The following is a 144179-nucleotide window of genomic DNA, read 5'->3' on the forward strand; positions in this document are numbered from 1 at the left end:
CCTATAATAAATAGTATTATCCCCTAATCTGCCCTCCCTAACATCGCGGACACCTAACTTCAAACATTAACCCCTAATCCGCCTCACTAACCCTATAATAAATAGTATTAACCCCTAATCTGCCCTCCCTAACATCACCGACACCTAACTTCAATTATTAACCCCTAATCTGCCGACCGAATCTCGCCGCTATTCTAATAAATGTATTAACCCCTAAAGCTAAGTCTAACCCTAATACTAACACCCCCCTAAGTTAAATATAATTTAAATCTAACGAAATTAATTAACTCTTATTAAATAAATTATTCCAATTTAAAGCTAAATACTTACCTGTAAAATAAATCCTAATATAGCTACAATATAAATTATAATTATATTATAGCTATTTTAGGATTTATATTTATTTTACAGGTAACTTTGTATTTATTTTAACCAGGTACAATAGCTATTAAATAGTTAAGAACTATTTAATAGCTAAAATAGTTAAAATAATTACAAATTTACCTGTAAAAGAAATCCTAACCTAAGTTACAAATAAACCTAACACTAGACTATCAATAAATTAATTAAATAAACTACCTACAATTACCTACAATTAACCTAACACTACACTATCAATAAATTAATTAAATACAATTGCTACAAATAAATACAATTAAATAAACTAGCTAAAGTACAAAAAATAAAAAAGAACTAAGTTACCAAAAATAAAAAAATATTTACAACAATTTTAAACTAATTACACCTATTCTAAGCCCCCTAATAAAATAACAAAGCCCCCCAAAATAAAAAAATGCCCTACCCTATTCTAAATTACTAAAGTTCAAAGCTCTTTTACCTTACCAGCCCTGAACAGGGCCCTTTGCGGGGCATGCCCCAAGAAATACAGCTCTTTTGCCTGTAAAAAAAAACATACAATACCCAAGCCCCCCAACATTACAACCCACATACCCCTAATCTAACCCAAACCCCCCTTAAATAAACCTAACACTAAGCCCCTGAAGATCATCCTACCTTGTCTTCACCATACCAGGTTCACCGATCGGTCCAGAAGAGCTCCTCCGATGTCCTGATCCAAGCCCAAGTGGGGGGCTGAAGAGGTCCATGATCCGGCTGAAGTCTTCATCCAAGCGGGCCAGAAGAGGTCTTCCATCCGATTGAAGTCTTCATCCAAGCGGCATCTATCCGGAGCGAAGCGGCAGCATCCTGAAGACCTCCACCGCGGAACATCCATCCTGGCCGACGACTGAACGACGAATGACGGTTCCTTTAAATGACATCATCCAAGATGGCGTCCCTCGAATTCCGATTGGCTGATAGGATTCTATCAGCCAATCGGAATTAAGGTAGGAATATTCTGATTGGCTGATGGAATCAGCCAATCAGAATCAAGTTCAATCCGATTGGCTGATCCAATCAGCCAATCAGATTGAGCTTGCATTCTATTGGCTGATCGGAACAGCCAATATAATGCGAGCTCAATCTGACAAGGTAGGATGATCTTCAGGGGCTTAGTGTTAGGTTTATTTAAGGGGGGTTTGGGTTAGATTAGGGGTATGTGGGTGGTGGGTTGTAATGTTGGGGGGCTTGGGTATTGTATGTTTTTTTTTACAGGCAAAAGAGCTGTATTTCTTGGGGCATGCCCCGCAAAGGGCCCTGTTCAGGGCTGGTAAGGTAAAAGAGCTTTGAACTTTAGTAATTTAGAATAGGGTAGGGCATTTTTTTATTTTGGGGGGCTTTGTTATTTTATTAGGGGGCTTAGAGTAGGTGTAATTAGTTTAAAATTGTTGTAATATTTTTCTTATGTTTGTAAATATTTTTTTATTTTTGGTAACTTAGTTCTTTTTTATTTTTTGTACTTTAGCTAGTTTATTTAATTGTATTTATTTGTAGCAATTGTATTTAATTAATTTATTGATAGTGTAGTGTTAGGTTAATTGTAGGTAATTGTAGGTAGTTTATTTAATTAATTTATTGATAGTCTAGTGTTAGGTTTATTTGTAACTTAGGTTAGGATTTCTTTTACAGGTAAATTTGTAATTATTTTAACTATTTTAGCTATTAAATAGTTCTTAACTATTTAATAGCTATTGTACCTGGTTAAAATAAATACAAAGTTACCTGTAAAATAAATATAAATCCTAAAATAGCTATAATATAATTATAATTTATATTGTAGCTATATTAGGATTTATTTTACAGGTAAGTATTTAGCTTTAAATTGGAATAATTTATTTAATAAGAGTTAATTAATTTCGTTAGATTTAAATTATATTTAACTTAGGGGGGTGTTAGTATTAGGGTTAGACTTAGCTTTAGGGGTTAATACATTTATTAGAATAGCGGCGAGATTCGGTCGGCAGATTAGGGGTTAATAATTGAAGTTAGGTGTCGGCGATGTTAGGGAGGGCAGATTAGGGGTTAATACTATTTATGATAGGGTTAGTGAGGCGGATTAGGGGTTAATAACTTTATTATAGTAGCGCTCAGGTCCGGTCGGCAGATTAGGGGTTAATAAGTGTAGGTAGGTGGAGGCGACGTTGAGGGGGGCAGATTAGGGGTTAATAAATATAATACAGGGGTCGGCGGTGTTAGGGGCAGCAGATTAGGGGTACATAAGGATAACGTAGGTGGCGGTCGGCAGATTAGGGGTTAAAAAATTTTTTTCGAGTGTCGGCGATGTGGGGGGACCTCGGTTTAGGGGTACATAGGTAGTTTATGGGTGTTAGTGTACTTTAGAGTACAGTAGTTAAGAGCTTTATAAACCAGCGTTAGCCCAGAAAGCTCTTAACTACTGACTTTTTTCCTGCGGCTGGAGTTTTGTCGTTAGATGTCTAACGCTCACTTCAGACACGACTCTAAATACCGGAGTTATAAAAATCCCATTGAAAAGATAGGATACGCAATTTACGTAAGGGGATCTGCGGTATGGAAAAGTTGCGGCTGGAAAGTGAGCGTTAGACCCTATTTTGAGGAGCCTCTAACGCTGGTTTTCACGATTACCGCCAAATTCTAAATCTAGGCCTTAGTGTATTTATTGTTATACCATTGGTCTGCAATTGTTAAAAAAGACATTCCTCAAATTAGTGTTCGAGGAAAGTCCTTTCCTAAATCATGTTTGATCAGATTGTATTATTATTACTAAAGAGGCTTGGATTCTCTTTGTCAATATACTTGTTATAATCTTGTAATCGATGTTCAGAAGTGAAATCGGTCTAGATGAATCAATTAAATTAGGGTCTTTCCCAGGTTTGGGGATTATAATAATTGTGGATTGATTGAAGTATTCTAGAGGTTTAAGCTGGCCTGTTCAAATTTTGCTTAATAATAAAGTTAGAGTAGGGGTTATCTCATCAATAAGTATCTTGTAGAACTCCATTGGGAGGCCATCCGGTCCTCTGCCACTTTGTTGTTCACTAATGATTTAATTGTTTGATGTATTTCTTTTTCCGTAATAGGCTCATTCATTTTATATATGTGAGTTGCATCTATTCTAGGAATTACTATTGAGTCCCAAAATTTCACCTTCATATCTACATCTATTGACTGTGTTGAATATAGATCTGAAAAGTGATCAAAAAATTTTTCTCTAGTATTGGTCCATGTAACACCTTTTTCTTGGATTGTATTTATAAATATTGGTGCTTTTTGATTTTTTATTATACGTGGTAGAAAACTACCCACTTTGTTACCAAATCTATGATATTGTGTACATGACTTTATGTTCTCTTTGATTTCATTTTGGGCGTAACATTTATCTCTATTTTGTTTAGCCTGAATATATTTTTTCCAATTATCTGAGCTTTTTTTCTGAATGTAATTAGTTTACTTATTGATGAGACAATTAGTAATTTTTTGTCTATATAGGTTTGTTTTTTCCTCACCTTTATCAGAAAGGTTGTAATTTCCCCTCTTAATACCGCTTTAGCGGCATTCCAGTATATATTAGTTTTATTAAGATAACTACTATTAAATCTATTATATTCTGCTCATTTTTCTTTAAAAAAATGTGTAAACTTGATGTTTTTACAAAAAATTTGGGGAAAATATTGATTTGTTTTCCTATTCTTAGTTATAGGATTCAATATAATCGAAATGGGGGCATGATCTGAAATAGTTATTAAATCGATATGCACTTCCTGGATACTGTCAACCAATCTATCTGAGATGAGAAAGAAATCTATCCTATATAGGGATTTTTTAGATTTAGAGAGGCATGTGTATTTCCTATCATCTGGATGCATAGTTTTATATATATATATACAGTGGGACCTCGGTTTAAGAATTTAATTCGTTCTCCGGGATGTTTCTTATTGCGAAAAATTCGTAAACCGAAACACGGTTTCCCATAGGAATGCATTGAAAACCAATTAATGCGTTCCGGAGGTGAGAGAAAAAGTCAAATAAAGTCTACAAAACTGGCTGCAAAAGGCTCCAATGGCTCCAAAAGGCTCCAAAATTTGCTGCAAATGGCTCCAATGGCTCCAAAAGGCTCCACAACTTGCTGTAAATGGCTCCAAAAGGCTCAACAACTTGCTGCAAATGGCTCCAAAAGGCTCAACAACTTGCTGCAAATGGCTCCAAAACCTACCCACACTTCAGTATGCAGGGAACACTTGCTTCGTATTGCGAAAAAAATTCGTAAACCGAGGGGCAAACCGGAACATTTGTTTCGTATTGCGAAAAAAATTCTTAAACCGAGACAATTTTTTTCAAGATTTTGAATTCGTAAACCGAAATTTCGTATACCGAGTCGTTTGTAAACCGAGGTCCCACTGTATATATATATATATATATATATATATATATATATATATATATATATATATATATATATATATCTTGAACTTTTAAGTCTTGTTGTAATTTTTTTATAATGTGACTTTCTCTTCTTCTTCTAGCCTGCAAGTTTCTATCCAAAGCCTTTCCCATCTCTGATGAATCTAGATTTGTCCTACATCTATCTAATGCCCTATTAGGGGTAAGATTAAAATCGCCTCCTAGAATCAAATTATTGCCAGCATGTTTAATTAATTGATCGTGAAGATTCTGCCAAAACCCTGCATCTTCTTCATTTGGACCATATACATTACAGAATAAAAATGTCTTATCCCTAATTTCTACTTCAGCAAAAATGTACCTACTCTCCTTATCTCTCACTATGTTACCTATATTATAATCCAAGGTTTTATTAAAAAGGATGGCAACTCCTCTTTTCTTTTGATGTCCTGTGGTAAATATAACTTCTTTTACCAATACAATTTTTAATTTAACTGCTTCTTCCCCCTTCAAATGTGTTTCCTGCAATAATAGAATCTGGGTCCCCAACTCCTTAGCATATCTTAAAATGGATTTACGTTTAATGGGTGAGGTGATTCCTTATATATAATTTTAAAAAATGAACCTTAAGATCATATCATGGAATATAGAAGTATTTCTAAATCACCATCAAGCAGTCTGCAAGGAGCACAGAGCAGAATTGAGAAAGAGAAGGGAAAAAAAACCCTCCGTAATGATTTACTCTTTATACTTATATCCTTTCTAAAAATAAACATAGAAAACAATAACAATAAAAACACTTTTATAGATAAAAGAATTCCCATGGGCTTATTTCTCCTGACTATCAGTATAGTTTTTTAAGAACAAATTAACTTCAGACACTTCAGTGAATATTTTATTCCCTTCTTTGGTTTGCACATTGAGTCTTGCTGGGTATAGAAGTCTAGCTCTCCACCCTTCTTGTATTAGTCTGGTGCACAGTGGTGCCATTATACGCCTTTTGCTAGAGGTCTCTATTGAGTAATCGTTAAACAACAGTATTTTTTTCCCTTTATAGTTGATCTCATTATTTACCTTCCTATAGGCATTCATGATTTTTACTTTGTCCTGGAAATTTAACAGTTTCATAATAACTGGTCTATTGATCTTAATACCATCTGCCTACTTCCTTTCTGACCCCAGCCTATGTATTCACTTAATCGTTACACCTTGATCTTCCCCCTTGATGTTCGGTAACTCCATTAATTCTAATTCCACAAATATTTTCAGATCTTTTTCATATATATCTTTGGTTAAGCCAATTATTCAAAGATTACTTCTCCTAGCCCTATTTTCTAGGTCCTCTAAATTGGTTTTCATGATTTCTATCTGCTCTGACATGGTTCGTGAATTCTGGTCTCTCTGTATTTCTCTATCTTCTATATCCGAGATTCTTTGCTCTGCATGTGTGAGTCTGGTTGCAAACTTTTACCTCAAGTGTTAGTAAAGTTATATTGTTTTGAAAACTTAGTTGTGAAGAGTGCGTCAAGTTGTTTATTCAAATCCTCATTGTTTAAATTCTGTGTATTCTTTGATTCCAGCGAGGGGTTCTAGTGAAGATCTATTCCCTTTTTTTTTCCTGATTTTTTCTTCTAGAAGTCATACTATATTTTTCCATGCAAAACGTGTAAGTGTAAAGAGTGAGGCAAGACAAAGAAAGAAGAAATATCCTACCGGTGCCTTCCTGAATATATGCAGTCACTATGACTGCAGCCAATTTTAAAGGGACAGTCAAGTCCAAAAAAAACTTTCATGATTTAAATAGGGCATGCAATTTTAAACAACTTCCCATTTTACTTTTAGCACCAATTTTGCTTTGTTCTCTTGGTATTCTTAGTTGAAAGCTAAACCTAGGAGGTTCATATGCTAATTTCTTAGACCTTGAAGACTGCCTCTAATCTGAATACATTTTGACCACTAGAGGGCATTAGTTCACATGTTTCATATAGATAACATTGAGCTCATGCACGTAAAGTGACCTAGGAGTGAGCACTGATTGGCTAAACTGCATGTCTGTCAAAAGAACTGAAATAAGGGGGCAGTCAGCAGAGGCTTAGATACAAGATAATTACAGAGGTAAAACATGTATTATTATAACTGTGTTGGATATGCAAAACTGGGGAATGGGTAATAAAGGGGATTATCTTTCTTTTTAAACAACAAAAATTCTGGTGTTGACTGTCCCTTTAAATACCTTGGAGTATTTGTGCCAGAAAAGAAATCTGTGTGCTTTTTTATGTGCCTTGTGAATGCAACTTGACTTAAATATTATTATGACTTTATGATACCATCCGAATTGTTACTTTTTGCAGTACTATTATGCTCTTCCTACAGAGAGTCCCCTCCTAGTTCAATAGACTTATAACCACGTTAATCGTTGTTACCCTTTGTTTTACCACATTCAATAGTTAGAGGACACCCTTTTACTTATGTGCCCATTACAGGAGAATATTCTTACAAGCACTTTATACCAGCTTTACACATCAAAATGTATAACATAGCACAGTTACTGTGTTTTATATTGATTTTCAATTATACTAGTGATATATGCATATTTGCATAGGAAGGAAGAAAAAACATATTCAGCAAGTTTTGAACATTAGGGCTGCATGACTGTATAATGGAAAAATACTCTTACAATTTGCTCCTGTAGCTAATCTTATATCTCAACTTTAGGCTACCCTGTTTGTATCTCAATCACAGTTCCTGTGAAAAGGTAGCAAAAGAGGAGCAGAGTATACCAATTTGCACGTGAATGTCCCAGCAAATATTGGGTGCCTTGTGTGATCTTTAATTATGTACCAGCGTCCCTTTGATTACTGCATCTCTGGCAATGACTGCCCTCACAAATTTCCCCAGCAGGTTAAGGAAAATAACTGACAAAGGAATATTTGTTTTTCCTGAGTGTATCCTCCAGACTTTATAATACACAGCTCTTCAACCTCTCCCTGGCTTAGGGGTATATATGATGTTTTTCTATTGGAATTTTAATTTGCTGTGTCCTTACAATATGGATCTCAAAGAGTCCCAGTTTTACTTTCAACCCCAAGGTGTTCCTTTTCAGGGGAGGGCCACACAGAAACAGAAGAAGCACCGTACTTGTGGGGGGGGGTTGGGACCCTCACCAGGCCCTACTCTTGCAGGAACTCCCTTAGGTAGATTTAGACACGCTAAACTGAGTTATATACCTGATCCCCCCAACCCCCCTCACTGTGTGTATCTGTGGCTTTATGATGAGATGAAAACACTGCATGTCTAGTTTCAGGAGCGTTGTACTTATCTTATTTAGCTGAAGAATTCGCCCGCAAAACCCAGCCTCCTCACTTCAAACTCTGTCCGCTAAAGTCTCCCAACTATATGGACTTGACGGTAGGTCACTTGCTTAGGCAAATTCCTGTGCCTGCCTGGTGTTCCCTGGCTCTCTGTATCCTGGGGCCAAGGTGCTGGTGTGTGAGTGGTCTTTCCGCTACCCCTGCTTTTTGCTCCAATTATGGGTCCTGGCGGGTAGCGTGCACTATGTGGAACACGATCCTGCCTGGATGTTTTACTAGCGTCCCTTGCCCCTCTCCAGGCTGGCACACAGGCTCCTGCCGCTTCCACTATGGTCTCAGTGTGTCCTTGACCGGGTTGTTGAGGTCCTGCCTATAGGTACTCGTTGCCACGGCTTATGCTCAGGCCTCCAGCTTCAGCCAGCGTACTTCACCCACGACTGCTCACTTGGCCCCTCCTACCGGATGTGCACCAAGATAGGTTTTAATACATTTTAACAGAAAAAGAAATGCAAAAAGTGGTTCATGTATTGAAATATAGCTGTGTTATTTGCTCAAAGTACTGGAGTAGTTTACATTTGCAAAGGTACTTTTAAAACCATACAGTATTTTTTTAGGTATTTTCCTGTCCCTGACCTGGCTTTGTTATTTGACTGCAAACACCCTCCTTGGTAGTTTAGTGCACTGTAGATGTGTTCACCCCCTGCTGGATCTTTCTGCAGTTGTGTAAATGCACTTTCATCCTTGTGAGCAGAAGGAAAGGAAAAAGCTGCCACTGCTGTTGTACTTGTTTCATTCCCTGCTCCATGCTGTCTCCTTCCTTTTCCCTGCTCCATACTTCCTTCTTCTGGGTCTATGCTGTTTCCTTACTCCTCTGCCCTCCCTGCTCCATGCTGCCTCCTCCCTGCTCCATACTTCCTCCTTCTGACACTATCCTCTTTCCTCACTCCTCTGCCCTCCCTGCTCCATGCTGCCTCCTCCATGCTCCATGCTGTTTCCTCCATTTACTGCCCTCCTTAGTTCATGCAACCTCTTAACTACTTTGTTCTTCTTGCTCCATGCAACCTCCTGCCTCCTTGATGCTCCATCACACCTTCACTGTCATTTCTGCTCCATACAACCTCCTTCCTCCTCCATGGGACATCCTGCATTTTTAAATACATTAACCCCTTCCTTTTCTTCAGATTTCCGCCTATTTGTAGGCAGCTGAATAGAAGATCCATACATTTTTATTTATTTTTTTTAACAATTTTATTGAAAAAGATAATTTTGCATACATTCGGTAGTCAAATATATCTTAGGCATGTCAGTAAACTGTGTGTACAATCTTCGAACATACAATAGTGGAAAAGATTTTTCTACATCATAGTGCAATATATATTATTGAATGCATATATAGACTACAAAGACTACTATCGTACCAGAGTATCGGCCTTAACCCAGAATATGTATCTTAACCTTGTGATTAAGGGGTCCAAACAGACATGTGCTATGAGGGGGTCTAACAGACATTCAACTAACATAAGGCAGGCTACGTCTAAATAAGGACTTGTGTCTTGACTGTTTGTGCATATGATACCTGGTCTAGCTATTAGCAGGGATCCCATTCAGATATTCTTCCCACAGGAATTGCATTGAGTGATAGTCGTCCTGTCTATATGTTTGTGTATAATGGTATTTTTCTAACATTAGATTATGAGTGACTGTATGCCTCCAGACCTCTGCAGTGGGAAGGTCCAAACTTTTCCAGTGTAATGGTATTAATCTTTTAGCTGTATTAACCATTATTGTCAATAATGCCAGTCTTAACTTACACTTAATCTTGGGGAAGTGGTTAAAGAGCAAGACCTGTACCTCAAGAGGGATAGGAATATTCATCACCTGCTTTATCTCTTTCCGGATGGTTCCCCAATAGCATGTGGCCTTTGGGCATTGCCACCAGATATGGAGTGGAGTTCCTACGTCTTGACAACCCCTCCAACAGTTCACAGGGGTGTTAGGGAATAATTGATGTAAGCGTACAGGTGTATAGTACCACCGGCACAGCAGTTTGAGGTTCATTTCTAACATGGAGATGGACGAGGAGGATTTACTCATATGTTTAAATATATCATACCATGTTTGTTCTGGGATTGAGCTATTAAGTTCTTTTTCCCATTTGTTAACATAAGATGGGAGGGTTTTATAGTGGGATAATTGGAGCTGTTTATGTACAATAGAGAGTATCCCTTTGTTTGGCAATGGGGTTATACACAAATTTTCAAAAGGGGTCAGGGAACGAGTATAATGCATTCTATGCGGGTGTTGCGATAAGAAATGTGCTAATTGTGAATATACTAACCAATTTTGTAGTTTAGGCCCCAACTTAGTTGTAAGGTCTGATTGTGATTGGACCCTTCTATCCTTATATAAAGTATAAGCAGGAAAAGTGTCTAGAATGGTTACCATTTGTGATTCACGCATGTTAATAGTTCATGGAGAGGCTGTATTGCCTGCAATTGGAGTTAGAGGGGAGTGTAATGTAGAAATATTCTTATGGTGATGTATGATTTTGTCCCATATTTTATATGTTTCTCGGATTGAGACTGATGTGGTGTCTGGTAGCGATCTCTGGTTAGGGGGAATCCAACAGTTCCCACATATATTGTTATTATTGGTCAAATGGTTGTCTAACTGAACCCACTCTTTAGTCATAGCATGTTTACACCAGTCTACCACTCTAGACAGGAAAGTAGCTGTCCTATAAAGGTATATGTTAGGTGCGCCTATGCCTCCTAGTTCTCTTGGCCTATATAGTGTGGCAGTAGCTATACGCGGGCGTTTATTTGCCCAGATGAAATTATTTAATACTTTTTGTAATTTATGTATAAGCGAGTCAGGAAGGGGTATAGGTAGGGTCTGTAATAAGTACAGTATTTTGGGTAATATGATCATTTTTAGTGCGTGTAGTCTTCCTAACCAGGATAGGAATTTATTATTCCAGCTTCTCAGTAGTGAATTAATATTTAAAAGAAGGCTATCATAGTTTAAAGTTATGACATCTTGTATTTGTGGGGTTAAGTATACTCCTAGATATTTAATTGCTTTGCTCTGTGCTTTAAATTGAAATTGTTGTTGGAGATTAGCTAAGGTATTTGGTGTGAGATTTATATGTAGTAATTCCGATTTCGAAATATTTATACTGAAGTTAGAGTATTTCCCGTACACCTGTAGTGTATCCATCAGGGCTGGGATGGTGGAGTCTAGGTTCGTAAGGGTAGAGAACACGTCGTCAGCATATAGCGTGATTTTGTATTCTATTGGGCCTATTTGGAGTCCTGCGATAGTGTTGTTATTCCTGACATAAGAAGCAAGTATTTCTATTGATAAGACAAAGAGTAATGGAGATAGGGGGCAGCCTTGCCTGGTGCCATTATTAATTTGAAAAGGGTGTGAGAAGGAGTCGTTCAATTTAACTTTCGCTTGAGGTGCGTTATAAAGTGCAAATATTTTCATGATTAGTTCACGGTCGAATCCAAATTTAGATAAGGCTTGTTTCAAAAATGCCCAATCGAGCCTGTCAAAGGCTTTCTCCGCGTCCATAGAAATGAACGCGGAGGGGGTCTGGTATTTGTGGCCGTATTCCATAAGTGTCAGGATTTTAGTGGTATTGTCTCTAGATTCACGAGTGGGTGTAGATCCTGCTTGATTTGTATGTATCAGGGTTGGGAGAATCAAATTAATACGGGTTGCAAAGATCTTGGCATATATTTTAATATCTACATTGAGTAGGGAAATTGGGCGAAAATTGGCCGGTGTGTTTGGAGGCTTACCAGGTTTTGGGAGTACCGTTACTTGGGCTTCAAGCATTGAGGGCGGAAATGGGTTCTCTTCAGTCACTTCATTAAAGAGTTGGACAAGATATGGGATTAAAAGTGAGGAGAATGATTTATAGTATTTGGCCGATAGGCCATCAGGGCCCGGGCTCTTGCCATTAGGTAAGTTAGTTATTGCATATAGGAGTTCCTGTGCAGTTATGGGCCTTTTCAGTGTTTGTAGTTGTTCTGAGGTGATTTTAGGGACCTGACAATGGTCTACATAATCATTAAGGTTAAGGAGATGCTCCATAGTTGGGGGGGTTTTTAGAGATGTTATAGAGCTCTTTATAGTAATCATGAAAGACCTGGAGAATTTCTTTGGTAGTGTACAGGGGTGTTTTACATTTTGGCTTCTGGATCTCATAGATGTATGATTTAAATCTTTTCTTTTTCAGTGCGCGTGCTAATAATTTGCCTGCTCTATTGTTCTCATAATAGAATTTACTATTAGTCTTTTTATGTAGGGTTTGATACTCTATTTCTAAGAAATTATCTAACGCTTTGCGGGCCGTTTGGTATTCTCGAATTAGTGTTGGGTCATTGGGGTTGCACTTTAAAGCATGATCTAGATTTGTAAATGAGTTTGTGAGATCTAAGTACTGTTGGCGGGTTTGTCTTTGTTGAATGGCTTTAAAGGGACAGTCAACCCAAAAATGACTGTAACTTATTTAGATTAGTTCATTAACGATCTTTACAGTAAACTGTAGCACAATTTTCATCTAAATAAACTTTGGCAGAAAATAAACTTACTGGTCTCATCTGGCAGTTTTGAAATGGCCGCCTGACTCCTCCTTCTCTGACGTCTCCCAAAAGCTCCCACTAGTACAGGATCCTTTTCTCTAGTCTCGGATTCTCGTCCCTGCGTGCTCCTGTGTCTATTCAGTTCAGTGACACATGCTGTTACACGCAGTCTCTGGGTAAACTGCTGCTGCGGCAGGTGGAAAGATCACTCTGTTCCTCTTGTAATCTGGTCTGGGGGGCTGTGGAGGGCTCTTGGTTTTATTGGTTTTACCCAGGCTGAAATTTATTCAACCATTTCGTCATGATCAGTCCGGACAGTTCCTGCTGTGTGATCTCTTGCAGCAGCTGATCCGCTGACACTCCTCCAGCACGCTGTGCGGGTCCGGGTGTAATCCCAGTAATGTGCTTCCTGCAGAACTGGTTGATTTAATTAAACTGTAATCTGGAGCGTTTATATACCTGTGTCCATTTATAAAGGAGTAACCTGCTTTTCTCCCTCGGTACGTTTACAGCTGAGACCTCACAAGTGTGCACCCACACCCTTTACAATATTACAATTGGAATTTAAATACATATTGAGGCGGGTTGCTAAGAAACAACCTAAAGATTGCGCTGTAAAATGAGTATTCTGTGCACAGCGCTGTGCAGATGGGTCTATGCACTGGTATCCCCGTATGAGGTACATGTGTGCACACTGTCGTCACTGAGCTAGTTAATAAATGCATCTACTTGTTTTTTCTGAATACAGGATATTTGTTATTACTTCACCATCTAAAGTATGAATGTACCATCTATTCATATATACTGTTATCGACCCCTTAGTTGTGTACACTGCAGTCCATTCCTAGTATACAGTTGAACACACATACATTCACCCCTTTTATACAGGCGTGTACACTGACATCCATCCCTGTTATAAAGGTGTGTGCACTGACATCCATCCCTTTTATACTGTTGTGTGCACTGACATCCATCACTGTTATAGTAGTATACATGTGCAGTGTAATGATTACGTGTAATCGGTACTACATAGCCGTGTATATGTACCAGCTAGACAGTGATTTGACAGAAGCTGTTAGTGTGTTACTTATGTATAACTGTGAGTGTGGTACTAATAACTATGTGTATGTGCTAATCTGATAACGATTTAGCTAACATTACAACATATGTGCACTCGGCACACAACCAATCATATTAAACCTAGAAAGACTCTGTTAGAGTGACACTTATGCAGCAGCAGTTTACCCAGAGACTGCGTGTAACAGCATGTGTCACTGAACTGAATAGACACAGGAGCGCGCAGGGACGAGAATCAGAGACTAGAGAAAAGGATCTTGTACTAGTGGGAGCTTTTGGGAGACGTCAGAGAAGGAGGAGTCAAGCGGCCATTTCAAAACTGCCAGATGAGATCAGTAAGTTTATTTTCTGCCAAAGTTTATTTAGATGAAAATTGTGCTACAGTTTACTGTAAAGATCGTTAATGAACTAATCTAAATAAGTTACAGTCATTTTTGGGTTGACTGTCCCTTTAAGTTTTATCAGCTCCCCCCTAACCACACACTTATGGGCTTCCCATACAACATAGTTATCTGTGACTGAGTTAATGTTGTGGGTAAAATAGTCTGTAATGAGAGATGACAATTTATTTAGAGAATTTGAGTTGTTTAGTAAGGTTTCGTCTAATTTCCACTGAAAGGGTTCTAATTGTGTTTCTGGCCATACAAAATGTAGGAGTACCGCTGAGTGGTCGGACCATGATGTAGGTGAGATTTCACAGCGGCGTATGTTGGCTAAACCTTTCTGATTGGTGAATACGTAATCTAATCTGCTGTAAGACCTATTAGGATTCGAAAAGAAAGTGTAATCCCTTTTGTCTGAATGTATGAAACGCCAGACGTCGTATAAATTAAGGTCTCTCAGATTTTTCCACAAGGTCGTGGAAACTTTTTTTGATACCAAAATTTTTGGGTTAGAGCTATCTTTTTGCGGTTGCAGGGGGACATTAAAATCACCAGCTAAATATATGGGGCCAACTGCTAGATCTAAAATTTTCCAAAATATGTTCTGAAAAAAGGGAGCTTGTTGTAGGTTTGGGGCATAGATATTTACTAGAGTTACTGGTCTACCATATAGGAGGCCTGCTAATCCAAGGAACCTGCCATCTCTATCTCTACTAACGTTGGATATAGTGAATGGGAGATCCTTTCTAAATAGAATACTAACTCCCGCTTTTTTATTTGGTCCAGAACTATGGTAATGTGTTGTGAATGTTTTCCCAAAATACTTGGGTTCCTTGTTATGTTGAAAGTGTGTTTCCTGTAGGAAAAGGATATCCACTCCTCTTCTGGACAAATCAGATAGTGCTTTAGAGCGTTTGTGGGGTGAGTTTAGACCTTTGGTGTTCTGTGTCAATAATGTGAGTAAACGTGTGTTCTTACCTACAGACTGCGACATCTTAATTTATATAAAGGACTTAGCTGCCTGGAATTTGGCGCGGTACCTGGTACGTAGTCTATGCACTGCAACAGTAGAGAAGCAACGATTCTGGAAAATAGATCAATAGAGATATAGGCATTGTAAACAGTAAATGCAATCAACATAAACAAACAAACATAGTAAGAAACTATAACTTGAACAAAAGTCAAAACTCTCTTCCTAATATAGGGCATATTGAGAGTAATATTAGGGGGATTCTACAACAACTTGTAATCGCAAGCCCTTTTGTCATAACTAACTGGAAATTATCTTTCTGGCAGTAACAGTATGGACTATTCAGTCACACTTTATAAAGATTCATACAACTGGCAAACATACAACATGAAAATTCAAATTTTCACTTAGATCTTAAACACTTCTTGAACTCCTATATAGGTTTTGAGTCTAGGTCAGGGGGATGTGCTAGAGTTGCTTGGACTGGGGGGAATATTCCTTTGTGGCATATCAGCCGTAATCTTTCCTTTCTTGGCAGACACCAAACGCCAAGCTGGGGTTTTTCCAAGCTGTCTCTTGGTAGGGGGTAAAGTCATGTCCGCTGCTGGTTCTGTTTCTATAGGATCCAGTCCCAAGGATAGACAGAAAGCAGAAATGTCTTCTGGTGATTTGCAGATAAGTCTATTATTATTACTTAGGACCCAAATTTGTGCTGGGAAACCCCATCTGTACGGGATCTTTTTGTTCCTCAGGTATGTCGTGAGAGGCGCAAATTCTTTCCTCTTCTGTAAAGTTTCATAGGATAAGTCCTGGTAAAACTGGACTACTGTGCCTCTGAATCTAATTGGTTGGTTCTTTCGAGATTGGTTCAACAGCATTTCCTTCTCCAAGAAATTTTTAAACCTAATAACTATATCCCTTGGTGGGGCCGTGGCTGGAGGCTTGGGGCGAAGGGACCGGTGTGCTCTCACCCACTGTATATCTGTTGTATGCGAGGATTCTTTGATGTGCTGGAACAATGCTTGTAAATATACTGGAAAGTCTCGAGGTAGCACATCCTCAGGCACCCCTCTGATTCTTAAATTCTTTCACCTACTGCGATTCTCCAAATCCTCTAACTTTTCCTGCAAACTGTGTATAATATCATGCTGCGATGCGACTTGTTCCGTCAGAACATGTACTTCCTCTTTTAATTGGTCATGATTGTTTTCCAGAGATTCCACCTGAAAACCAAGAGTATGAATGTCCTGTGCCATTGTGGCTAGTTCTTCTCTAATGCATGTGCGTACTATATCCGCTATGTCTTTTTTAGATGGTAGGTCTTGCAGCATTGATACTGAAAGTCGGGGCTCAGGAGTTTGAGAGTTGACAATATCATCCTGTTGGGAGCCTGAAATAGGAGATTTTTCCCCCGTGTTGGTAGATAGGCGCACATTGTTTGCAGGGTCTGTGGCATGCAAGAAAGAGGACATAGTCAGTGTTTTAATAGCAGTAGATTTCGTGGCCTTGTCAGGTTTTACAGAGCGCCTGGAGGCCATGTTTGAGGTAGCAAATGCTCTGAAGGTTGCAAAATGTCCAGTGCAAGTTGATATCGTCAGTGATATCTAGTGTTCAAGTACTCAGTGCTTTATAAATTTCCAATTGCAGGTGAAGTGAATCAGAGATAATATCCCATAGAACCAATAAAACAGCAGAGGCGGTCAGAGGTGATATCTGAGAGTCTGCAGTACAGATGTACTTTTACACACACTTATATGCTGAGTGATAATGATGTGTCCCTCAGTTTCAAGAGAGATATCTATCTAGGCAGGGAGGCACGTCAATTGCAAGATCTTTCTCTAGACCTGTGTTATAGAAAACTGCCTCCACCTTTTCCAATCTTTGTATTATTATTAAAGGAGCTGTTGAAGTTACGGGGTGTTTGTGACGCAGTTACTTTAACAGGGCATCTGTAATGCTGTTGCGGGTCTCTCACTCCTAAATTCTGCTGACAACTGGCTTGCCCCGTGTACTGTGTAAAGATAGTGTGCCCGTTACTGTTTAGCGTGGTGTTTATATGTCCCCCGGGGCCAAAAAAGTGCTGGTGCTGTAAGGGTTGCAACAACCACGTGGCTTACTTGCTTACCCGGGAGCATGGACACAGTTTACTTAGTGCCTGGCCGATCTCCTGTCGTAGCTGGACGATGGTATATGGTAGTACTGTGGGAAGTGGATCTCTATTGCTGGCCGTGTTACCCTGCTATTCAATGTCATCTAACAGCGGTCGGGCTTCACTTCCGGTCTGGAGGTCTGCGTATACCAGATTATGAGCTCGGTGATAACAGCCAAGTTCTCCCAGATTTTTTCGCTGCCTCGCAGGGCACGATACCTTATTATGATCACGAGGGTTTCATTCGATATATCCCATGCTTTGTTGCCTGAATATCTATTGGATTTGCCAGAATTTAGAACTTTACTGGGCTGCTTGTACGGAGCTCCGGTTTTATGCTGCACTCATGGCAGCTTCCGGCTCCGCCCCCTCGATCCATACATTTTTAATGCAAAATTCAGTAATTGTACAAACACACATCTTTTTTTAATCTTAAATATATTTGTAAAGTTTCTGTTATTAAGCAGTAAGAAATCAAACATAGTTCTTTGAATGTTTCACTTGTATACCTGTATCTTGTATTTAAATGCCTAAACATTCTGTTGTCACTTTTTAATAAAGTTTTATATAAAAAAAGAGAGGTAGAGACAGAGAGGAAGGAGCATGGAGTTGTAAAGGATAGAGGAGGGAGCTTTACAGGAGGGAGGAGGAAGCAGGGAATTTTACAGGAAGGAGCATGGAGTTTCAAAGAATCAGGAAGTAGGAAGGAGGCTGCATAAAGGAGTGAGAATGGAACAGAAAGATGACAGTTCTGAGGAGGGAGCATGGAGTTTTAATGGATGGAGGAGGGAGTTTTGGAGGAGGGAGGAAGGATGTCCTAAAATGGACACCAAAGATTTTTTTTAACAATTGTCAGTCATCAGATTGAGGTAAAGATTCATAAAAAATTGGGTATAACATACTTTCAAAAGAGTGTATTATGTAAAACCATTGGCTGTGGAAGTATTAATTTATCAAATAGTAGTAGTAGTTTGAGATAAACAGAACTACATAATCATATAATGATACCATTTTCAGAGTTAGTTACATGAAAATAAAAGAAAATAAATAGTAAACATGCATTTTAATTATTCATAGTTAAACCTTTTATGGGCAAGAAAATACAAATTAAGAAATAGACTTTTCCATGGTGTATTATATTGGGTTTCAACATACAAACATGGAAGAAAAATATAGGGCCAGATTACAAGGGGCAGGCTATCTGATTTTTTCACTTGTGCACTAACTGCGCTCAAAGTAAACTTTTTTTTTTTTCAAACACAAAAAGACAAAGAACAGAAAAGACAAAACAAAAACATCACCCAAAATTAAATATACATATTCGTTAATCATAAATCACCTTGCTTATTACCGATTTTTGTACGGTAGCGGAATTTTTTTTATATAAAAACAGAATCTCTTTCTCTTTATTCTCCCTCCGTTCCCCCTTCCTCTGAGGGAGATGGAGAATCCCTTGTTAATTTTTCCCAAATAACCTTTGCTTCTAAAGGGATTTCATATTTATTAATACTTAAATAAAAGTATTCCTCATTTAACAAATTTTCGTTAACTTTTCTAACCCATTCTTCTTTTGTAGGGATTTCTACTGTTTTCCATTTACTTATGATTAAACTCTTTGCACTATTCAGCATAATTTGGTAGAGATATCTTCTAGGTGTATTACTTTTAAAGTCGAGATTATTTAATATTGCTGTCAGAAACTTGTTTAATTTCATCTTGTCTTCCTTTTTATCTACTATCTGAAGTAGTTTAGCCCAGAAAGGCTTAATCTTTGGGCAGAACCACATTATATGAGATAGTGTACCTCTGTCCCCACATAATCTCCAACAACTATCTTGGGTGTGTGGGTAAATTTTCTTAATTCTAGTAGGAGTGAGGTACCATCTAGTTAAAATCTTTAGATTTTGTTCCAGCATTCTAGCTGATATAGAAGATTTAGCTGTGCTATGAAAGATCTTTGTCCAAGTCTTAATATTAATATCCACATTTAGTTCCATTTGACAGTTTTTAGTATATGGAGGGGGAAGATCTAAGTTATTTTGTAAGATACCATATGCTTTAGAAAGAGTATGTTTTATATTCATCTTTAAATTACAAAGGTTCTCTAATTTTGTTAAGGGCCTAGTTATCTTATCCTTTTATTTAAAAGTTAGAAGATAATGGTGAGCTTGAAAGTACGTATACCACTCACTGAGTCCCTCCATTCCCTTTGCCTGTAAGTTATTCTGAGTCATTTATTTCCCCTTTTCTGGTAAGTCTATTATTCGATATTTATTTTCTTTTTTATCTCCTTTAAACCGGCCCTCCTGGAATGCTTTATTCTCAACTAGAGATAGTAATGGGGATGGTATAGAGGAGATTCCCTCTTTCTTCCTTATCAATTTATCCCATATCTTAAAGTTTTCTTCCAGAATACTGGATTTCTCTATGTGTGTAGATCTATCCTTAGGGTTTTTCCAACATTGGTTACATATTTCCCTACTGTCTAGAAGGGCTGCTTCTATTATCACCCATAATTTCATATCCTTTTTTGGTTTGCCACTCTATTACCCTTTGCAGCTTAGATGCTTGTCTGTACATTCCTAAATTAGGTAGGCCCATACCCCCTGCTTGTCTTTTCCTATACATAGTGGTTATCCCAATTCTCGGGTGGATTTTACCCCATACATAATTATTAATCATTTTTTGGAGCTCTTCCATATAACTATTTGGAAGGTGTATAGGGAGAGCTTGTAAAAATTTAAAAATCTTGGTAAAACATTCATCTGGATAATATTTATCCTCTCTATCCATGAAATCTTTTTGGGGTACCATGACAGTAGTTCATTTGTAATGTTTTTTTTGAAGTTTCCATAATTAAGGTAATATATTTTACTTATTGATTCGGACAAATATATACCTAAATATTTAAGTACCTGCGTCCTTTTAAAAGGTGACCCCCTAATTATGGTATCTTGTAACTTTACATCCATTCCCACACACAATATTTCTGACTTACTCACATTTGCCAAAAAATTAGACATTGATCCAAATACCTTCAGTTCTTCTAGGAGAGCTGCCATTGATGTTTCGGTCAGGGATAGGAGGATGTCATCCGCAAATAAAGAGGTTTTATACTCCATGTTTCCTATGGTAATCCCTTTAATATATGTATTTTGTCTGATTCGAGCTGCTAGAATTTCTATAGTCAACGTAAATAAAGTTGGCGATAATGGGCACCCTTGTCTTGTCCCATTTCGGATTTTAAAACTATCAGAGGATCTCCCATTTATTTTTATCCTCGCTGATGGATCTGAATATAGTGCCATTATTCTCTTAATCATTATCTGATTGAAAATAAACTTTTAACGTGGCGGGTTAGCACATGTATTGCACATGCAAACCTGATGTGTGCTAACTTTAGATATTGCAACTGCGTTAACTTAATCTGCCCATAGACTTCAATAGAGCTCGCTATAAAAAAAACAAACAAAACTGAGTAAGACCAACAGTGCTAAACCCATAACCTAAAAGATAGTTATGAATATTTTACATTCAGATGTTCCTCATATAGAAGAAAATTCTCTTTTTATTTTTAAATATTTATCTGATTTTTTTTAGTAAAATATATATCTATATGTATATATAGGTATATACAGGTATATATATATATATATATATATATATATATATATATATATATATATATATATATATTTACATATATACATATACACACACAGAAATATACAGTATATTTAAAAATACTAAGAACATTTTCAACAATGGAAATTTAAACATTTACAATAAATACATATTAAAACACTTAAAATATTAAAACGGATTAAAAATAATTATACAAGTTTTGAGATATTTCACTAGAAAGGGCTCAGAAGTGTATATATATATATATATATATATATATATATATATATATATATGTGTGTGTGTGTGGTTATGTGTGCAAATACATTATAGCCCTTTCTAGTCAAACACCTTGTCATGTACCATATCCCTTTAACCCTTATAAAAAGTTTAATTAATAGTTATATGAATAATTTATATCACAAAGTGTATATATGAGTATTACACTTTATTTTAATGATTTTGTGAAATATTTGGTGCTAACGCGACAAGTGATAATTTTGTTTGTGCTTGAGTGCAATGTCTAAATAGGGATTGCAAAGTAAAGGAATAAATATGGATTACTCATGTGCCAACTCACCTTTATTGTCTAGGGGTTATTATTAAAATATTGGACAACCTTGCTTCTTTAAAAATGAAGGGTTTATTTCATTGAGACAGCAGCGCAGGCTGTTTCAATGAATTACAAGCAGATAACTGTACAGCATGATGGTTTTAGTGGAAGGTAACAACATTCAGAGAAACAGACCAGAGCTGTATCGGCAGAAATTGTTAACTTACACAAATGTACAAAAAAGGATAGACATCTTAAAATATTACACCACACAATGCACATACACAAATGGAAGGTATATCTATGTACGAATATTCCTGGATTTATCAGATATATCTCTCAGAGAAGTCACTGTTTCTTGTGTCAGTTACAACGAATTACAACAAACGTATCTCTAAATAGTATTCACTGTCTCCTAACTGGCTCACAGCAAATGTTGGGAAGTGCTTGGTCAATTGTGGGCAGCTTTTGCTTACCTTCATCCTTCGGTTCCAATGTAATTGCAGATTATTGGAAGTATTTACTATGTATCATTATATATCATTGATCTTTATCCCACAATCTACCACTTTATTTTTTTAACACTTAAACACTTTGTAAAAGGAATGTGGGACTGATTCTCCCATAGTTGCACTGGCCTTTCTTATAAAAGTGCCTGACACTCATCATTAACTTTGAGTGCTTTAGCCTTCTTATAAAAGTACCTAACACTATATAATAGCATATGTCTTCCTTTGCAAAGAAGGTCTATGCATAATACAGTTAAAATTACTTCCAAGATTCCTGCAATTACTGTAGGATATATCAAAATATTCAAGATGGCTGATGCTGATGGGCTATATCATAAAATAGTTTCACACCATGAGATATTTGCATCTCTATACTGCCCTTCTAAAACTGCATATATTTGATGTCTGTCAAGTTGCACAGTCAAATCTTAACTGTGACTCTCATTTACATAACTGTGAAGAATTTGATGTGACTTAACAGAACTGTAAAACCCAATATCTAATATATATGCAGCTTTTTTAGTTATTGGTAAAGTATACATACGGAAATAATAGCATAATGTTCCTGCCTGCAAAAATATTTGATCCTGGTTATAAGTGTCTGAATAAGTGACTACTGAATATTAATGTAAATGAAAACAGTCTTCCTTGATCCAAATAAAACAAATTATTGGTAGTTTTAGTAGAAGATACAGACAGATCACATATGCCAGATGCGGTCCAATAATCTGTTTCATATACTACCTGATGGAGCAGACATAATATTTTGCTAGGAGATCCACTGCAAGCATTAATATTAATCAGGTTCCAGTAGGATACATTCTATATAATGTTATCAGGTAATATTTAGCGATTGCTATAGTGAAATTAATATAATTAAGATAAATGGAAATAATATAAAGAATAAAGTAAGATTTTTTATTGTATCTCACTTGGCAAAAGAAGTAATACAAATTGTGAAAATAATTCAGCCAAAAGAAAAAGTGACAGATTGAATGATACCTGTATTTATAAGACATATAAAACTATAGTAGCAGCATGCAGTCTATAAAAAAACAGAATTAAAATGTGTTCCCTTACAGTGAGGGAAAAAATGATTCAATCCCCTGCAGATTTTGTACGTTTGCCCACTGACAAAGAAATGATCAGTCTATAATTTTAATGGTAGGTTTATTTGAACAGTGAGAGACAGAATAACAACAACAGAAATCCAGAAAATGCAGTTCAAAAAAGTTATAAATTGATTTGCATTTTAATGAGTGAAATAAGTATTTGATCCCCTAGCAATCAGCAAGATTTCTGGCTCCCAGGTGTCTTTAAAACAGGTAACGAGCTGAGATTAGGAGCACTCTCTTAAAGGGAGTGCTCCTAATCTCAGCTTGTTACCTGTATAAAAGACACCTGTCCACCGAAGCAATCAATCAATCAGATTCCAAACTCTCCACCATGGCCAAGACCAAAGAGCTGTCCAAGGATGTCAGGGACAAGATTGTAGACCTGCACAAGGCGGGAATGGGCTACAAGACCATCGCCAAGCAGTTTGGTGAGAAGGTGACAAAAGTTGGTGCTATTATTCGCAAATGGAAGAAACACAAAATAACTGTCAATTTCCCATGGTCTGGGACTCCATGCAAGATCTCACCTTGTGGAATTTCAATCATCATGAGAACAGTGAGGAATCAGCCCCAAAATACACGGTAGGTACTTGTTAATGTTCTCAAGGCAGCTGGGAACATAGTCACCAAGAAAACAGTTGGTAACACACTACGCCGTGAAGGACTAAAATCCTGCATCGCCCGCAAGGTCCCCTTGCTCAAAAAAGCACATGTACTGGCCCATCTGAAGTTTGCCAATGAACATCTGAATGATTCAGAGGAGAACTGGGTGAAAGTGTTGTGGTCAGATTCATATGAGACCAAAATCGAGCTGTGTAATGAACCTGTGTAACTTGTTGGCACCTTTGTCTGTTATCAACTCATGAAATACTAATAGTACATCACAAATTTGCATGGCTCACTAACATATGTCCATTAGATAACAAAACAGCATATTCAATTACAGTGAGTCCCATGTCCATTCATCTTATGAGAAAACAAATGCAGAATGTAGTGTCACATTTTCTTTCCAATAGCATGTGTTTTAGGAAATGGTCTTCATTGAAAATTTGCAGCTTTTTTAGTATCTAGAATTTTTTTTTAACAAGAGCAGTATCAGACTTCACAAATATTTTAGCATTTTTCATATTTCAGCACCATAAATCATATCAAGGTCCATAACCATTTCAAGCAAGCCAGTTACACATAATGATACACATGCTGTCATGTTTGCATCTTTAAAGGGACATTCCGGTCAAAATTTAAATGCACATAGATGAATTACATCTTTGAATAGAAACATATTTGAACTATACATGTACTGTATTGGCAGAAATGCTTCTAGTAAAAATTATCACTGTTTTTTATCTGCAATATTATGCGCAGAAGCTAAGAATTTAACACGCGTCAGGTTAGTGGGACTGAAGACCTTGCGTAAAGGCTAAGCTTAAAATAAAATGTGCACCAAACACACCATAAATACATTAAAATAATCAGTTACACTCATATATACACTATCTGAAAAAAAAAGATTCATAAAAAATATGTATAAAAAGGTATATGCTATATGGCCATGTATTTGACTGCAAAGGGCTTTAATATAAATTGTATAGATTACGAGTTTTGCGTCAGAGGCTATGCGGTGCAAACGAGCAGTTTTCTCTCACCGCTCACTTACCTGCAGCCCTGGTATTACAGGTTTTTACAAACCAGTCGTTAAATGACAAGAAGTGAGCGTTGAGCAAAATTTTGCTCATTACCGCACTCCAATACCAGCGCTGCTTAAGTCAGCGGTGAGCTGGTCGTACGTGCTCATGCATGATTTCCCCATAGGAATCAACGGGGAGAGCCGGCTGAGAAAAAGTCTAACACCTGCAAAAAAGCAGCGTAAAACTCACTAACGCAGCCCCATTGATTCCTATGGGGAAATAAAATTTATGTCTACACCTAACACCCTAACATGAACCCTGAATCTAAACACCCCTAATCTTACACTTATTAACTCTAATCTGCCGCCCCCGACATCGCCGACACCTGCATTATACTGATTAACCCCTAATCTGTCGCTCGGACACCGCCGCCACCTACATTATACTTATGAACCCCTAATCTGCTGCCCCCAACATCGCCGCCATCTACATTATATTTATTAACCCCTAATCTGCCGCCCCCAATGTCACCGCCACCGACCTACACTTATTAACCCCTAATCTGCCGCCCCAACGTTGCCGCCACTATAATAAACTTATTAACCCCTAAACCGCCGCACTCCCGCCTCGCAAACATTAGTTAAATATTATTAACCCTTAATCTGCCGTCCCTAACATCGCCGCCACCTACCTACATTTATTAACCCCTAATCTGCCGCCCCACACTATACTAAATGTATTAACCCCTAAACCTAAGTCTAACCCTAACCCTAACACCCTCTAACTTAAATATAATTTAAATAAGTCTACATAAAATTCCTATCATTAACTACATTATTCCTATTTAAAACTAAATGCTTACCTATAAAATAAACCCTAAGCTAGCTACAATATAACTAATAGTTACATTGTAGCTATTTTAGGGTTTATTTTTATTTTACAGGCAAGTTTGTATTTATTTTAACTAGGTACAATAGTTATTAAATAGTTATTAACTATTTAATAACTACCTAGCTAAAATAAATACAAAAGTACCTGTAAAATGAAACCTAACCTAAGTTACAATAACACCTAACACTACATTACAATTAAATAAATTAACTAAATTAAATACAATTACCTAAATTAAATTAAATTAGCTAAAGTACAAACCCCCCCACTAAATTTCAGAAAATAATAAACAAATTTCAAGATATTTAAACTAATTCCACCTAATCTAATAACCCTATCAAAATAAAAAAGCCCCCCCAAAATAAAAAAAAACCCTAGCCTAAACTAAACTACCAATAACCTTTAAAAGGGCCTTTTGCGGGGCATTGCCCCAAAGTAATCAGCTCTTTTACCTGTAAAAAAAAATACAAACAACCCCCCCAACAGTAAAACCCACCACCCACACAACCAACCACCCAAATAAAAGCCTAACTAAAAAAACCTAAGCTCCCCATTGCCCTGAAAAGGGCATTTGGATGGGCATTGCCCTTAAAAGTCAGTTAGTTTTTTTGCGGCCCAAAGTCCCTAACCTAAAAATAAAACCCACCCGGGGGTGTGTCCAAGCCACAGCCATGTCCAGACGTGCTTTTTAGTTGCTCTGTTGTTAACCCTAAACAACTTGGTAATCTTCAACCTTATCTATGAAGTTTCGTCTGATTTTTTGCCAAAGAAAGAGTTGGCAATCCAGTGATGATATTTTCATATATTTCTCCTTATATGGGGATCCTAAATGACTGAGACGGCAGGCTGCGGCCTCTACAACTATTCCACTATCTTCCCCCCACCGGTTCCTAGTTTGTTCGGGTAGAGGGCTTACATTTGGATCTTTAATTTGCTACAACTTAACCCCAGAGGAATACCTTTAGGTCGCTGGGAGTAATAACATTAGCGACTAAGTAACGGAAAGCCAGATGGATTGCACTACTTAGCTATGGAGGATAGTGTTGAAGTACTTCTGCACCTACTTGCCCTTAAGATGGACGATCATTTCACCTCTCTCAGAATGGAACTGAGACTAGAGAAAACTAGCATTGAGGAGGAGTACATGATCCTAAGCGCAGATGGGGTTCTAACTACTACGATGGAACAGCCTGTAGAGGTCGCTTACAGACATTACCTTCCTTGTCCAGATGGGACTGATTGCTTAAATAGGCCAGCTAGAGAACCTGAAAAGATCCTGTTTCAATCTAGCCACAAGGTCGGAATCCGTCCCAACAGTGGTGATTTGCCTGATACTACTGAGTCGATGCCAGACACCCTGGAGATACGACTGGTTAAGAGGGAGTTACGACTAGGCCATTCTTTGCAGCAATCTGGAGTACGATACCTCATGAATGTGCTGTCAGCATCTTCACATTCACCCTCTTTACCCGCTTTCTGTCCTTACCAGATCTCTGGGCACCTGAGAGGGGAGCTTTTCTGGTGTGCACATTCATACCCTCAACCCTGCAAACCAATTGGCATTGGATGAACCACACTGTTCCACGGAGAGTCCTGGGTTCTTTAGTTCAGATACCAGAAGATTGAGTTTCACCAGTACTTATTATGTGGACACTACAATACTGCACAGTCATTTATGACAACCCTACAGTTTGAAATTTGGGACTAGGCAGTATATTACATCTAGTTATAATCTTAGTTTTATTGAAGCCCCTACACCTACAATTTCATATATAAAAAGTGGTGAGCAATGTATGAGTCATTATCTCTCCACTCAGTGACCTGACTTGAGACATCTATTGGGCTTTAGATCAAGTAGTCATTGATATCCCCTGTGATGTGTTGGATTCCCAGTTACCTCAGTGTTGACCAAAAGAAGATTTCTCCCTGAAACATTGGTTCTTATTTTGCATATTTTAATTAACATATACTTTAAATGTTTAGCACCCTAGACTCTTACTGCTGGCTCATAGCATACACTACATATAGAGTTTGAATGAGGAGCTAGTTACTAGAGAAAACTTATATTAGAATGTACTGATTCATGAAACCTGTATATATGCTTATAGCAGAATTTTGTTCTGATCTAAAATGTCACATAACCTCTCTTATTCACTTTCCTAATTGAGACCTACGCTGATGCTACTCCAATCCTCAAACCAGCATTTTTTATGTTGTTTTTGCAGGTGTTTGCTTCCTAACAAGAATTTTTAGGCACTTTCCCTAATCTACATGTATCCTTAACAGGTCTATTAGTCGAATTATACAATTAGTTTTATGTCTCCTACTTAAGATCAGTAGCGTCACCACTGAACGACACTTTATTATGAGGTCTTACTCACTAACCCTACATATGACCTCTGCCCCTACTCTAGTACTTTAAAATTCAGATTATGGTGTTTATTACTCATATGACCTTTGTTCTAGTCTCTACAAATTTAGCTTTAATACACAGTACCCACTCTCTTGTGCAGTCATCACGGGATAATCCCTCACACTTAGTTTGGTTTAACCCCTCAGCTAGTACATACCGAGTCAGATTAGCTATATACTATTAGGGACAGCTTTTCTAAGCTAAATCTTTCTCCTATCTATTATGGGGACAACATTTTAGAAACAGTTCTCTTATTTCGCATATTTTAACTAACATATATTTTACATGTTTAGTGCCCTAGACTCTCACTGACAGCTCATAGCACACACTGAATATAGAGTTTGAATGAGGAGCTAGTTACTAGAGAAAACTTATCTTAGAATGTACTGATTCATGAAACCTGTATATGTGTTTATGGCAGAATTCTGTTTTGATCTAAAATGTCACATAACCTCTCTTATTCACTTTCCTACTTGAGACCTACGCTGATGCTACTCCAATCCTCAAGCCAGCACTTATTATGTTGTTTTTGCAGGTGCTTGCTTCCTAACAAGAATCTTTTTAGACACTTTCTCTAATGTACATATATCCTTAACAGGTCTATTAGTCGAATCAAACACTTAGTTTAATCTCTCCTACTTATGATTAATAGTGTCACCACTGTATGACACTTTATTATAAGGTCTTACTCACTAACCCTACATATGACCTCTGCCCCGACTCTAGTACTTTAAAATTTCAGACTATGGCGTGTGTTACTCATATGACCTTTGTTTTAGTCTCTACAAATTTAGCCTTAATACACAGTACCCACTCCCCTATACAGTCATCATTGGATAATCCCTCACACATAGTTTGGTTTAACCCCTCAACTAGTACATACAGAGTCAGATTAGCTATACACTATCAGGGAAAGCTTCTCTAAGCTAAATCTTTCTCCTATCTATTATGGGGACAACATTTTAGAAACAGTTCTCGCTATGATGTTTTTACAGGCTATGAGACGATCATGCTTTTTCTCTGAGGAATCACTTCCCCACTTTGCAACTTGTTACAGTATATCTCCCCCTTATCCTACCCTATATAGCTTAGTTTAGATATCTCATCAGACATCTCATACCATGTAGGACTCACCCCTGTCCCTACACAGCCATATCCTTCTACCCCTCCTTAGCCCCTCTACCTTCACATGGCAAACCCTACTTAAATAGGCCTCTCTGTTGAAAACCTCCAGCTGCAGCCCCTACCCTCAATAATACACTCTATGAAGACCGGTTAATATTATTAAAATATTCCCCCACCACTCTTTAAGCAGCTCTTGCCCGCTGCACCCCTTTACCTATTTCCCTGATCACTAACTATGCTCACCCTCTCTCCTTTAGTCTATAACATACCTGAGCCTTAGTTACCACAATATAACTTACATTATAAAAAATGAGGTCATTTCCAGTTAGACTCAACATTATACTAGTAACATAATACTTTTCATGGTATCTTTATTGAAACTCACTTACAGAGTACAATACATCAGTTAGGTTTACTAAGATGTAGTGATGAATATCTGATTCTTCCTTTTCTCGTACACCAATATGATTCCTATGTTGTTAATTTGTTTGTCAATGGAGTTACAACTTCTTATATTGTTCTAAAAACTATTGTATCCTGGACTGTTATAGTCTTCTTGATTTCTGTATGTTTTGCAAACCTCAATAAAAAACTTTATTTTAAAAAATAAAATAAAAAAAATAAAATAAAACCCACCCAATACACCCTTAAAAAAACCTAACACTAACCCCCTGAAGATCGACTTCCATCCTCAAGGAAGCGGCAGAAGTCTTCATCCAACTGGGTCGAAGTCTTCAACTAAGCCGGGAGAAGTCTTTATCCAAGCCTAGCGAAGTGGTCCTCCAGACGGGCAGAAGTCTTCATCCAGACGGCATCTTCTATCTTCATCCATCCGACGTGGAGCGGCTCCATCTTCAAGACATCCGACGAGGAGCATCCTCTTCAAATGAAACGACAAATGAAGGTACCTTTAAGTGACGTCATCCAAGATGGCATCCCTTAGATTCCGATTGGCTGATAGAATTCTATCAGCCAATCGGAATTAAGGTAGAAAAATCCTATTGGCTGATGCAATCAGCCAATAGGATTGAGCTCGCATTCTATTGGCTGTTCCAATCAGCCAATAGAATTGGATCAGCCAATAGGATTGAACTTCAATCCTATTGGCTGATTGCATCAGCCAATAGGATTTTTTCTACCTTAATTCAGATTGGCTGATAGAATTCTATCAGCCAATCAGAATCTAAGGGATGCCATCTTGGATGACGTCACTTAAAGGAACCTTCATTCGTCGGGTAGTCGTCGAATGAAGAGGATGCTCCGCGTGGGATGCCTTGAAGATGGACCCGCTCCGCGTCGGATAGATGAAGATAGAAGATGCCGTCTGGATGAAGACTTCTGCCCGTCTGGAGGACCACTTCGCCCGGCTTGGATGAAGACTTCTCCCGGCTTCGTTGAGGACTTCGGCCCGGTTGGATGAAGACTTCTGCCGCTTCCTTGAGGATGGATGTCGGATCTTCAGAACTGTAAGTCGATCTTCAGGGGGTTAGTGTTAGGTTTGTTTAAGGGTGTATTTGGGTTTTATTTTTAGGTTAGGGTTTGGACCTGCAAAAGAGCTAACTGCCCTTTTAAGGGCAAAGCCCATCCAAATGCCCTTTTCCGGGCAATGGGAAGTTTAGTTTTTTTAGATAGTATTTTATTTGGGGTTTGTTTGTGTGGGTGGTGGGTTTTACTGTTGGGGGGTTGTTTGTATTTTTTTTTACAGGTAAAAGAGCTGATTACTTTGGGGCAATGCCCCACAAAAGGCCCTTTTAAGGGCTATTGGTAGTTTAGTTTAGGCTATGGATTTTTTTATTTTGGGGGGGACTTTTTTTATTTTGATAGTGCTATTAGATTAGGTGTAATTAGTTTAAATATCTGTAATTTGTTTATTATTTTCTGTAATATAGTGGGTTTTTTTGTACTTTAGCTAATTTAATTTAATTTATTTAATTGTATTTAATTTAGTTAATGTATTTAATTGTAGGGTAAGGTTAGGTGTTATTGTAACTTAGGTTAGGTTTTATTTTACAGGTACTTTTGTATTTATTTTAGCTAGGTAGTTATTAAATAGTTAATAACTATTTAATAACTATTGTACCTAGTTAAAATAAATACAAACTTGCCTGTAAAATAAAAATAAACTCTAAGCTAGCTACAATGTAACTATTAGTTATATTGTAGCTAGCTTAGGGTTTATTTCATAGGTAAGTATTTAGTTTTAAATAGGAATAATGTAGTTAATGATAGTAATTTTATTTAGATTTATTTAAATTATATTTAAGTTAGGGGGTGTTAGGGTTAGGGTTAGACTTAGGTTTAGGGGTTAATACATATAGTATAGTGGAGGAGACGCTGGTGGCGGCAGATTAGGGGTTAATAAATGTAGGTAGGTGGCTCCGATGTTAGGGACGGCAGATTAGGGGTTAATAATATTTAACTAATGTTTGCGAGGTGGGAGCGTGGCGGTTTAGGGGTTAATATGATTATTATAGTGTCGGCGGCGTTGGGGGCAGCAGATTAGGGGTTAATAAGTGTAGGTAGGTTGCGCCGACATTGGGGGCGGCAGATTAGGAGTTAATAAATATAATGTAGGTGTCGGCGATGTTGGGGGCAGCAGATTAGGGGTTTATAAATATAATGTAGGTGGCGGCGGTGTCCGGAGCGGCAGATTAGGAGTTAAAAACTTAATTTTAGTGTTTGCGATGCGGAGGGCCTCGGTTTAGGGATTAATAGGTAGTTAATGGGTGTTAGTGTACGTTTTAGCACTTTAGGTATGAGTTTTATGTTACTGCGTTGTACCATAAAACTCTTAACTACTGACTTTTAAATGTGTTATGACTCTTCACAGGGTAGGCTGTACCGCTCACTTTTTGGCCTCCCAGGACAGACTCGTAATACCGGTGCTATGGAAGTCCCATAGAAAAAAGACTTTACAAAGTGTAAGTCGTTTTGCTGTAAGGCCAAAGAAGTGTGCGGTGACCCTAAAACTTCAAGACTCGTAATAGCAGCGGGCGTAAAAAAGCAGCGTTAGGACCTCTTAACGCAGCTTTTTTACCTTAACGCACAACTCATAATCTAGCCGAATGTGTCTAAATATGTGTATGGCTATATATATGTATGTATATATATATATATCTATTTATGTGTGTATATATATATATATATATATATATATATATATATATATATATATATATATATACAGTATATATATATATATATATATATATATATATATATAAATATATATATATATATATATATATATATATATATATATATATATATATATGGAGAAAGAGGTAAATTTGTTTTAGGCTTGCGCTGTGTATTAAATGCAAATATTTCTTTTGCTCTGTATACAGTTCCTCCTGGTGTATTTCTAAGCAGCTTAGTCTGGTGATTCCATTATCATCAAAATGGAATAAAGTATGGGTAGCAATTGGGGTTCCAAACTTTAGCGCTTGTAGAAAGGGAGAAACATAAACTGTTCTCCCCTTTTATGTTTCTCCCTTTCTACAAGCGCTAAAGTTTGGAACCCCCAATTGCTATATATATATATATATATATATATATATATATATATATATATATATATATATATATATATATATAGAAATGCAAAAAGAAGCACTCACTGAATCTTCATCAAAAAGTGACAAAACTTTGAATGCAGTTTGTGACGTTTCGGGACAGCAACAGTCCCTTCCTCTGACAAATTAACACTGAACAAAAGCAGCCTTTAAATAGGCTCCCAAACACACTCCCCACAAGATCAGCCAATCCAGGCTGAATAATTGAACACACCCATATAGTGACCAATGAAAGAAAATGATACATATTTTGCATGTGAATGTTATAAAATAATCGATCAAAACAATACTTAAAAACAAATCCTCTTTGGACCCCATTGCTGGTAGTCATGTAGAAATATATATTTAAAAAAATAAATTATGTAAAGAGCAATGGAATGTAAAATATATGTAATCAGCTTTAGGTTTCAAGCTGTAGGTCTAAAGCGGGGTCAGTTTAGCACACATGAATAATTAGTTATCTTAAGGCACGTTATGTAAATATGAAATATAAAATATTTTAAAAATATTAACAATAATTATTTATATTAATTGTTAATATTTTTCAATATTTTATAATTAATAAATACATAACGCACCTTAGTGCACATGAAGAATGGTTTATTCCTGTCAGTTTTATTTTTAACTTAATTTTTCACATAATTAAATAATATTTTTAAAATGTCCTTATACTTAAGCACTATGATAAATCAATATTCAAATGATCATATTTTAAAACTATAAAAAAAGCTGTGCAAACCAACAAACATTTTTTTGCTTGAATGAGACCAAAATCGTTTTTCAAGTTATCACAGAAGTTGAAACAGAGAATTTAAAAAAAACTTTGGGAAAATATGCTTTAAAGGTGTTTACTTATGGATTGAAATACAACTGTTGCATTCTCTTAATTCAAAGTATTATTGAAGAGTACTCAGGGCAGAGTGCCATGAAAACTATCGGCAAGATTACGAGTTTTGCGGTAAGAGGGGTGCTTTGCTAACCTGCACGTTATTGTCACCGCTCACTTCCCTACAGTGCCGGTATTACAGGTTTTCATAAACCTGGCGTTATTAGGCAAGAAGTGAGTGTAGAGCAAAATTGAGCTCCATACCACACTCCAATACCAGCGCTGCTGAAAGCTTCGGTAAGCTGGTTTTACGTGCTCGTGCACGATTTCCCCATAGACATCAATGGGGAGAGCCGGCTGAGAAAAAGTCTAACACCTGCAAAAAAGCAGCGTAAAGCTCTGTAATGCAGCCCCATTGATTCCTATTGGGAAACACATTTTATGTTTACACCTAACACCCAAACATGAACCCCGAGTCTAAACAACCCTAATCCACCCCTAATCTTACACTTATTAACTCCTAATCTGCCGCCCCTGACATCGCCGACACCTACATTATACTTATTAACCCCTAATCTGCCACTCCGGACATCGCTGCCACTATAATAAACATATTAACCCCTAAACCGCCGCACTCCCGCATCACAAACATTAGTTAAATATTATTAACCCCTAATCTGACGCCCCTAACATCGCCGCACCCTACATTATACTTATTAACCCCTAATCTGCTGCTCCGGACATCACCACCACCTACATTATACTTATTAACCCCTAATCTGCTGCCCCCAACATCGCCGACACCTACATTATATTTTTTAACCCCTAATCTCCCTCCCCCAATGTCGATTGGAACAGCCAATAGAATGTGAGCTCAATCCTATTGGCTGATTGCATCAGCCAATAGGATTTTTTCAACCTTAATTCCGATTGGCTGATAGAATTCTATCAGCCAATTGGAATCTAAGGGACGCCATCTTGGATGACGTCACTTAATGGAACCTTCATTCGTCGGGTAGTCGTCGGCAGAAGAGGATGCTCCGCGCTGGATGTCTTGAAGATGGACCCTCTCTGCCCCGGATGGATAAAGATAGAAGATGCCGTCTGGATGAAGTCTTCTGCCCGTCTGGAGGACCACTTCTCCCGGCTTGGATGAAGACTTCTCCCGGCTTCGTTGAGGACTTCTTGCCGCTTCAATGAGGACTTCTCCTGGCTTCGTTGAGGATGGATTGGAACAGCCAATAGAATGTGAGCTCAATCCTATTGGCTGATTGGATCAGCCAATAGGATTGAAGCTCAATCCTATTGGCTGATTGCATCAGCCAATAGGATTTTTTCAACCTTAATTCCGATTGGCTGATAGAATTCTATCAGCCAATCGGAATCTAAGGGATGCCATCTTGGATGAAGTCACTTAAAGGAACCTTCATTCATTGGGTAGGCGTCGGCAGAAGAGGATGCTCCGTGCCGGATGTCTTGAAGATGGACCCTCTCCGCGCCGGATGGATAAAGATAGAAGATGCCGTCTGGATGAAGTCTTCTGCGCGTCTGGAGGACCACTTCTCCCGGCTTGGATGAAGACTTCTCCCGGCTTCGTTGAGGACTTCTTGCCGCTTCAATGAGGACTTCTCCCGGCTTCGTTGAGGATGGATGTTGGATCTTCAAAACTGTAAGTGGATCTTCAGGGGGTTAGTGTTAGTTTTTTTTAAGGGTTTATTGGGTGGGTTTTATTTTTAGGTTAGGGCTTTAGGCTGCAATAGAGCTAAATGCACTTTTAAGGGCAATGCCCAACCAAATGCCCTTTTCAGGGCAATGGGGAGCTTAGGTTTTTTTTAGTTAGGGTTTTATTTGGGGGGTTGGCTGTGTGGTTGGTGGGTTTTACTGTTGGTGGGGTTATTTGTATTTTTTTTTTCAGGTAAAAGAGCTTATTTCTTTGGGGCAATGCCCGCAAAAGGCCCTTTTAAGGGCTATTGGTAGTTTAGTTTAGGCTAGGTTTTTTTTATTTTGGTGTTTTTTTATTTTTTATTTTGATATCTCTATTAGATTAGGTGTAATTAGTTTAAATATCTTGTAATTTGTTTTTTATTTTCTGTAATTTAGTGTTTGTTTTTTGTATAATTTAGCTAATTGTATTTAATTTATTTAATTGTATTTAATTTAGGTAATTTATTTAATTGTAGTGTAGTGTTAGGTGTTAGTGTAACTTAGGTTAGGTTTTATTTTACAGGTAAATTTGTATTTATTTTAGCTAGGTAGTTAGTAAATAGTTAATAACTATTCAGTAACTATTCTACCTAGTTAAAATAAATACAAGCTTGCCTGTGAAATAAAAAATAAAACCTAAGCTAGCTACAATGTAACTATTAGTTATATTGTAGCTAGCTTAGGGTTTATTTTATAGGTAAGTATTTAGTTTTAAATAGGAATTATTTAGGTAATGATAGTAGGTTTTCTTTATATTTATTTTAATTATATTTAAGTTAGGGGGTGTTAGGGTTAGACTTAGGTTTAGGGGTTAATAAATTTAGTATAGTGGCGGCGACGTTGGGGGGCGGTAGATTAGGGGTTAATAAATGTAGGTAGGAGGCGGCGATGTTAGGGGCGGCAGATTAGGGGTTAATAATATTTAACTAGTGTTTGCGAGGTGGGAGTGCGGCGATTTAGGGGTTAATATGTTTATTCTTGTGGCGGCGTTGTCGGGAGCGGCAGATTAGGGAGGGCCTCGGTTTAAGGGTTAATAGGTAGTTTATGGGTGTTAGTGTACTTTTTAGCACTTTAGTTATGAGTTTTATGCTAGAGCTTTGTAGTGTAAAACTCATAACTACTGACTTTAGAATGCGTTACCAATCTTGACGGGATAGGGTGTACCGCTCACTTTTTGGCAAAAAAAAAACAACTTGTAATACCGGCGCTATGGAAGTCCAATTGAAAAAAGACTATTCGCAAATTGCGTAAGTTGATTTGCGGTAAGGCCAAAAAAGTGTGCGGTGCCCCTAAACCTGCAAGACTCGTAATACCAGCGGTAGTGAAAAAGCAGCGTTATAATCTGATATCGCTGCTTTTTCAGTAGAACGCAAAACTCGTAATCTAGCCGTATGTTTTTAATGATGTTTTTAATGATGTTTTTAATGATGTATTGAAATAACCTTGAATTTGAAACCTACTGAAAACACTTTGCACAGCTCACCTAAGGGATTCAAATAAACCCTTTGAATCATTATGTGGATTGAATCTTCATTTAGTTACGCTGCTTTAATCTTTAAGTCATATCTAAATATGCCACTCTGTATGTATTCATTAAATTTCCTAATTTCTGCAGAAATATATCATTAGCATAAAATAATATTTTAAACGGATAATAAGCAAGTGAATTTTATCAATTATTTTTTTTGCAAAGAATATCATTCTTAAGCCATCTTACTTGCCAGTATTTAGTTCTCTAGGTAGCATGCAAATGTGTAGCAGCTGCCCAGCCAGATGTCCAAAATCCACTACACTGCAAGGAAGCCTCGAGCAAGTGACAGCCCTGGGCTTTGTTATCAGAGAGTGACGGAATGTACCATTATTAGTTTGTTACTAATAAGGGTGTTATTAATTACTCTTAGTAAACATTTAAGTACCAAGACGCCAGTTGGTGGCTTTTGAAATACCTTAGTTAATCATCAGCCTGCACTGTGCATAATATAGACTCACAGAGAGCTCAGTTCAGTGTGTCCAAGTATGGGCCGACATGAAGTGTGAGTCTTGCTGTGTAGAAGCCTATTAGCATATGTCTGTACAGTGGGTTTTCAATGGCAGAGCTCCAGTAATTACCGTTCATTAGTATTCATTAGTAACCGGTCTTGCCTGGTATGGAGTTCATGTTAAATCATCTCTGCTGTAACATTTTTGATATGGGCTGAATGCAGAGGTCATTTTGCAGCCATTAATTAGGCAAGATAGGCAGGAGGTGTTTTCTTATTTTTTTCTTTTTCTGCTTTTTATATATGTGTTTTCAATGCATTCCTAATTTATCTATGCAAAACTGTCATTTTTTCACAAAATTAAATTATTGCAATTGCAGACATTTTCTTTACATTAGATTAACTGATTGTGCACAGATATTCCTTCTGGATACTATTAACAAGAAGTTTCTATGTCAAGATTCACACCAAGTATATATAAAGATTTCTTCAAAAACTTTATGTCATCCACTACAGGATATATCTTTATTGTACCTGTAAAGGGACATTATACACAAACATGCATCCCCCCAAAAAGGGTCATTTAGTGAAAAAATGACAGGCTCTTATTCAATTAACACTATTAATTCTGCAAAAAAAGACAGTTATTCATTTAACACTATTAATTCTGCAAATCTATACATTTAAAGCAATGGTGTACTGTTCATTTTTCTCCTCTTTAATGTATTCCCAATGATATATTTTATCTGCTGGAATATATAAATTGTTTACAAATTGCTCCTTTACTTTAGTCATTTGAAATAACAGCTATAGGTCCCATTTATCAACGGGTGGATGGACAAGGTTCACCGTCATGAATTTTCTCTCTCCAGCCTCGCCTGCTCATATGTGGTCTGTCAATCATCCCGATCAGATCTGATTGGCGTGATTGAAATCCACCACACTTTGTGTGGCGGAGAGGTTTAAGTTCAAGCTGCTCTCACAGCTTGATAAATAGAGCACTTTGCTTGTTGAATCCCCATCTATACTGAAATTGTGAGTGCTTAAGTACTGGTTATAGAAAAACTATGTAAATAAGAAGCTGCCAAAAATATTACAATCTCAGTGGAGATTTAGAGAGATAGGTATTAAAAGGTTTATTTTCAAGTGCTCTAACTGCTGGCTTTTGTGTAAATAGGCAGAGGTAAGATAAGAAAGCAATTGTGCATAGAGATAATGATAAGATAAGGGTGTCTTATCTCCCTTAAAGTCCAGCCCATTTAAATGGGTTGTGTTTTTTAGCAGAAATATCTATTTCATATAGAAAATGAGACATTTTCCGTACATTTTATACTCTTCAGCTGGTATAGCAAGTCCATGGAAACTCATTAATGGGAAACCAATGTTATAGTACAGTGCACTGTCCTTTTAACTCCCACAAAGGAGTTACACACATAGGTAGAGTACCGATGGGGAGCTGCAGAGAACTGGTGGTCCAGAGCGGAATCTAGTTGACTCACTTGTGCAACTAGTACTGCTGATTGACTCAGCAGCACTTTCTGGTTGGGACTGGCAGTTCATATCCTTTGCATCCCTTTTGTGGAGGTTAAACATACTAATATGCAGGGTAGACAGTGATAAAATCACATGTTCTAATAAATGACAACATGCTAAAAAACCTTTCCTGTTACTTTCTATATCACATGTACCTCTTTCTCCTGGTATCTTCTGTTAAAACATAACATTTCTATTTATATAGCTTTTGAGTACTCTCATGTGCTCAAATTAACAAATAATGCTTAGACAAAGAGGTACATTTGATAATAGAAGTAATTTAAACATTTTCTGAAAATTGCATGTTCTATGAAAAACATGAACGTTTAATTTTAAATTTCATGTCATTTTATAAAATATGTATGTGTAAATGTTTATTTTGCTTCATATTGTGGTCTCCAGTACAAAGAGGTAATGGAGAACACAAATACACCATATACAAAAACATAAGGTTTTCTAATGCCCTATCCTCCTAAGGTGTGATAACTAAATAACTGAAACTGAATAACATTAACAAATAGAATAACATTAATAAATAAAACACACTAACAGTATTTGAGGTTAACCTCTTCAGGACAGGGGCTATGGTGCAAGATCGGAACCAAGTTCCGATTGTAAACAAGACGGGAAACAGGAAGTCACGTGATGATCATGTGACATTGCTGATTGGCTACTGGGGAACATTTCTAGACATGTCACCCAGTCAGATCATCCGAATTTTCAATAAGGAAGGGAAGCAAATCATCACAAAAGTTAGGTTTTACCATACCGTCCTAAGGGAGTTAAAGCTTAGTGCTTTTAGGACGGCATGGAATGTCCTAAGGGTATCAAAGGGTTAAAGACCTGCAGGTCATTTTTATTATGAAGAACATAAACCAGCATGTGCAACTTCCTTAATTATTAGCAAACCAGGTGGTGCAATCAGGGCCTAAGTACTTACCTTTGCAAAGAATGGTTGCAGGCCCAGGCTACTGACGTCAGCTACAACTTTACAAGTAAGAGGCAGATCTCAGGGAGCTCTTCAACCAACCAAAAACCTTGGAGGGGTACCCCCAGACTCATACATGGAGACATCACACTTTCAGCAATGGCCGTCACTCACCCTATCTTTCAGCCGCCTGGGTCAAGACCATTTACCAACGATATCAGCACTCAGCTCCAGACAAACTAAACAGTTGCCTTGCTTCATAGTAAAAGCTTAAAAGTTCTTTTTTGAAGAATTCAAAAGAGTTCAATAAAGAATGTTTATGCTTTTACTATGAACCTCACCACTATTTAGTTTGTTTGGAGCTGAGTGCAGATATCGTTGGTGTACAGCTATTATTGTGGAGCATGGGTGGAGTGCTCAATCCATCACCGGCCTGTGACTTTATTGCTGAAGAGACAATCACTTCGATGTGCGGGGTGTGTGACGGCATTAAAATGGCTGATCTCTCTGCGACATACTGATTAAGTTGATTATCCTAGAACGCTGCTCTTTGTCAATTTGCTCTGGGTCAAGACCATCCTCCTAAGATAGAGTGTCAGTCATACAAATCTCCAGACCAGTAGGTCCAGGATCAGCGAGTTGAACAGAATGCTGAACCTTGGGGAGCCGAAACTACAGACCTACAGAGATAGGTTGTCTAACCCTCCTCTGGCCTTAGACAAACTAAAGGCCGTCCTAATAAGGATGAACTAACTGAATGCCAACCAACCTGCATAAAAGGAGAGAGAAGTTTCGGAAGCTTCCAGGAGTTCACAGGTGAAAGAAGGAAGAAGAATCTCCATCTTGTATGGTAAGTACACCTCCTCCTCCCTAACTGTAACAAAGTTGCAAACATACACACATCAGCATACTCTGCTCCAAAGGGCCTCAACTATCTTTCGTTTTTTAAATGCAGAATGTGACTGTACCCCCTGCTGTATCATGATTAAAAAAACACACACTATGGGGGTTCAAAACTAAGGTAAATGTGAGTTTTTAGAACTCTTGGGAAATTACATGAACAGTGCTTTTATTTAATGAGGACCAGTGTATGTAACCATTTACTCTCCCTTTAAAATGTGCTAGTAAAGGAACAATGAAATCGTAATTAGTACAACAATATGGAAAATATTTCTTCCTGACTTTAGCATGCAGTGAGATTGTTTCCTTAAAACAGTCACTTCTACACAGTGAGATCAAATTTTGTAAACAGATAGACTGGCGAACCAGTCTTAGGAGCGTGGTGTCTGTATGAATTTTAGCAAAATAATTGTATTGCTAATGGTTTTTTTAAAACAAAGTGTCTTTTGCCTAATGGGTATAACTCAGAGTATGATGTTATTAACTACTGGCAAAAATAAACCGTTATGATAGAATATTGTCCATTATTTCTACCCCACTGCAATTAAGTTGCTTTACTTATTGCTGTAAAGGATACTAAAATATGGCAAGTTATAAGACACTTAAGTTAAACTACATATACTTAATTAATCTTTAGTTTCCCCATTGGTTATGAAATTCATCCAAGTATCGCTTCTTTGCATAGGATATTACATATCCTTATACACAAATTTGTTCAGTTATTATATGACTGACAGATCCCCTTTTCTAGGTTTGTTAAAGATAATTTTATTTGATGGTGATCTGTTTGTGGATAATATATGCCTTATTACCCAAAGTTTAAATTGGGTTTAATAATAATTTTTATTAGGCATATAATATGTATCTTATGTGCAGAATAGATAGTAACATTGTTTGCAAGCTTACACAGGTATATGCATATACAAGGGTATGAATGAGTGTGTATGTTTGTGTGTATGTATGTACATGCACTGGTGTGCGTGTGCATGTATGCATACATATATATACACTTAAGATGTAGTTATTTCATTTAACGTGTCCAGTCTTTTATAATGTGTTTATAATGTGTTTATAATGTGTTTTCTTGCTCTGCTCTGTTCAATTTCCAAGGTCATTGGCATCCCAAATGTACATAATGTGTATATAAGTCTATAATATTTGAGATCTCAGTTTTTATGTTAATTATTATTTGTATTATTTATCTTCATCTATTTTGTTCACTCACTAAATGTTAATTATCTGCACAGAATGTTATTATGGTATGTATAGGGTTAAATTTTGAAGTCCTGTTGTTTTTAACCAATCAACATATAGTGTTAGACTTAAAAGGGTGCACCTCCCAACAGGTGTTATTCTATGATTACGTTCAATACGACCGAAACCGGTCAGAAGTTTTGTCTTCACTAACCCTGTGTTGCTGTATGTGGTCATCATACAATTTTAAAGAATAAAGCTACAACTGATTTTCACATTCTTGTTCTGGATATACTTCTTTGTTTTATCAAATTTTGTAGTTTGTTTGTGCTTGTCATGTATTTATTGACAGATTTCAAGCCTGAAGCCCATAGTGTCTGGCAGCTTATTGTGAATGTATTTTGTCCCAGTTCAGCTCTCTTGCTGTAGTGTAACCACTACAAATGTAGCCATAGAAATGTAAGAACTAATTCAATGCTTTACGATCCAAAAATAAAATAACTAAAATAGTATTTTCTGTTTAACTCAGTGGGATTAATTCACATATAATACATAAACCTAAAGGCAATTTACAATACAATATTCATTATCTATAATTTGGGTTTATTATGGCATTTGACATTTTTTAAAATTCTTACAGGTTTAAAAAATAAATCCTTTAAAACCAATTAAAATAAAGCTTAATTGTGATTTAATAGTTATCTGTTCATGACATACACTGCTATCTGATTCGTGCCTTAATTTACTATTTGTTTCATGTAATTTATAGCAAAATAAATGGCTTATAGCTTATTCCCTAATTAGAATGTTACATTTTTACACATATTGCTTTACAAAAAAATGTTCTGCTGACTAAATGCATTTGGATGTAATAATCAAATTAACGGCATGTAACTTTCATAAGTGATTAAAAGCCCTATTACCACTCAGTGTCTACAAACCTTCATTCTATGTAACATCAACGTAAACACATGAGAGTCAACTTTATTAAAATGGCTCAATATTAAAGGGACAGTCTAGTCAAAATTAAACTTTCATGATGTAGATAGGATATGCAATTTTAAACAACTTTCCGATTCACTTTTAGGGTTAAATTTGCTTTGTTCTCTTGGTATTCTTAGTTGAAAGCTAAACCTAGGTAGGCTCATGCGCTAATTTCTAAGCCCTTGAAGGCTGCCTCTTTTCCGTGCATGTGACATTTTGTCACAGCTAGATGACGTTAGTTCACGTGTGCCAAATAGATAACAATTTGCTCATGCCTGTAGAGTTACTTATGAGAGGACAGAATTTATTTGATTAGAATCTCTATTTTTGATTAAGTATTGTCATAATGCTACTAACAGAATAGTGAACTATAGGTTCATTAATTACTGAGCAGGCTGCTCCACCATCATTATATGCTATAGCAGTCTTACACTAAGGAGGGTGGGAGCCTGCTGTTTTACCTATTGATGCATTATTTATGTATTATACTCACATATTACACTTACTTATAGGTGCATCATTTATGCATTATACTCATATAATAGTAACATTTTCAATTACATATTTGAGCTTCTAATCTTACTGTATTAAGAATTAATCCTAACCATTAGTATCATTTGTACACCATCATCGAAATTGCTAATATATTTTTAAGTACAAAGTGTTTGCTTCTAGTTAAGAAACTACATCCCATGATCCCTGTTGAAGGATCTTTAGCCTCTTTAGTTTCTTATACACAATTGTCAGGCTTATTCTAAACACATTGTTTTTTGATTAGTATTTATACACTGGTATATCAAGACACTCAGACATATTAGCTTACCACTATGGCTGAAAGTAACACTCTCACAGGAGTAGTAGACATAGACAGAAGAAAACTCATAATGAGTACAGCATTAAAAGGTAACTCCGTTAGAACAGACGAACCTTTGGAGAGGGATATAACAAACATTTTTTCTGATTTAGAAAACAAGAAATACAAAGAAAGCAACCTTTGGTGGGACATAGAGTTCTTAGAACTCTACATCAACGAAAGAAAAGTCCCTAGGGGCTTAGGATGAAAAAATACCCTTCTTTTGCCCTACACAACCAAGGTTTTATGGAGGAATGGAACAACAATTTGACCAACTGCTCCATCATTTTGATGAAGCAGTTACTCAAACATAAGAAAGAAGAGAGGGATTCCTTACTAACACAGATAGAAGAGATCACAGAGTCCCTAAAGCCATTTGAACAGACCAAGAAATATATAGATTACAAAACACAATTAGATTCTACCATGCAACAATTAGATTCCACACTATCAGAAAGGAAAGTCAGCAAATATCAAAGAGATGTAAAAGATTACGAATTAGACATCGTATATTCCTGGCAAAAAGACAAACCTAATAGACATAATAACCATTCCCAACATAACAATCACAAAAATTATAACAAAAATAAGAACAAAAACAAAAGAAAAGACACTTTCAATCACACACCCAATGCTAAGCGAGTCACATTCTCAAGCATAGACACAGATAACACAGAGGGTTCACAGACTACAGAAGACACACAAGCACACACTTCTAATGATGAAGGAACTAGCCATAGTACTCCTGAAGGCAGAATCAAATTATCAACATTAGTACAAACACCTATCATCAGTAGCACACCAAAAAAGGATTTACCATTATGTTATCCAAGCCGGATAAAAAAGACAACACAGAAGAAATAGGATCAGTCACAAATTAGTTTGTTAAATAAAGGGTTATCTTTTGCACCCTCCACTCACTTTGATTTGTTTTCCACTATATTGGATGTAAATGCTCTGGTTAGAAAAATAACATTATATAAACATTTTTCACAAATAACGCACACAGTTCAGGAACAAGAGAATAGTTCCCTGTTAGCAAATACAGCACATAAAGATGCTGATTCCATAGGTTTACAATTTATAGACCTATGTAACCTGGACACACTTACCTCACTTCAAGCCATTACACTTAGAGAAGCTAGCACTTATGACACTGTCCCCAAACCCAAAATCTCATCATATATCAAATCTTATTTCTACCCAGTCCACAGTAGAAGTGAAGCAATAGAGATGTTTCAAAATCTTGTAGAGTTAGAACTCACCAGTTTACACTCCTCTTTAGAGACTGTCTCAAGCACAACTATTAACCACACAAGCAAACATATTCTATCTACCAGTGAACAACAAGCACTTACATCACTCAGTATTAACAAAGACATAGTAGTCACCCCGGCGGACAAAGGGGGGGCAGAAAAAATCCTCAATACTGAAGATTACAAAAGAGAAGTATATAGACAACTCAATGACAGTGAGACATATTCAAAATTGACCTATAATCCAACTCATAAATTTAAACAAGAGCTCCATAACCTACTAGATTCTGCAGTGGAAGAAGGATTTCTATCCCAAGAAACAGCAGACTATTATCTAGTTGAATATCCTACCATACCTACCTTTCGCACAGTACCTAAAATACATAAAACTCTTGTTGATACTCCTGGCAGACCCATAGTAGCCAGCAGAGGCTCACTGTGCGAGAGGGTAGGGAATTGGCTCGATAACATGTTACAACCCATAGTTAAGTCTCTACCTGTGTATGTACGTGACAGTACACATTTGATACAACAAATTCAAGCAATAACATGGCAGGACAACTACACTTGGTTATCAATAGATGTATCAGCCCTTTACTCGAGTATCCCCCATGAGGAAGGCCTCAAAGCTCTAACATACATGTTAAAGAGACACACTAGTTATCCAGAAGAATTTATTACATTTCTTGAAGAGCTCCTTCTTACACACAACTACTTTGTCTTCGAGGGCCATTATTACCTGCAAAAATGTGGCACCGCCATGGGGGCTAAGTTTGCCCCCTCATATGCAAACTTGTATATGGGGTATTTTGAACATCTTTATCTTTTTGGGGGTGAACTGGCCCTCGACGACAAAGTAGTTGTATACGGCAGATTTATAGATGATCTCATCCTGATCTATAAGAAAAACACTGAAGTTAGCATCCAGGAGATCATCAACTATTTCAACAATAACACACTAAATTTGACATTCACGCATCAAAACAATGACCATACTATCAATTTCTTAGACCTTACATTAGAACATAATAGTGAGGGAGAAATAATAACCAGCACTTTCAGAAAACCTCTATCAAGAAACACGATACTTAGAGCAGATTCTTGTCATGCTCCACATACGCAAAGAGGTATCCCTAAGGGCCAATATCTCAGATTGCGGAGAAACTGTTGTTCTCTTCAATTATATACCAAACAAGCAGATGAACTCACTAACAGACTAATAGCCAGAGGCTACAAAAAAAGTCTCCTTTTTAAAATTAAATCTCAAGTTATGAGAATGGATAGGACATCTCTATTAAACAGTAAAGCAGCAAAAAGTACATCCAACATTAATAATAATGACACAAAAAATTCTGTATCTAAAGAAGACATATGCTTTGTCACCAACTATAGCAACCAATTCTATACCATTACAAGGATTATTAAAAAATATTTAGCTGTTCTCAATAGTGACATCACTTTGAGAGACAAATTACAGAAACACATAAGATTTGTAGCTAAAAAAGCACCAACAATACGTGATAAGATTACACACAAGTTCCATAACAAAATTCCACCGACTATTAGATGGCTAACTCCCTCAAAAGGGAATTACAGATGTGGTCATGTACCATGCAAAAGTTGCAAATATACTGACAAGTGCCTTACTTTCACTTCTTCACAAACCAATAAATCGTATCCAATAACTACCAGAATGGACTCTACATCTACCTATATAATATACCTAATTACATGTTCATATTGCCAACAGCAATATGTAGGTATCACGACACGCTTATTAAAAGATTGTATAAGAGAACATCTCTTGTCTATAGAAGAAGAATTTCCCAGAACACCAGTGACGAAACATTTCCATACACATGAACAAAAACTTACTCATTTTACATTTAAGGCCATAGAACAAATAGTAAGCAATCCTCTAGGGGGATATAGAAATAAGACATTATCCAAGAGAGAAGTATATTGGATATTTATGTTACAAACTAGGGTACCACAAGGCATGAACAAAAGATATGACGTTAATCTATATATAGAGTAAATAGGGCAAATTCCATCTACACATCCCAGTTGTCTCCAGATTAAAATCCCCATAATATATATTTACCAATAGCAATATCAAGTTAAATTTGACAAAAACCTAAGTCAGACTTCTCTCCTCTCCAAAATTTAATTAAATTTCCTATTTGTTTAATTTGAAAATGTTTTTAACATATTTATTTATTAGTTAAAAAAAAAATTTCACCCAGCGCCATGTTATCTAATAGCTGGTATGATAGGTAATATACACCAGCTTTCCCCTATAGAATTTTACATGTAGAGTTTTCTTCTCTTTTTTTGTAATCAATCACTTCAGTGAAGATTACTTTACTGTTGTCCACCTAATTCAACTATTAAATTTGGTGGCACATATCCATCAGTCTCATACTATTAAGGGGTTACAAGTTCATAGAGAAATGTATACTCATTTTCTCTATAGATTCTAAACGCTCATTACAATCCTATGTATACAGTTACAGAATGTTATTAATAATAATTTTAACTAATAATGATGTATTGTGTATTGCAGTAGCTTGGTTAAGGGCCACTTTTTGTTCAGTTTTGTTGAATTTCTTATTCTATCTCGCTTGAGTTAAGGGAACCATGCCAATCTTAAGTTTGTACAAATTGTTACACTGTTCTACTATAATAGTACATTATCTCATTGTTAATGTATAAACTTAATAATTACAATCCATGTCTTGTACTTAGCATGTATTTAGCTAGTATTCCCATTATGTGACCCTGCACCATAGCATCACTACAGCCGAAAGGTATAAAAGATTGCAACATCATTTATAAACAAGTACTATGTATATTGACAATTGTTTGTTAAGTTATCTGTTCTATCTTGTCTTCTGCTGCCCAGGATCAATATAACAAATTAGTGTGTGACCACTTAATCACCAATCCTAGTGGGGCGTTTTTTCACCTTAAGACTTAAACCCCTTACCTGTCCGGATTGGTCACTCACACCTTTATAGGGATCCTGACCAGCAGAGACTGATATCTCTGATAAAGCACATGTGCCCGTGCGCGAAACGCGTAAGATAGGAGCTTACCTTGTGTCCTGAAGCCTGCTCCGAAATAAACTTGTTTATTTGACTCCAAGACTCAGCTTCCCTTCTTCCTCATTTGTATACTTATGAGAGGACACTGATTGGCTAAAATGCAAGTCTTTTAAAAGAACCGGAATAAGGAGCAGTCTGCAGAGGCTTAGATACAAGGTAATTAAATAGGTAAGAAGTATATTAATATAACAGTGTTGGTTATGCAAAACTGGGGAATGGGTAATAAAGAGATAATCTATCCTTTTAAACAATAACAATTCTGGAGTAGACTGTCCCTTTAACTTTACAACATTAAAGGGAAATAAAGATGACATCAATAGGGCCCTAATATTAAAATCCCTGCTAAGAAAGTCGGGGCCCAGGCTATATGGCATTCGCAGAGCCTAGCTACAACACTACTAAGGACAGAAGCATTAAATCAAGCTTTTTGGCCCATTGCTCACCTGGAGGAGCACTCCCCGGCCTGCACCTGGGGACATTGGTCCCTCCTTAATGGCTGTCAATCTCCTCTCTCTGTCTACAGCCAGGGCTCAGCTATACCACTATGATCAACCACTCCATTTCTTAAAGGGACAGTCTACACCAAAAATTTTCTTATTTAAAAAGATAGATAATCCCTTTATTACCCATTCCACGTTTTTGCATAACCAACACAGTTATAATAATACACTTTTTACCTCTGTCATTACCTTGTATCTAAGCCTTTGCAGACAGCCTCCTTATCTAAGTGCCTTTGACAGACATGCAGTGTAGTCAATCAGTGAAGACTTCTAAATAACTTCACGGGAGTGAGCACAATGTTATCTATATGACACATGTGAACTACCACAGTCTAACTGTGAAAACTTTCAAAATGCTCTGAGCTAGGAGGCAGTTTTCAACTGTTTAGAAATCAGTTTGAGCCTAGCTAGGTTTAGCTTTTCAAAAATACCACCAAGGGAACAAAGCAAATTTGATGATAAAAGTAAATTGGAAAGTTGTTTAAAATTGCATGCCCTATCTGAATTATGAAAGTTTAGTTTTGACTTTACGGTCCCTTTAAGGACCCCAGAGGATCTAGTCATATAGTATAACTACTGTATCTGAGGAAAGTGCTAAATTACCCGTTCTAGACATACCACCTGTAGATAGACTAACCCTGTGGTGGCTGGAACCCTAAAGCAACCCTTGCGGAGGCTGCAGCAACCAATTGCTGTCTATCCATCAGAGAGGGAGGGGAACAGAGATAAATAATCCAGTAAACATTCTAAAACAGTTTATACATAACACCAATAGGCAAACGTAAAATGTTCATATTGTTTATATTTGTTGTCTGACAAAAACTGTGACATATATAGTGAGTGAATTTCACATACTTGTAATAAAGAGGCTTGAAATGCATGTGAATAAAACGTTATATGTAATAAGTATTAGTGATCACTATTTTTTCTTAAATAGATATAAACTAGTTACAAAAAAACAGAACAAAAGCCTTTTTTTCGAGTATCAGTGAGATGATGTCACAAGTTTAAATAAACTACTGGTTTTGACTGGCCCACATAATTAACAGATGTTATGATATTCTGTCGTTAATAGGTAAGATTTTAGTAGCCTTTAAACAAAGCTTATTGGCTATTGAGTGTTAACATCTCTAGAGAGTAATCAATACTGCTTTTATTTTGGGCTCATATTTCAAGTCTAAAATTATTTTTACGTCTTCAACAATGCTCTAGGGTAATCTAACTTCTGTATATTGGATAGCGTGGAAGCATTAGATTTCTCACATTATAGACTTCTATTGGGCTAGCAATAAAACTCATGTGGGATGAGCTAAGCCAATGGTGTACAAATAGTGGAGTTCTTCATGCAGTTCTGTGCTATACTTTTAGTAATAATAGTTTACTTCAAGTCTCAAAAAGCACTAAATCTTACTGTGGTATTTTGGATTGCGCTCAAGTGCAACACTTAACTTACCACTTGTAAAACGAGTGCCATGTGATAGCTATGAGAATGTTCAAGTTCAATTTTTTTAACCATCCCTTTGTAATACAAGATAGTGCATTATTCTTAGCACGAGGTCGAGAGCAAAAAAAACACACCATGCGTTATTGATCAAGTGTCACTATATACGATATAGTCCTCAAAATAGGATAGAGGATGATGGGTTGGGAAAATCAGTTATGTATGGCGATACCCAAGGTAATTACCCAAGGTTGTTATGAAAAGAAAAATAAGATATGTAGTTCAATTAGACGAGATTTAGGGTAAAAACTTGTATCTTGAAAAATATAGCTTTGATTCCCACAATTTTTAGTAATTCTTGATTATATGTATTGCCAGTGCTGCAGAATTTGTCAGGCGCTTTAAAATAAACCATAATATATAAAAAAAAAATTAAAGTTTGATTTATGGCCAAAAAAGGGTACAATAATACACAGCATGTCATCCAAATAGTACATAAGATAAGTTACAAGGAAGAGAGTTAGAAAGACGATAATATGAATTAACATACATTATCAAATAAATGTTGATACAGTAGTTGCGATTAAAATACTAATTTTAAGGATCTTCCGCGTGTTATAAAACATACCAGCATTGATGTGTATGTACCACAGTGTTGGGATTTTGTTTTTTTAAACAAACAAACTAACTTAAAAAAAATATAAAATAAAATAAAAACTCAACTAAACTAAACCGAAAATACATTATAAACATTACCCATACCGCCCTACAGTTTCTTGGTAGGACTACTTGCGTCAACTTGATCCTTGAAAAATGAAAACATGTAGAGAAATCCCCAAACCCGGCACACTATGTTGGTTTGTAAAATAAGATAACATATTAGTAACAAGGCCTTGGAGGGGTAAGGGGAGTGATGTAAAGAAATTGTGTGCATACATCATTTACTCCAGGCTGTAATGTAAGAGACTTAGCCAGACCTATGAGAATATGAATATAGTAGGAATTTCCTATATAGATGTAGTAGGGGAAACCAAGAGGTGGGTTGCAGGTATTTAAAATAAAAAGAACCATAAGTGAACAATTGACCACATTCGATTGGGATGAAAAATAAAACCCAAAAGAAAAACGCTATTTTGTGCGCTAAAACTACTGCTCCAAAGCCAAAGGTGTTTTAAGGCTGTGATGTGGGTAGCTTAGTCAGTAGTAGGATTTTCCTATATATATGTAGTGTGGGAAACTATGAGGCGGTTTGCAAGCATTTAAAATAATAAGAACATTAAATGAACAGTTAGACCCATTAGTTGGAAGTTAAAAAATAAAACAGTGTTATATCTTTCACCGATTAAGTAAGGTTGAATATTTCTAGGAGCTGATAATACACAAGTGTGCTCATATTAGGATGGTAGTAGATTAACGGGCAAGTTATATCAGAAAGATCAAAAGGATTACCACCGTTGAAATGGATCCGTAAATGTACTAAGCAAATGGAGAAAACCTATGGCAGTAAAGTGGTTTAAAGCAAGGTGCGGTGTCAGGGCATGGTATACGGTAAATATACAGAAAGTCAGAGGCGGCTCTTTAATAAGGCAAATTAGGCGGTCGCCTAAGGCCTCCCACTCACAAGGGCCTCACGGCCGCCTAATTTACTTAACGCTTTACTTTGCGTTTGATGTGACAGAGGACCTTAAAGTTGCTGTGCGTAGGCAGCGTTAAGAGCCCTGTCCCACTCCCCTCTCTGATTTGATGAGTCTGTTTCCTCACGGTGTTCATACAATCAGCTTTTCTGCCCACCAGCCAATGGCGCGTCACCCCTCCCATCCACCACACAAGGATCTGAAGCTGAAGGAGGAATTTACAGTCTGAAGGATGGATGGTAAGTAAAAGTGTTCTTTCTGAAGGCTGGAGGCATCATTTTATTGCAGGGGAGCTGGGGTATCATTTTATTGCAGGAGGGCTGGGGGCATGATTTTATTGCAGTGGGGGCTGGGGGCATGATTTTATTACAGAGGGCTGGGGGCATCATTGTATTGCATGGGGGCTGTGGGCATAATTTTATTGCAGGGGGCTGGGGGCATCATTTATGGCTTGGGGCATCATTTTATTGCAGGGGGGCTGGGGGCATGATTTATGGCTGGTGGCGTCATTTTGTTGCAGGGGGGCTGGGGGCATCATTTATGGCTGGGGGCATCATTTTATTGCAGTAGGGCTGGGGGAATCATTTATTGCAGGGGGGCTCGAGGCATCATTTATGGCTAGGGGCATCATTTTATTGCAGGGAGGCTGGGGGAATCATTTATTGCTGGGGGCATAATTTATTACAGATGGGCTGGGGGCATCATTTCTTGCAGGGGGTCTGGGGGCATAATTTCTTACAGGGGGTCTGGGATATCATTTCTTACAATAGGGGCCTGGGGGCATAATTTATATCAGGGGGCCGGGGCATAATTTATTACATCGGGGGATGGGGGCATAATTTCTTGAAGCGGGCTGGGGGCATAATTTCTTACAGGGGGGCTTGGGGAATAATTTATTGAAGGGAGTCTGGGGGCATAATTTCTTACAGGGGGCTGGGGGCATAATTTATTACAGGTCAACTGGGAAGCATAATATGTTGTAAACAGATTGATTTTGTTTTTTTAAAACTTTGTTGACAGATTTATTTCATATTTACACACGTGCAGCTGCACACATTTTATTTATACTCTATGTTTGTCTATAGATATTTGATTAAAGAATAATTGGTTATGAGACTAATAAAATGCTAGAAACTGTGAATTCTAAGTTCATAGGATTTAAGGCTTGTCATAATATATGCAATTTATGCAGTTTGCTTGCATTTTTTTCATTATTAGTATATATTATAGTAGGGCCTCATGTTTAAGTTTCGCCTAAAGCCTCACAAAGTCTAGAGCCACCACTGAAAAAAGTTACTAATAACACAGGAGATTGGTAAAATAACAACTTAAAACAGTAGATAATCAAACCAAAAGCGAAATGGAACAGGTGTATATTGTCTCTACTCAGGCAAATAGCATCCTTTAACATTAACATTATAATTAGACATAAAGGATTTGATTAACCAATTAGATCTTGACTGTCCAAAGCCAAAGTACCAGTGTGTAAGAGACGTAAGCCTAATGTCATAAGAGGCTGACTGTGAATGAGATCTTTCATTATAAAAGGGAAACAAGGCTAATATATTAGGGGCACGGTTTACAATAGGGCTTGGGGAGTTAGGACACATCAAAATACACAAAGAAGGTGGCGCAAACGAATTGCTGATTCCTGAAGCGTCGCCCACAAAATCCACCGCTGCCAGTTTTTACGCAATTTTGGTATTACATATACGGCGTAGCATACAAGTTACTCGCGTATATTTCACCCTTCGGACGTATTTTTTTTACCCATAGACTAACATAGAACAGACGTGCAATTTGGTATCCAATATACAGCGTAAGGACTTACACGCACAGAAATCAGAGAATCTACTCCATTCTTATCTCGCCACAAATTGCTGGCGCAGTAACCCTTGCACTGACTAAAAAAGCAACGTAACTCCCTGAAGGCCTAACAAACACATGCGTAATCATGTACATATCAGCCGCAAATCTCAAACAGTTAAACCTCTTCTAAGCATTTATTATTCCTGCCCCTGCAAGTGTGTCAAACCAATCACAAACAGCACAACCTCTTACCTGCAGCCTTAAAACACCTGGCAATGCACACCCTCATTAGCCACCATGTTTCCCCTGCTTTACCTACAATACGTAGAGAGACAGCATCATGGGGCACAAGGGGTGCTGGAAGCCCTAGTCCCTGTTGTTCAGGATATACCTACTGGTGCTATAGTTGATGCAGAGGTCCCTGGTCATGGTGCTGTAGCCATCCCTGCTCCTGCTGCTGATGTCCCTGCTCCTCACGCTGCTGTCCCTGTTCCTGGTGCTGCCCCTGCTGCTGTTGTTGCTGCAGCTGGTCATAGGAAAGCAGGGCCTATAAGACATTGGCATCAGCAGAGGGGAAGAGCAAGGGCACCAAGGATACACAGGGTTAGGGTCACCCTGTTTGGAATGACAGAAGGGGAGGTCAGGGAAAAGTATCGCTGGACTTCTGCAAGCCTCAGGATGATATTGACCCTCAAGCGAATAGGAACCGAGGTCTAACTGGTATGCAGAAGTTGTTGTGTGTTGTACACTTCCTGGCATCTGGCTCATTCCAGTCAACAGAGGGCCTTGTGACTGGCCTAGCGCAGTCCACCTTCTACAGGCTCCTAGGGGAGGTTTTGACTGCTCTAGATAACCAGACACAGCGATACATTCATTTCCCCCGTACCCCCCAGGAATGGAACAGTCTTAAACAAGGCTTCTATCGACTGGGGGGTATTCCCAATGTCATGGGGGCAATTGATTGCACACATGTGCGTATTGTGGCCCCACATGAGGAGCCATTCCTCTATATTAACAGGAAAGGGTTTTACTCCTTGAATTGCCAGGTGGTCTGCGATACCACTCTGAAATTCACACATGTGTATGCAGGCTTTCCAGGGAGTGCACATGATTCCTACATCCTGCGCCAGACCTCCTTATTCCAGCTTTTTTAATCTGGAACACTCTCGGGAGGTTGGCTGCTTGGTGAGTATGCACTACTATCATTCTTTCTGTATATTTCTACTAAAGGGACACTAAACACAAAATAATTATGTCATGTTTCAGATAGAGAATACAATGTTAAACAACATTACAATTTACTTCTATTATCTCATTTGATTTATTCTTTAGATATCCTTTGTTTAAGAAACAGCAATGCACATAGATGAGCCAATCATATGGGGCATCTATGTGCAGCCACCAATCAGCAGCTAATGAGCATATCTAATATGCTTGTCAGCAAATAATATCAATAGAATGGAGCAAATTACATAATAGAAGTAAATTATAAGTTGAATAAAATTGCAGGTTCTCATGAAATAAGAAATGTATGTTTCATGTCCCTTTAAAGGGACAGTATACTATAAATAGTTTTTCACTTAAAAAGACATTTTCTTAAAATGGCATGTTCTATCTGAATCATGAAAATAGAATTTTGTCTAGACTAATCATGGCATAAAAGTAGATTGCTTACAATGCACCAATTTAATGTTTTTGTAAAATATCTCTTTAAAATGAAATCCATGTTATGTCCCTTTAAGCACATGATGAACCTGTAGTAATCAGAATACATATGTTACATGACAGGTGACGCCGGGTACGCCGGGCATGGCTGTTAACCCCCTTGGCACACCCCCTTACAGAGCCACAACTTAGGTACCAGGAGGCCCACATACGAACCAGAAATGTTATAGAAAGGAGCTTTGGCCTACTCAAAACCAGATTCAGGTGTCTGGATTTGATAGGTGGAGCTTTACAGTATAACCCCAACAAAGTGTGTTCCATTGTCAATGCATGTTGTATTCTACATAACATTGCTGTGACACACGTAAATTGGGGGACATAGAACCAGACCAAGATCAGCAGCTGGTTCCTGTACCTGAGGATGTGGACAGGGGGACACTGAGGGGGGAATGAAGTGAGGGACTTTGTCATCTGTGAATACTTCACCTGTAAGTTACATGTTCATAAGTACAGTAAACCGTAACATTCACATGTATTATGATGTTTGACTGTACCTCACAAACCATTGCATGTGTATATATCATGTCTTGCAGAATTACATACTGCGGATTTCCACTGCATGTAAGTGAAGCTACTACATCCCACCCCTTCCCTTAACCAAACCTAATTACTGAAAATGTCTCATTTGTTTAATTCATGTTTAGGTCACTATGATGTATTGACTATCATTAAGAAGAATAAAAATGGATGTTTATACCTTATGTTCACACCTTCTGTAAATACATTATTATTTATATATACCCATGTGTCAATTTATATTGGATATGAAAAACCTTGATTTAAATCTTATAAGTGAATATTACTATATGTACCCTTCATACACAACTATGTGATGTGGTTTATAGAACATAAATATGTCATAAACATGATAATATTACCATTATTTTGCCATATTCACACAGGTCTTATTATATGTTTTAACAATATTAGTGTACTAAAACACACCTCACATGGATGTGGATGACAATTATATGGTAAATAGCAGAGGACAAGATTTATGGTGAACTATAAGAATATTTATTTATTTTTTGGCTTCTTGGATGAGGGAGCTGAGGTGGCTCTAGTGGATTGCCTTGTTCTCCTGGTTTGAGAGGATTCTGATGTTTCTGCTGGTGTGCTGGCCACAGATGATAGGCTGGAGGCAGTGTCCTGCTGGTGTGTAAAGTGCTCAACCAACACACCCAAGAGCTGATTTTGTTCTCGCTATTTATTGTCCATCTGCATCTGCATATCAGACAGAATTCACATCATCTGTGACTGGTTTTGAACACTTCCACTTAATGATGCTGCCATGTCCCTCTGCAGCTCTATGCTACGTTTGTGTAACCTCTCTTGGCTCCTGAAGAACCTCTCTTGGCTCCTGTGGAACCTCTCTTGGCCTCTTTGTCTGCTCTCAGAGCTTGTTATGAGCCTCCTCTGGAGTGCAATGTATTCCTCAACTAGGGGAGAATACAATGCATCCACGGGCTCTTGAACAGCAGGGCTTCTAGGTGCTTGAGGTGCAGGTTCAGCTGCATCTGCTGGTTCTGTTGAGACAGGTTCAGCTGCATCTGCTGTTTCTGGTGGGACAGGTTCAGCTGCATCTGCTGTTTCTGGTGGGACAGGTTCAGCTGCATCTGCTGGTGCTTGAGTACTTTCAGCTATATTTTCATCTGCAGATGGTGGAGCTCTCCCAAGTGATGAGGATTGTGGAGCTCTCCCAAGTGCTGAGGATGGTGGAGCTCTCAGGGTGGATTGATAGTCCCACTGATGACCAGTGTGTGACCACTCAGCCTGTCCAGTTGGCACTTCTTGCGACATAGTCTGTGGGTAAAAGCCATGACTGCCCTGAGATTGTGTTGGGGGGGGGGGTAAATACATGGACCCTTTGTGGCTGTCTTGGCTCCCACTCAAAGCCAAAAGAAGAATATTCCTCTGGCCAGGAATCTTGCCAGGGGTCATATGGCAATGGTAGTGGCATCACTCCCGGGTCCTCAACTGAAGCAATCCAACCCTGCTCATGCCTGGGAGCATACTGTTCATGTGGGTGCCTGAAGACTGGTGGTGGTGGCTGCATGCCTGTGACTGGTGGTGGTGGTGGTGGTGGCAGCATGCCTATTTGTATCCTCATGACAGGAGGTTCTGTGGAGGAGTCAAATGATGAGAGGGATTAGTACAGTCAGATATATGTCCATGTGGGCATACAATGTACATTGATACATGCTAGGGCTTATACTGATTCTCATGTCAAACTCTATAACATGCATGTGCACATTGTGATTTGTGATATGAGGGATTTTAATATGCGCAGTATACAGGTATGTGTTTCATACAATAGTTATGTGTACATGTCAGTGATGGAGAAAATGTGTTCTTTAAGTGACACTATGGTCACACAATTTACTTTAGCCTGATTTAGGCACAGAACCTGCTTTCTTGAGCTAAAAGTATTGTGATGGCTATAGTGTCAATTTACTGAAAACTCTACATGTGGCTTGTGGCCTGTGTTACTCTGAGACATGTTAGTATTGCACTATTCCACCTCCTATCATGAATTGCATTGTGCTAAGTAGCATTAATGTCAAATATAATTGTAGATGTTTCTATTAGTAGGCCAAATACCATGCTCCTCATTGTGTACATGAATGTGTGATATTAAAGGATGTTATATCTCAAATACATATAATACTGGTGTGTGGGATGTTACTCACCAGCATGATGTGCTGTGGTTGCAGCCCCTGAGTCACGAGCCCCTGGAAGTCCAAGGACTGCTGTGATACTCAGGGACCTGCGTATCATCTCCTGCCAGGTGTTATATTCTATGTCCAGGGGTGCATGGCTTCCTGCCCCATCTTTTCTTTCACCCGCCTCTTGCAGTCATTCCACCTTCCACCGCTTTTTAAGGCCCTCAACAGTCCTCCTCTGCGGGGCCACACTGTTGACGGCATCCTCTACCGCCAACCATGCTGTTTTTCACCTTTTGGCACTGCCTTTGCCCTTCTCCTGCCCAAATAGGGCACTGTAATTGTCCATGATGGCCTGGGAGGACATCTCAGCCTCTCATCCTCCATGGACACCTGGCTTGCTCCCTGTGATGTCCCTGGTGTGGGTTCCTCCCTATCCTCTCCCTCCTCCCCCCTTCTGTCCCCATGTGCACCCTCTGTCCCTCTCCTAGATGTGCCTGGTCTCTGGGGCTCTCGGGCATCTCCCCTCCCATCATTCCTTCTAGCTCTCCCTCTGCCCACTCCAATTACTCCCTGATGGGGACCCCACTGCTCCTCCTGTCCTCTACATTACTCCTCTCCATGCCACTCCTCTCCCCTCCTCCCCTCCGCCCTACCTCTCCCTGCCATCTTCACACTACACACACTCACACACTCACACTCACTCCCAGTTCAATCACACACAATCACAACCAAACACTCAGCCTATCACACTGTAAAATTAAAATAAAATGTGTGAGGTGTTAGAAAAAAAAGTGTGGTGTATTTGTATATGTATGTACTCAAAATGTGTGCAATATGTAAAAATATGTGTAAGTGTACAAGCTTAATCAAACAACAATGCAACCTAACTCCTCTGTTTGCGCCTCTCTCTCTACTCTCACTAATCCTCCACTCCAGTGTAGTGTGCTGTAGCTCAACGAACCATCCAAACACACTGAAGAAAAGGGCGGCTGCGCATGGGTTTATATATGACTTTTGAATAGCGTAATTACGTGTCACATTTTTATATGAAGTCGTGGTTCATTTTTACGAGTGTTAGCCTAATTTGCATAAAACTACTCTTTATTGAGACTTTCCGTGGACAAAATACTGGCATAAGTTACTTGCGACGACTAAAATGTGTATTTGCGCACATTTCGGAAGATCACCAGTTTGTCCTACTTACGCCAGTTTAACATCTAACAGCGCAGTATATGTAATACCCCAATGTGCGAGGTGAAATTATGGGCGGCGCAGGTTCCCACGCTTGCGCCAAAACCTGCGCAGTATATTTAATCACGCCCCTAATGTATAACATGTAAAACATACAAAAAGTAAGTGCTCCTTGATTGGTTTATACTGTTAATATACACAGCTTGACAGATAAATGTTCAACCTATATTGTTCATTTATATGAGCTGTATGTACTATAATAAAATTATAAATTCTGTTAAAAAAGATTGACTTTTTTGTTTTATATAAAATAAGTATTTATTAATATACAATTTAGTAAGAAAAGGGGATTTTATCCGGCGGCGCTAACTCAAACTAGACCTCTAGCTCCTAGAACAAATGGGTCTCTAGTTACCCATAACAAACAATATGGAACTGACTAGTAAGTAGAAGGAGCGCCTAAATGAAAGGCCAGGTCTGACAGGGGATGATGAGAATAATAACTATAATATGACGATATATATCAAAAAGTGAAAGGACTTGTGGTTAAAGGTCATGGTGTGGTAGTGTAGATAATAATGATATTATAGTCCTAGCATATGTAAAATATACACATAGAAAATTTAATAACAAAAATTAGATGAACACAATAATATTACATGGATCCATGATACAATAAAAACAATAATACAATAAAAGCAAATATATTAAAAACAATGAGAACGCTAATAGTTATACAAATGCATAGAATGGGTATGGTCGACTCTATGGTGTACTGAAGTGCACAATAGACCAGGTAATGGTTCAAATGTGACAACAGTAGAGCAAAAAAATATATAATATAATATAATATAATATAAATATAGGAAGACCCAAAATTTATCAAAAATTTCCAAAATAGAAAAGGTGAAAAAAGAAATTGTTCATCAAGGTAAATAAAAAACTTAAAATGTGAAAGTCAATAAAGCAATAACAAATAAATCCAATGTTCCAAATTATCCAATGCAAGTGTAATGTGAAATGTTATAAATCCAAGATACAGGTGATGAAGACCAAAAAAGGTAAGAAGTAAATGAAAAACAAAATATCAAAAATATAAAATATAAAAAATGTGAGGTGAAAACTGGATGTCAAAAATCAAGTATTGAAAAATCAATCAAAAATTGAAGATTCCAAGCTTATAAACAAGTGAACAAATCTTGATAGTGATCAAAAAAGAAGAAAAACAAAAATCTCCAAATCCTGTGAAAGAAAGAAAATGTACAACATAGAGCAGTATCGTTTTACAGATAACTACAGATAATTGAAATATATCTCACCATATATGGCATATATGGTGAGATATATTTCAATTATCTGTAGTTATCTGTAAAACGATACTGCTCTATGTTGTACATTTTCTTTCTTTCACAGGATTTGGAGATTTTTGTTGTATCATGTATCATTGTATCATGGATCCATGTAATATTATTGTGTTCATCTAATATTTGTTATTAAATTTTCTATGTGTATATTTTACATATGCTAGGACTATAATATCATTATTATCTACACTACCACACCACGACCTTTAACCACAAGTCCTTTCACTTTTTGATATATATCGTCATATTATAGTTATTATTCTCATCATCCCCTGTCAGACCTGGCCTTTCATTTAGGCGCTCCTTCTACTTACTAGTCAGTTTAATATACAATTTAGGTATGTTCCCATAAAATCTATAGACACCGGTGTCTGATTATAAATTTAGCATATGTTAAAACTAAGCAGCAGCATATCAACAGCATACCGCTGGGATAAACAAGAAAGATTACCTGGTAAATGGATGGTAGCACTCCACCGGGCAGCTCTTCAATATAACAGTGCACTGTTTATTCGGAAAGGACACAGATTGCGAGGACTGCAGCAGCACAAACACTACCCGCAGCAGCAAGAAATAAGGTACTTTGGGCCATAAGGCTGAAGATTCACGTAAGTCAACGTGTTATCTGCTTATCGCATATGGAACTTTGCCACTAACCAATACGCTATAAAATAGCGATCCAAACTTACGCCTAGATTTAGAGTTTTGCGGCCAAAGGGGTGCGTTAGCTACACGTGGTTTTTTTCCCCTGCACCTTTTAAACAACGTTGGTATTTAGAGTTCTCTGAAGGGCTGCGTTAGGCTCCAAAAAGGGAGCGTACATGCATATTTACCGCCACTGCAACTCTCAATACCAGCGTTGCTTACGGACGTGGCCAGCTTCAAAAACGTGCTCATGCACGATTCCCCCATAGGAAATAATGGGGCAGTTTGAGCTGAAAAAAAACCTAACACCTACAAAAAAGCAGCGTTCAGCTCCTAACGCAGCCCCATTGTTTCCTATGGGGAAACACTTCCTAAGTCTGCACCTAACACCCTAACATGAACCCCGAGTCTAAACACCCCTAACCTTATACTTATTAACCCCTAATCTGCCGACCCCGCTATCTCTGACCCCTGCATATTATTTTTAACCCCTAATCTGCCGCTCCGTACACCGCCGCAACCTACGTTATCCCTATGTACCACTAATCTGCTGCCCCTAACACCGCCGACCCCTATATTATATTTCTTAACCCCTAATCTGCCGCCCCCTGTTCCGATCAGCCAATACGATTGAACTTGAATCTGATTGGCTGATTCAATCAGCCAATCAGATTTTTCCTACCTTAATACCTTAATTCCGATTGGCTGATAGAATCCTATCAGTCAATCGGAATTTGAGGGACGCCATCTTGGATGACGTCATTTAAAGGAACCTTCATTCGGACTTAGGACAACGTTAGAAGAGGATGGATCCGCGTCGACTGCTTCAAGATGGTCCCGCTCCGCGTCGGATGGAAGAAGATAGAAGATGCCGCTTGGATGAAGATGTTTACCGGTCTGGATCTCCTCTTCTTGGCGGGTAGGATGAAGACTTTGGAGCCTCTTCTGGACCTCTTCTTGCCGGATAGGATGAAGACTTCGGACCCTCTTCCGTACGGATCGGTGATATCCGGCGTGGTGAAGACAAGGTAGGAAGATCTTCAGGGGCTTAGTGTTAGGTTTTTTAAGGGGGGTTTGGGTTAGATTAGGGGTATGTGGGTGGTGGGTTGTAACGTTGGGGGGGTATTGTATGTTTATTTAAATGCAAAAGAGCTGTTTTCTTTGGGGCATGCCCCGCAAAAGGCCCTTTTAAGGGCTGGTAAGGTAAAAGAGCTGTTAAATTTTTATTTTAGAATAGGGTAGTGCATTTTTTTATTTTGGGGGGCTTTGTTATTTTTTTAGGGGGCTTAGAGTAGGTGTAATTAGTTTAAAATTCTTGAAATCTTTTTTTATTTTTTGTAATTTAGTGTTTGTTTTTTTTTAAATTTAGTGTTTTTTTTTTGTAATTTAGCTTAGTTGATTTAATTGTAAATAATTGTAGGTAGTTTATTTAATTTATTTAATGATAGTGTAGTGTTAGGTTTAATTGTAACTTAGGTTAGGATTTATTTTACAGGTAATTTTGTAATTATTTTAACTAGGTAACTATTAAATAGTTATTAACTATTTAATAGCTATTGTACCTGGTTAAAATAAATACAAAGTTGCCTGTAAAATAAATATTAATCCTAAAATAGCTACAATATAATTATTATTTATATTGTAGCTATATTAGGGTTTATTTTACAGGTAAGTATTTAGATTTAAATAGGAATCATTTATTTAATAAGATTTATTTTATTTCGTTAGATTTAAATTATATTTAACTTAGGGGGTGTTAGTGTTAGACTTAGCTTTAGGGGTTAATACATTTATTATAGTAGCGGTGAGGTCCAGTTGGCAGATTAGGGGTTAATAATTGTAGGTAGGTAGCGGCGACGTTGGGGGGGGGCAGATTAGGGGGTAATAAATATTATGTAGGGGTCGGCGATGTTAGGGGCAGCAGATTAGGGGTACATAGGGATAATGAAGGTTGCGGCTGTGTGCGGTCGGCAGATTAGGGGTTAAAAAAATGTAATAGAGTGGCGGCGATGTGGGGGGGCCTCGGTTTAGGGGTGCATAGGTAGTTTATGGGTGTTAGTGTACTTTAGAGCACAGTTGTTTAGAACTTTATGAACCGGCGTTAGCCCAGAAAGCTCTTAACTCCTGGCTTTTTTCTGCGGCTGGAGTCTTGTCGTTAGATTTCTAATGCTCACTTCAGCCAAGACTCTAAATACTGGCGTTAGAAAGATCCCATTGAAAAGATAGGATACACAATTGACATAAGGGGATCTGCGGTATGGAAAAGTCGCGGCTGGAAAGTGAGCGTTAGACCCTTACCTACAAGACTCTAAATACCAGCGGTAGACCAAAACCAGCGTTAGGACCCCCTAACACTGGTTTTGACGGCTAACGCAGAACTCTAAATCTAGGCGTTAGAATATTTATCTTAAAACTATCCCACCTCCAGCAATATCATACAACTGCATTCAAGTAATATCAGCAATTATACAAGACTTAACTGAGGTAATCTTATTAAACTATTTGGGTATATAAACTTTTATCTTAAAAAAAAAATTAAAAAAAAAATGAACCACCCATGGAGGAATTTATATTCTTTTAAATTATGGGCAATGAATTGAGAATATTGTCTTTTTAGATAATGATACATTTCTTTCATGTAATTAGCAAGAGTCCATGAGCTAGTGACGTATGGGATATACATTCCTACCAGGAGGGGCAAAGTTTCCCAAACCTCAAAATGCCTATAAATACACCCCTCACCACACCCACAATTCAGTTTTACAAACTTTGCCTCCGATGGAGGTGGTGAAGTAAGTTTGTGCTAGATTCTACGTTGATATGCGCTCCGCAGCAAGTTGGAGCCCGGTTTTCCTCTCAGCGTGCAGTGAATGTCAGAGGGATGTGAAGAGAGTATTGCCTATTTGAATGCAGTGATCTCCTTCTACGGGGTCTATTTCATAGGTTCTCTGTTATCGGTCGTAGAGATTCATCTCTTACCTCCCTTTTCAGATCGACGATATACTCTTATATATACCATTACCTCTGCTGATTCTCGTTTCAGTACTGGTTTGGCTTTCTACAAACATGTAGATGAGTGTCCTGGGGTAAGTAAATCTTATTTTCTGTGACACTCTAAGCTATGGTTGGGCACTTTGTTTATAAAGTTCTAAATATATGTATTCAAACATTTATTTGCCTTGACTCAGAATGTTCAACTTTCCTTATTTTTCAGACAGTCAGTTTCATATTTGGGATAATGCATTTGAATTAATCATTTTTTTCTTACCTTTAATTTGACACTTTTTTCCCTGTGGGCTGTTAGGCTCGCGGGGGCTGAAAATGCTTCATTTTATTGCGTCATTCTTGGCGCGGACTTTTTGGCGCAAAAATTCTTTTCCGTTTCCGGCGTCATACGTGTCGCCGGAAGTTGCGTCATTTTTTTGACGTTATTTTGCGCCAAAGATGTCGGCATTCTGGATGTGGCGTAATTTTGGCGCCAAAAGCATTTAGGCGCCAAATAATGTGGGCGTCTGATTTGGCGCTAAAAAATATGGGCGTCGCTTTTATCTCCACATTATTTAAGTCTCATTTTTTATTGCTTCTGGTTGCTAGAAGCTTGTTCTTGGCATTCTTTCCCATTCCTGAAACTGTCATTTAAGGAATTTGATCAATTTTGCTTTATATGTTGTTTTTTCTCTTACATATTGCAAGATGTCTCACGTTGCATCTGAGTCAGAAGATACTACAGGAAAATCGCTGTCTAGTGCTGGATCTACCAAAGCTAAGTGTATCTGCTGTAAATTTTTGGTAGCTATTCCTCCGGCTGTTGTTTGTATTGATTGTCATGACAAACTTGTTAATGCAGATAATATTTCCTTTAGTAAAGTACCATTGCCTGTTGCAGTTCCTTCAACATCTAAGGTGCAGAATGTTCCTGATAACATAAGAGATTTTGTTTCTGAATCCATAAAGAAGGCTATGTCTGTTATTTCTCCTTCTAGTAAACGTAAAAAATCTTTTAAAACTTCTCTCCCTACAGATGAATTTTTAAATGAACATCATCATTCTGATTCTGATGACTCTTCTGGTTCAGAGGATTCTGTCTCAGAGGTTGATGCTGATAAATCTTCATATTTATTTAAAATGGAATTTATTCGTTCTTTACTTAAAGAAGTACTAATTGCTTTAGAAATAGAGGATTCTGGTCCTCTTGATACTAATTCTAAACGTTTGGATAAGGTATTTAAAGCTCCTGTGGTTATTCCAGAAGTTTTTCCTGTTCCTAATGCTATTTTTGCAGTAATTTCCAAAGAATGGGATAAATTGGGTAATTCATTTACTCCTTCTAAACGTTTTAAGCAATTATATCCTGTGCCGTCTGACAGATTAGAATTTTGGGACAAAATCCCTAAAGTTGATGGGGCTATTTCTACCCTTGCTAAACATACTACTATTCCTACGTCAGATGGTACTTCGTTTAAGGATCCTTTAGATAGGAAAATTGAATCCTTTCTAAGAAAAGCTTATCTGTGTTCAGGTAATCTTCTTAGACCTGCTATATCTTTGGCTGATGTTGCTGCAGCTTCAACTTTTTGGTTGGAAACTTTAGCGCAACAAGTAACACATCATGATTCTCATGATATTATTATTCTTCTTCAGCATGCTAATAATTTTATATGTGATGCCATTTTTGATATTATCAGAGTTGATGTCAGGTTTATGTCTCTAGCTATTTTAGCTAGAAGAGCTTTATGGCTTAAAACTTGGAATGCTGATATGGCTTCTAAATCAACTCTACTTTCTATTTCTTTCCAGGGTAACAAATTATTTGGTTCTCAGTTGGATTCTATTATTTCAACTGTTACTGGTGGGAAAGGAACTTTTTTACCACAGGATAAAAAATCTAAAGGTAAAAACAGGGCTAATAATCGTTTTCGTTCCTTTCGTTTCAACAAAGAACAAAAGCCTGATCCTTCATCCTCAGGAGCAGTTTCAGTTTGGAAACCATCTCCAGTCTGGAATAAATCCAAGCCAGCTAGAAAGGCAAAGCCTGCTTCTAAGTCCACATGAAGGTGCGGCCCTCATTCCAGCTCAGCTGGTAGGGGGCAGGTTACGTTTTTTCAAGGAAATTTGGATCAATTCTGTTCACAATCTTTGGATTCAGAACATTGTTTCAGAAGGGTACAGAATTGGTTTCAAGATGAGACCTCCTGCAAAGAGATTTTTTCTTTCCCGTGTCCCAGTAAATCCAGTAAAAGCTCAAGCATTTCTGAATTTTGTTTCAGATCTAGAGTTGACTGGAGTAATTATGCCAGTTCCAGTTCCGGAACAGGGGATGGGGTTTTATTCAAATCTCTTCATTGTACCAAAGAAGGAGAATTCCTTCAGACCAGTTCTGGATCTAAAAATATTGAATCGTTATGTAAGGATACCAACGTTCAAGATGGTAACTGTAAGGACTATCTTGCCTTTTGTTCAGCAAGAGAATTATATGTCCACAATAGATTTACAGGATGCATATCTGCATATTCCGATTCATCCAGATCATTATCAGTTCCTGAGATTCTCTTTTCTGGACAAGCATTACCAGTTTGTGGCTCTGCCGTTTGGCCTAGCTACAGCTCCAAGAATTTTTACAAAGGTTCTCGGTGCCCTTCTGTCTGTAATCAGAGAACAGGGTATTGTGGTATTTCCTTATTTGGACGATATCTTGGTACTTGCTCAGTCTTTACATTTAGCAGAATCTCATACGAATCGACTTGTGTTGTTTCTTCAAGATCATGGTTGGAGGATCAATTTACCAAAAAGTTCATTGATTCCTCAGACAAGGGTAACCTTTCTGGGTTTCCAGATGGATTCAGTGTCCATGACTCTGTATTTAACAGACAAGAGACGTCTAAAATTAATTACAGCTTGTCGAAACCTTCAGTCACAATCATTCCCTTCGGTGGTCTTATGACTGCTGCATCGGACGCGATCCCCTTTGCTCGTTTTCACATGCGACCTCTTCAGCTCTGTATGCTGAATCAATGGTGCAGGGATTACACAAAGATATCTCAATTAATATCTTTAAAACCGATTGTTCGACACTCTCTAACGTGGTGGACAGATCACCATCGTTTAATTCAGGGGGCTTCTTTTGTGCTTCCGACCTGGACTGTAATTTCAACAGATGCAAGTCTCACAGGTTGGGGAGCTGTGTGGGGATCTCTGACGGCACAAGGAGTTTGGGAATCTCAGGAGGTGAGATTACCGATCAATATTTTGGAACTCCGTGCAATTTTCAGAGCTCTTCAGTTTTGGCCTTTTTTGAAGAGAGAATCGTTCATTTGTTTTCAGACAGACAATGTCACAACTGTGGCATACATCAATCATCAAGGAGGGACTCACAGTCCTCTAGCTATGAAAGAAGTATCTCGAATTTTGGTTTGGGCGGAATCCAGCTCCTGTCTAATCTCTGCGGTTCATATCCCAGGTATAGACAATTGGGAAGCGGATTATCTCAGTCACCAAACGTTGCATCCGGGCGAATGGTCTCTTCACCCAGAGGTATTTCTTCAGATTGTTCAAATGTGGGAACTTCCAGAAATAGATCTGATGGCGTCTCATCTAAACAAGAAACTTCCCAGGTATCTGTCCAGATCCCGGGATCCTCAGGCGGAGGCAGTGGATGCATTATCACTTCCTTGGAAGTATCATCCTGCCTATATCTTTCCGCCTCTAGTTCTTCTTCCAAGAGTAATCTCCAAGATTCTGAAGGAATGCTCATTTGTTCTGCTGGTAGCTCCAGCATGGCCTCACAGGTTTTGGTATGCGGATCTTGTCCGGATGGCCTCTTGCCAACCGTGGACTCTTCCGTTAAGACCAGACCTTCTGTCTCAAGGTCCTTTTTTCCCATCAGGATCTGAAATCCTTAAATTTAAAGGTATGGAGATTGAACGCTTGATTCTTGGTCACAGAGGTTTCTCTGACTCTGTGATTAATACTATGTTACAGGCTCGTAAATCTGTATCTAGAGAGATATATTATAGAGTCTGGAAGACTTATATTTCTTGGTGTCTTTCTCATCATTTTTCTTGGCATTCTTTTAGAATACAGAGAGTATTACAGTTTCTTCAGGATGGTTTAGATAAGGGTTTGTCTGCAAGTTCCTTGAAAGGACAAATCTCTGCTCTTTCTGTTCTTTTTCACAGAAAGATTGCTATTCTTCCTGATATTCATTGTTTTGTACAAGCTTTGGTTCGTATAAAGCCTGTCATTAAGTCAATTTCTCCTCCTTGGAGTTTGAATTTGGTTCTGGGGGCGCTTCAAGCTCCTCCATTTGAACCTATGAATTCATTGGACATTAAATTACATTCTTGGAAAGTTTTTTGTTCCTTTTGGCCATCTCTTCTGCCAGAAGAGTTTCTGAATTATCTGCTCTTTCTTGTGAGTCTCCTTTTCTGATTTTTCATCAGGATAAGGCGGTGTTGCGAACTTCTTTTGAATTTTTACCTAAAGTTGTGAATTCCAACAACATTAGTAGAGAAATTGTGGTTCCTTCATTATGTCCTAATCCTAAGAATTCTAAGGAGAAATCGTTGCATTCTTTGGATGTTGTTAGAGCTTTGAAATATTATGTTGAAGCTACTAAATCTTTCCGAAAGACTTCTAGTCTATTTGTTATCTTTTCCGGTTCTAGAAAAGGCCAGAAAGCTTCTGCAATTTCTTTGGCATCTTGGTTGAAATCTTTAATTCATCTTGCTTATGTTGAGTCGGGTAAAACTCCGCCTCAGAAAATTACAGCTCATTCTACTAGGTCAGTTTCTACTTCCTGGGCGTTTAGGAATGAAGCTTCGGTTGATCAGATTTGCAAAGCAGCAACTTGGTCCTCTTTGCATACTTTTACTAAATTCTACCATTTTGATGTATTTTCTTCTTCTGAAGCAGTTTTTGGTAGAAAAGTACTTCAGGCAGCGGTTTCAGTTTGAATCTTCTGCTTATGTTTTTCATTAAACTTTATTTTGGGTGTGGATTATTTTCAGCAGGAATTGGCTGTCTTTATCTTGTCCCTCCCTCTCTAGTGACTCTTGTGTGGAAAGATCCACATCTTGGGTAGTCATTATCCCATACGTCACTAGCTCATGGACTCTTGCTAATTACATGAAAGAAAACATAATTTATGTAAGAACTTACCTGATAAATTCATTTCTTTCATATTAGCAAGAGTCCATGAGGCCCGCCCTTTTTTTGTGGTGGTTATGATTTTGTATAAAGCACAATTATTCCAATTCCTTATTTTATATGCTTTCGCACTTTTTTATCACCCCACTTCTTGGCTATTCGTTTAACTGAATTGTGGGTGTGGTGAGGGGTGTATTTATAGGCATTTTGAGGTTTGGGAAACTTTGCCCCTCCTGGTAGGAATGTATATCCCATACGTCACTAGCTCATGGACTCTTGCTAATATGAAAGAAATGAATTTATCAGGTAAGTTCTTACATAAATTATGTTTTTGTATTTTATTTAATTTATTTTTTTCATCTACTGCATAAAATATTATTTACGTTTTAACATATGCTTAATTTAAACATATGCTAAATTTATAATCAGACACCGTTGTCTATAGATTGTATGGGTACATACCTACATTGTATATTAATAAATACTTATTTTATATAAAACAAAAAACTTCAATCTTTTTTAACAGAATTGATCATTTTATTATAGTTCATACAGCTCATTTAAATGAACAATATAGGTTGAACTATATAGTTTGGACATTTATCTGTCAAGTTGTGTATTTTATCAGTATAAACCATTCAAGGAGCACTTATTTTTTGTATATTTTACATTTTATACATTAGGACTTCAGGAATCAAAATTAAAGGTGTGCAGTATTCCTACTCTGACCAGGACGGTTATATACTTTTTATCTGAATTAGGACACATAATGTGTTATATAATGACAAGATATAATAATAGCCAGAAATTGACAGTATCAATTAATAATACAGATAGTGGAAGGCGTATATCTAGGAATTTTTGAAAATCTGTGAAAAATTGTCTGGGTTGTGTTCTTAGTTACAGCTTCTACAAATTATTTGCCTTGTTCAAGACTCAGTCATAGTAAATGGAATCCTCTTAAATAATATGACATAGGTTGTTTAAATAGGAGCAGAGTATTTTCCCCAATATATCCAATGATAGAGCATAGAACTGATCCTAAAGTAGTCTAATTTCAGGTAAAGATAAACAATGGCATAGCAAACCCCTTCAAACATTCTAGTTATAAACATATTTATGTTTATATGTAAATTTAAATACTATCACAAGTTATCATGGTTACAGGAGGAGCTAGATAGAATAAGGCTAAGAACTGGCTTCTCATCTTGAACAATCTGTTACAATAGTAAAGCTGTTGTAAATGGCCGGACTGTCCCAAGTATGTCCAATCATCCAATACCTCTCCTGAGTTTCTCTGAAGGAGAAATATAGTGATCCAGTCCAGAACATTGGTTATAGCACCTAGTTGGCTTTTCCAGGGGGCCGTATATCAGATCCAATGCCAGATAGACTGCAGAGCCTGTAGCTAATATACATTCGAAGTGCAAATTCTCAGGGTTGTCTGTTGGTCCTCCCGGAGCCTGTTGCGAGAGTCATCCCGGAGCCTGTTGTTAGAGCAGCCACTCAGCTGGCTTCTGTTGCAGTTGTCAATATAGACCCTCCCGTACACAGCACATGAGCTGGATTCAGGCCTGAAGGGCGCAACACTGAATCTGTCTTAGTGCTGTCAGAATACTGTAAGCAACATCCAGATATCCTGAGTTTGTGAGCTAGCAAATCATTTGAGATCAAGTGTGTTGATAGTTTGTCAATGGCTGTGGGTATCTTCCCTAAGATAGTATATGTAGTATTTTTAAACATCTTCATTATCTCTTCCTGTATTATTTCAAATATATGGATCAGTCCATCAAATAGAGGTGTCAGTAGTGTCGATAGTTCCTGAACGATTGGGTTTATTTTAGCTGCTAACACTGTGAGCCAAGTATGTCTGCAGTAAGCAAAGGCAGCTCTAAAGCTTCAGCTGAATGTGTCAGATAAGTAGAATCCCCGTAGCTTGCATTCAAGATGGCTACTGTTCCCGCCAAATCAGGCATCTTGTCGCATCTATTTACACTCAGGCCGATTCCGGCATCAGTATGCAGCCAATCCGTATAGAAACCTTAGGGTTCTGATGGTCCAGTTTCCAACCAAGGAGCAGGTGTGGGTCACTAAATACCAGCGGGTGGTCCAATTAGCTAGTGTAGCTTATGCAATATGCCTCCGATGGGGGAGACAAGATGTAAAGTCTCCAGCTTGTCTCTGTGTACTTTTCAGGTATCCACAGGTCCGGGAAGCTTTTCTGCCAAGGAAGGTCAGCTGGGCAAGTATTTTTAGTAAAAGAAACCCCTTTTTGTGGCAATTATAGGTCTACATGAACGGAACTCTTTTCAGAAGCAACTTCCACCATTGCACGCCCACCGGAAGTCCCAAACCATAATAATTATTAATATCTATTTTACTATCTGTAACAGTGACTTCAGAGTACATATGTAATGTTGGGAAAAATATTTTTTTTTCTTATATATTTTTTTTTTCACCTGGGTGATTAGACATTTTCTTATTGGACTATGACTCATAGTTTCAGTATTCCATATACTTAAATGTGTGTGTATGTGTGTGTATATATATATATATATATATATATATATATATATATATATATATCCTATATAATAAAAGACAAGAGTTTGTCTGAAGCCGTCATGCGCAGTTCAGACAAACTCTTGCCGCGAGGACCCGGAGCTCAGAGGGAGAGAGAGAGAGAGAGAATGAGAATCACAACGAGAATCACAACGAGAATCACAACACGGCCCGTGTCAACGGGCTTTAGGACTAGTATATATATATATATATTATATTATAGCTTAGTTGTTTTTTTTTTAAGTTTTTGTTTAAATTTCAACAGTTGCATAACTTTGTAATTGAGTTGAAATTTGCTTAAAACTGCCAAAAAAGGCTGGCTCCTTAGCTTAGATGCCTTCTTTTTCAAATAAAGATAGCAAAAGAACGAATAAAAATCGATAATAGGAGTAAATTAGGAATTTGCTTAAAATGTCATGTTTTATCTGAATCATGAAAGAAAAAAATTGGGTTTAGTATCCCTTTAAAGTAATAGTCTACACCAGAATTCTTATTCTTTAAAAAAGACATATAATCCTTTTATTACCCACTCTCTAGTTTTGCATAACCAACACTGTTATATTAATATACTTTTACCTCTATGAATACCGTGTATCTAAGCCTCTGCAGACTGCCCCCTTATTTTAGTACTTTTGACAGCCGATAGAATTTCAGTAACTCTCACCCTATTGGCTGACTTGAACAGCCAATAGGATTTCAGAAGCTCTCATCCTATTGGCTGATTTAAATTTCAAAAATCAAATCAGCCAAAATGAATGCAGGGGACACCATTTTGAAAAGTCTCCCTTGCATTGAAGATTCAGTGCGGCAACCGTATAAAGAGGATGCTCCATGCCAGATGTCTTCAAGGATGGACCCGCTCTGCGCCGCCGGGATGAAGATAGAAGATGCCGGCTGGATGAAGATAGAAGATGCCGCCTGGATGGATGAAGACCGCGCCGCCTGGATGAAGACTTCTCGCTGTCTGGATTTCCAGACTTCAGAAACTGTAAGTGGATCGTCGGGGGTTAGTGTTAGTTTTTTTTTTAACTTTTTTTGGGTGTTTTTTTTTTTTAGATTAGGGTTTGGGCGTTCTTAAAAGAGCTAAATGCCCTTTTCAGGGCAAGAAAAAGAGCTAACAAAAGATATAAGGAGGGTGGTGCATATAAAACATACACCACACTCCTAGGGGGCGCTAACAATAAGCAGCAAACAGGTAAGCAGATATATACAGATAATTAAGAGAATATACAATAAACCTAGCACACTTATATCAGATTATTAGAGATGATATGCTCACAAGTGGACCCAGATTATATTGGTATAATCATATAACAAAATGTCCGCACAAAGAATAATCCAAAAGAAAGAAGACAGCTCTCTGTCATAGGACGGTCAACCTGGTGTGGCGTGATCTATAAGAAAAAGAAGCACAGAGGCGCCAACATGGCCTAGTAACGTCACGGCAGTCGGATACAAAACATCAGCAGGATAGGAAATATACTCACAAGCGTAGCGCACCCAAATGGTGCTATTGTGGCAGCCTGGAACATCAAACAGTGGTCCAGCTCACTGGTGTCTCCAGCCAGATAGAGATGATCCTTGGCGAGGGCCTATCCTATGATGCCTATAAGGGCAAAAAAGGCACACACATAGCCCAGTAACGTTTGTACACCAGATAAAAAAGGATTCAAGGTTGTACTTACAGGAAACAAAGCACCACCAGGTGCAATATCAGCAGTACTGGGACCTCTCAGCCGCCCAGTGGACTGTGGAATCCAAATTACAGGATGCAGAAAATCACCACTTTGGAAGATAGGACTAGCACACACACTCTGCCCCCAAACAGGAGCAGAATAATTGTGATAAAGCAAGTGTATATTTAAAAACTTTTATTTTAAAAACAGCGACATGTTTCTCAGCCACCACAGGCTGTTTCCTCAGGCTATGTTAAAATGTTAACAACACTTGCTTTATAAAGACAATAGAACACATAAAACTAAATCTGATAGGCTAATTAATTTCTAAGGTGTGAACACCTGTTGCACAGGTCAGCAGTTGGTAGGCATGGAAACCCCTATATACAAAGCTCTCATATGTAACACAAACCATTTTGAGCAAATCCCAAATAAGAATAGATATCTCTGTATTAACCTCCATACCATTGCCAAACCCAAAATAGACAATAGCAATAACCTTGTAACCCTTCAAATTAAGATTAAAAAATAAAAAATGGAAAACAGTAATATAACAGTCACAATAAAAACATTTGTTATACACCTCAAAATAAAATAATCACAATATGTACAACAATATAATATACCCACATAAAAAACAAAAGCAAGATACATGTATTTTAATAGTCTCTATTCTACATATAAGCACTTAATATGCCTGACCACATGTATGTTTTATATCACAATAGATCTATATTTTTCCTTTAGTATTATAGACCTTAATTGGTATTATATCTACATTGTACCCTCCTTTAAAGTGTAACATTTATTTCTCTGCCCTAACAAAAAAGCTCTCATATGTAACACAAACCATTTTGAGCAAATCTCAAATAAGAATAGATATCTCTGTATTAAGTATAAAAAAATTAAAAAATAAATAATAAATAATAAATAAGTAATCGCCTTATGTGCAAACCTATAACAAGTAATTAATACTAGATGTGTCAACATGATTATATAAATAAATTTACTAAGAGGGAATCTCAACCCAATATATAATTAAGCTTTTACATGCTACCGCATATTAAATAAAATGTAAAATGCAACTCTAGAGCACCTAAGCCATAGAAAGATTATTTCATTGTAAGACAGTTTAAACCTTTTGGGAAAGAAAAAAATAACTAAATGACTAACTAATGTTAAACCCTATCTGTGATATCATATATGCAAAATGTATGTACCTATATTTAATATAAATGTACTAACAAGATATTTATAATATATAATAAAAATGATAAGCCAAGAATAAAGTGTGGAATGTAATCATAACCTAAAACTATATCTAAATGACGTGCAGAAAGTATATATATAAATATGTGTAATCATTGGTCCAACATAAAGATACCCTTGTATCCTATAAATAAGTCATCTGATCATGGTAATCTTATAAGTAATAATAATATTAAAGTGCTATACCGCTAATGTAAGTAGAAAATAAAAAAATTGTTACACAGGCGAAATACTAAACAACCACTGTGTAGGATAATGCAAAAACAATCAGCAACCCCTATCTATGTGTGATGTGATATTGGTGTGAGAAAGTGTCAATGTGACCTAGCCTAATAGAGACCAACAAAAGAAAAAAAAAATAATAAAAAAAAAATATTATATTGGTATTCAGAATGCTGCCATATTAAGGTTCTCATTGAGCCCATCTGGTTGAAGAGTACCTAATCTTTTAATCCAAAATGTCTCTCTTCTCCTAAGGGTCATTAGAGCATTGGGACAAGATTTTGAAATCATTTCAATAGGTGTTATTTTGATAGGGTTCTTATCTTTTTTGTGATGAGATAAACAATGTCTGGAGACGCTGTGAGATTTGGCTTTTTTCTTAATGTTATAGGAATGCTCTCCCCATCGTTTTTTTTACCTTTCTGCAGGTGCGGCCTACATACTGGACCCCACATTTACAGTCAAGGAGATATATCACAAAAGAAGTTTCACATGTCATGTGACTCTTAATTTTAAAAATTTCACCCGTATTCGAGGATCTAAAACTAGAAGTCCTATGACAAATATTGCTGCACATGCCACAGTGTTTCCTATAACATTTGGAGACTATATTCTTTTTAATTAAAGGTCCAACATTAAAGATGTTGGAGCCTACATTGTTGTTTACAAGGAATTTGTTTCTTACAATCTTACTGGGTGCTAGAACGGTCTTGAGCGTAGGTGCTCTTCTATATACCACTTTTGGTTTGGTCCCTATAATATTCCTCAGAGTGGAATCATCAGTGAGGATAGACCAGTGTTTATTAAGAATTTTTTTTTTTTTTTTAGATTAGGGTTTGGGCGTTCTTAAAAGAGCTAAATGCCCTTTTCAGGGCAAGAAAAAGAGCTGAATGCCCTTTTCCGGGCAATGGGTAGCTTAGGTTTTTGTTAGATTTAGGTTTTTTATTTTGGGGAGTTGGTTGGGTGGTGGGTTTTACTTTTGGGGGTCTTTGTATTTTTTTCAGGTAAAAGAGATGATTTCTTTAGGACAATGCCCAACAAAAGGCCCTTTTAAGGACCATTGGAAGTTTATTGTAGGCTAGGGTTTTTTTTTTTTAATTTTGGGGGGGCTTTTTTATTTTTATAGGGCTATTAGATTAGGTTATATACAAATAAACTGGCTGAGTCTCAAGGCATATGTTTAGTAAAACTCTTGCAGCTTTATTAGAAACAAAATTATTTTTCCATCAACAGGACAAGTAGATAAATTCTCCTTTTAAAAGCAAAAATTCTTCATAAGATCAGCTGGAGCAGTACTGCTTGATGTCAGCCTTACTCATAGACATATTGATGTGGGTGAACACCGGGCTTAAATAGCCCAGTGTCATCTATTATCAACTGCTCCAGCTGTGTACAATTAAATGTCATAATAACACTTACAGGTAATGTTAACAGAGTATTAACAATAAACTATAAACTTTTCCCCCCCACAAAAATGGATATATACATATGTGAAGCACAACTTAGCTAAATACAGATGGACATTATTTTTATATAATCATATTACAATCATATTACAAATTCAAAAATTATTTTTGACAAAGTCATAATGTTATTGGAGATGGGCAATTCAGTAGTGGCTCATATTTGTTCTTATTGTTAAACTCCCTCTGTTCACTGTCTAAAAAAAAAAAAATCTTTAGATTAATTCTAAGACTAGTAGATGGTTTGACATATTTAATCCTGTCTTTATTGGGGTTAACATAAACAAACTTTGTATGCTTGCAGTTGATTCTCATTATTTCTCATAAATTATTTTGAGATCACTGATACTCGTAAGGCATAATGCCCAAAACAATCCTAACTAGTTCTTTTTCCAGAAGTTGATTATGTCACCTTCTATGTTAAAACCCTCAGGCCTGTGTGTTTTTAACTGAAAAATCCAATATGCCTCTTGATAGAGCAACTTATTGGCAATGTCACCCCCCCTTTCTGGAGTTCTAACTTGTTCTATTATCTGCCACTGGAAACTCTTTACATTTTTGCCATGTACTTGAATAAAATGTCTCGCTAAATCAGAACATTCAATATTGTTGTCTATATTATTTAAATGTTCACGGATACGTGTCCGTGCCTCCCTAGTGGAGCAACCCACATACTGTTTCCTACATGAAATGCAGCTCACCAGGTAAATAACATTTTGAGTATGACAGTTAGTACAATTCTTTAAAAGGTAAACTTTCTGTGTAACCATTGATTGAAAGTTTTTAGTTATCCTAGTGCAGCCGCAGGCAATACACTTATTAAAGTGGCACTTATAATGTCCCTTTACCTGTAACCAGCTACTAGTGCTTGGTGGCTTTCTAAGCATGCTTGGGGACAGTATATTACCGATTGTACAACCTTTCCTGGCCACAAACTTACAACCAGACCGCACAAGGTATTTCAAACTATCTTCTGCAGTTAGAATTGGTAAATGTTTGTCTATGATACCACAAATTTGCCTATACTGGGGACTATAACTGGTTACAAATATAGGTTTTTGATCATTAAGGCCATAGTCTCTCTGTGCCTGTTCCTTAGTCAATAACATCTCCTCCCTATCCATACGTCTGACTTCCAAAAGCGTTCTATTTACTGTTTTCCTAGAGTAACCTCTCTCTAAGAGCTGTGTACTTAAAATCTCACTATGTTCCTCAAAGTCTGCTTCATTGGTGCAGTTACGCTTTATGTGTATAAACTGCCCTTTAGCAATGCCAAACCCTGTATGTCTAGGGTGATTGCTGTTAGCATGTAGAATAGCATTAGATGAGATGGGTTTGCGATAGATACTAGTGATAATCTGCCCTGTCTCTATATCACCTCTTAGATTTAAGTCAAGGTAGGGGATCTGTATTCTATCAGTTTCAGATGTAAACTTCAGTCCCACATCATTGCAATTTAACATGGTCACAAAATCAGTTTTGTCTCTCTCACTACCTGTCCAGACGATCAAGAGATTGTCTATAAATCTCTTGTATGCTTTTATGTAGCCCCTATAAGGATTCCTTTCTCCATAGACGTGGGACCGTTCCCACCATGCCATATATATATTTGCGTATGAGGGTGCAAATTTTGCTCCCATGGCGGTCCCACGTCTCTGGAGAAAGTATTCACCCTCAAATTTAAAATAATTGTGGTTTAAGAGGAAGTCTAGGACCCTCACCACAAAATCTTTGAGGGGCTCATCAAAATTACTATGACTGTCCAAAAGGCACCTTACTGCTTCTAGGCCTAGATGGTGCGGTATTGCTGAGTAAAGTCCTACCACATCGATGGTTACCCATGAACATTCTCTACTCCATTCTACCTGAGTTAGACAGTTGAGGAGATGTTTTGTATCCCTCAAATATGAGGGAATCTGTAAAACTATGGGCTGGAGGAGGGACTCGACCCAACTTGATAAATGCTCAAAAAGTGAGCCTATGCCTGAGACTATAGGCCTACCCTTCACCACCTCCAAGGATTTATGTACCTTTGGGAGGTGGTGAAAGATAGGTACCACAGGTCTAGCTACATATAGAAAATCAATAGTTTCTTGGTCTAAGATTCCCTCCTCCAGGCCATCGTCCAAAAGGCTCCACAATTTGTTCTTGAAGGTCTCTGTTGGATCAGATTTAAAATTTTTATATACATCACCATCATAAAGTTGTCTATGGGCTTCAGCTATGTAATATGCCCGATCTAGTACGACAATACTACCCCCCTTAATAGTAATATTGTCTCTAGATTTCAATTTAGTTAGGGCTTCATTCTGCGCAATAGTAAGATTGGGGTACGTTCTCATGGGGTTATTAAAAAGTTTTATTAGATCCTGTTTGACCCTTTTATGAAAGGCCTCTAAAAATGGCCCCCGTTCTCGTGTGGGATAAAACACGGATTTGGGTCTATAACCTCCATGAGAAGCCTTATATCCCTGTGTTACTATATGCGACTCAAATTCTAAGTCCTGAAGACTCAGAATGTCACATGCCTCCTGAAAGTCAATTACATCATGAATCTGTGATTCCACTGGGGCTATAACTGGGTCTGAGATTAGGGCATGTTGGTTTGTTATATCTTTATCCCAAAAGAATTTTTTTAAAGTTAAATCTCTTATTAGTTTGTTAACATCAACGATGGTATCAAAGAGATTAAATTTTTTGCTTGGTACATAGCCTAAGCCCAAACTCAACACTTCTATCTCAGACTCAGATAGAACCGTACTTGACAAATTAATAATTTTTATAGGGTGTACTTGTTCCATCTCCCCCTGCCTCTTCCCCTTCTGCCTCTTGACCCTCTTCCTCTTTCTCCTCCTCCTTCGGTGGCCCTGATGGCATCCTGAAAACCCTGAGTGCCTGCCATGTTATCAGAGGGTGCTAGAGGGGCAATCGGTCTGGTATCCATCCCATTGTCACTTAGAAAGTCATTGTTCCTTTGTTCATTAGCTGTTAAATTAATGCTAATGTTACCTTTTTTATATGAATTTCTTGTGACAATGGGATCTGTCCTCACATTCTTGATAATTGGTCTAAGTGATTGTGCTTCTTCATCAGACAAACCACTCAAATCAAATCTAGTGTCATTGTCAGAACGATCATATTATTGAAGGATAATCCTTTTAATTGTATTGTTGCAACTTGTCCACTCTATATATATATTCTTCAAATATGTCCTGATTCATTCTTCCCCATTCTTATCCTCACGTTTTGTGAAAAACAGATGTTGAATTAGTGAAATGCACAATCTCAAACAGTGGCTTTATTGACTCTGTGAGTACTGGGATATTTTTGATTACAAGTAATTATTGGGTTAATCTCAAACGAGTATCAGTGATCTCAAAATAATTTATGAGAAATAATGAGAATCAACTGCAGGCATACAAAGTTTGTTTATGTTAACCCCAATAAAGACAGGATTAAATATGTCAAACCATCTACTAGTCTTAGAATTAATCTAAAGATTTTTTTTTTTTTTAGACAGTGAACAGAGGGAGTTTAACAATAAGAACAAATATGAGCCACTACTGAATTGCCCATCTCCATTAACATTATGACTTTGTCAAAAATAATTTTTGAACAAAAAATAATTTTTGTTCAAGCGAACACTCGGATGAAGAGGCAGTGGACACCTTGGTGAGTTGTTGCCTTTTTCTGTTTTTTGAAACGCTACCACATACGCTACACCGCAAGACGCGACAGATGATAAACTTTGAAATCCTGGCATTTCTGACAATCTATCTAACTGATATTGGCACACTGCATTTGACAGCACTTATCTTTTACTGCACATTTTTGCACATATAATTTTGGGATCCCCTCCCTGTATATATCTTGAGCCTTACTGGGAAGAACATCCACCTTTGCTATTAGATTAGGTGTAATTGTTTTTATTTTGGATAATTTAGTTTGTTATTTTTCATAATTTAGTGTTTTTTATTTTTTGTAATTTAGTATTTTTTATTTTTTGTAATTGTAGATTTTTTTTTAGTAGTGTTAGTTTTTTTACAGAGCATGGAAATATACATCTAGTATGGTTGATCTCACTAACTAACTGCGACACAGACAAACGGACCTAACCCCCCAATCTAGTGATGTCACTTCCTGCTCTCATCACATCTTCCCCCTTTTCAAAGGACAAAGCATACATTTGAATATAACAAATAACAACGTATACAAACAAAGTATACAACAACAATTTTGTATAGTATATAGCAAATAAGTTACAGAAAATATAAACAACATGAATTACATCTTGACTTGAACATCGGGGTAGACTACCCTAGTCCACAGTGACCATGGGATTATTCTGCCCATACTTCCGGTCACTGTTCTAACTAAAGTTAATCCCAATATTGGGCCGGAACTGTCCTCTGATACAGAAGAAGGTGATTGAAAGTCCGCTGGAGGCAAAGACATATCCCCGCTGTGATCTTGCTGAGGGGATGGCACCCCTTTTAAAACAGGGGATCCCACCGGCGGTGGTACTGAGGCATCCAGTTCCAAACTCTCAGGTACAGGCTGAAGATGTTTTCGGTTACGGCGTGTAACTGTCCTTCCATCAGTAAGGACTACATAGACCTTGGTTCTGGAGAGCGTCCAATTACCGTAGCAGGCGACTTCCATTTCTTCTCATCATCCAGTTTAATTTTGACACTTTGCCCCGCATTCAGCTCCTGCAAGGGCCTCACAGAATGTCTCCCATCGTAGAAGAATCGATAGCCCCTTTTTGCCTCTTCATCCCTCCTAAGGACTTCGTCCCGAGGAATAAAGCAAGTCGGCTGGAAGACACCCACAGAGGGTAAGGTGGTGCGAATCTGACGTCCTAGCATCAGCCAGGCTAAACCCTGTGGCTTGACTGGGTGTCACCCTATAGGACAAGAGGGCTAGGTACGGCTCAGATTGCTTTAAAATTAATTTTGTTGTTTGAACTGCCTGTTCAGCCATTCCGTTGGCCTGCGGGTAATGTGGACTTCATGTGGAATGTATAAAATCATATTCCCTGCTGAAAGAACTGAACTCTGTAGAAGCGAACTGCATTCCGTTATCACTCACCACCTCCATTGGAATGCCCCACTGGGCGAACAAGCTCTTAAGACGAATGATAACGGCTTGACTTGTGATTTCATTCAAAGGTGCAATTTCCAAATACCTAGAATAGTAGTCGATCCCAACTAGGAACTTTTTCCCGTGCAGTTCGCACAAATCAGCAGCTATTTTCTGCCACGGGCCTGCAGGCAGCGGAGTAGAAATCAAAGGCTCCCTTCTCTGAGTAGGCCGGCTTTCCCGGCAAAAGGCACATTTAGACACATGACTTGAAATGTCGGAGCTGATCACAGGCCACCATACAGCCATAGCTGCCCTTTCTCTGCACTTTGTAATGCCTAAGTGGCCATTGTGAATCCTGTTTAACATCTCCTGCCTCATGCTGACAGGAATAACGATGCAGTCCTGGAACAGCACCAACCCCTCCAACTCCGTGAGCTGCGACCTCTCTGACTGGTAAGAACTTAAAGACATCCAGGCTGCCTGACTATCGGGCCAACCTTCTTTTATGTACTTTATAACTTCTTGAAGGTCTGTATCTAAATATGTCTCTTACTTTATTCCTTCTAGTTTCCTTGAAGAAATGGACTTTGAGGCCAGAACTGAATCTACATACACTTTCACATCCGATTCGGTTGAACACTCTTCGGCAGCAGCCAGCGGGATCCTGGATAGTGTATCTGCCACAACCAGTTGTTTCCCCGGCACATGCACTGCCTGAACATTGAACCTGAGCAGCCTCATTAGAAGTCTCTGGCATCTTAAGGGTGTTTTGTCGATATTGTAGGAGTTGATTAGAGGGACTAGCGGTTTATGGTCAAATTTATGCACCCGTCTAATTTCGTTTGGATGCATATTGCACATTTTCTGTTCATCCAATAAACCTCATTTCACTACTGAAATTTTACTGTGTATTTCAGTTATTTGATAGATCAAAATGAAATTGCTGATCCAAACACCCAATTATTTTTAAATGAACATCATGGAAATTGTCAGGGATGCTTTAAACCTTTGCATACGACTGTATCTCTATGTTAAAGCCATTTTCATGCCTTTTTTTCCAAACACCTGAGACCATATATTTTTGAGTCCTTATAACTTTTTTATGCAAATTGTTTTAAAATATTTTTTATTACCTAATGTTATTATGAGTGTAACTGCACTTTTAAATAAAAATTTGCTGTGTTTTGGTTTTAGTCGATTGTAACAGTTAACCAAAGCTCTGAAGTTGCGCTATCCTGACGTTAAATTCAATTGCACCCAAGCGAACATGTTTATGTCCAACATGTAATACGTGCTACTTCCGATGCGTGCAAAGAGCCGTGATAAATCTAGTCCTTTATGTGTAAGCAATGCAAAAATCCAGGTGTGTATATGTATAATAAACTGCTCCCATCACGCTGAATGCAGACACTTACTGACAGTGACGCTCAGTCCCCACACAGCTATCACAGTGGCAGGAAGGAGTGGCAGATACACACCATAGGAAGCAGGTTATTACATAGCAAAAGTAAGGGGTTTCCTAAGTACTCTTGACAGAGGAGCTGGCTGCATATTATCATAACAAACAGACATAGTAGTAAGATAAAAATCCTGTTCAAAGAGTGGGAGGAGCATGGGACATGGGCGGATGGTGCAGGGACATGGAACACATCCCATAATTCCGGGAGTTGCCCCAATCATGCTGGGATAGGTGGCAAACCTAAGCAGGAGGATTCCATTTGTGCAGTTTTTATATACTGTTGGAAAGTTAAATTACAAAAGGGGCCACAAGAATAATATAGAGTTATGCAGCCAATACATGATTGTAAAGCTTCACTTATATATTTATTCACTTATTTATGAATGTGCACCATTCTGTCACAGACTATAAGAATATTGAAAAAGCATCTTAAACTATAAACATGCAACATTTCGGCTGCACCCTCCCTTAATCATCCAATACACCTGAAACGTTGCATGTTTATATTTTAAGATGATCCAATAAAGGATTGACTTTATGAGAGAAATTGGTGCTGTGGACATTCTATGCTTTTTGGATGATTTGAGGAGGTGAGCAGAGACCTCTTTCTACAACAACACCTTTAAGTCCTATTGGCAGCTGAGTGACATTTAAGGTTTACAGACTGCAAGAATACCTAATCTCCAAGATGGTGGTACCCAGTATAAAGACATGTAGCGTGACCAGTAGGGGGTTTATACAAGGAAACAGTTTTGAATAGAGCTGCAGGCACAGGAGGAAACATATTAGCATAATAAGTAGTAACAATGTCATTGTCTTTGCACCCAACAGTTAGGCTGTCTTCTTAAAAGGATCTAGGGTTGGCTGTAAGTAGAAACGTCATGGTATACACTGTGTATGTGTATTTTAAACTATTGCTATTACCAAAATCCATGTATATGTATTAGTCTCTGTCTTCTCTTTGTATGTATATCACATAGAGGTTTATATTATTCTTGCCTAAATAAAGACATTATGCACTATCTGTGAACAATTAAAAACTACTAGATCCCCTGTGCTAAGAAGGTTAATCACATTTAAATTAAAATGTAAAATATTTTACTTTCATATCAGCGCTGCAGAATCTGTTGGCGCTCTACAAATACCTGATAATAATAATAATAATAATGTAATGACAATGCTTTACAAATATCTACGTTTTCTAAATACAAACCATGCATTTTAACAGTAGAGAGAGATAAAAAAAAACATTATGCAGTTATTCCTTTTTGAACGTATCTGTCTGTAAATTTATCTGAAATGTTTTTTACAATATTCCTAAAACACATTTGCTAATGATAAATAAAATAACGTTTTCTGAAATGTGGGTTAAGCATAGAAGTCTCTGATCAGTTTCCCATTCTTAGGGATAATTGTGGTCCATCTATGAGATGCTGTAATAAAGTATATAGTAAGCACAATTATTTAAAACAGGCACTTTAAAAAATAAACAGCGGCTGAATCCTAAAACAGATTATAAAAATCTTTTGCAGACCAGTTCAAATCCATCATGTATGCATTTGTTGGAAAACAACACATTATCAGGCTTAAAATATCCAAAATGAAATGTCTAGGCACATTAGATAATAAATATTAATATGTTTAGAGTCCCTATGTTCCATTTCAGATAAATAAATATGCCCATTATGATGTCCATTCCATATGTTCACATACTAAATATTGAATTAATTACCAATATTAAATAAATATGGCTCTCCATGGGTTCTTATTGACTTTTTCAAATCTAATTATTTTGTAACGGATATTGATTTTATTCATGAGTTCCATAGTGTGCATTAATAAGGTCATTTGTAAACATAAAGTACGACTTATCTCTCTCCTACTTTTAATGGTGATCATGACTTTGCGACCCCAAACAGCTATTAAGATGCACTCTTATGTTGTCCAAATGCCTAAATGTAATTGTACAATTTCTTTTTTTGTGATATCATTTACTACAATAATAAAGATGTGATATTAATAGAAAAACCTATACTATTTATCAATAACAATGAGATACCATTTTACTTTTGTTACTTATTGCGTAAAAGGACAATGTGCTCTAACATTTTCTGTTGTTACTTGAATATATAGTAATAATAATAATAATAATAATTAAAAAATTTTTACAACCTTTAAAAATACTTTTGTCCAGGTGTAACTCAAGTGCTCTATTGCTGAGGGTTATAAAGGCATTGGGGTCTGCTATGGAAATATTTAAAACAAATAAAGAGGCCTCATCAATTGTTTTGAATAGACAGTACAACAGAGAAGGAACAGCATGGCAGAATGCTCAGACCCCTCTTGTAGTAAAGTTCTGGTACCTATAGTTGCAGAGGCATGGATAAGTATACAGAGATCTTCTGAAGGAGTCATGTGGCTAATACCATCTATATTTATTAGAGATCTGCAGCCAAGAAATTTTGTTTCGGATGTAAATATTTCATTGTGAAAATAGTCAGGGAAATTTGTTTCCTTGAATATTCGGTAGCTGTACTATTTGGTATTCGTTTAGTTTAAAGCTAAACCAATACTGAATTTTAGTTAAACATTTACATTTGTTTTAGTTAAAACAAATGTAAATGTTTCAAAGCTACAGGTGAAAAGTTAATCTGTAGCTACAGTACCAACCTTAATGTGCACTGAAGAGTGCGCTAACCTGATCCTCTTCTTGCCAGAGCCAGAGACTGGCACTAACTTTAATGCAGGCCCTGGTTGCAGAGTGCGCTAAACTTCCTGTTAGCGCAGCTGTGGCTTTGGCAAGAAGAGGATAGGATTAGCGCACTCTTCAGAGCATGTTAAGGTATTAACCACTTAAAAAAATAAAGTAAACAAATGAATGCTGACGAAAGCTAATGCACATCTCTAATATTTATTATATGAAAGAGGATTTGATTGTGGTAAACACTTTCGCCTCCATTTGAAGCTTGGGGTCATTTCATTGCTCACGTGAGCCTACAACCTAAAGACCAATGCTTCTTAATGTGTCCATAACCTCAGAGGTTCAGGCAACCGGGTCTCATTAGTGTGGGATGACTGACAATACCTGCTCTCATGCAATTGTTTCCCGTCGTGAATATCTCATTGATTGCAAACGTTTGGTTTGAATGATGTGAATCTGCACCATGATGTTTAAAAAATATTACAGTGCATTTAAATGTTATTTGGAATGCATGGAACTTTGGTTATCGTTGAAGCTCAGTAATCTAACCATAATTTAATTTATGGTCAAAGCAAGTTTTCAAATGCTTACGCTGAAACTTCCAGCTGTTTTGGATTTCCGAAATTCCTGGCTTCAGAGCTATTTAACTTCATCTGTATCGTGGAGACCACACCATAAAAATGTAACTGTCATCAATAAATGCACTGGTCGCCCAAATTACGATATCTGGTGCAGCTTATTTTTTTGCCAAATTTGTAAACAATTAATGTAAATGTAGCTATGTACAGATATGGGTAACTGAAAAAAGGAGATATTGTGTCTTAACTATCTCTATCTTTGCATTTTGCTAATTAAAATGTTACTATATATAGCATCTAAATTTTAATGTCAGTCTCAACATTTACCTTACCTTTTAAGAAATACTGAACCCAAATTGTTTCTTTCATGATTCAGATAGAGCTTGCAATTTTAAGCAACTTTCTCATTTACTCCTATTATCAATTTTTCTTCGTTCTCTTCTAAGCTAAGGAGCCAACCAATTTTTGGTTCAGAAACCTTGGACAGCACTTGTTTATTAGTGGGTGAATTTATTTACCAATCAGCGAGAACAACCCAGGTTGTTCACCAAAAATAGGCCGGCTTCTAAACTTACATTATTGCTTTTCAAATAAAGATACCAAGGGAATGAAGAAAATTTGACAATAGGAGTAAATTAGAAAGTTGCTTAAAATTGCATGCTCTATCTGAATCACGGGAAAAAAAATTGGGTTCAGTGTCCCTTTAACTATACTTTAAGCCTCCATGTCAAAAAACAGTTCTGTATAATAGCTAAATGCTTACACTTCAAGCTTTCCAACCATCTTCAGCTGTGTGCAGCAAGCAATGAAATTAAGGTGCACTACTGGAGGCCCAAGATCCGCTAAGCACACTGTTTACATTTCAGGATTGGCACTTTGAAGAAGATCCCTACGCATTAGAAGATGCACTTATACTCACTAACCTTGGAAACACCTGCTCCTAGTGCGTGTGAACAGTAGTCACAACTTCATTCAACACCTTATTGGTTGATTTATAAGCTGACAACAGGGCAGCACCCATGTGCGTGTACCATGTATAAGAACATGACACTGATCTTATGTAAAAAGAATAAAGAAACATTTTGAATGCATTTTTCCTTGCTATGTATCTTGCAATAGCATGCACTATTGACTCACATGTCCCTTTTAAAGGGTTAAAATCCCATGTAGTCTTTCCACTTTACTATATTTGACGTTGGAGTTCTGACAAACTACAGATGTTTGAACCACTATTTTGTTTGAACAGCTATGATATGCCATTCAGAAGAGAGTAATATGGGGTTCAAACACGTCAAAACTATTGAATAAGAAAAGTCCAATAATCATTTGAAATGTTGCATAAGAAGTGTTTTCTAATGTACTGGGAGGTTAAAATGTTCACATGTATAGCGTACATGACGATAACATTCTACAAAGACACTTAAAAAGCTAATGATGAATGTGTTATTTTGTTTTCTTTGATTGGAAAGACTAATAATTTGAAGACTAGATTAGGAATAGAAGACACTATATTTATTTCAGAAATCATCCCAGGCTGAATGACCAATGATGATGAAGCCCTACTCTCATGCAATTGGTTGTGCAAGAACAAGGGAGGAGCTGCACAAAACCATACCTGTGCAATGATAAATGTGAGTGACGGATGGTACTTGGCTTGTCTGAATGCGGTCGGAGAGATTCACCGGCTGGTAACTTTGTCTGCTTGCTATTTAGTAAAATAGGACCATTACTAGATTGGCTCACTCGAGCACACTTATTGATAAGTCTAGTAGGTTCATATGACTTCTTAAGGTTTTTTTTTTACTTTGAGAGTGCCTAGGATACCTTTGTCTGTGAAGTTAGAGAGCCACACTTTAAAAGTCAACTTAAAGGGAAATGAAACACAAGATTATCTGTCAGGATTCAAATAGAGCATACAATTAAAAAACAACTTCACAATTTAGTTTGATTATCTAATTTGCTTTGTTCTCTTGTTACCATTTGTTGAAAAGCATACCTATGTAGGCTCGGGATCTAGAATTTAGCTGCTGATTGGTGGCTACACAAATATACCTCTTATCATTGGCTTACCAATGTGTTCAGCTAGCTCCCAGTAGTGCATTGCTTCTCCTTCAATAATTGATACCAAGAGAATGAAGCAAAATTGATAAAGAAGTAAATTGGAAAGTTGTTTAAAATTGTATGTTCTATCTGAATCATGAAAGAAAATGTTGAGTTTCATGCCCCTTTAAGGTAGTTTCTATTTTTCTATTTTTTAGTAGTCACAAGTTAGTCCTCATAGACCTAATAAGAGATTCAAAGCCTATGCATAGCTTATACAGAGGAGGGTTTTTGTTTCTTTGTGTAGCAATGTATAAAAGTGGGGCGGTTAAAATCTTTTTTTAAAAATAACTAAAAAAATTAAATGTAAAAAAAATCATAAATTAATATAATTGCAGTATTAGAAATTATAGAATTTCAAAAGTACACCCCCACCATAACAAAGCTATATGTTAAATTTAGAGTGTCTCAATATTGATGTTTATATATACATTTTATAAGTAAAAATATTTATTATTCACCTTAATTTGTAAATGTGTGTTTTACATGTTTTAAATGGATTCACATTTTGAAATAATAATTATAAAGGGCATTTTGCCCCTTTACTCCAAGAAAAGTAAAACGCAAAGTTGAATCCATTAATAGCTGCATATGATATCAGAAAGCGGTAAATAGACACAATATAATCTGTACACAAATTTTTGGCTCCCCATTAAAGTTCGCTGGATTTTAGTTAAAAAGGCATTTTTCAAGGAACTTTTCAAAAGATCCCTAGACTACAAATTCAACAAACTTGACCTGTTAAAAACCATTTTGGCCTCTTTGCCGTGGTTGAAAAAGACATTGTTCATTGTTAAAGGGATAGTAAACATCAAAAATGTTATTGTTTAAAAAGATAGATAAACCCTTTACCATTCCCCAGTTTTGCATAACCAAAACTGTTATAGAAATATACTTTTTACCTCTGTAATTACCTTCTATCTAAGCTTCTGCTGACTGCCTCCTTATCTTAGATCTTTTGACAGACTTGCATTTCAGGCAATTAGTGTTGACTCTTAAATAACTTCATGTGCGTGAGCACAGTGTTATCTATATGAAACACATAAACTAATGCGCTCTAGCTGTGAAAAACTGTCAAATGCATTCAGTCTAGAAATTAGCATATGAGCCTACCTAGGTTTAGCTTTCAACTAAGAATAACAAGAGAACAAAGCAAATTTGATGATAAAAGTAAATTAAAAAGTTGTTTAAAATGACATGCCCTATCTGAATCATGAAAGTTTAATTTGGACTTTTCTATCTATTTAATATTAATGAAAGCTCAGTTCACACTTTATTAAAAAGATAGAAATATAGCTCATATCATATATACAATTTAATTGCAAACATTAGTATATTCATTCTAGATTGCTGCTGCATTCTACTTATTAGACAGTCATAATTAATATTAAATTAATTAGCTGCAATGTTTTACTTGCTCACACATCTTTCGCTTTCTTTTACTTTTGATTTGTGCAAACATCTTTTGCCTCTGTGGATGTTTGTGAAAATCCTTGTGGGAAACTATTGAAAATCATGTGATATGAAGTAGATTTTGCTATTATATCCATTTCTAATTGCCTATTCTGATGGAAATACCTTTTAAATTGATTAAAACCACCCAAGCTGCTGTACCATGTTTTTGTGTGTTTCTAAACTGATTGGAGTTGGGACCAGTATTACAAACAAACATTTATGCAGTTATAAAATGATCCAACAAATTACAGATTTTTACTATTGCATTTGAGTGTCCATTTAAATAAACATTCTAATTAAATCATTACATGCTCCAATTTGTTGGAGTATGTCATTTTTGTTTTGCTTATTCTAACTATTGGGTCAGTTACAATTATTTAGAAATTTTTAACTATGATTTATCTACAAAATTTATTTTAAAAGTATATATGTATTTTTGAAGATAAATCATTTGATAAGCTTTTCTAAAGGATTGTGGTTGACCCCTTTGTGCTTAACCCCTGCATAAGGTCAAACAAATAGGTTATGCCCCGCAGTTGCACAAGGCAACCAATCCCCAGTAGTTTCCTGGTTCAATGCTTGCATCTCTCTAGTGGTACTTTATCTATGTGTTTAATCCCTTTGCAAAGGATACATAGTTAACTTTAGTTAATAATGCAAACATGACGTTCTAATGAAGTAGAGCACATTTTCTTTGCATGAGAATGTCCCTTTAATATGTGTCTAGGAGCACTGGCAGTTTACACTTGGTTTTAATAAGGGTACCTCCAGAATTTCTCTCTAATAATAATAATAATAATAATAATATTATTATTATAATAAAAGCACATTTCTATAGTAAGTTCTTTTTAATAAATGTCAAAATCCCTTTAAAATAAACTCATCTGCATTTTATCATAAGATTGATATTCATTTTGCAATTCTGACTTGACAGTGCAGCAGAAGCAGAACTCATGCTGCAAGTGGTGCTGCTAAAGGAAAATAAATCTCATGCATAATTACTACATTTGTATCTTTTGATAGTTCCAATTAATTCCCTGTAAAATTGATTTCATATTAAAGAAGCATGTTATGATCCTACAGACTTGCCCTCCCTACTAGATTAACTTTCAGGCTGTCTGTGCTTGGCAGCCTCTCCTATTTGTATATTTATTGTATTGCTTTAATTTTTATGCAGGGCATTATTTATTACCCATCTGCTCTTTCATTTTGAAGCCTCACAGAATTTATCTAGCAAGTTTTATGCAATTTAACAAGCACAGTCAAAATGTCAGTAACATTTGGCTTGATCTGCACATTGTTTAGGGCAATTTGGGTGACTTTATAGAACACATTTTTGGCATTATTAAACAAGTCTTTAATTATTTAAAAAATTAGACATAATTTAGCTTGGGTATAAAGGCACAGAACTCACACAGTTCAAAGTAATATATATATTATTTAAATAGCTAGGTTTTCATTTACTTGTAATGTTCTGCAATGAATTTTCATTAAGAAAATTGAATTTCAAGTCAATTTCTCTATCTGAATAAGTTGCTTGATGCACCACTTTTGCTATATAAATACAGAACCTGCTGTAGCTCACGAGAAAAAAAAAAAAAAAGAACATGTATTTTTTTCTAAACAAACCCAGGGCACCTAATACAAATCCTTGTTGACAAATGCTTGTCAAGAAAAGCAAGTAAAATCAATACCCAGCTCTTGCATTAAAACACAATCCTTATTTACAGATTTTGTGGTTTTTAGAACAGATCCTTTTCTTTTGTTTTTACAATAGTGTAGACAGCTGCCCCCTGAATAATACAGAACAAACCAACAAAAGTGTTTTACAAGTATTCAAATGAACAAAAAAGTTTACAGCCTCCCCCTTTTTCAATATCTTTTGTGGTTGTTAAAGAGAAGAAAAAAAAACATTCCTCTCAGCTTTTCCTTATTCTTCTGATACCATTTTAGTTTAGAAGATCTCAAACTACAAGTGAATACATGACACTCGCATTGTCTCTAGTGTACACATATTACGTTTGATTTATGACATTACTATATAGGTGCACTTGACAGCTTTCAGATTGAAGCCTAGACAAGAGAGCTTTAAAGTGAGATGGGTTATCTGGGTAAATCTATCAAGGGTTCGTCCTGGGAGAACAAGGATAGAGGCTTTGTAGAACCCTGCTGTGCAGCATGCTTCCATGCTGAGCACATCCCAAGCTCCCTGACAGTTATGCTCAGCCTTCACTGTAACAACGAATAAAAGAGAGTTCCCTGTAGATTACAGATCTTCAGTGTTTTGACATTGACCTTAATACATAATTTAAGCACAAAGCCTGAGAAGTGTGGAACAAGATAAGAAAAGACTAGAGAACTGGAAATAAAGTGATGTTCAATCAGAAATCAGATTTGTTCCTGATCGAGGAGATGTGGGCATTAAAAGGGGAGAAACTAGAATACAGGGAGAGGAATCAGTAAGATTGGGGGGAGTACAAGCTGCAAGCGGCTGTATTACTTGGAGTAACACTGGCAATTTATATAGATAAAGGGCTGTCAAAATACTGTCCAATAAAAGTCAATATCCCCCACTGAAAAGATCTTCAAACAGATACATTACTTGAAGCTTCAGTTTATTGAATCTTGACACAGCAGAGAAAAGAAGATTATTAAGGATTAGTATTTGTCTCACATACAAATGTGGTAAAATGGATTCTAATAATTCAGCTTTTTTTATAGTGGCAATAATATAATACATAAATAAATAAAATACTACACCATTCTTACAAACAAGTAACAGAATCTTTCATTTTTTTATTTTTGTAATACTGTTTTATTTGATAGCCACAATGCAACATGTAAATATATTAAAAACACAACTTTTAATTATGTTAATTTAAAAATATAAATGTTTTTATAATTTATGTGCTTTTTGTAATACATTCCACATCAAGATCTGCAAAGAAAAGACTATAATTATTTTTAGAAAACTATAAATTGTTTTGCAGGCATGGGATATACCTCTTGAAAAGCAACATATGCTAATGAAAGGGTCCTGCATTTAATGGAATGCACTCTATCATCTCTCGGGAGTTATCAATTGTCACAACACTTTTCAGAGTTATATCAGAAAAATAGCAGGCAAATAAAAAGAATGTGCATTGCAGTCTTTTAATTACGCATAATTGAGCATCTTGGCCTAGATTACAAGTGGAGTACAAAAATATTATTGATACTATATGTTAACATCCCTCGAGCGCAATCAATAGTAATTTGATTTTTGCTTTCATATTACAAGTCTGAAGTTATTTTTTATCGCTTAAGCAATAGTCTAGGACAAACACTAACATCTGCATGTCAGATATGCGCAAAAATAAATATATATTTGTTTAAAAACATCAGATTTCTGTAGAAATATGTATTTATGAATAAATAGAATATATTCTGTTAAGTAAATATCATTGGAAAATGAAATATTCATAATTTCATGTCTTATTAGCACTATTGCGAATATGTTATGGTGTTTGCGCGGGAGAGTGGGAATTTTGTTTTTTAAAAACTTTTTGTCTCTATTGACTTCTTTTGTGGAATATGTAAACACGATTTGAATTTTTGCGCAAGTCGGGTTACTGCTGGAGAAAAAAAATGTTTATTTTAAACTTGCAATACCAGCGCAACCCGACTAGCGCAAAAATGAAAATCCTTGCAGAGTTTTCGCTATAGCAAAAACGCAAAATACCGCTCCACTTGTAATCTAGCTCTAAGTGTGTTAATAGCGCTCCCTCTGATATTCGTTAAAAGTATAGGGTGTATTAAAAAAGTTATGGATATTTAACCATCCACTTGTAATACCAAAATGTGTGTTATTCTTTGTGAGAGGTTTCACAAAAGATAATACCCCGTGTGCTCTACTTGTAATCTAACCCTTTATGACATTTTGAGTTTATGTCCCTTTATGCACAAACTATTCTTCCTGCTGTCAGAAAAAGGCTTCTCCTCTCCTGCTTTATGGTTTTATACTTCGTTAAAAGAGATATTCCAGGGCAGCGAGTTTAAAATGTTTTTACTGTTTGTAGAACCTCAATTTGCACAAAGCAACCATTAATTTAAAATGATAAATCTGTGTATAAAATATTTACCTGAATTTGCAGTTTAATTAAACCTTTCAGAAATAGATTTTTTTCTTCTTTGACACCACTAAATAATCTTCTTTTTGCAAACTTTGTAACATGCAGACAAACTCAATAGTGTTGAAATAATAAACAGTATTGCATATGAGATTGTGTCGTGAGGTATGCTTAAAGGGACACGGAACCCACATTTTTTCTTTCGTGATTCAAATAGAGCATGCAATTTTAAGCAACTTTCTAATCTACTCCTATATTTATTTGAAAAAGAAGGCATCTAAGCTTCTTTTTTGTTTCAGATTTGGACAGCACTTTTTTATTGGTGGAAGAATGTATGCACCAATCAGCAAGAATAACCCAGGTTATTCACCAAAAATGGGCCGGCATCTAAACTTACATTCTTGCATTTCAAATAAAGATACCAAGAGAAGGAAGAAAATTTGTTAATAGGAGTAAATTAGAAAGTTGCTTAAAATTGCATGCTCTGGGAGGTCGAAGACCAAGGGTAGCCAGACAAAACCTATATAGATCCAGGAGGGGAGGAGGGCTAGGAACTCCCTATATACTTCGATATTATCAGGCTAACGTGCTGCAACCAATATTGAACTGGCATACTGATTCACAAGATAAGGCGTGGATCCCACTGGACACGCAGATCCTGAAAACACCTCAGGTTGGGCCAATATGCTGGTTGCAAGATAAATTTCGCCCCCTAAAGCTAGGTCGTCTCCTCTATATAGGCACATTTTCTCCACTTGGGACACTATAATTAAACAGGTAAGGGGCATTTCTACAACACATTCCCCTATGACACCGATTTTTCAAAACACAGAATTGCTGTTAGGTATGCATCTTACACTTGGGGATATTCATTATAGAGAATTGGGATTTTCATCCCCGCTGATAGATTTTCTCTCTCAGGGGAAACTTAAGCCCAGACAAGTCCTGACAGAGAAACTGGAAGGTACATACACAAATTGGTTGAAATATTCTCAACTACAGCACCTTTTACGTGTCTCCCCATATAGCCCTCAGCTTACACGGCCTCTTACTCCGTTTGAGAGGCTTTGTAGGACTGGCATTCCCTCGAGAGGAACCTTGGCCCTGTCAAGACAAATTTTGGACGACTGTTTATACAAAACACTACCGACATACACCCAATCCGGGCAGGAAGAGCTAAACTTAGATATTGCCCCAGAGAATTGGTACAAATTATTTGAATTCACCGGTAAGTCATCGACGTCTCCCCAGATCCTTGAAATGAACTACAAAATTCTTTCAAGGTGGTATATAACCCCTGTTAGAATGAAAATAATATACCCGGAGGTCTCTCCCTTGTGCTGGAGGGGATGTGGGGGAGTGGGAACCTTATCACACATATGGTGGTCATGTCCTCGCCTGTGGACCTTTTGGGAATCCCTAGAAAAAATACTACTACCGCTGACTGGAACTACCTTGCACTTTACTCCTTTGACCATATTGTTTAATGGCAGGCCTAGAATTCCTTGCAAGCTTAGACTCTCTATTTCAAATCTGCATAAATGGAGCTAAGTCTCTGATAGCCAGAAAGTGGAAATCTCGTATTGTTCCGACCGTTGTAGAATGGGCAGCTAGAACACAAGAGCTTATCTCGTTGGAAGAATATTCCTATCTCAAACAAAATAGACATGAACATAAAACTATACTGGGAAATGTTACAAATCCCACTGTAAGGTTTTTCATCAGGGATGATATACTAATATATAGGTCGTGCAATGTGCCACCCTCCCCGCTCTTTCCCTCCCACGTATACATTGAGGCTAGTAAGGCGCCCAAGAAATCACGACATTTAGCAGTAGATACCATTGAAGAGACTTCCACATTCTTCACTCCTATTCAACATCCCTTCCTTTTTTTTCTTTTCCCCTTTCCTCCTTCTCTATCTTTTAATTGCTGTTAAAAAAGGGTTAACTAAGCCCCGGACGGGCAGTTACTAATGTTAGCCTATTGTCCTTTAGATACACAGTAAAAGCTGTATTCCTTGAGTATACTTCTAACATCGCAACCAAATGATTATGTTATATAAACTGTGTTACGTATGATATGTATGCTAAACCTGTTTAATAAAAACTTTATTCCGAAAAAAAAATTGCATGCTCTACCTGAATCACGAAATAATTTTTTTTGGGTTCAGTGCCTTTTTAAAGGGACATGAAACCCCAAAATTTTCTATTGTGATTCAGATAGATCACACAATTTTAAACAACTTTCTAATTTACTTCTGTTATCTAATATGCTTAATTTTCTTGGTATCCTTTGTTGACGGAGCAGTAACTTAGATAATAGACATCAATTAGAAAAATATTTAAAATTAAATGCTCTGTCTGAATCACGAAAGAAAAAAAAAATGGGTTCTATGTCCCTTTAAATAACTCAATGTATAATCACAGCACATCTTATAAGAGTTTGCAGTCACCACACCTTGTAATTTGATGGCTGGAAACCAGTCATATGAGTAATTAATTGCCAGTGTAGGGAATCAGCAGGTGTGCTCTGGCGTTTCTTTGCAAGGTTTGCTGCTGTCATTCAAAGAGTTGTCTGATGTTATGTCCCTGTTACTCACCACTGCTGCTTGCTCCTGTGCTTAGAATAGGTACCTATCCACATTACAAATTGGCTAACAGCAATAATTGAAACTGGGCATTGGATATTAAATAATTTTTAAAAGAAAAAAAAATAATTAAATATTAGAGATTTGCTGGCAAGAAAATTTTGTTTCCCTGAATATTTTATTGGCTGCACAATTCGGTTTTCATTTTGTTTTAAATTAAATGAAAAAACATAATTTATGTAAGAACTTACCTGATAAATTCATTTCTTTCATATTGGCAAGAGTCCATGAGCTAGTTACGTATGGGATATACAATCCTACCAGGAGGGGCAAAGTTTCCCAAACCTCAAAATGCCTATAAATACACCCCTCACCACAACCACAATTCAGTTTAACGAATAGCCAAGCAGTGGGGTGATAAAGAAAGGAGTAGAAAGCATCAACAAAAGAAATTTGGAAATAATTGTGCTTTATACAAAAAATCATAACCACCATAAAAAAAGGGCTGGGCCTCATGTACTCTTGCCAATATGAAAGAAATTAATTTATCAGGTAAGTTCTTACATAAATTATGTTTTCTTTCATGTAATTGGCAAGAGTCCATGAGCTAGTGACGTATGGGATAGCAATACCCAAGATGTGGATCTCCACTCAAGAGTCACTAGAGAGGGAGGGAATAAAATAAAAACAGCCATTTTCCGCTGAAAAAATTAATCCACAACCCAAGAAAAAAAATATGTTTATTTCCATAATTGAAAGAAAAAAACTTAAATCAAAAGCAGAAGAATCAAACTGAAACAGCTGCCTGAAGAACTTTTCTACCAAAAACTGCTTCCGAAGAAGCAAATACATCAAAACGGTAGAATTTAGTAAATGTATGCAAAGAAGACCAAGTTGCTGCTTTGAAAATCTGATCAACTGAAGCTTCATTCTTAAAAGCCCATGAAGTGGAGACTGATCTAGTAGAATGAGCTGTAATTCTCTGAGGCGGGGCCTGACCCGACTCCAAATAAGCTTGATGAATCAAAAGTTTCAACCAAGAAGCCAAGGAAATAGCAGAAGCCTTCTGACCTTTCCTAGAACCAGAAAATAAAACAAACAGTCTTCCTGAAATCTTTAGTAGCTTCCACATAATATTTTAAAGCTCTTACCACATCCAAAGAATGTAAGGATCTTTCCAAAGAATTCTTAGGATTAGGACATAAGGAAGGGACAACAATTTCTCTATTAATGTTGTTAGAATTCACAACCTTAGGTAAAAATTTAAAAGAAGTCTGCAAAACTGCCTTATCCTGATGAAAAATCAGAAAAGGAGACTCACAAGAAAGAGCAGATAGCTCAAAAACTCTTCTAGCAGAAGAGATGGCCAAAAGGAACAACACTTTCCAAGAAAGTAGTTTAATGCCCAAAGAATGCATAGGTTCAAATGGAGGAGCCTGTAAAGAACCAAATTAAGACTCCAAGGAGGAGAAATTGATTTAATGACAGGCTTAATACAAACTAAAGCCTGTACAAAACAGTGTATATCAGGAAGTATAGCAATCTTTCTGTGAAATAAAACAGAAAGAGCAGAGATTTGTCCTTTCAAGGAACTTGCAGACAAACCCTTATCCAAACCATCCTGAAGAAACTGTAAAATTCTAGGAATTCTAAAAGAATGCCAGGAGAATTTATGAGAAGAAAACCATGAAATGTAAGTCTTCCAAACTGAATAATAAATCTTTCTAGAGACAGATTTACGAGCTTGTAACATAGTATTAATCACTGAGTCAGAGAAACCTCTATGACTTAGTACTAAACGTTCAATTTCCATACCTTCAAATTTAATGATTTGAGATCCTGATGGAAAAACGGACCTTAAGATAGTAGGTCTGGCCGTAACGGAAGTGGCCAAGGCGGGCAACTGGATATCCGAACCAGATCTGCATACCAAAACCTGTGTGGCCATGCTGGAGCCACCAGCAACACAAATAATTTTTCCATGATGATTTTGGAGATCACTCTTGGAAGGAGAACTAGAGGTGGGAAAATGTAAGCAGGATGATAACACCAAGGAAGTGTCAGGGCATCCACTGCTTCCACCTGAACATCCCTGGACCTGGACAGGTATCTTGGAAGTTTCTTGTTTAGATGAGAGGCCATGAGATCTATCTCTGGAAGACCCCACATCAGAAAAATCTGAGAAAATACATCTGGATGGAGAGACCACTCCCCTGGATGTAAAGTCTGTCGGCTGAGATAATCCGCCTCCCAATTGTCTACACCTGGGATATGTACCACAGAGATTAGACAGGAGCTGGATTCCACCCAAGCAAGTATCCAAGATATTTCTTTCATAGCTTGGGGACTGTGAGTCCCACCCTGATGATTGACATATGCCACTGTTGTGATATTGTCTGTCTGAAAACAAATGAACGGTTCTCTCTTTAACAGAGCCCAAATTGAAGAGCTCTGAGAATTGCACGGAGTTCTAAAATATTTATTGGTAATCTCGCCTCTTGAGATTTCCAAACCCCTTGTGCTGTCAGAGATCCCCAAACAGCTCCCCAACCTGAAAGACTCGCATCTGTTGTGATCACAGTCCAGGTTGGCCGAACATTGAAGCCCCTTGAACTAAACGATGGTGACCTATCCATCACGTCAGAGAGTGTCGTACATTGGGATTTAAGGATATTAATTGTGATATCTTTGTATAATCCCTGCATCATTGGTTCAGCATACAAAGCTGTAGGGGTCTCATGTGAAAACAAGCAAAGTGGATCGCATCCGATGCTGCAGTCATGAGACCTAAAACTTCCATGCACATAGCCACTGAAGGGAATGACTGAGACTGAAGGTGCCAGCAGGCTGCAACCAATTTTAAACGTCTCTTGTCTGTTAGAGACAGAGTCATGGACACTGAATCTATCTGGAAGCCTAAAAAGGTGACCCTTGTCTGAGGAATCAACAAAGCTTTTTGGTAAATTGATCCTCCAACCATGTTTCCGAAGAAACAACACTAGTTGATTCGTGTGAGATTCTGCAGTACGTAAAGACTGAGCTAGTACCAAGATATCGTCCAAATAGGGAAACACCGCAATACCCTGTTCTCTGATTACAGAGAGTAGGGCACCCAGAACCTTTGAAAAGATTCTTGGAGCTGTTGCTAGGCCAAATGGAAGAGCAACAAATTGGTAATGCTTGTTTAGAAAATAGAATCTGAGAAACTGATAATGTTCTGGATGAATCGGAATATGAAGGTATGCATCCTGCAAGTCTATTGTGGACATATAATGTCCTCGCTGAACAAAAGGCAGAATAGTCCTTATAGTCACCATCTTGAAAGTTGGTACTCTAACATAACGTTTCAAAATTTTCAGATCCAGAACTGGTCTGAATAAATTTTCCTTTTTTGGGACAATGAATAGATTTGAATAAAACCCCAAACCTTGTTCCTGAAGTGGAACTGGCATGATTACCCCTGAAGAATCCAGGTCTGAAACACATTTCAGGAAAGCCTGAGCTTTTACTGGATTTGCTGGGATACGTGAGAGAAAGAATCTTCTCACAGGAGGTCTTACTCTGAATCCTATTCGATACCCTTGAGAGACAATGCTCTGAATCCATTGATTTTGGACAGATTTTATCCAAATATCCTTGAAAAACCTTAATCTGCCCCCTATCAGCTGAGCTGGAACGAGGGCCGCACCTTCATGCGGACTTAGGGGCTGACTTTGGTTTCCTAAATGGCTTGGATTTATTCCAATTTGAGGAAAGCATCCAATTGGAAGCAGATTCCTTGGGGGGAGGATTGAGTTTTTGTTCCTTATTCTGACGAAAGGAACGAAAACGGTTAGAAGCCTTAGATTTACCCTTAGGTTTTTTATCCTGAGGCAGAAAAAATCCCTTTCCCCCAGTGATAGTTGAAATAATAGAATCCAACTGAGAACCAAATAAATTATTACCTTGGAAATAAAGAGATAGTGATCTAGATTTAGATGTCATATCAGCATTCCAAGATTTAAGCCACAAAGCTCTTCTAGATAATTTAGCTAAAGACATGGATCTAACATCAATTTTGATAATATCAAAAATGGCATCACACATAAAATGAGCAAATAATGCTAGATAAGTCAGAATCCAATTCCTGTTGGGCTAAATTCTCCAACCAGAAAGTTGATGCAGCCGCAACATCAGCCAAAGAAATTGCAGGCCTGAGAAGATGACCTGAATATAAATAGGTCTTCCTTAGATAAGATTCAAGCTTCCTATCTAAAGGATCCTTAAAGGAAGTACTATCTTCCATAGGAATAGTGGTACGTTTAGCAAGAGTAGAAATATCCCCATCAACTTTGGGGATTTTTTCCCAAAACTCTATAGATTTTGCTGGTAAAGGATACAATTTTTTAAACCTTCAAGAAGGAATAAAAGAAGTACCTGGCTTATTCCATTCATTAGAAATCATACCAGAAATAGCCTCATGGATAGGAAAAAACAGTATTTAAACATTTATTAGACTGAACGTCAAGAGGACTGGTTACCTCAATATCCAAAGTAATTAACACTTCTTTTAATAAAGAACGCATATACTCTATTTTAAATAAATAAGTAGATTTGTCAGGGTCAACATCTGAGGAAGGATCTTCTGTATCAGATAGATCCTCATCAGAAGAGGATACATTATTATGTTGTTGGTCATTTGAAATTTCAACAACTAAATGAGAAGTTTTAAAAGACCTTTTAGGTTTATTAGAAGGTGGAAATGCAGACAAAGCCTTCAGGATAGAATCAGAAACAAATTCTTTAAAATTTACAGGTATATCATGCACATTAGAAGTTGAAGGAACTGCAACTGGCAATGTACTATTACTGATGGATACACTATCTGCATTTAAAAGTTTATCATGACAACTATTACAAATTACATTCGGCGAAATAATTTCTACAATTTTACAACAAATGCACTTAGCTTTGGTAGAACCGATGTCAGGCAGCAATGTTCCAGCAGAAACTTCTGAGGCAGGATCAGATGAGACATCTTGCAAAATGTAAGAGAAAAAACAACATATAAAGCAAAATTATCTATTTCCTTATATGACAGTTTCAGGAATGGGAAAAATGCAAATTGCATAGCCCTCTGATAAAGAAAAAGGCAAGAGGCTAACATCAATGGGGTATTGAAATAATGAAAAAGTTTGGCTCCAAGTATGACGCACAATGTAACTTAAACTTTTATGGTGCCAAAAATAACCAGAAATGACAAACTCGCGTCACTAATGACGCAACCGTGTGAAAGGTCTCGGCGTCAAGTCAGGCTTCAACAATGCTGAGAAGCGCATATCAACGTAGAAATCTTAGCACAAACTTACTTCACCAAATCCATAGGAGGCAAAGTTTGTAAAAACTGAATTGTGGGTGTGGTGAGGGGTGTATTTATAGGCATTTTGAGGTTTGGGAAACTTTTCCCCTCCTGGTAGGATTGTATATCCCATACATCACTAGCTCATGGACTCTTGCCAATTACATGAAAGAAATACATTTTCATTAAACATTGACATTAGTTTCCCTAGATGAATGTAAATCTAACAGCAGGCTTAGTGCTCTCGGTTCCAAGGACCTGTAATAGCTTTAGCATGTTAAGGTAAGTATTAAAACCTTTAAAAAAATGAAAGGAAATGATTGAATACTGATGAATTTCGTCAGTATTTTTTTGTTTTCTTTCATTTTCATTGTTGCATTCATATGGATTTTTGTTTTTGAAAATGAAAATCCCATTTTCGTGACAAAATATTTGCTTAACCCCTTAATGACCGAGGACGTGCAGGGTACGTCCTCAAAAAAAAGGCAGTTAACGCCTGAGGACGTACCCTGCACGTCCTCAGTGTGGAAAGCAGCTGGAAGCGATCCTGCTCGCTTCCAGCTGCTTTCCGGTTATTGCAGTGATGCCTCGATATCGAGGCATCCTGCAATAACCATTTGTAGCCATCCGGTGCAGAGAGAGCCACTCTGTGGCCCTCTCTGCACCGGACATTAACGGCTACGTTCGTTGGTGGGTGGGAGCCGGTGTGGGAGGTGGGTGGCGGCCATCGATGGCCTTTGTGATGCGGAGGGGGGCGGGATTGGGGGCGGGGACGACCGGGGGGACGCGCACGGACGCGCGCACGTGCACGGGGAGGCCGGGGGGGGCGCGTGCACGGGGAGGGAGCGGGTGGGAACCACTACGCTACAGAAAGTTTTTTTGCTAGAAGTGGGGATCAAAGGGGTTAATATGTTTATTTTGGTGATCGGTTTGGCTGGTGGGGTATTGGACTGTGGGGGGGAAGCTACACTACAGAAACAAATAATAAAAAATAAAAAATAAACATTTTTATTTGCAAACTGGGTACTGGCAGACAGCTGCCAGTACCCAAGATGGCCCCAATAAGGCAGAGGGGGAGGGTTAGGGAGCTATTTTGGGGGGATCAGGGAGGTTGGGGGCTAAGGGGGGACCCTACATAGCAGCATATGTAAATATGCTTAAAATTTTTTTTTATTTTTTTTATACCTTTTATTTTAGTACTGGCAGACTTTCTGCCAGTACTTAAGATGGCGGGGACAATTGTGGGGTGGGGGAGGGAAGAGTGCTGTTTGGGAGGGATCAGGGGGTGGGATGTGTCAGGTGGGAGTCTGATCTCTACACTAAAGCTAAAATTAACCCTGCAAGCTCCCTACAAACTACCTAATTAACCCCTTCACTGCTGGCCATAATACACATGTGATGCGCAGCAGCGTTTAGCGGCCTTATAATTACCAAAAAGCAACGCCAAAGCCATATATGTCTGCTATTTCTGAACAAAGGGGATCCCAGAGAAGCATTTAAAACCATTTGTGCCATAATTGCACAAGCTGTTTGTAAATAATTTTAGTGAAAAACCTAAAGTTTGAAAAAGTGAACAATTTTTTTTTATTTGATTGCTTTTGGCGGTGAAATGGTGGCATGAAATATACCAAAATGGGCCTAGATCAATACTTGGGGTTGTCTACTACACTACACTAGAGCTAAAATTAACCCTAGAAGCTCCCTACATGCTCCCTAAATAGCCCATTCACTGCTGGGCATAATACACGTGTGGTGCGCAGTGGCATTTAGCAGCCTTCTAATTACCAAAAAGCAAAGCCAAAGCCATATATGTCTGCTATTTATGAACAAAGGGGATCCCAGAGAAGCATTTGCAACCATTTATTCCATAATTTCATGAGTTGTTTGTAAATAATTTCAGTGAGAAACCTAAAGTTTGTGAAAAAATTTGTGAAAAAGTAAAAAACATTTTTTATTTGATCGCATTCGGCGGTGAAATGGTGGCATGAAATATACCAAAATGGGCCTAGATCAATACTTTGGGATGTCTTCTAAAAAAAAATATATACATGTCAATGGATATTCAGAGATTCCTGAAAGATATTAGTGTCCCAATGTAACTAGCGCTAATTTTGAAAAAAAGTGGTTTGGAAATGGCAAAGTGCTACTTGTATTTATGGCCCTATAACTTGCAAAAAAAGCAAAGAACATGTAAACATTGGGTATTTCTAAACTCAGGACAAAATTTAGAAACTATTTAGCATGGGTGTTTTTTGGTGGTTATAGATGTGTAACAGATTTTGGGGGTCAAAGTTAGAAAAAGTGTGTTTTTTTCCATTTTTTCCTCATATTTTATAATATTTTTTATAGTAAATTATAAGATATGATGAAAATAATGGTATATTTTGAAAGTCCATTTAATGGCGAGAAAAACGGTATATAATATGTGTGGGTACAGTAAATGAGTAAGAGGAAAATTACAGCTAAACACAAACACCGCAAAAATGTAAAAATAGCCTTGGTCCCAAACGGACAGAAAATGGAAAAGTGCTGTGGTCATTAAGGGGTTAAGGTAAATTAAAGGGACACAAAACCCAATTTTTTTTCTTTCATGAATCAAAAAGATCATGCAATTTTAAGCAAGTTTCTAATTTACTCCTATTATAAATTTCTCTTCGTTCTCTTGCTATCTTTATTTGAAAAAAAGCAGGAGTGTAAGCATAGGAGACGGCCCTTTTTTGATTAAGCACCTGGGTAGTGCTTGCAGATTGGGGGCTAAATGTAGAAAATTGATAATAGGAGTAAATTAGAAAGTTGCTTAAAATTGCCTGCTCTATCTGAATCATGAAAGAAAAAAATTGGGCTTTGTGTCCCTTTAAAAAAAATAACTCAGCAAGATAAATAAATGTATATTTTTTAAAAAGCAAATTTTTTTGCAATATACTTCCATTAGCAAAAAAGCTTCTTGAAAAATGTATTATTGTTATTCTGCAGCATATGCACATATGCTGAGAGCCCTGAGAGAAATAAATATACTAGAAAGATTTTATATTTTTTCATTTTTAGATATTAATAGAAAGTTTTTTGGTGCATGCTCAGTGTAAAAAAAAAGTTAATCTGTTAATCTGGCATGTGCTCAGGGTGAGAGAGAGAAACTGAAGCTGTCCTTTTATTTCCTGTGTTCTCTTACTTGGCAGCCATTCTGTAAACCCTGCACTGTGCTGGACAAGGGAGTCGCTGCATTATGACATACACAAGCTTCTTAGTAACAGCCTTTGAGGTTCAGGGCTGCTCAGATCAAGAGATGAGCTAAAGAATAGAGGACAGTAAGGCGAGCACCCTGCACAGTTGTTGAAATAGATTTTCGCCACTGGACAGAGCATTTTAGATGGAGAGTAGGTTGGGGTGCTCTTTTATCTACTTTTTTTATTGGGTGCTTTTTAAAAGAAATGTGTAGACATTTTCCTAAATTATTTTTATTCTTTTTTTAAAAGTATTATTAATAATATTTTTATTTAAAAATTTACAGTGTTTAGGGGAGTTTTTTTTTGTTATTTAGATTACCTTTGGGGGGAGGGGGGGTTGTAGTGAAGAGGTCTTCACAGTAGGGAGGACACTCAGTGGGGTCTTTTAAAGGTTAGGAGGTCTTAGAGATGTTTGTTTTTATTGAGGCTAATAACGGTTAGAGTTATAGAAACTGGGATGGTTGTTATATGGTTAATACTAGGGGGTTATGATGGGTAAATGGATTGATAGCAGTTAGGTTTGCATTTGGAGTTATAGTGGCTAGGGTTTAATGACAGGGTTTTTGTATAGGGGTTATACTGGTTAGAGAATTAATAGTGGAGTTTTTTTATCATGGGTTATAGTGGTCAAGGAGTTAATAGCAGGGGCTTTGCAATGGGGCTTATGGTAGTTAGGAGTTAACAGTAAGAAGATTTATTTGATGGAGTGTTGGTTGGTTGTGGGTAATAAAGAGGCTGTACCCAGTGTAATTAAATGTAAATGGAAACCATTTTCTTTCCTAAGATATGGAGAGTCCACTACGTCATTCAATTACTAGTGAGAATATCACTCCTGGCCAACAGGAGGAGGCAAAGAGCACCACAGCAAAGCTGTTAAGTGTCACTACCCTACCCATAATCCCCAGTCATTTTCAATGGAGGAGGTGAAGTTTGGAGTCTGAAGAAATGAATTCCTTTTTCGGTTACTTTTCCCTGCAAGCAAGGATTTAGGTTTAGCTGAGTCCATGTCAATCTCTTCAGTAGAGTAGTGGTGGCTTTTAAGCAGTTAGGAAGTTGTGAGGTAGTCCTTGCTTTGTTCCTTAACACATTGCTGCCCATGGTACAGAAAGCCAGAGTTGGTTACTCTGTTCTTTCTTCTTCTACAGGTCTCTGTAAGGAGTATGTGTTCTTTCATGCCTTGTAAACTGTCTTCCTGCCGGACAGCTAGACTGCAGGTAAGTGCTTTTGTCTTCTAGGTCTTGGAGACTTGCATTTCAGAAGAATATGTCATATGCAGTAGTTGGGGACTTTTTTAAAATCCTTTATTCAGGATTTTATTTGACAGTGGGCAGGCACATTATGTATGTTTAGACTAGCGGTTAATCTTCCCTTTATTGGGACATTTTTCCTCTTTGGGCTAATTTTGCTGAAATACTTTATTAGTATGTGTGGCTTATATTTTATACAGGGATTTATGTATAAACTTAAGATTTTTCAGTTGTTTTTCATTGCTTGCTTAGCTAGAACAGACTAACACTGATTGAGTTTGAAACCAGCTGCTGCTACTTGCATCTTATGTTGTAGGCGGAGGGAAACCTTTTACTTGCTGTGTAGTTTTCTCTCTCTGCTGGTCATGTGACTTTTCTCTGCTGTCGGATATTCACGGAGTAAAGCGTTGTCATTGAATTTCTGTCTCTTCAGTGTTGATCTACTATGCAATCGTTTTAGAGACTTCTGGCAGCCAAATTGTGGTATTAAAAATTCTGACTTCACTGTCCTAGCCGGCAGGGCATTGTGGCTAAAATCTTGGTCAGCTGATGTTACCTCTAAGTCCAATCTTCTGACGCTTCCTTACAAGGGGAAGACCTTGTTTGGACCTGGTCTGGCAGAAATAATTTCTGATATTATGGGTGGAAAAGGGTATTTTCTACCGCAAGACACGAAGAACAGACTCAAAGGACGTCAAAGTAATTTTTGTTCCTTTCATAACTTCAAAGGTCAAAAGTCTTCCTCTCCCTCTTCCAAGCAGGAGCAGTCCAAGTCTTCTTGGAAGCCCAATCAGTCTTGGAATAAGGGGAAGCAATCAAAGAAGTTAGCATTAATGGTCAGCCCCAGGTCCGGATCAAGTGGGGGGCAGACTTTACTTGTTTTGTCAAGTGTTGGTCATGAGATGTCACAGATCCTTGGGCTGTGGACATAGTATCTCAGGGTTACAAAGTAGAATTCAAAACTTTCCCTCCCATGGGCAGATTCCACCTTTCAAGATTATCTTCAGACCAGGAAAAAAGAGACGCATTCTTGAACTGCGTTCAGGACTTTTCCTCCCTGGGAGTGATTGTTCCAGTTCCAGTAAGGGAACAGGGTCTAGGATTCTATTCAAATCTGTTTGTGGTTCCCAAAAAAAGAGGGAACTTTTTGACCCATTTTAGACCTAAAGTGCCTCTACAAGTTTCTCAGGGTACCGTCCTTCAAAATTGAAACCATTCATTCCATTCTTCCTTTAGACCAAGAGGGTCAGATCATGACGACCATAGACCTGAAGGACACGTATCTTCATGTTCCCATCCACAGGGATCATCGCAGAGTTCCCTTGTTCCAGCTACAAGGATGGTTTTCTTACGGACCGTAATAGATTCCCTATCTATGAAAAATGTTCTGACAGAGGTCAGAAAATCCAAAATTCTCTCCTCTTGCTTCTCTCTTCAGTCTACTGTTCAGCCATCAGTGGCTCAATGTATGGAGGTAATTGGTCTGATGGTCACTTCCATGGACATCATTCCCTTTGCTCGATTTCATTTGAGAGCGCTACAATTATGCATGCTCAGACAATGGAATGGAGACCATTCAGATCTGTCTCAGAGGATAGATCTAGACCAGTCGACATGAGTCTCTCTCCCGTGGTAGTTTTCTCAGAACCATCTGTCTCAGGAAACATGCTTCCGAAGACCTTTCTGGGTGATTGTGACCATGGACGCCAGCCTGCTAGGCTAGGGGGGGGGCAGTCTGGGACTATGGACTCGGGAGGAGTCTGCTCTCCCCATAAACATTTTGGAGTTGAGAGCGATTTGCAATGCTCTTATGGCTTGGCCTCAATTGTTCTTAGCCCGGCTTATCAGGTTTCAGTCGGACAACATCTCCTCAGTGGCTTACATCAACCACCAGGGAGGAATTCGGAGTTCTTTAGCCATGAAGGAGGTGGCACAGATTATTCAGTGGGGTGAAGCTCACAATTGTTGTCTATCTGCCATCCATATTCCTGGAGTGGACAACTAGGAAGCGGATTTCCTGAGCAGACAGACATATCACCCCGGGAAGTGGGCTCTCCATTGGAGGTGTTCTCCAGGTTGAACATTAAATGGGGGGGTTCCGGAGTTGGATCTGATGGTGTCTCAGCAGAACGCCAAGCTTCCAAGGTACGGTTCAAGGTCAAGAGATCCTCAGGCCGCTCTGATAGATGCTCTGGCAGTTCCTTGGGATTTCGGTCTAGCATACCTGTTTCCTCTGTTTGCACTCCTTCCACGAGTTATTGCTTGTATCAAACTAGAGAGAGCATCAGTAATTCTAATAGCTCCTGCATGGTCTCACAGGATCTGGTATGCAGACATAGTGAGGTATGCAGACCTAGTGAAGATGTCTTCTCGGCCGTCTTGGAGGTTTCCTCTGAGGAAGGACCTTCTAACTCAGGGTCCATTCTGCCATCCAAATCTCGTTTCTCTGAAGCTGACTGCTTGAAGATTGAATGCTTAGTTCTGTCTAAGCGTGGATTTTCTGAGATGGTCATTGAGACCATGATCCAGGCTCGCAAGCCTGTTACTTGAAAAATTTACCATAAGGTATGGCGTAAATACCTTTATTGGTGTGAATCTAAGGGCTACTCTTAGAGTAGGGTCAGTATTCCTAGAATTTTGTCTTTTCTCCAGAAAGGTCTGGAGAAAGGGTTGTCAATCAGTTCACTGAAAGGTCAGATTTCTGCATTATCTATTTTATTAAACAAACGTCTGGCAGATGTGCCAGATGTTTAATCTTTTTTGTCAGGCCCTGGTCAGAATCAGACCTGTGTTTAAACCTGTTGCTCCTCCTTGGAGCCTTAATCTTGTTCTTAAAGTTTTGCAGCAGGCTCCATTTGAGTCAATGCATTCCATAGATATTGAGTTGCTATCTTGGAAGGTTTTGTTTCTTATTGCTATCTCTTCTGCTCGGAGTGTTTCGGTACTCTCAGCTTTGCAGTGTGATTCGCCTTACCTTATCTTTCACATGGATAAGGCAGTTCTTCGTACTAAATTGGGGTTTCTTCCTAAAGTGGTTTCAGCAGTGACGTGCTGTCATAGGAGGCAGGCGAGGCAGCGCCTCACCTGTCCTATCTGTGTAATTACAGTACACCTTATTTAATTAATAATAAAAAAATAAAATAAAAATATTTTTTTTATTATTATTTTTGGGTTATTTTCGGGTGACCCCCCCTTCCCCCCCACCCCGTTTGATTAATTGTGTGTGTCATTGCACTCATGCGCTGCATAATTATTGATTTAAAATCCTAATCAAATACATACACATTGCGCAACTAGGCAGAGGCTGTGAGCCCTACCGTTGCGCAATATGTTTGTATTTGTTTGTATGGGACGGCAGAGAGTGAGACTGCCACCCAGTGGCTGCTGGCAAAAGTCTATGAGTCCTCTTCGTGGCCCATACCGCTCCCAATGGAGGCTGGTCTATACCAGCCTCGGGAGCCGCCTGCCTGCCTCATCAGCCAATCAGCGCAGTGGTCCCAGTCTCACTGACAGTGAGTGACTTAGTCAGTGGGGGTGGGACAACATACTGGTGTGGCAGGCGGGAGACTGAGATGCGGCATGACGTCATTGAAGGCAGCAGGCACGGAGGGAGACTGAGATGCGGCGCGCGCTGTCACATGCTCACTGAGACACACTGAGCTGAGGACGACAGTGAACTTGAGGAACTGAAAGAGGTGAGAGGTTGAGAACTGAGGTCTTGTGTCTCCCTCCACCGTGACTGCAGCAGTCCTGAGCCAGCCAGCGGGTCCGTCGCACTCGCAGTGCGCGCTCAGTGTCAGCAGGAGTGGGACTGGCGTGGAGTCGTCACGTGAGTCAACTGTCAGTGATGACCAGGTCAGTGAGAGCCTGAGCTGCTGCAGCTGCCATGCTGTACTACCCACCGGGGCCCGGCAATCCAGCATGACCACCCAGAACACCAGCCCCTAAATAATATTTTTTGTTCTCCAGCACTGTTCTGTATTTTGCGATGTTCTCTTCTAATGGGTACATTTCATCTTGCTCTGTTCTTGTGCAGTTGGGTATCTGTGCTACTTCATGGCTGTTCTGTCAGATACAGCTTTACATACAGCCTCATTAGAATATGAACAAATAACCATTTATTTGTATAATGGCACTAATATGCAGACAATCAGTACATAATCACACTCTTTAAACGGTGCCAGTTATTTCTAGCTCTAGATATCATCTCATTATGTTTACTATTATTAGTCTTAATCTATTGAAAAGGTTCCTTACATTCTATAATATTTGATGGAAAGAATTTGAAGGATACTTTTTAAATAACAGTTTTTTATATTACTTTTTATGTGTTTATTTTTCTTGTTTTTTTTAAGTGATTTCTGCTTTTGGAAGCTCATACTTTTAATGTGGCTGTAAAATTAGATTCTAGTTCAGATTACCTTGCACAACCTTTGAAATATGTGCAGCCACCAATCAGCAGCTTTTGCGCCTACCTAGGTATACCTTTTAACAAAGGATTTGAAGAGAATACAACAAATTAGATAATAGAAATAAAATAGATAATAGAAATAAATTGGAAAGTTATTTAAACTTGCATGCTTTGAGCACTGGGTGTTTGTTTCTCAGGAAAGCGTAAGGGTAAGAAGGCTACTTCTACTTCTCTTTCCCTCTGGTTGAGAAGTATGATTCGTTTTGCTTATGAGACTGCTGGACAGCAGCCTCCTCAGAGAATTACAGCTCATTCCACTAGGGCTGTCTCCTCTTCTTTGGCTTTTAAAGATGAAGCTTCTGTGGAACAGCTTTGCAAGGCTGCAACTTGGTCCTCTCTGCATACTTTTTCCAAATTTTCTAAATTTGATACTTTTGCCTCGACTGAGGCTTCTTTTGGGAGAAAGGTTCTTCAAGCGGTTGTGCCTTCTGTTTAGGTCTGCCTGTCTTTTTCTCCCTCCCTGTTCATTCTGTGTCCTGTAGCTTGGGTATTGGTTCCCACTAGTAATTGAATGATGACTCTCCATATCTTAGGAAAGAAAACAAAATTTTTGCTTACCTGATACATTTCTTTCTTTCCCGATATGGAGAGTTCATGACCCCACCCTTTATTAAGACAGTTACTTTTTTACTAAACCTCAGGCATCTCTACAACTTTGTGTTATTTTTTTTCCATTTCCCTTTGGTCGAATGACTGGGGATTATGGGTAGGGGAGTGACACTTAACAGCTTTGCTGAGGTGCTCTTTACCTCCTCCTGTTGGCCAGGAGTGATATTCCCACTAGTAATTGAATGACGTAGTGGACTCTCCATATTTTAGGAAAGAATATGGTTTCCAATTGAATTTAATTACACTGGGTACAGCCTCTTTATTACCCACAACCAACCAACAATCGATCAAATAAATCTTCCTACTGTTAACTCCTACCTACTATAAGCCCCATTGCAAAGCCCCTGCTATTAACTCCTTAACCGCTATAACCCATGATAAAAAAACACCACTATTAATTCTCTAACCAGTATAACCCCTATAAAAAAACCCTGTCATTAAACCCTAGCCACTATAACCCCAAATGCAAACCTAACTGCTATTAATATCCGGAAAGAAAGAAATTTATCAGGTAAGCATAAATTTTGTTTTTTCTTCTTTCCACAGTTTAGAGAAGTGGAACTTATTCATAAAAAAACATGGAGTAAGCAAAGGGTTCTATGATCATGCTGCACCCTTCTCAGTAAGTTGGTTTGATCAACCTGGTAATGCTCCATGATAACGTAAAATGTAAGTGTGGCACTCAGTCAGTGTGAGATCTGTGTTATGTTCTGACAACTCTTTCAGCTAATGCAGGTCACAAACCCCCTGCTATAGAGATCAGTTATTATGTCATTTAAAAGCATAATGCACCTTGGAGGTAGCTGCATTATGACATACACAAGCTGCACAATAGCAGCTTTGAGGTTCAGGGCAGCTCAGATAAATAGATGAGCTGAAGAAGAAAGGAGGAGTAACTATAGGTCTAAACATTATTATTTTTTCTATGGTGATTTTTTGTTATGAGATTTTTTTTGTGCAAAAGGAAAATTAGACATTCAGATAGTAAAGTTTCTGTTCCACCTACTGCTACGCAGGTTGCCCTCCCTCATAAGTCTGATGAGGAGGATACGCTGGTAACCTCTGAGGGTGAAATCTCAGATTTGGACAGTATTATTCCTTCATCTGATACTGAAGAAGTAAACTTCAGATTTAAGCTTGAACACCTTTGTGTACTGTTAAAGGAGGTATTAGCTACTTTGGGCAACTCCAACTGTCAACCCTAAGAAGTCTAGTAAACTTAATAAATACTATGATATTCCTTCCTCTGTGGAAGTTTTTCCTGTCCCAGACCATGTGACGGAGATTATTTAACAGGAATAGGAGAAGCCAGGGATTCCTTTCTCCCCGTCTCCTTTATTTAAAAAGATGTTTCCTGTTGCTGACTCCATTAAAGATTCTTGGTGCACAGTGCCTTAAGTAGAATGGACTATTTCCACTCTGGCTATGAGAACCACGATCCCTATAGAGGATAGCTGCTCCTTTAAGGATCCCATGGACAAAAATTTGGAAGCTTATTTGAAGAAGATGTATGTTCATCAAGGTCTTCAATGGTAACCTGCAGTTTGTATTGCCACAGTAGCAAGTGTGGCATCTTATTGGTGCAACGCCTTGTCTGAATCAATTTTAGTAGAGACTCCGTTGGAGGAGATACAAGATAGGATTAAGGCTCTCAAACTAGCCAATTCCTTTATTTCAAAAGCTAACATGCAAGTTATTAGAGTGGGAGCCAAGATGTCTGGCTTCACTGTCCTAGCCCGCAGGGCATTGTGGCTAAAATCTTGGTCAGCTGAAGTTACCTCTAAGTCCAATCTTCTGACGCTTCCTTACAAGGGGAAGACCTTGTTTGGACCTGGTCTGGCAGAAAAAATTTCTGATATTACGGGTGGAAAAGGGTATTTTCTACCGCAAGACACGAAGAACAGACTCAAAGGATGTCAAAGTAATTTTTGTTCCTTTCGTAACTTCAAAGGTCAAAAATCTTCCTCTCCTTCTTCCAAGCAGGAGCAGTCCAAGTCTTCTTGGAAGCCCAATCAGTCTTGGAATAAGGGGAAGCAATCAAAGAAACCCTCAGCTGAGTCTAAGTCAGCATTAATGGTCAGCCCCAGGTCCGGATCAAGTGGGGGGCAGACATTACTTGTTTTGTCAAGCATGGAGATGAGATGTCCCAGATCCTTGGGCTGTGGACATAGTATCTCAGGGTTACAAAGTAGAATTCAAAACTTTACCTCCCATGGGCAGATTCCACCTTTCAAGATTATCTTCAGACCAGGAAAAAGGAGACACATTCTTGAACTGCGTTCAGGACTTTTCCTCCCTGGGAGTGATTGTTCCAGTTCCAGTAAGGGAACAGGGTCTAGGATTCTATTCAAATCTGTTTGTGGTTCCCAAAAAAAGAGCAAACTTTTTGACCCATTTTAAACCTAAAGTGCCTCTACAAGTTTCTCAGGGTACCGTCCTTCAAAATAGAAACCATTCGTTCCATACTTCCTTTGGTCCAAGAGGGTCAGATCATGATGACCATAGACCTGAAGGACACGTATCTTCATGTTCCCATCCACAGGGATTATCACAGAGTTCCCTTGTTCCAGCTACAAGGATAGTTTTCTTAGGGACCATAATAGATTCCCTATCTATTAAAACTTTTCTGACGGAGGTCAGAAAATCCAAAATTCTCTCCTCTTGCTTCTCTCTTCAGTCTACTGTTCAGCCATCAGTGGCTCAATGTATGGAGGTTATTGGCCTGATGGTCACTTCCATGGACATCATTCCCTTTGCTCGATTTTAAGAGCGCTACAATTATGCATGCTCAGACAATGGAATGGAGACCATTCAGATCTGTCTCAGAGGATATATCTAGACCAGTCGACAAGAGACTCTCTCCCGTGGTAGTTTTCTCAGAGCCATCTGTCTCAGGGCACATGCTTCCAAATACCTTCCTGGGTGATTGTGACCACGGACGCCCGCCTGCTAGGCTAGGGGTGGGCAGTCTGGGACTATGGACTCGGAAGGCGTCTGCTCTCCCCATAAACATTTTGGAGTTGAGAGCGATTTACAATGCTATGATGGCTTGACCTCAATTGTTCTTAGCCCGGTTTATCAGGTTTAAGTCGGACAACATCTCCTCAGTGGCTTACATCAACCACCAGGGAGGAACTCTGAGTTCTTTAGCCATGAAGGAGGTGGCACAGATTATTCAGTGGGCGGAAGCTCACAATTGTTGTCTATCTGCCATACATATTCCTGGAGTGGACAACTAGGAAGCGAATTTCCTGAGCAGACAGACATATCATCCTGGGGAGTGGGCTCTCCATCGGAGGTGTTGTCCAGGTTAACCATCAAATGGGGGGTTCCGGAGTTGGATCTGATGGCCTCTCAGCAGAATGCCAAGCTTCCAATGTACGGTTCAAGGTCAAGAGATCCTCAGGCCGCTCTGATAGATGCTCTGGCAGTTCCTTGGGATTTCGGTCTAGCATACCTGTTTCCTCTGTTTGCACTCCTTCCACGAGTTATTGCTTGTATCAAACTAGAGAGAGCATCAATAATTCTAAAAGCTCCTGCATGGTCTCGCAGGATCTGGTATGCAGACCTAGTGGAAGATGTCTTCTCGGCCGTCTTGGAGGTTTCCTCTGAGGAAGGACCTTCTAGCTCAGGATCCATTCTGCCATCTACATCTCATTTCTCTGAAGCTGACTGCTTGAAGATTGAATGCTTAGTTCTGTCTAAGCGTGGATTTTCCGAGTTGGTCACTGAGACCATAATCTAGGCTCGCAAGCCTGTAACTCGAAAAATTTACCATAAGGTATGGCGTAAATACCTTTATTGGTGTGAATCTAAAGGCTACTCTTAGAGTAGGGTCAGGATTCCTAGAATTTTGTCTTTTCTCCAGGAAGGTCTGGAGAAAGGGTTGTCAATCAGTTCACTGAAAGGTCAGATTTCTGCATTATCTATTTTGTTACACAAACGTCTGACGGATGTGCCAGATGTTTAATCTTTTTGTCAGGCCCTGCTGGACAGTAATCTCCTCAGAGAATTACAGCTCATTCCACTAGGGCTGTCTCCTCTTCTTGGGCTTTTAAAGATGAAGCTTCTGTGGAACAGCTTTGCAAGGCTGCAACTTGGTCCTCTCTGCATACTTTTTCCAAATTTTCCAAATTTGATACTTTTGCCTCGGCTGAGGCCTCTTTTGGGAGAAAGGTTCTTCAAGCGGTGGTGCTTTCTGTTTAGATCTGCCTGTCTTTTTCTCCCTCCCTGTTCATTCTGTGTCCTGTAGCTTGGGTATTTTTCCATTTCCCTTTGGTCGAATGACTGGGGATTATTTGTAGGGGAGTGACACTTAACAGCTTTGCTGTGGTGCTCTTTGCCTCCTCCTGTTGGCCAGGAGTTATATTCTTACTAGTAATTTAATGACGTAGTGGACTCTCCATATCTTAGGAAAGAAAATGGTTTCCAGTTGCATTTAATTATACTGGGTACAGCCTCTTTATTACCCACAACCAACCAACAATCCATCAAATAAATCTTCCTACTGTTAACTCCTAACTACCATAAGCCCCATTGCCAAGCCCCTGCTATTAACTCCTTAACTGCTATAACCCATGATAAAAAAACTCCACTATTAATTCTCTAACCAGTATAACCTCTATAAAAAACCCTGCCATTAAACCCTAGCCACTATAACCCCAAATGCAAACCTAACTACTATTAATATCCGGAAAGAAAGAAATTTATCAGGTAAGCATAAATTTAGTTTTTTCTTCTTTCCACAGTTTAGAGAAGTGGAACTTATTCATAAAAAACATGAAGTAAGCAAAGGGTTCTATGATCATGCTGCACCCTTCTCAGTAAGTTGGTTTGATCAACCTGGTAATGCTCCATGATAACGTAAAATGTAAGTGTGGCACTCAGTCAGTGTGAGATATGTGTTATGTTCTGACAACTCTTTCAGCTAATGCAGGTCCCAAACCCCCTGCTATAGAGATCAGTTATTATGTCATTTAAAAGCATAATGCACCTTGGAGGTAGCTACATTATGACATACACAAGCTGCACAATAGCAGCTTTGAGGTTCAGGGCAGCTCAGATAAATAGATGAGCTGAAGAAGAAAGGAGAAGTAACTATAGGCCTAAACATTATTATTTTTTTCTATGGTGATTTTTTGTTATGAGATTTTTTTTGTGCAAAAGGGTTGCCCTCCCTCATAAGTCTGAAGAGGAGGATACGCTGGTAACCTCTGAGGGTGAAATCTCAGATTCGGACAGTATTATTCCTACATTATTATTTTTTTCTATGGTAATTTTTTGTTTAAAAACATTTTTCTTTTTTTTTTAGGGTAGCTGTCCCATCTTGGTGTGGGGGTCCTTTTAGCAGGTAGATTTCTGGGTGGGGGTCTCTGAGGAAGGCTAGGCTCTGAGCATAGATAGGAAGTGTTAGTTATGAGATGTTTTTTTGTGATGGGGTTAACAGATAAATAGCAGGGGGTGTAATGGGGGTTATAGTAGTTACAGGTTAATAGAGTGAGTTTATGATTGAGGTTATGGCAGTTAGGGGGGTAATACCAGAGGTATTTATATTATGGGGGTCAATAGTGGTGGTTCACATGGTGTAGTTTAATGCAATAGAAACCATTTCACTTTATCCAGAGTTCAGAATGGAGATTATTCATCAAAAACCACTGAGTAAGCAATGGCTTGCATGATCATTCTGCTACTTTCTCGGTAACTTGATTTGATCATGATCAACCTGGTAATGCTCCATCATAACATAACCTTTTAGTGTGGCGCTCAGTCAGTGTGAGATCTGTGTTATCACATTATTTATATTTATGTTCTGACAAGTCTTTCAGCTAATGCAGGTCACAAGCCGCCTGCTATAGAGATTACTTATTATGTCATATGATAGCACAATGCCCCTTGGAGGTGGCTGCATTATGACATACACAAGCTGCACAACAGCATCTTTAATGCTCAGGGCAGCTGAGATCAATAGATGAGATGAAGAAGAAAGGAGACAAAGTAACTATAGGCCTAAACACCCTTTTCCCCTAGGATGCTTTTCTTGTTTTAAAACTTAGATTTTTTTTTCTAAGTAACATTTGTTGTAGTTAGATTTTTTAATAGAGTGAGTTTAAGATTGAGGTTACGGCATTTAGGGGGATAATATCAGGGAGATTTATATTATGGGGTAAATCCCGATGGCTTTCATTGTGTGATTTAATTCAATGGAAAACATTGTTGGTTTATCCAACGTTCAGAGAAGTGCAGCTCATTCATCAAAATCCACTGAATAAATAATGGGTTGCATAATAATTCTGCACCCTTCTTAGCAAATGGGTTTGATCATGATCAACCTGTTAATGCTCCATGATAACAACATTTATGTGTGATGGTCAGTCAGTGTGAGATCTGTGTTATCCCATTATTTATATTTTTGTTCTGACAAGTCTTTCAGCTAATGCAGGTACCCAAACCTCCTGCTATAGAGATCATTTATGTCATATGATAGCATTATGCCCCTTGGAGGTGGCTGGTTTATGACATCCACCTGAGACCATACACACTAAAGTCCCAGCGAATACAGAGAAAGCAGGTGAGCGGGTAAACTTATCAGCCGCTGTAACCAGAAAATAGGGTGAGTGTGAATATACATTTAAAAACACCATAGACTAATTATTGAAACAAAAGACACTTTCAGAAATTGGTAGTGAGTGGAAAACCTATCTGAATTCGGACAAACCACTGTGGAATTATTAAAAACCTGACGACTCAGTTTCAATTGTAAAACACTTATACCTAATGGAGACATATACACAGAAAGTCTGACAAGCCCTGAAAAATCACATGTGAACGCTCCTTGGACACACTTAAATTATAACAATCACTACAATTATTGTAATCGCTTGTTTTTGGCGGTTATTAACCCTTATTTTTATTTATGTGATTAATGTAGTTTTAAGTTAGGTGGATACTAACCCTTATTTATATTATTAATGTGATCCATGCAGTTTTAAATAACTGTCCCAGAGACGGAGATTTTTTTCAACTTAAATTTTAACTAATAGAGTTATAACATAGACACCGGTGTCTCTTAACCATAGTTGTTTTAGATAGAGTTTGTGAAAAGCTGTACTGAATATTAATGTGAATAGATGTTTTAAACTGTGTTAATAAATCATTTATCTAATTGTAATATGCACTAGTTTTAGTTACTTTATTCTTGAGAAGTTTTTACTAATTGAGTGTTTAATTTAAAATACATCAGACTACCGTAGGCGCCACCTCCTCCCTGTTTTTTCTTTTTGTTTACCTAAAGCTGCACTTTTTGGTGAGAGGTGCGGCTAGTGAGGTTGGCTGTTCTGTTTGTCTTATAGCACGTCTTACACAAACATTTTGTGCATTTAACTCTATATACATACCTTCCTCTTTATATCTATCTCCCTATCTCAACCGCTCCCTACCTACCTATCTCTACCTTTCTCTCTCTATTTCTCCCTCCTTTACTTTCTCTCTACATCTCCATTATATCCCTCTCTCTACCTTTCTCTCTCTATACCTTGGTATGTCTATTTCTCTCTCCACACCACCCTCCCTATCTGTCTCTTACCTCTTACCCCATCTCTCTATTTTATCTCCCTATCTCTTTCTACCTCTTTCTATCTGCCTTTCTCTCCCTCTCCTTCTCTATACCGCTCCCTCCCTGAGTCTCAATATCCACCACACCATATCTACTTCTCTATTTCTTTTGCTTTTTATCTCCTTTGCCCTTCTCTCTCTCTTTACATCTCTACATCTTTCTCTTAGTCTCACTCTTTTTTCTCTACCTCCCTACATCTTTTCCTAACACTCCTCCTCTCTCTTTCTCTTCCTCCCTATTTGTTGCTAGCTACACCTCCCTTCCTATATACGACTCCATCACTCTCTCTCTCTCTCTATGTCTCATTTTCTATCCTCCCTTCCTATCTCTCTTCTTATCACTCTCTCTTCTTCTTCCTCTACACCTCTTTCTACCTCCATATACTTTTATCTCTACCTTTTATTACTCTACCTCTCTCTCTCTCCCTCCCTCCCTCCCTCCCTCCCTCCCTCCCTCCCTCCCTCCCTCCCTCCCTCCCTATCTCTCTTTCCATCTCCATACTTTTCCCTCCCTCTTATTCTTCCCTCTGGCTCTCTCTACCTATTACTTACTATCTAATTCTTCCTCTTATGATCTCTCTCCCTCTATCTCTCCCTCTACCCCTCTATTTCTATACCTCTCCCTCTCTATTTCAAACTCTCCACACTCTCCCTATCTATCTTTCTCTCTCTTCATCTATCTCTCTACCTGACTCTTTCTACATCATTATCTTGCTCTCCCTCTTTCTAGATCTCTATCCCTATTGTGTGATATTGAGATTATCAGTTGGTATGAACCATATCAACCTGTTGTTATGTGCACAATGGTAGAGTCAGGAAGTGCCTCTGCATAGTGTGTGTGTGACTGTATAGGATTCTTAATAAAGTTTACAGTTATGAAGAACTGTGCTTGATCTCCTTATATAAACTAAGATAAAACATGGTGTCAGAAAAAGGAGTTCCCTGCTTCCATCTGAACTGACAAGCAAGGACTCTGAGCAATCCATAAGAAATCTTTGCAGCAAATTGAAAGTGTGAGAGTCAAGGCTCTGGCAGAGTGACTACAGCTTCTTCTCATGAACTGAGTAAGTGCATCATAACTTGTACAACTGACTGATTCTAACAGCACTACAGACTTTTATATTAATACTGCATAATTCAGAACATTAAAGGGACAGTCTACACCAACATTTTTTTTATTTAAAAAGATAGATAATCCCTTTATTACCCATTCCCTGTTTTTGCATAACCAACACAGTTATATTAATATACTTTTTACCTCTGTGATTAACTTGTATCTAAGCCTTTGCAGACAACCTCCTTATCTAAGTGCCTTTGACAGACATGCAGTGTAGTCAATCAGAGAAGACTCCCAAATAACTTCACGGGAGTGAGCACAATGTTATCTATATGACACATGTGAACTAGCACAGTCTAACTGTGAAAAACTTTCAAAATGCTCTGAGCTAGGAGGCGGTTTTCAACTGTTTAGAAATCAGTTTGAGCCTAGCTAGGTTTAGCTTTTCAAAAACACCACCAAGGGAACAAAGCAAATTTGATGATAAAATTAAATTGGAAAGTTGTTTAAAATTGCATGCCCTATCTGAATCATGAAAGTTTAGTTTTGACTAGACTGTCCCTTTAAGATGGAAAAGTTAAATCCTCCACCAGAATTGAAAATCACTGGTAATATGGAAGATGCATGGCAGAGGTTTAAGCAAAGATTCCAGCTATATGTTAGAGCTATAGGAGCTCAGGAGCAAGATGATGAACAAAAGATTGCACTTTTTCTGATTGTAGCAGGCTCAGCAGCAATAGATGTATACAACACCTTCACATTTACAGATGAAGAAAGGGATGTTTATCAGGTTGTTCTAGACAAATTTGAACAGTACTGTGTACCTAGACGCAATGAAACCTATGAAAGGTATCTTTTCAGATGTAGAATGCAGAATGAAACAGAGACTATTGAGGAGTATGTAACAGACTTAAAACTGAAGAGTAGATCATGTAATTATGGAGCAATGTGTAACTCATTAATCAGAGACCAGTTAGTCATGGGCTGCAGAAATATAAGGGTTAAAGAACGCTTGCTCAGAGAGAAAGATTTAACGCTGGAAAAGGCAGTAGAAATTTGTCAAAGTTCAGAGGCAGCACAGGAACAAGTGCGCACACTCTGCCACAGTACAGCAGCAACACCAGTAATGTCAGTTACAGTGGGGAAAAACAAAGTGCATCCACATTATGAAAATAAAATGAAAGGAAAAAGTTTTATCACACAAACAGCAAATTCTCAGCCTGAATCAGACTGGCTATGTACCAGATGTGGAAAGCAGCATGGCATAAGACGATGTCAGGCTTATGGGCAAATCTGCAGAAAATGTGGAAAAAGGAATCACTTTCAAAAGATGTGTAAAGCTAAAAAAACGGTTTACATTGTTGACCAGTCAGAAAGTGAGGAATCAGAAGAATTATTTATTGGAATACTTGACTTAACCAAAGCTACAGATAAGGAGTGGGTCATTGAAGCTATTACAAATGGCACTAATATTGCTTACAAAGTAGATACAGGTGCACAAGCTAATTTGATGCCTGAGAGCAAGTATCACCAATTGAAGAACAAACCAGAACTTCTGAAAAGCTCAGTTAAACTAAAGACATATAATGGGGATTTTATCCCAGTGCTTGGCAAGTGCAGTGTGTTCCTGGAATATGGAAATCAAACGCATAAAATGAACATTCTGGTAGTTCCAGGAAACAAACCAGCTCTACTGGGTCTTCAAATGTGTGAAACATTAGGACTGATTAAAAGGGTAAATGCCATTGATGGAACTAATAAAGAAGAGGACATAGAACATTTATTAACAGACTATGCTGCAGTATTTGAAGGAATAGGATGTCTTCCAATGTAACATAAAATACAACTAAAAGAAGGTTCTCGTCCAGTAGTGCATGCCATGCGAAATGTTCCAGTTGCTCTAAGGGATCGTCTTAAACGGGAACTTGCCAGGATGGAGGATAAAGGTATTATAAAGAAAATCAAGGCACCTACTGAATGGGTTCATTCTATGGTGTTGGTGGAAAAACCGGATGGGGGTCTCAGAATCTGTATTGATCCCAAGGAACTGAATAAAAGCATCTTAAGAGAACACTTCCATTTACCAACAAAACCAGAATTGCTTGGGGAGCTAAGTGGAGCAACTGTATTCAGTAAACTAGATGCATCCTCAGGATTTTGGCAAATTCCACTGGAGGAGGAAAGCATGAAACTCTGCACTTTTAATACTCCTTATGGGAGGTACTGTTACAAACGATTGCCCTTCGGCTTGTGTTCAGCACCAGAAGTGTTTCATAGTACCATGCAGCAACTTCTTGAACGAATACCAGGCACAACCGTATTCATTGATGATATTCTGATCTGGGGTAAAACCAAGCAAGAACATGATGAAAGGCTAAAGATGGTCTTAGATGTTGCTAAGGAGAATAATTTGAAGTTCAATAAGACAAAGTGTCAATTCAGAAAAACTTCAATTCAATATTTGGGAGAACAACTCACGGGAGGTGGTGTTTTACCAGACATGAAAAAGATTAAGGCAATTACAGAAATGCCACAGCCAGAAAATAAGCAAGATATACAACGCTTACTAGGAATGATGAATTACCTTGGCAAGTTCATACCTAATTTACCAGACAAAACTGTACTAATGCGACAACTACTCAGAAAAAACTATGCCTGGGAATGGTCAGAGAATCACCAGAAAGAATGGAAGTTTTTGAAGGACATGCTTACTACTGCACCAACTCTGCAATTCTTTGATCCAACAGCAAAAACAAAGTTGTCAACTGATGCTTCACAAAATGGATTGGGAGCAGTTCTATTTCAAAATCAAGGCTTGGGATGGATGCCTGTGGCTTATGCATCTAGGGCATTGACAGATACTGAAAAATCATATGCTCAAATTGAAAAGGAAACACTGGGACTAGTTTACGGATGTGAAAAATTTCATGTTTATTTGTATGGAAGAGTATTTTCAGCAGAAACTGATCACAAACCTTTGATTCACATCTACCAAAAGGGCTTGATAGATGCACCTCCAAGAATTCAACGTTTGTTGCTGAGACTTCAAAGGTATGACTTCACCTTGGATTTTATACCTGGCAAGGAGTTGGTGGTAGCAGATGCTCTGTCACGAGCTTACTTACCATTTAACAATGAGGACTTACAGTTGCAGAAAGAGGTGACTGTTCACGTCAATCTGATCTTGAAGACAGCCCCGTTTAGTCATGCAATGTGGGAAGCAATAGAACAGGCTACAGAAACAGATGCTCTTTTAAGTCAAGTGAAGAAAGCAGTTTCTAGTGGCAAATCTAAGACACTAATGCCATCACTGTATAGACCATACATTTCTGAAATTTCTTTGATAAAAGGGGTACTTTTGAAAGGACAAAAGATAATTGTACCAGCGAGTTTGCAAAGTCAAATACTGAGAAGACGAGCTAGAGACATTTTGTACTGGCCAAATATGAATGAAAACATTGAGACAATGATCACTCAATGCCGGACTTGCCAAAAATTCAGACCTCAGTTACCTAAAGAGCCTATACTGGATACGGACTTCCCGTTAGCACCCTGGGAAAAGTTAGGAATGGACTTGTTTGTTTTCAAAAATCAGCATTATATCTTAGTAATGGATTACTTCTCTAATTACCCAGAGATAGCATTATTGGAAGATGAGTCAGCATGTACAGTGATCAAAAAAGTAAAAGCAATTTTGGCGAGACATGGCATTCCAAGAGTAATAATATCAGACAATGGTCCTCAATTCAATTGTAGAGAGTTTAGGGTTTTTGCCAGTACCTATGAATTTGAACATCGAACATCCAGCCCGGGATATGCACAAGCAAATGGATTAGCAGAAGCTGGAGTAAAAATAGTGAAAAACATACTTCGTAAAGCAACAGATGCAGATGAGGATACATGTCTGGCTCTTCTTAGCTATAGAGCTACTCCTTTAAAATGTGGGAAGTCACCGGCAGAATTATTGTTTGGCAGACAGCTGGTCACACGAGTACCAGTTGTGTAACCTTGGAAAAGGTTCCCACAAAAACATGTAACAGAAACCAAATTGAAACTCAGAGAAAAAAGGAATGAATACTATGACTGAGCTGCAAAGCCTTTGGAGAATCTTCAGGTACAAACTCCTGTGCGAGTACAAGGTTCAAACAGCTGGAATACTGAAGGGACAGTTATCCAGCAATATTCTCCAAGATCGTATGTAGTTCAAACCAATGATGGGCAATGTTTACGTAGGAATTGTAGACATTTGATGGCTATTCCATCAGTTCACAACAATTCGGCAGTGAAGGAAACCTGTGAGGCTACATTGAACACTCCATTGCAGCTGGAGAATGAAGATGCCAGAGAAACTTTGCAAAGCTCGACTGACTTGCCTGCCAGTGATGCAATGCAAACAAGGTCAGGTCGATATATCAAAAAACCTAATCGTCTAATTGAACAATGTTAAAAGGGACTGAAGTTTTTTTCACATAGACTACAGTTAAAAAAAATGTACTTTAAGTTTTCTGTTGTTTAAAAAGAAAAGAAAAAGGGAAATGTGTGATATTGAGATTATCAGTTGGTATGAACCATATCAACCTGTTGTTATGTGCACAATGGTAGAGTCAGGAAGTGTCTCTTGCATAGTGTGTGTGTGTATAGGATTCTTAATAAAGTTTACAGTTATGAAGACATGTGCTTGATCTCCTTATATAAACTAAGATAAAACACCTATCTCTCTCCCAAACTCTCCCTCCCTAATGCTCTCTACCTCCCGTTTCCATCTCTACCTCTGTATACATCTTCCTCCTAATCTTTCTTTATTTGAAAAGCAAGAATGCAAGCTTAGAAACCTGCCCATTTTTGGTTCAATAATAGTTATGTACTTTCTGTGGGTATGTGGTGGTACATGGGTTAATAGTTAGGTACTTGCGATGGGTATGTGGCTGTATAGGGGTTTATAGTTAGATACTTGCTGTGGGCTAGTGGCAGCTTAGATCTTTATTAGTTTAGTGTTAGTTTGAGATTTTGGGGTACTTCAGTTTAGGGGTATTAATATAATACCCCTAATATATTTCCAGGGATCCTTTACTATACATCACCAATATGGGCTGCAATGCTGGATGTTGTCTATAGCCAGCATCGCCGTCCAATGGCATGTATAGTAAACACCTATCGGTGATGCCGCTATGTGGGGAGCTTGGAATATTTCCACAGGCTTGTTCGACATAGTGGCTGATCCCTTGGAATATGTTGGCATGCCCTCTGGCTCACTCTCTACCATGACCTCCTTCCCTAATGATTCTCTATACTTCCCTACTCCCTTTCTCTTTATCTGAACCTCTTTTTACCCCTTACCTCTCTCTACTTCTCATTACCTATTTCTATACCCCATACTCCCTATCCCTCTCTATCTCTCCCAATCTATACCCCCTTTTCTACCTTCCAATAACTCTCTCTCTACCTCTTTATCTCTCTATACCATACTCCCTATCTCTCCCTCTATAGCTATCTACCTCTCCCTCTATTCTTTTGATAATTCTCCCTCCCTGTATCTTTCTTCCTCTCCCTCCATATTTGTCTCTATATCTCTCCCTCCCTATGTCTCTCCTTCTCTACCTCCCTCTCTTTAACTCTCTACCTATCACTCCCTAATTCAACCTCTATCACTCCCTAATTCAACCTTTAGAATCTCTCTACTAACCCCTCCCTATCTCTCCCTCTACCGATTCCCCTCCCTCTCCTTCACTACTCCTCCCTCCCTATCTCTCTACATCTCCATCCTAATAGCCCTCTATCTACCTCTCTACATCTTACTCTCCTTTTTTTCTATATGTCTTTACATTTTTATTTCACAATAATCACCTATCTCTCTACATCTTTTTTTCACTGTCTGCCTCTTTCTCTCTCTCCCTAAATCTCACTCTTTACTCCTCCCTCCCCATCTCTCTCTCTCTCTTTGCCTCTCTACCTCACTTTCTACCTTCCCCATAGCTATCTCTCTCTCTACCTCTTCCTACTTTCTCTCTCTCACTTTCTCTCATTATCTCAGTTTTTTTTTATTTCTTCCCACCTAATCAATCTGTCTACCTTTCTGTCATATAACACTGTCTCTTTCAATTGTGTTCTCCACCTTCCTTTAGCTGCCAATAAAGGGAACACCTCTTTCCTGTTTCCCTGCTTGATTATTAGCATTGTTTAGGGAACACTGTTTGTACAGCCTGACTCTCTTAAATACCTGCTAAAACTTTAGCTATCAAAGATTTCTTCAATCAAAGTAAAAGGCACATTCTTTCCTCTACCAAACATCACATATTACAAATTCTAAGCAGTTGGATTTATAGCTATTCAACTTCGCATTCACTTACAGCACATTCCGTTTAGTAATATCCTCTCCTTGCTGAACAGCGTTGTTAGCTGTGGATTTCAGGTACGAGTGACGTCATCCTGAGCCGACACGCTCAGTCTCTCTCTGCTTCCGACAGTGCTGGCAGGTCTGGGCCTAGGAGACGCTGAGGACGGATCTTTCAACACAACATCAAACGGATCAACTAAAAGGGACTACTACGAACCGCAAGTATATTTCTGTGTAACTGCCAAATATTGAACTGAATATTATAACGAAGTTCTGCTACACGAAAATACTAACTATATCTTGATTGTCCTATTGGTCAGTAATATAGACTGTCTCTAAAACATTTACTTATTTGTACCATCAACCCTGCATACTTCTAGCCAGGATCCTCTAGAGACATTAACCACTTCATCTTAAAGGAAAGCTTGTCAAACATTCAGACCTTCGTTGTGCCTCTAAAACATACTCACAAATTAACTGTTTGTTAGTTTTGTGACTTTTGATCAATATCACTCTATCAAATCCTGCTATTACCCAAAGCCACTCTCATATATTACTGTGAGCTGGGGTTACATTAATAGCTACAAACAAACTCTAACATTTTGATCAAATCTGAATATAAAAGATTTGGGCATTGCAGTATAATCAAGGCAATTAACCTTTTGTTTTTGTCATGGATCCTATTGAAATTTCTAATCAAATAGCCTCATTAAACCAAAAAGTGGACATTTTGGCTCAGGGGTTAACCGAAGTCCAAAATGAAAATAATACTTTAAAAAGAATCCTCAATGATTTCATAACTCAAAAGTCAAATGAGTTTCCAGAACCCCAGGTAAATCCTCCAACCCCTTTCTCAGGAGATCACACTAAATTTCGTGAATTCAGAAATGCTTGTTTGTTAATGTTTTCAATGAAACCAAGGACATACCATAATGACAAAATCAAAGTTTGTACCACCATGTCCTATTTGAGTGGCGAGCCAAGAGCATGGGCAGATAGATATTTTGAGATGGATGATCCAATCCTGAATTCACTAGAATTTTTTTTCCATGCTATGGCGGTTTTGTATGAGGACATTAATAAACAGCAAACTGCCGAAAACCATCTACGCTCTTTAAAACAGGATGAAAGAGCGGTGAAAGACTACATTGCAAAGTTTCAACTTTGTGCCACAGATTCCCAATGGAATTCTGTTAGTCTCAGGAATCAGTTCCGCCTGGGACTCTCTGAACACCTTAAAGATGAACTCTCAAAAGTGGAGTTCCCTGAAACTCTAGAAGCGCTTATAAAACTGTGTATATCAATGGATAGGCGGTATAGAGAGAGAAGACAAGAAAGACTGCAACCTGAGACCAGCACTAGGAAACAGTATCAAACTCCTCATGAAAAACTGTCTATGACCGCAGTACCCATGGAGATAGGCACCATCAGAAGACCTCTATCCCATGAAGATAAATTAAGAAGGCGTCAAGCCAATTTTTGCATGTATTGCGCAAATAAAGAACATGATGTGTCTAAAAAAGGGTAAGATAAAAGATGTGTGTCCTGAAATAACCCAAACAAAAGATACTCACTTTGCACTTAACTTGTCTTTACAGTGGGATCAGCAACAGTACCAGAACGTGGTCATAATTGATTCAGGAGCCTATGGGATGTTTATCGATCAAGCAATTGTTACACAAAATAAAATACCTAGTGTGCAAAAATTATCACCTGTGTTTGTGCGTGTAATTGATGGGTCACAATTTCTAAAAGAACCAATTACACACCATACTATACATTTACTCACAATCACTGACACTGGGCATAAAGAATTCATCACTTATGATATCATTCCTAGTTCTTTACACCAAATTATACTGGGATATCCATGGTTACAAAAACACAATCCCACTATCGACTGGGCTTGTAACAAGATATCATTCACATCCCCATATTGTACATGTACATGCTTCCCCTACGTCACTATCAGACAACATTGAGCCCCTTCTACCCAGTGAATACAAAGATTTCTCAGATGTGTTCAATCTCAAGAATGCAGAGACCTTACCCCCACACAGATCTTACGATTGCCCTATAGAAACTAAACCTGGAGCTGTATGTCAATCTAATCGTATAGTTCCCCTCTCACAAAAAGAGCTTAAATACCTTAGGGAATAGACGACAATCTACGAAAAGGATTCATTTCACCCTCATCTTCTCCAATAGCATCCGCTATATTTCTCGTCACTAACAAAGATGGAACACTCAGACCCATAATCGATTATCGCTCTCTAAATGCTGTCACAATTAAAAACCGTTACCCCCTTCCACTCATACCAGAACTACTTGAACGTCTACATGGTGCTACCATTTTCACCAAGTTGGACCTTAAAGGGGCATACAATTTGGTCCATATGAGATCTGGTGATGAGTGGAAGACAGCATTAAAAACCCGGTATGAATTATACCAATATAATGTAATTCCTTTTGGCTTAACAAACGCACCAGCTACATTCCAACATTTTATTAATGAAATCTTTAAGGAACTTATGGACGTCTGCATTGAAGTGTTTCTTGATGATATTCTAATTTATTCTAAAAATATATCAGAACACAAAAAGCATGTACGTTGGGTATTAGCAACCTTACGAGACCATCAATTATATGCAAAGATGGAAAAATGCTACTTTCATAAGGATACCATAAAATTTCTTGGATACATAATCTCCCCAGCAGGTATACAAATGGATTCGGAGAAAGTCACTGCCATACTTAATTGGCCAACTCCATCCACTGTAAAATCTCTACAGAGATTCTTAGAATTTTCGAACTTCTATAGAAAATTAATTAACCAATTCTCCACTGTCGTACAACCACTAACTCGATTAACTGGGAAACAGAAATTTAAATGGGATGATGAAGCTAATAAAGCTTTTCAACTACTTAAAATAAAATTTACCAGTGCTCATTTACTACGTCTACCTGATCCAAACCTGCAATATACATTGGAGGTGGATGCATCCAAAATAGGTATAGGGTCTATCCTATCACAGTCTGAAAATGATTCCTCAGACCTTTACCCCATTGCTTACTACTCTCGTTTATTAAATGCAGCAGAGAAAAACTACTCCGTAGGGGACAAGGAGTTGCTAGCTGTAAAATCTGCTTTAGAACACTGGAGACACCTTCTAGAAGGTACAACAATTCCATTCAACATCTACAAGGAACATAAAAACCTTCAGTACCTGAAAAAGAACAAGACTCTATCATCTTGACAGGTACATTGGGCCCTGTTCCTGGATCGATTTAATTTTTTCATGAACTACAGACCAGGCACAAAAAACATAAAAGCAGACGCACTCTCCAGATCTTTACAACCTTTCTCCGGGGATGAAGAGAAAACATTCATCATACCCCCGCACAAGATTCTCGCTGCAATAACAACCCTAGAGTCAGACATTCTCTCTGCCTTACAGACTGACACTACTATACCAAAACACTGTATCAAATATTCAGATTCTGGATTATACACTTCTAAGAAGTTAACTTATGTTCCTCCTTCACTAAGGAAACAAATACTACAACATTATCATGAATCACCATTATCAGGTCACCCTGGAATAATGAAGACCCATGACCTTGTTAATCGGACATTCTGGTGGCCACAAATGAAACAAGACGTTCAAACCTACATAACGACTTGCCACACTTGCGCAACAAAGAAAAAGGATCATAAAAAACCTTTTGGATTACTCTCCCCTCTACCAGTTCCTGAGACACCTTGGAGCATGATAGCTATGGACTTTATAGTGGAACTACCCCCATCAGCTATACCACCATATTAGTTGTGATAGACCATCTAACTAAACTGGCTCACTTTATACCCTTAAATCAAATTCTGAATGCGTCCTGAACAGCTCAACAAATTCTGAATGCGTCCTCAACAGTTTTTTTTTACATGGATTTTACCATCTTCCATTGTATCAGACCGCGGAACTCAGTTCACATCCAAATTTTGGAGGACTCTATGTAAACAACTAAAGGTCTCTTCGAGGTATTCCACAGCCTTCCATCCTCAATCTAACGGTCTAACTGAAAGATTAAACCAAACACTTGAACAATATCTCAGGTGTTACGTATCCACTATGCAAGAGGACTGGTCAGATTGGTTACCCATGGCAGAATTCGCCTACAACAACTCCGTAAACTGCTCAACAAAAGTCTCGCCCTTTTATGCCACTTATGGATATCACCCAAGGACATTCCCAAACATCGGATCATACTCAAACTCACCCTCTGTCTTGGAATACTCCACTAACATAAGAGACACCTTGTTACTATTGACTAATCATTTAAAAGAAGCTAAAGCTACACAGAAGTTTTATTACGACAAAAAACGTTCGATTCCACCACTATGTAAGGTTGGCGACCTAGTGTTACTTTCCAACAAAAACATAAAATTGAAGGTCCCGTGTAAAAAGCTGGCAAACCAGTATATCGGTCCATTTCCAATACTAAGGATCATCAATGAGAATGCTGTTACGTTGAAACTTCCTACCACTCTCCATATTCATCCATCATTTCATGTTTCTTTACTGAAACCTTATCTTGGTGGTGATGATCCCCTGGATTCTGAAACATCTGATTCGTCTCTATTGGTTGATGACTACATCGAATACGAAGTTGGACGCATATTGGATTTTAGAATCCGACGTCGAACTCTTGAATAACTTGTTCATTGGAAAGGCTATAGCAATGCAGAGGATTCATGGGTTTCAGTGAACGACTTGAATGCTGCTAGATTACTCTCAGCCTTTCATGCAAAACACCCGTCGAAACCGGGACCTGTGCTCCCTGGGAGTGGGTCTTGACAAGGGGGATCTGTCATATAACACTGTCTCTTTAAATTGTGTTCTCCACCTTCCTTTAGCTGCCAATAAAGGGAACACCTCTTTCCTGTTTCCCTGCTTGATTATTAGCGTTGTTTAGGGAACACTGTTTGTACAGCCTGACTCTCTTGAATACCTGCTAAAACTTTAGCTATCAAAGATGTCTTCAATCAAAGTAAAAGGCACATTCTTTCCTCTACCAAACGTCACATATTACAAATTCTAAGCAGTTGGATTTACAGTTATTCAACTTCGCATTCACTTACAGCACATTCCGTTTAGTAATATCCTCTCCTTGCTGAGCAGCGTTGTTAGCTGTGGATTTCAGGTACGAGTGACGTCATCCTGAACCGACACGCTCAGTCTCTCTCTGCTTCCGACTGGCAGGTCTGGGCCTAGGAGATGCTGAGGACGGATCTTTCAACAAACGGATCAACTAAAAGGGACTACTACAAACCGCAAGTATATTTCTGTGTAACTGCCAAATATTGAACTGAATATTTTAACGAAGTTCTGCTACACGAAAATACTAACTATATCTTGATTGTCCTATTAGTCAGTAATATAGACTGTCTCTGAAACATTTACTTATTTGTACCATCAACCCTGCATACTTCTAGCCAGGATCCTCTAGAGACATTAACCACTTCATCTTAAAGGAAAGCTTGTCAAACATTCAGACCTTCGTTGTGCCTTTAAAACATACTCACAAATTAACTGTTTGTTAGTTTTGTGACTTTTGATCAATATCACTCTATCAAATCCTGCTATTACCCAAAGCTACTCTCATATATTACTGTGAGCTGGGGTTACATTAATAGCTACAAACAAACTCTAACATTTTGATCAAATCTAAATATAAAAGATTTGGGCATTGCACTTTCTCTCCGTATCTCTCTCTCTCTCTCTCTCTCTCTCTCAAACGTTCTCTACCATGTTCTCCTTATCTTTCACTTTAACTCTTTCCCCCATTGCTATCTGTTCCTCTATATCTAACTTCCGATCCTATACCTTAATACATATGCTAAAAGCAATAATTGAACTCTTTGCAATTCTTAATAGGTATAATAGTTTATTCACAAAATAAAAGAACAAACCTAAACAATAATGTATAATAACAACTTGTTTATATAAAAGTAAAATTAATCACTATATCACCAGATAGTGCATCATATATGTTCAACTGTGGCTGGAGATTCCCGTAAACTTCAGTCCAAACGATATAGAAGATCTAGGAGTTTCAGTTTTATATTCAAACGACATGTCTGCCCTTGGATTGAGAAGTCCGGGGAGAGAAAGTCCCAGATCCTTTATATACACTTTTAATAATAGTTCTTACATTATTTTTTGCAAAAGAGGTTATGAAACTGTCTATGTGTCTCTTGTTCCTGTCAAGATGTATCCGGTCCAACAAATGTCTCAACCAAGGATGAGTCATCTGTTCTTTCAGAATACATATTGTTTTGTTCAGCATTTTTTCAATCAAACAAGTTATACATAAGCTTAGTCTATGCCATGTCAGCAACTCAGGATTTCTCTGTCTATATAGATTCATAGAGGCCAAAAAGACTGGTTCACATTCATAACACTCTATATATATGACCTGCTATATCACATTTGTATCACATTCAGTCCTTGAACCAATCCTATTGACCATATGAATAAGCCATGACTTTCAAAGGTCTGCAGAGCATTCCATAAGCCAAGTAGCAATTCGATAATGTTAATATACAAATTAGGATTGCTAACACCAATACCAGTGATGTTGTGTTGCTTTTCAATATTTGAGCTTATTTTAACTAAATCCTGTCCAATTATAGTTGTGTATATAACTTGATGTTGCAAAGTCTTATTCAACAATTTTATATGTGTCTTTACCAATTCTGATCTACTCATGATGTAATGTAATGCTGAAAAAGATACATTCCAATTGGGAATCATCATTATATTTGGTAGCCACAGGGAACTCACATTTATATGAAGTTCTGGATGTAATATATAGGTCCTATTTACCCATTTAAAAGTAGTAAGATTAGATATACATCCAGGAAAAGGTAATTGCACATGAGGTATCACCTCCTCATTAGTAACTATGCGTAGTGTTTTTGAAGCTAATTTAATCAACATTTTCCATTGTATAGGTAGGATTGTCCAACCACAGACGTTAATAGTATTTTGCAATAAACATGGTTCATATAGTCTGGAATGAACAGTACATACAATTCCTTCTATCTTCTTCTTCACATAAATTTAAATCATGTGTTAAATTATTAGTATGGGTAATATGGGTACCTTTAAACTAAGGCATCCGATATGCACCTCCTAAAATCATAGGTAAAGCTATACATTTGCACATGATATCAATGCCAGTAATATTATATAATTGTACATTTCCTTTACATACTGTATCATTACAATTGATTAAAACACTTTCCAACTTTATCCACATGTTGGAATTTTTTATGTTCAATAATTGTTTCCATAATCCTAAATTACCAGTCATCAATCTAGTTTGAGCAGCATTTTTTTGTTGGATTTGATTTAATGTTTTAATACTACACACTGTCCAATTAATAAAGGAAGATAAATTATGAGTTAAATCCTCCCCCAATAAGGCATTAACCAAATCAAATACATCAAAACTAATATCTAATTGTTTTTGTTGTGTCTTAAAAGTATGAGGCATCCATCTACCTTGATATCTTAAAGCCTTGTTCATGCCTTGTCCCACATTATGTACTCTATTTGCTAAAGTTTCTATATCAAATCCATTCAGTGTTTCTGCAATTGTACTGTATGATCCTAACAAAGTATCATACCATGCACTTCGGGTTCGTATTTTACACTCTGTTGTTGGTGGAAATTGAACTTCTACATCTACGAAGATCTTTTGTACATTTAATACAACCTTTTTACAAGTTGAAGGTATCCTTTAAATTTTTTCTAGATCAATAACTGTACTATTCTTATTAATTAAAATAATATATTGTGCCCATAAATGTTGATTACTAATTTTGGAAGCATTATAACACACAAATACATTCAAGTTTGACATATTATACATAAGTATTCCCTTGGTATACGTATAAGGTAGATCTGTGGAACTATTTTGTGCTAATGTTTGGATAGTTTGTATTCTTTCTTGAACAGTTGTCCATATATACCCCAAATCGACTTCAGCACAGCGTATTGAAGTCAAATTTTGGATATGGATAGTTCCGATATCATCATATAAACAGTAATTCGGTTGAAACTTTTGTCCTGATGGGGGTGTCCAAAGAGATTTCCATGGAGGCCAAAAATAAGAATCCATATACTGAATTTCAGCCATATCTGTAAAAGGTAAAACACAATTTTTTCTCGAAGATAACATTTTTCCTCAGGTATATATGCCCATTGTTCTTTACCTGGTCACGTTACTAATAAAGTTTTATTATTGCCTACAGCAATTACTTCAGCCGCATCTGGCGGTCCTTGAAGATTTTGAATCCATATTTTAGCACCTACATTTTTAATATTTGATGAACCAAAGCCCTTATCCCCTCTTACTGTTAATGTAGTTGGGGGCTCACCCTCTTTCATAGTTGCCATGAACAATGGAATTATCAACAACTGAGCTATTCTGTCCCCTTCTTGAATATGTAATATTTGTTTTCCATTGTTCACTAAAATTACTTTAATTTCTCCTTGATAATCAGCATCTATAACTCCTCCTAGTAAAGATATACCTCTCATAGCTAAGATAGATCTTGAGGCTAATTGTCCATAGTGTTCAGGAGGTATCTGGCATCCTATTCCAGTTTTAATTAATTCTACCTCTCCTGGTTCCAATTTATTGCTGGTGAGAGTGTGAATATCCAATCCTGCTGATTCTGGTGAAGCCCTATACGGCTACCTAGCTTTTGGATCCATTTTCCAATATTTTAGTTGTGTTTTTGACAAACTCATAATTTGTAAATTTGGAGTTAACATTCTCATTAAGGGAGTGGTAGAATCACTAATAGGGCGATTATTAATAATCTCTAAAGCTTGTGAATATTATTTCTCCATTGTCCATATTCTCCCTTATTTAATTTTTTCAAATGCTGTTTTAATAAACCATTCATGCACTCTACCAAACCTGCTGCTTGTGGATGATATGGAATGTGATATACCCACTCAATATTGTTATTTGCTGCATACATTTTTACCTTTTGTCCTGTAAAATGACTACCATTGTCTGTCTGAATTTTTAACGGTAACCCGTAATATTGTACCATTAAATCTAAAGTTCTAATAGTACTCTATTGATTAGCAAATTTACAAAGGTGTGCTAACATATATCCACTAAAGGTGTCTACTGCTGTACATAGATATCTACAACCTCAACTTTCAGGAAGGGGTCATATAAAATCCATTTGCCAAATCTGACCTGGAAGTTTATCCCCGCCCTATATGCCCCATTACTGTATGAGGTACTATTCACCCTTTTACATGTTGGCAAATTGGGCACTGTAAAATTACAGTTTTTATTATGTCCATGGTTAAGGGTAGGCCCCTTTCTTGTGCCCACCTGTAAGTGGCTTTCTCTCCAAGATGTCCACTTTTTTGGTGGGCCCAAAGAGCTGTACCTTTGAGCCATTCTTCCACCACTTAATTATCTTCTACCTGTACTGATTTTCTTATTGCTGCTGCAGCATCTGTTTGGGAATTATTCAAACGTTCCAATGAGCCTAATGGAACATGAGCATCTACATGATATACTGTTACATTAGTATTTATCATATCTGCAATGTCCTACCATAATTCTTTACCCCAAACTTCTTTAGAGTGGATTTTCCACTCCCTACCTTTCCACTGCATCTTTCAGGTCGCTAAACCATTAGCCACAGACCATGAATCAGTGTACAGATGACATTGACCATTTTTTTCCTTTCTGATAGACATATTTACCGCTTATAATTCTGCATATTGACTACTTTTTCCTTCACCTTCTATTTCCATTAACTGTTGTGTTTTGGGATTGAAAGCTACAGCTCTCCACTTATGTTTCCCACCCACATACTTAGCTGATCCATCTGTAAACCATGTATGTGTTTTCTCATCATCAGTTTAATCACTATAACCTTTTCCCCACCTTACCGGGGATTCTTCTGGGGGTTCAACTGTTTGGATATTATCTACAGGTATGATGGCTACTTTTTCATGCAAGATGGTGGTCCCACCCTCTCCCTGTTTTGCCCTGTCTGCAATATACCATTTTCATTTAATGATACTCTGTTCCTGCGCATGTCCTATTCGGTTAGTTTTTGGACTTGATAATACCCACTGCATTATGGGTATTCTAGGTCGCAATAACACTTTATGACCTATGGTTAACTGTTCAGTGTCCACCAAAGCCCAATAACATGCTAATAATTGTTTTTTTAAATGTAGTATATTTACTTCCTGCATCTAGCAATTTTCTATTCCAAAATCCTAACGGTACTCTCTTTCCTCCCTGTTTCTGCCATAAAGACCAATTTGCATAATTCAAATCTTCTGAAACATGTATTTCTACCGGTCCTTCTCTCAAAGGCCATAAATCAACTACCTGTTGTATAGCTTCATTAGCTAATTCAAATGCAACCTGTTGTTCCTCACCCCATGTAAATTCATACTTTTTCCGTGTGACTTTATAAAAGGGAGCCAATATTTCCCCTAAATGTGGAATGTGTTGTCTCCAGAATCCAAACAAACCAATGTAGGACTGCCTTTCCACTTTATTGTTTGGAGTTGGGAAACTTAGTATCTTTTGCTTTGCTTTAGGCAGCATTTCCCTGTGTCCCTTGTTCCACTGTATTCCTAAACATTTTACATTTTGGTATGGTCTTTGAATTTTATCTGGATTGATCTCCCACCCTGGGTACTTCATATGAATTATTAACTGGTCTAAATGGCTTTGTACCTCTGCTTTAGTCTCCCCCTGTATCACTATATCATCAATATAATGACTTATTTGAATGTCTGCTTCTGATGGGAAAGCATCTAAATGTTCTGCCACCATCCGGTGACAGATGGTCGGAGAGTGTAACCAGCCCATAGGCAATCTAGTTAGTGTATATTGTCTACCTAGCCAGGTAAATGTGAACTTATCCTGGGCTTCCTCAGCTATTGGCATAGTAAAGAAAGCATTTGCTAAATCTATTATAGCATACCTTGTTTCCTTATGTGATTATATGTTTTCAATGATAGTGACAGTGGGGCCTATCTATCAAGCACAAAGACCGCTGCTCCAGACAGACATTGCCGGAAATCAACCCGATCAAGTACGATCGGGTTGATTGGCACCCCCTGCTGGCGGCCCATTGGCCGCGAGTCTGCAGGGGGTGGAGTTGCACCAGCAGCTCACAAGAGCTGCTGGTGCAATGCTAAATAGGGAGAGCATATTGCTCACCGCATTCAGCAATGTCTTGCGGACCTGATCCGCACTGTCAGATCAGGTCCACAAGATATTTAATAATTCGGCCCCAGTGTCTGGTACTGCTGCCTCCAAGGGAGGTGTGTGTTTATTTTATTCCCTATAATCAATAGTCATTCTCCATGATCCATCACTCTTTTTTATGGGCCATACTGGATTATTCTAGGCTGTGATGGTGGGCTTCATTACACCAACCTCCACTAATTGTTTTATTGTCTCTGTAATTTCTTTATGTCCCCTGGAATTCTATATTGTTTCATAGCTATTAATTTTGTAGCAGGAGGGATTTGTATTGGGGGTATTTTAACCTTGCCTACCAATAGTGGATCAGCCTTTATAGAGGCTTTCTTTACTCCAAAAAAAAACTTCCCTTTTGGTAAATGTAACATTAATCCCCTTAATACATCCATTTCTATAATATATTTAGGAATTGGAACTATGAAGACAGAATATTTTTGAATTGGAAGTTGACCAATCTTTAACGCTGCTTGAGTCTGAACTGCTGATGTCACTCCTAGTCCAGTTATGCTAACTATTGCCCCTTTAAATTTTTTGGTATTGCCATAAATTAAAGTAGCCTCTGCCACAGTATCCACTAATGAGGGAACTCATTGTACATTACCTCCCTTCCAATGTATCTGCAAATATACATAGGGGTGGTTATTACATCTTATGTCTACTGGGGTTTGGCTGGTTACCTATTTGCTATCACTGACATCGAGAAGTGATTTTGGTTCTTCTTGCTGTTGTTTTTTTACATTTATCTTGGCTACCATAGTGGCTATATCCTCCCATTGATACAATTTCTTAAATTCTCCCCAGTCAGGGTATTTCACCTCTTTTTCAAGAGGAGGAGCACTAGGAGTTTTTGCTACATGTGCACTAACAAGTTTGGCTTGTACATGTTTCCTATTTAGTTTCCACAATTCACTAGTCTCCTTTCCATCTATCTGATCCTTAGCCACCCCTGCCTTCAATAACGCTGTGAATATTTCTCATCTAGATACTCAATTCTCTCCTCCTGTCCATTTTTTTTCTGCAGAGAATTCTGTGGCCCTCTATTTTCAATCCTTTCTGTAATTTTACTTTTATCCTGATCTCCCATATCCTGTAATTCCTGTAACCTTTCTGCAACATTCTGAATTGGCTCATCTACCATTGCTAACAATAATGTCATCACCACCTCTTTATATGTGATATAGAAAAGTGAAGGCGCCTAGAAATGGTGCACACAAATAAAGTGCATACAGAAAAGGACATGCAAAAATTTATATATCTCAGTATCCTTAGTACACTCTTCAACAAAGGACAAGGAATTCAAGATGTGCGTGATGTAAATTCACAACTATGCTGAATATGTGATATAGAACTGGTATTGGATATATATATAAAAAAATATATAAAAATATATATAAAAAAACAATATGGTATATGTGGACGCAGTATAGCGTAATATACAGTGCCAAAAAGTGATGTGTGATGTGTCCTTCTAATAGAGAGCACAAATTCAATATACCTCAAACAACAAATTCAATGTTGCTAAGACCATATTACTATCAATGCAAGTGATATTAAAAACACACAATAGTAACAAGTGATATTAAAGACACACACTGGTGAAAATATTGCATAGCAATACAGGATACATACAATAAGGTACCCAGGTACTATAGAATATATGTATAGTCCTCATACACAGTTCATGTAATGGAGATTCTTTCCTCCGAATGTCCACTATATAGCGGGTATGCGGCATAGTGTATTAGGTTTTAATAAACGTATTTGTTATATTTTAACCTAACTGTCATCACGCTTGTTTTTATAATTGCTTTTATTAGCCATTCTGACTTTTAACCAGCTTTTAGCTCTATATGAGCTGTATAATATATATTTTTTTTTCCTGAGTGGGAATCCACATTAATACTTGGCTCATCTCCGACCTCAGTACGTGTGGGGGAATCTGAATTTTACCCTTTGGCTATTGGATCGCGTGAGGATAAGCTCGCTGGACAGCTTTTAATAGTTCAGCCTGCACCTGTGGCACTTCTCAAGTGCTTATAATCTAGTAAGTGATCCTGTATCGTTTTGTGGGGGTCCCTTATATCTACGATCTCACACTATTGTGGCGCCTCCTTTTTTCTCCCTTCCACCTCTTTATATGCTGGTGCAGTTTCATGATTTGGGATATAAATATTTCTGCTGTTTGTGAAGCTGTAGGAAGATTCATCAGAGGAATAAAGTGAGCAAGTTTTGTAAGATGATCTACTACAACTAATACAGTATTATACTTTTTTGATTTTGGTAATTCAACAATGAAATCCATGGATATGGTAGACCAAGGGAAATCCGGTATAGGCAAAGGTCTAAGGCAACCTGCAGGTTTCTTGAGTTCTGGTTTATTTCTTGCACATATATCACAGGTTTGTACATAATGATAGATATCTTTATCACGTTTTGGCCAACAATAGTTCCTCTTTACAAGGTCCAGAGTCTTGTTTATTCCTGGATGTCCTGCTGTAGGGGAATCATGAAATTGTTTGAGAATGCTTAGCTGTAAAGCTGGTGGTACATATAAAGAATTTCCATGATAATACAACCCTGATGGTTTTTTAAAAAGCAGTGAAAAGGGAATATTTGCATCCTTCTTTTGTTCAGATAGAAAAGAACGTTCTAAGGAAGGACTTAGAGCAATATTTTTTTTCTGATGGAATGATTTTGTTAGACAAACTCTGTGAGACTATGGAGTCTTGTATACGAGATAAAGAGTCTGCTTTAAGGTTACGTTGTCCTGGTCTATAAGTAATGATGAAATCAAATCTGTCTAAGAATAAAGACCATCTAACTTGTCTTGCTGAAAGAGTTTTACTTTTCTTCAAATACTCCAGATTCTTATGGGCTGTGTATATAATGAATTGTACTGATGTACTCTCGAGTATGTGACGCCAAGTCTCTAAAGCATATTTAATAGCCAACAATTCCTTGTCACCTACTGTGTAGTTGACTTCGGCTGATGTTAGAGTTCTAGAGTAAAATGCTATAGGTTTTAAGGAGGACTTGATACCATCTCGTTGAGACAAGATGGCACCCAAACCTGAATTAGATGCATCAACTTCCAATATAAACTGTTTAGAATAATCTTGTAAATGGAAGATTGGTGCAGTAGTAAAGTTTAACTTTAAAGAAGTGTTAAAGGTTTCTTCTGCTTCAGGAGACCAAGAAAATGTATCTTTTTTACCAGTAAGTCTGGTGAGTGGTTTTATTATGGAGGAATAATTACAAATACATTTTCTATAAAAGTTTGCAAAACCCAAAAACATTTGTAATGCTTTTTGTGTAGCGGGTCGTGGCCAGTTAATAATGCAAGAGACCTTTTCTGGATCCATTTGTAAACTGAGTGGAGAGAGTATATAACCCAAAAATGTAATAGAAGTTTTGTGAAATTGCCATTTTTCTAGCTTAGCATAAAGTTTGTGAACTCTAAGTCGTGCTAATACCCAACTGACATGTTTTATGTGTTCTGTAAGGTTTTTTGAATATATATATAAGAATGTTATCTAGGTATACTATAACACAGATGTCCATTAAATCCCTGAAACTGTCGTTAATGAATGCTTGGAAAGTTGCTGGGGCATTCCACAAGCCAAAAGGCATTACACAGTATTAAAATAAACCATACCTAGTTCTGAAAGCAGTCTTCCATTCATCGCTCTGTCTTATCCTAACTAGATTATATGCCCCTTTGAGATCTAGTTTAGTATAAATAGTAGCATCATTTAGTCTTTCAAGTCATTCTGGTATAAGTGGTAATGGATACCTATTTTTAACAGTTATATTGTTCAGGGTCCTGTAATCTATTATAGGTCTCATGGATCCATCTTTATTTTTTATAAAAATATAGCTGATGCTGCTGGGGAGGTTGATGGATGTATAAACCCCTTTATGAGATTTTCATCTAAATACTCCATTAAGAATTTTAACTCAGCTTGTGATAGAGGTTAAATCTTCCCATAAGGGATATCAGCACCAGGTAAATTATCTATGGGGCAGTCATAGATTCTCTGTGGTGGAAGGTTCTCTGCCTCTTTTAAATCAAAAACATCTTTGAACTTGTTATAGTTATCAGGAATGTCTGCATCTATGTGTAAAATAGATAAAACAGTATGGCCTGACTGAGTGCAGTATTTTGATGAAAAGGTGATATTATTGTGAGACCAATCTATATCTGGATTATGTTTTTGTAACCAAGGATACCCTAAAATAACTGGGTGAACACAAAAGGGTATAATATCAACGGTAAGGTATTCTTTGTGACCTGAAGGAAAAGAAACTAGTAATGACACAGTATTGTGTGTAATAGGACATTTGAGATAATATGATCCATCTATTACTCTGACTGGAATTGGTATCTGCTTAATCACACATGGAATTTTATTTATAGTCGCGAATGATTCATCAATAAACATTCCAAAAGCCCCAGAATCAATCATAGCTTCTGATGTGATGTGATGTGATGAAGAGCCCACTGAAAAGATATATTTAAAGAACAATTAGTTATCTGCTTTATCGTGTTGAGTATTTGAGTATAGGGTAACTTACCTTTTTTTGATGTAACAGAGAGGAACAAAAGGTCACAGTATATCACTACTTGCACAATATAAGCATAAATTAGCTAGTCTTCTTCTAGTCTTTTCTTCCTGTGAAAGTGGCCCTTTCATGGTTCCAATCTCCATAGGAGTTACTTGGGATTAAATTCTGTCATGAGATGAATAAGTGGAATACCTCTTAGGTGAATATTCTGAGTGAGTTTTCTCAGCGTTTCTTTCCCTTTATCTTCGGTCGATTGATATGCAGACTTTAATTAATCCTTCAAGTTTATCTGGCATCTCTATTCGGGAGAGATCATCTTTTAATACTTCAGACAACCCAATGAGAATATAATTTTCTAAACTAAGTTGATTCCATTCAGAATCTGTTTTCCAGATTTGAAATTCTGCTATATAGTCTTCAACTGGTCTCTTCCCTTGTTTCAGAGATCTAAGGTTGTTTTTAGCTGTTAGTTGTTTGTTAACATCTTCATACAAAGATGCCATAGTAGAGAAAAATACATCTACAGAATTTAAAATATTGTCATTATTTTCATAGAAACGGTTTGCCCAAGCTCTGGGTTCCCCTTTCATGTACGATATGATAGTACAGACTTTTATCCGATCTGAAGTGAAAGTTTTAGGTTTCATAGCAAAATACATTAAACATGATGTTTTAAACTCCCTGAATCCCAGTGAAAGTCATAGGTGGATTAAGTAATGGTTCAGGGGAATCTGGAGGTGTATTCCTCATTAAATCTTGAACTACACCTTGAAGAGTTTGATTTTCTTTTTGAAGATCTGTTTACTCTTGAGCTAATATGTCCACTTTGATTCAGTGTAGCTATATGGTTAGACATTTATATAAGATCCATCTTTAATAATTTAATTATCTCCAAAAAAAAAAAAACCCTTTTTCTTTGGGCTTAATTACACTGCAATAATCTAACTTCGAAAGAAAGTTAGTTTGCCTGAGATAAATATATCAATTGTAATTTTAGGTTTGTAGCTGATATTTCTGCAGCATTATATGGATATGAGTAAGCTGACAGAATAAACAGCAGATAATGTAGTTTAAAAACTACAATTAAGGAATCGTAGGTTTAACCCAATCACTTACACAGTGAAAGGATAGGTTCTCTTTTAAAAAGGAGATAATTAATTAGATTACAGTGGCTACGCAATTAAGTATTTATTAAACTCATATGTAAAATATCAAGGAAGTTGGATTCCAAAAGGTAAGTATTGATGTGTTAGACATTAACTTATTGAGTACAAATCTGGATATAGCAGTATGATGAAAACATACACATGAGATTGAACAGTTCAGCAGGGTAAAATGGTGACCAAAAGATTAAGACATTCTCAGGTAAGTATGTTTTGAAATACTGCAGGTGCAGTTCTACTGCTACTGGAACATCCCGAACTTTACCAAACCCTTGAGTATAGAATAACTTCTTAGGCCGTCTGTACAGAGATACTGATAGAATTGAACATCCGATATGTAATGAGTTCATGCAAACAATCTTTGGAGATCCTCCAGAGAAGTTAGCGTAGATCTGATAGGTAGAAGGCGGAGGAAGTTCCGACTAAGAAAATAAGGAGCAGCAGCTGTGCTGAGGTAGAAACTACGGTGAGAGAGGCTTGCAGCAGGATGGTAGAATCAAAGTGAGGCCTGCTAGCAAAATAACTCTGGCGTAGACATCAGTAATCAAACAAGTGGTTAGGCTGCGTTTAAATAGCCAAGGTGAAAGGAAATACTTATAGGTATAGTGATTAGACAATACTAACTGTTCAAATAGTCTAACCATCCATGCAGCATCAGATTCCCCTTGACATTGTTGGAATCTTTGAATTAGATCTGTTATTTCTGCTTGAGAAAAATCTTCGATCCTAACCCTAGATCTTATTACGGGTGGGCCTGGACCCATTTCCTGTACCCCATCCAGTCTCAGACGTGGTGCTTGATTAAAAATAGGATTTCTCTGCGCGTCTACACGGAGCTGTCCATTTGCATCCAATTCCATGATGTCATCAATCAACGG

The sequence above is a fragment of the Bombina bombina genome, chromosome 3 (assembly GCF_027579735.1).
Source record: "Bombina bombina isolate aBomBom1 chromosome 3, aBomBom1.pri, whole genome shotgun sequence".
In the NCBI taxonomy this organism is placed as follows: Eukaryota; Metazoa; Chordata; class Amphibia; order Anura; family Bombinatoridae; genus Bombina; species Bombina bombina.